At 46.2% G+C, this 141,371-nt stretch overlaps 8 protein-coding genes across 8 annotated transcripts; 1 reads left to right on the plus strand and 7 right to left on the minus strand.

Moving 5' to 3' along the window:
- Positions 1 to 38,587: 38,587 nt before the first annotated feature.
- SDR9C7 (short chain dehydrogenase/reductase family 9C member 7) lies at positions 38,588 to 45,140 on the minus strand. Its single transcript, XM_047067240.1, has 4 exons — positions 44,657 to 45,140; positions 41,170 to 41,428; positions 40,328 to 40,491; positions 38,588 to 38,805 (listed from the first exon to the last, which is right to left on the minus strand). The coding sequence occupies exons 1-4, from the start codon at positions 45,138 to 45,140 to the stop codon at positions 38,588 to 38,590; spliced, it is 1,125 nt and encodes a 374-aa protein (XP_046923196.1).
- Positions 45,141 to 48,329: 3,189 nt separating this feature from the next.
- On the minus strand, positions 48,330 to 52,903 carry RDH16 (retinol dehydrogenase 16). Its single transcript, XM_047066210.1, has 5 exons — positions 52,569 to 52,903; positions 51,147 to 51,405; positions 49,702 to 49,865; positions 48,917 to 49,153; positions 48,330 to 48,542 (listed from the first exon to the last, which is right to left on the minus strand). The coding sequence occupies exons 1-4, from the start codon at positions 52,879 to 52,881 to the stop codon at positions 48,936 to 48,938; spliced, it is 954 nt and encodes a 317-aa protein (XP_046922166.1). The 5' UTR covers positions 52,882 to 52,903; the 3' UTR covers positions 48,330 to 48,542; positions 48,917 to 48,935.
- Positions 52,904 to 55,345: 2,442 nt separating this feature from the next.
- On the minus strand, positions 55,346 to 56,860 carry LOC124501943 (retinol dehydrogenase 16-like). The gene is made up of 2 exons (XM_047066382.1): positions 56,248 to 56,860; positions 55,346 to 55,517 (listed from the first exon to the last, which is right to left on the minus strand). Exons 1-2 carry the CDS (start codon positions 56,604 to 56,606, stop codon positions 55,346 to 55,348), a joined length of 531 nt encoding a protein of 176 aa, XP_046922338.1. The 5' UTR covers positions 56,607 to 56,860.
- Positions 56,861 to 64,660: 7,800 nt separating this feature from the next.
- GPR182 (G protein-coupled receptor 182) lies at positions 64,661 to 65,953 on the plus strand. Its single transcript, XM_047065159.1, has one exon. The coding sequence runs from the start codon at positions 64,778 to 64,780 to the stop codon at positions 65,921 to 65,923; it is 1,146 nt and encodes a 381-aa protein (XP_046921115.1). The 5' UTR covers positions 64,661 to 64,777; the 3' UTR covers positions 65,924 to 65,953.
- Positions 65,954 to 71,586: 5,633 nt separating this feature from the next.
- Positions 71,587 to 76,931, minus strand: ZBTB39 (zinc finger and BTB domain containing 39). The gene is made up of 2 exons (XM_047067073.1): positions 76,852 to 76,931; positions 71,587 to 75,345 (listed from the first exon to the last, which is right to left on the minus strand). The coding sequence occupies exon 2, from the start codon at positions 75,299 to 75,301 to the stop codon at positions 73,166 to 73,168; it is 2,136 nt and encodes a 711-aa protein (XP_046923029.1). The 5' UTR covers positions 75,302 to 75,345; positions 76,852 to 76,931; the 3' UTR covers positions 71,587 to 73,165.
- Positions 76,932 to 83,683: 6,752 nt separating this feature from the next.
- On the minus strand, positions 83,684 to 87,543 carry TAC3 (tachykinin precursor 3). Its single transcript, XM_047065176.1, has 5 exons — positions 87,430 to 87,543; positions 84,922 to 85,030; positions 84,700 to 84,729; positions 84,154 to 84,207; positions 83,684 to 83,757 (listed from the first exon to the last, which is right to left on the minus strand). Exons 1-5 carry the CDS (start codon positions 87,541 to 87,543, stop codon positions 83,684 to 83,686), a joined length of 381 nt encoding a protein of 126 aa, XP_046921132.1.
- Positions 87,544 to 93,518: 5,975 nt separating this feature from the next.
- Positions 93,519 to 112,064, minus strand: MYO1A (myosin IA). Its single transcript, XM_047067252.1, has 27 exons — positions 111,941 to 112,064; positions 111,696 to 111,811; positions 111,339 to 111,433; positions 111,042 to 111,146; positions 110,797 to 110,843; positions 110,598 to 110,661; positions 110,294 to 110,392; positions 107,888 to 107,991; positions 107,626 to 107,773; positions 106,903 to 107,021; positions 106,738 to 106,824; positions 104,892 to 104,957; positions 104,629 to 104,733; positions 102,618 to 102,680; positions 102,221 to 102,421; positions 101,827 to 102,053; positions 101,288 to 101,488; positions 100,934 to 101,027; positions 100,294 to 100,443; positions 99,913 to 99,981; positions 99,432 to 99,506; positions 96,039 to 96,173; positions 95,232 to 95,338; positions 94,727 to 94,859; positions 94,458 to 94,610; positions 94,153 to 94,280; positions 93,519 to 93,857 (listed from the first exon to the last, which is right to left on the minus strand). Exons 1-27 carry the CDS (start codon positions 112,052 to 112,054, stop codon positions 93,734 to 93,736), a joined length of 3,129 nt encoding a protein of 1,042 aa, XP_046923208.1. The 5' UTR covers positions 112,055 to 112,064; the 3' UTR covers positions 93,519 to 93,733.
- A 6,987-nt stretch (positions 112,065 to 119,051) lies between these two features.
- Positions 119,052 to 139,349, minus strand: NEMP1 (nuclear envelope integral membrane protein 1). The gene is made up of 10 exons (XM_047066383.1): positions 139,337 to 139,349; positions 138,949 to 139,128; positions 130,462 to 130,586; positions 128,960 to 129,179; positions 127,147 to 127,219; positions 125,715 to 125,808; positions 125,145 to 125,259; positions 123,983 to 124,208; positions 123,017 to 123,190; positions 119,052 to 122,285 (listed from the first exon to the last, which is right to left on the minus strand). The coding sequence occupies exons 1-10, from the start codon at positions 139,347 to 139,349 to the stop codon at positions 122,105 to 122,107; spliced, it is 1,401 nt and encodes a 466-aa protein (XP_046922339.1). The 3' UTR covers positions 119,052 to 122,104.
- Between the last annotated feature and the right edge of the window lie 2,022 nt (positions 139,350 to 141,371).

The raw sequence follows: 141,371 nt of genomic DNA on the forward strand, positions 1-141,371 counted from the left end.
GTGGAGGACTGTGGCTCATTGCCCTTGACTGGGCATTGAGGTTGAACAAGACAGTTAAGCCATCTTTTCTGGCCTTAAATCCTCAGACATGATTTTCTGACTTTGAAATGTAGATCCTTTGAGGCATGCATTTATTTTTTATTTTTTTTATTTTTTTTTTTTAAATTTTTTTTCAACGTTTATTTATTTTTGGGACAGAGAGAGACAGAGCATGAACGGGGGAGGGGCAGAGAGAGAGGGAGACACAGAATCGGAAACAGGCTCCAGGCTCCGAGCCATCAGCCCAGAGCCCGACGCGGGGCTCGAACTCACGGACCGCGAGATCGTGACCTGGCTGAAGTCGGACGCTTAACTGACTGCGCCACCCAGGTGCCCCTGAGGCATGCATTTATAATAAATAGCTGTTTCACAGAAATTGACCTTTTGATCCAATGTGTAGAATTGCTCCATTAACCTTTGTATCACTGCTGGAAATCCTTTTGTGGCTTTCTCGTCTGCACAGACAGTTGAATGGAAGTCGTAGTGGTGTCTGAACCCACTAAACCAGCCACTCAAAGGAGCCACGTCTGCAGGATTTGGTGATTTTCTCATTAGCGTCTTCATAGTTAGATAGTGCTTTATGTTTGATTATTGGAAAGGTGTTCATGATTGTTGTTTGTGTGCATGTATTCCTACACAGCTGGGTTCAGCTGGATGCAGTTCTCTGTGTCTACCTAGTGTTTCTGGCACAGGACATTGTGCATTAGCAAATGGGAAATTTGGATTTTGTCCTAATTATCCTAGAACATATTCATCTCATTGGAATAAATTCACATTTTCTTTTTTTTTAATTTTTTTTTTCAACGTTTATTTTATTTTTGGGACAGAGAGAGACAGAGCATGAACGGGGGAGGAGCAGAGAGAGAGGGAGACACAGAATCGGAAGCAGGCTCCAGGCTCTGAGCCGTCAGCCCAGAGCCTGACGCGGGGCTCGAACTCACGGACCGCGAGATCGTGACCTGGCTGAAGTCGGGCGCTTAACCGACTGCGCCACCCAGGCGCCCCAAATTCACATTTTCAAAACAAGTGTTACAACAGAACTGACTGTATGTTCTTTTTTTAAAAGTGAAATTGCTTTATTTTATTTTTTAAGTGTTTAGTTATTTGTTTTGAGAGAAAGAGAGAGAGTGAGTGGGGGAAGGGCAGAGACAGAGGAAGGGAGAATCCTGATAAAGCCCCATGCTGTCAGCGCTTAACCAACTGAACCACCCAGGTGCCCCCAAATTGCTTGATTTTAAAATAAAGCATATTTTATATTAATTATAATTTATGTATGACATTTTGTATATGCATTACAAAAAATACAAAATACAAGAGTGCCTGGGTGGTTCAGTGGGTTGAGCATCAGATTCTTGATTTCAGCTCAGGTCATGATCTCACCATTCATGAGATCCAGCCCCATGTAGGGCTCTGTGCTGGCAGCATGGAGCCTGCTTGGGATTCTCTCTCTTCCTCTCTCTTTGCCACTCCCCCACTGGCACATGCTCTCCCTCTCTCAAAATAAATAATAAATAAATTAAAAAGTACAAAATACAGCAAGTACAGAATAATCATGAAGAAAAATAATCTACAATCCTATCGGCAAGAGATAATTATGATTTATTTTTTATTTTATTTTATTTATTTATTTTTAAAGTTTATTTACTTTGAGAGAGTGAGTGGGGAGAGGGGCAGAGAGAGAAGAGAGAGAGAAGCTCAAGCAGGCTACACACTGTCAGCATGAACCCAATCTCACAGACCACGAGATCATGACTTGAGCCAAAATCAAGAGTGGGTCACTTAACTGACTGAGCCACCCAGGTACCCCATTTTTATTTTTTATTTTTATAAATATATATATTTTTAAATTTTGGGTTTGTTTGTTTGTTTTTAAATGTAATCTCTACACCTACCATGGGGCTTGAACTCACAACCCTTATATCAAGAGTTGCATGTTCTCCAGACTGAGCCAGCCAGGCGCCTCTAGATAATTATGATTTAAATTTTGGTATATTCCTTCCAGATTTCTTTATAATGCTTATGTTTATATAGTTGAACTCATACTGTATATATAGTTTTATATCTTGCTGTTTTTCAGTTCACATAAGCAATTTCCCATTTAAATCCCTAGTTTTTCATGTCATGAATTTAATAGCTGTGTAATAATCTATTAATAAGTCAATACACTTTTTAACCTACTGTGGACCATTTAGGTAATTAGCAACATTTCACTATATACATAATGGCTCAATGAAAATTTTTGTGCCATTGTGTATTTTGTAATTTGTATATTTTTAAGGTTTGGATTACAGAAAGTAAAAAGGCTAATGCAAATGGTAAAACATGAAGGATCTTTTTTTTTTTTTTCAATATTTCTTTATTTTTGGGACAGAGAGAGACAGAGCATGAACGGGGGAGGGGCAGAGAGAGAGGGAGACACAGAATCGGAAACAGGCTCCAGGCTCTGAGCCATCAGCCCAGAGCCCGACGCGGGGCTCGAACTCACGGACCGCGAGATCGTGACCTGGCTGAAGTCGGACGCTTAACCGACTGCGCCACCCAGGTGCCCCAAAAACATGAAGGATCTTGATGAGTGTTCTCAAAATATTTTTTTATTTTTTTTTAAATATTTTTTTTCAACGTTTTTATTTATTTTTGGGACAGAGAGAGACAGAGCATGAACGGGGGAGGGGCAGAGACAGAGGGAGACACAGAATCGGAAACAGGCTCCAGGCTCCGAGCCATCCGCCCAGAGCCCGACGCGGGGCTCGAACTCACGGACCGCGAGATCGTGACCTGGCTGAAGTCGGACGCTTAACCGACTGCGCCACCCAGGCGCCCCTCAAAATATTTTTTTAAAGAATTATACTAATATACAATGCCTGTTGTGTTTAGTTACACTAGTTTATCTCTGGTTCATTGGCTTTTAATTAAAATTATTAACCAGAATGTGCCCTTAGTTTTCTTCTAGCTCTTCCCTGACCAGTTGAAGCCCTAACCCAAATCCTCCAGCAAATATTTTTGACATCCTGGAGCCACTTGCCAAGGAAAACCTCATTCTCATTGACCCTCTTCTCTGCTATAGTCTCCACTCCTAAGCTCTGACAGAAGAATATTATATGTGGGGGTCAATATCACTTAAAGTTGACAGTTGGGACCTCAGCTGTCCAATGCTACTCTAGGTCTCTACTCAGGCTCCTGTCATATTCCCAAACACCTGTTTCACATGCTCATTCTTCCCCTTTCTCTCAACTCCCACCACCCATTTTCTTCCCTTTAAGGAGACAATTCTGCCTTCTAATTCACTGAGAAATCAGAGTCATTGGTCTGGATCTCTCAGTTTCCCTCCCCATATCCCACCTACTTGTCAGCAGCTCCTCATGCTTGTTGGCTTCTCCACAGGAGATGGGAATAATGGAATCTCTCTTCTGCCATCCTGGCCATGAAGCCCACCTTTTCAGCTCCTCAGTGACCCTGACTGATCAATTTTCTATTCTCTCATTAATACTTCCTCTAACTTCTGATCCCCTAATTCAAATACCCTCCTCTATTCTCTCTTTCCCCATCCTCACTCTCCACCCCAAGGTCTTTATTATATAGATTGCTATATACTCTTTCCACTAATTTCTTCTCCTCCTCCTACCAGGCAGGTCTATGTCCTTCTTTGCCCAATTTGCAGGAATACATTGTTGGGGTAATAGATTGACTTGATACTTCTGTAAAACAATTTGGCCATAAATAACAAGGCTAAAGCATGGCCCCTTGGCCACCCCTTTGTCAGATAAACACCATTGCTATCAAACTTTTGCTTTTCATTTACATACACTTACAAAGACACATACACTCAGAATATGTACAGTTGATTTTTTTTACATAAAGGGTATCTTTTGGTTCATATTCCACATCATGCCACTTTTATTCAGCAATATAGCTTATCAATCTACCCATATTAACACATGTAGATTCACTCTGTCCTTTTTAACTTCTGCATAGTATTCCATTAAATTGACATGCCATTGGGGGGGGCAATGAAATTTTGTTTCCCATTTTCCATTATTATAAACAATACTACAGTGAGCCTCCTTTTATAAACCTCATTGTATATACGTGCAAATGATTTTCTAGTACATACCTAGAAATGAAAAAAATTAAATTGTATTTTAAAAAGGGGGTGCTTGGCTGGCTCACTTGGTAAAATGTGCAACTCTTGATCTCAGGGTTGTGAGTTCAAGCCCCATTCTGGGTGTAGAGATTTCTTAAAAAAAAAAAAATAGTACATACCTAGAAATGGGATTTCTGGTCACATTTCCCCTCCATGTACTTATTATTTATTTATTTTTAAATTTTAATTTAAAAAACTTAATGGAAAACACATGTGCACAGTGAAAAAAAAAAGAATTCAATAAAGGAGATGTACAATGAAAAGTAAGTTTTTACCTCAGAACTATCTGCTAGTTCTCCAGTTCTCTTCCCTAGAAGCAATCACTATTACTAATTTCTTGGATAACATAAATATTGCTTTATGGCACATTCTGTTGTGTACTTTGTTTTTTTTTTTAATATCTCAAACATACAGAAAAGCTGAAAATACAGTATAAAAAACTGTGTTCTTTCTGAATTATTTGAGAGCAAGTTGCTAACATGATGCCACATCACCCTTGAATACTTTAGTTGTATTTCCTACCAACAAGATCATTCTACATAACCATTCTATATAAGCCGTCAGTATCAGGACATTAACGTCGTTACCTTACTACCATCTAATCTTAGACCCTATTTGACTTTTGCCAATTGTCCCAATTTTGTTCTTTGTAGGCAAAGATCCAGCTCAGAATCACATTTCGTATTTACTTGTCCTGTTTTACTTTCCTTCAGTCTGAAACAGTTTCCCAGTCTTTCCTTGATTTTCATGACCTAAACACTTTTGAAGATTACAGATCAGTTCTGCTGTGCAACGCACTTCAGTTTGGGTATGTTTGCTCTTTCCTCAGGGCTGGATCCACACCAGGCTTCATTGGCAGGAATATCACGCAGGGGAACCTATTTTCCTCTCACTGTATCCACTCAGGCAGTGTATGATTTCAATTTGTCCCATTACTGACAAAGTTCACTTCCATTACTTGATTCAGGTGGTGTCTGAGAAACTTCTCCACTATAAAGGTTACTTTATTTTCCTTGGTAGTTAATAAATATTTTTGTCGGGAGGTAACTGTGGAAATGTGTAAATATTCTATTGCCCATTAACTAGTGAATATCAATATGGACTCATGGTTTCCTATTTTATTCAACTGGTTCTTTTCTCTTAACTTTAGTATTTATTTTGATGTTCAGTTCTTCACCTGTTCAGCCAGTGAGCCCTCACTTCAAACCACCTTCTGTGTCCAGTTGTTGTGTCCTTGTCATTTTTTTGAGCATTGCTTTACTTTCTTGCACAAAAGTATATTCCAGGCTTATCTTGTACTTTGGCTGCCTCAATCCTGAAATCAATATCTCATTTCCTTGTAGTGGAGAATGGTATTTAGAGTCAGGGTCTGGGTGCTATAGGGGTTTTGTGGTTATTGGAATGTTGCTGGTCCCAGGCCCTCTCAGTGAGAGTTAGGGAACATATGCATATATTCACATACACAAACATACTGATTTTATTAAATTTTTTCACTTTTTAATTTATTTTAGAGAGAGAGAGCTAGTGGAAGAGAGGGACAGAGGGAGAGACAGAAACCTAAGCAAGCTCCACGCTGACATGGGCTCAGTCCCACAACCCTGGGATCATCACCTGAGCTGAAATCAAGAGATGGGTGCTCAACTGACTGAGCCACCCAGGCATGCCTCAAACACACTCATTTTAAAACCTCTATAATCGGTGCACCTGGGTGGCTCAGTTGGTTGAGTGCCGACTTCAGCTCAGGTCACGATCTGACTGTGGGTGTGAGACCTGTGTAGGGCTCTGTGCGGACAGTTTGGAGCCTGGAGCCTGCTTCGGATTCTGCGTCTCCCTCTTTCTCTACCCCTCCCCTGCTCGTGCTCTGTCTCTGTCTCTCAAAAGCAAATAAATGTTGATTTTTTAAAAAAAAAATCCCTATTATCTATCTATCTATCTATCTATCTATCTATCTATTATCTATCTATCATCTATCTATCATCTATTGAAAAGCTTGACTTCACTCAGATACTTTCAATTATAGTCAAACATCTCAGAGTTCATTCTAGTTTTCACCTTTTCTGTAATTCTTACTCCCTTCTGGGTGGGAACACTTGTTTTCATCTTCCTTAGTAGATTTACTTATTTGAGCAAAACCCTCGTATATGACAATTCTCCATTGCCCCTTCCTGTGTGCATATTCCCTTCACACCCCTCTTTGGGCTCCAGGACCTCACACCAGGCAGCCTTCCTTTATGGACTCCCTCTTTAACTAGCTCGGATCCTGACGTTTCTTTCTGGCTTCTATGGCTCCTGCTATACACCACTACCTCCACCCAGCATGCATGCCTACCTTGCTTTAGGACTGAATTATTCAGGAGCAGGCTGGTACAGAAGAGGAAAAATGAACCTTGTTTTTAAAAATTGTTATTTTAGGAATGCCCAGGTGGCTCAGTCAGTCAAGCATCTGACTCTTGATTTCAGCTCAAGTTATGATCTCATGGTTTTGTGAGTTCGAGCCCCATATTGGACTCCGCATGGGCAGCACAGTGCCTGCTTGGGATCCTCTCTCTCCCCTCTCCCTCTGCCCCTCCTCTGCTCTCTCTCTCTCTCTCAAAATAAATAAATAAACTCAAAGCAATTGTTATTTTATTACTAACTTAAAATGACAACTGTATATTCTTTTTTTTTAATTTTTAAAAAATGTTTTTATTTATTTTTGAGACAGAGAGAGACAGAGCATGAGCAGGGGAGGGGCAGAGAGTGAGGGAGACACAGAATCTGAAGCAGGCTCCAGGCTCTGAGCTGTCAGCACAGAGCCTGACGTGGGGCTCAAACTCACGGACTGTGCGATCATGACCCGAGCTGAAGTCAGACTCTTAACCGACTGAGCCACCCAGGTGCCCCTCAGCTGTATACATTCTTATCTTTTAAAGTGGAGCAGTACAGATAAAACCAAAGTCTCTCTTGTTCATTGTCCCCAATTTTCTCTGCCCATTCTGTCTCCAGAAGTAGCCTACTATTATTAGTTTGATGTGTTAGCATTCTAAACTTAAAAAAATAATTTTACATTCATGCATATGTTCCCCAAGCAAACAATATATGTTAATCTTTAAAATTTTACTCTCTCCATTTTAAGAAAAGCCACTGAGACCTTGAACAAGGCTTACCAGGAGGATTAGTCAGGCCCCTTTGTTTGCCCGTGACAGAAATCCAACTCAAAGGGGCTTACGTAAAAAGAAAACGTATTGGCTCATATAGTTGGGAAATTATATGACAGTACAAAGACACTGGGAAAACAGCAAGGGCAAAGACCAAGTAATCATGTGCATCTAGGCCAGCAGTCAAAGCATTCCACCCAGAGCAGTGGGAGTGAAACAGCACTGGTAGCAAGACATCCACATACTGACAGCACACAATCACATTGAAGGAGGATGTGATAAACATTTATTAAGAAGAGATTTTGCAAATTCTAGTTAGTATCCCACAGAACAAGTTTTTGGTTAGCTGAGTAAGGCTACCCCATTGTGCAATTCTAGGTAGCACATTGAAGGGTTGGGTTCCCAGCTCTGTCCAGGAACATTCCAGTGTAGATAATGGAGAAACCACCGATGAAACCCTAAAGATGTTGGCACACAGGACCCTGTTCAAAGAGAAAACATTTATGATGGTAATACCTGACTTTCCTGAGTTATAATGACACGCTAGATCTTAGACCTCCTAATTCTTGTTAATGTCTTTCTAAGTTGTGAATTTTGTTGACAGCAAATTACTGGATCTCTTTTTTTTTTTTTTTTCAACGTTTATTTATTTTTGGGACAGAGAGAGACACAGCATGAACGGGGGAGGGGCAGAGAGAGAGGGAGACACAGAATCGGAAACAGGCTCCAGGCTCTGAGCCATCAGCCCAGAGCCTGACGCGGGGCTCGAACTCACGGAGCGCAAGATCGTGACCTGGCTGAAGTCGGACGCTTAACCGACTGCGCCACCCAGGCGCCCCTGGATCTCTTAAAAGTATCCCTGCTTAACTCTTCCTTAAAAACATTATTTTTAACTCTTTCATTTTGTATATGAGAATTAATCCATTTGTATTTAATGCTCTATTTGAGAGACATTTTTACTGCCCTCCATTTTATCATGGTTTGCTCTCTCCATTCATTGTGTAATTTCTGTAGTGGACTTAAAACTCATTTTTCTTTTTTTTTTTTAATTTTTTGTAATGTTTATTTATTTTGGGGACAGAGAGAGACAGAGCATGAATGGGGGAGGGGCAGAGAGAGAGGGAGACACAGAATCGGAAGCAGGCTCCAGGCTCTGAGCCATCAGCCCAGAGCCCGACGCGGGGCTCGAACTCACGGACCGCGAGATCGTGACCTGAGCTGAAGTCGGACGCTTAACCGACTGAGCCACCCAGGCGCCCCATAAAACTCATTTTTCTTTTAACACAATTATTAAATAGGCTTGTCTGAACCATGTATTTTTCCGTGTCAACTTCAAACATTTCAAAATAATTATCATAATATTTTCCTGTAACTGATTGTTACCTTTGAACTTATTTCTGGAGATGATAAAGTACAGAGGTATCTTTGGAAGCCGGTTTCCCAGCCAACCAGAAGTTTCTCTGGTCAATTATAGCCTGGTAGACAGTATGTCTGGACTGCTCACGGACGTTCAGCTCTGGGTGTAACCTCTCTGCCAGGTGCTTTGACAGTGAACCCTCATCCCTCTCCTGCTGGTATTTCACAGTCTTGTTTTTGCTGTTGTTTCTTTTGGTGTCATATCCAAGAAACTGTGGCCAAGACCAATGTCAAGGAGCTTTTCCCCTATATTTTTGTTGAGGAGTTCTAAGGTTTCAGGTCTTACATTTAAGGTATTACATTCAAGTCTTTAATTCATTTCAAGTTAATTTTTGTGAATGGTGTAAGGCAGGAGTCCAATTTCACTCTTTTGCATGTGAATGCCTAGTTTTCCCAGCACCATTTATTAAAGAGACTATCCTTTCCCCATTGAGTATTGGCTCCCTTATCAAATATTTGACCATATATGCATGAATTTATTTCTAGACTCTCAATTCTGTTCCATTGGTCTATGTGTCTGTTTTTATGCCAGTACCATACTGTTTTGATTACTATACCTTTATAGCACTGGCTCTTATTTTCTTGCTCCACAATATACCTGAGAGAAAGCAAACGTTCTCCTGAATAACAGTGGCTCCTACCCTCCAAGGGAACTATGTATTTCATTACACTATTAACAATTATGTCAGGACAACAAGCATAAACAGTATTGCTCCGGACACACTGGTGCATGTGGGCAGCCTAATTACAGCCGTGAGTTCAACTGGGGAAAGGGTTTAACTTCCTAAAAGAATGTGTGACTATGTCAGAAAGCCCAGGGGTGTAAGCATCAGTTAGGACCTGGGTAGAAAAATAGAAACCAGCGCACTTATTTTAAGAGAGAGAATTTAACATAAAGAATTGTTAACCAGTGACCGAAAGATTGAAAAGATGAAAGGGAACACTGACATTTTCTGGAGGTGGAACTTCAGGAAGCTGCTACCTCTCCTGGGGCTGAGAAAGGAAGGATGTTGGGATTTTGTAGAGCTTCACGCTCCAAAGAGAGACTCTCAGGGAGCTGGCTGGGGCCCTGGCTGGGTGGTGCCGGCACAGTGGGAGCTCTGAGGTCTCTGCAGCACAAGGACCCAGATCTGTGGGGAGAAGGTGCCAGCTGGCTGGTAGTAGCATCTCTGAAGGGACATAATGAGGCCCATTTAGGGAGTGGAGTGTAGGAAAGAACTACACCTGCAATCAAGTATTGCTGCTGAAACCAAGTGTTGATGGCACGGTGAAGAATGGTTGCTAGGGTGGCACTGACAGAAGCAGAAAGCAAACAGGAAGGAATAAATCCCTCACCTATCCAGCCTTCTCATCTCCCTATAGAGCCCCTATTAGAAGATCCTAACAGGGGGGCGCCAGGGTGGCTCAGTCGGTTGAGTGTCCAGCTCTTGGTTTCGGCTCAGGTCATGATCTCGCGGTTCATGTGTTCGAGCCCTGTGTCTGGCTCTGTGCTGATAGCTCAGGGCCTGGAGCCTGCTTCGGATTCTGTGTCTCCCTCTCTCTCCGCCCCTCCCCTGCTTGTGCTCTGTCTCTCTCTCTCAAAAATAAATAAAGATTAAAAAAAGAAGATCCTAACAGGGAGAGCTGGCAGAAGAGGAATACGGTTTGTTAGGGCACCCGGGTGGCTCAGTCAGTTGAGCGTCCGACTCTTGGTTTCGGCTCAGGTCATGATCTCATGATTCAGGAGATTGAGCCCCGCATCAGGCTTTGCACTGGCAGTGAGGAGCCTGCTTTGGATTCTGTCTTTCTCTCTCTCTCTCTCTGCCCCTTCCCCACTTGCGCTTTCTCTCTCTCTCAGGATAAATAAATAAACTTTAAAAATTAAAAATAAAAAAAAGAAAGAAACATGGTTTGCAGAATTCCAGGCAGCATAAAACAGGGCACAGAAGGATTGAAGCTTAGAGAAAATAGGTCATAACCAGCACGTTCCATCCCTTTGGCTACTCAGCATCCACTCAATCCTTCTATGTATATTGAACTTCTATAAAAGATCAAAACAACTTTATGCCTTGGGTGGTAAGATGCAACTTTCCTTTGTACAAATGGAGACATTCTCATTCTCTCACCTTTACCGAATTCTGACACCGTATCCATCCCTGGGTGATAAGTACAGTATCCTTCTCTGGAAGAAAGTTCCCCTTCACCCCTATCATATGCCTCATTAGAGTGAGGACTCAACTCATTATCCATTTTCCAAGAGAGAAAGGGATTCTATTTTGAACAGGTTTGTCTCTGAAAAATAGCTTCAGTAAGCATCAGGTGTGAGTTCACAGTGATTATTCCATTCATATAATGCTATGTTGACCAAACTGCTGTTTTCCCAAATAGAGATCACTTATTAAAAAAAAAATTTAATGATTATTTATTTTTGAGGGGGGGAGGGGCAGAGAGAGAGGGAGACACAGAATCTGAAGCAGGCCCCAGGCTCTGAGCTGTCAGCACAGAGCCCAACATGGGGCTTGAACCCATGAACCATGAGATCGTGACCTGAGCTCAAGTTGGATGCTTAATCGGCTGAGCCATCCAGGTGCCCCAACTAGAGATCCTATCCTAAGAAAGCATTCCCTTCTTCTCTGGAACTTTTCCAGTGGAAATCCCCATCTGACCCCCTCTCTTTGAAGTAGCTACTGCAGCCTATACAGGAATCAAATGAAACCATTCCTGGTATTTGTTCTGTGCCACTCTCCTCATCTCCTCACACCTGGTCCAACACCCCTCTGACATTCCTTGAACGCGGGCTTTGGCTACTCTCCTCTGCCTCATCTACTCAGCTGCACCCTGGCATCAGTTTTTTTTGACTTAACATTCCACACAAACCCAGCCTCAGCACTCTTCTGCAAATGACACGGTTCTCTTTCTGTTGATGTGATCTCATCCAGCTGATGTGGCAGGATTGGGCACTGACAATACCCCTATGTGGTTTTACAGTAATACTTCTATTCACACACTCTCCCTGCTTGCATTTTACAGACCAAATCTATGCAAATACTTTACTGTCTACTGCAGCCATGGTTTGCAGTAATTCACCTCAGCCAGTTGACTCTTATGGATTCTGTCCCCATGGCATTAACTTGTCCTGCAAGCCTGACAAACTTCCTTATCCCAGATAATGGGTTAATCTTACTAGCCTTTGGCTCACTGGTGCCAGCCTTGCTCATTGAAGGTCAGTGCACTCAATTTGTAGCTATAATCCCTTATTTCTAAATGGCATAGAGCTCATAGCTGCATGCATCCAGCCTTAGGAGATTTCCTGGAGCAAACTTCCTCACCCTCCTTGCACCGAGTGATCAAATTCCACCCTGTGAGCTTCTCTTCTGAGGCTTACTCTCTTGGGTCTGGAAGGGACCTGGATTTGAGAGAATAGATGGTTTATTTTCAAGGCAGCAGGTGCTTCCCTCTAACTCCTAGAAGTCAAATATCGGCAAAAGCAAGGGTGAATTGACTGTTCTAATCTTTGTCAATATCACTTAGTTACCATCTCTTATAATAAGAACCTATTCTTTCTTTTTAAAATTTGATTCCCAATAAGATGGATAAGACATACATCACTTTATACTTTTTCCACTAAAGTGAACTACATCTGTATTTGGCATTCTTTTGAGTAACCTAGACAGTCTTTCCCCTGCTAATTGGCATAATTATGGTCAGAGCTTGAAGTCCCTAGACCTGTTCTGCACCATCATTCAATTTGTGTGACTAACCATTGCTTCCCTTAAGTCATATCCCTAAGGGTAGTTGTATAAATTTATGTTGAAAGATCCTGGCCAATTGATTTTCAAACTTAATACTGCTGAATGGAATGGTAAGGGCTATTGTTATGGACCAGTGCTTCTCAACTTTTCATTTGGCTATGAATTAACTGGGGATCTTGTTGAAATGTGGATTTTGATTTAGGAAGTCTGATATGGAATCTGGCACTTTGCAGTTTAAAATAAATTCCCAGCTAATGCCAATGGTGCTAGTCTACACAACATATTTTGAATAGCAAGGTTCTGGACTGTGTGATAAGCAGCCTCTCCCTGCTTTTCAGCGTGTTCACGGTAGGTGTCATGAACACCTTCAAAAGCAGTTTCCTGGGGCGCCTGGGTGGCTCAATCGGTTAAGCGTCCGACTTCAGCTCAGGTCACCATCTCGCAGTCCGTGAGTTCGAGCCCCGCGTCGGGCTCTGGGCTGATGGCTCGGAGCCTGGAGCCTGCTTCCCATTCTGTGTCTCCCTCTCTCTCTGCCCCTCCCCCGTTCATGCTCTGTCTCTCTGTCTCAAAAATAAATAAAAAACGTTAAAAAAAAAAAGCAGTTTCCTGGGGCGTCTGGGTGGCTCAGTGGTTGAGCATCCGACTTCTGCTCAGGTCATGATCTCATGGTTCACCAGTTCGAGCCCCGCATCAGGCTCTGTGCTGACAGTTCAGAGCCTGGAGCCTGCTTTGGATTCTGTGTCTCCCTCTCTGTCTGCCCGCCCCACACTCATACTCTGTCTCTCTCTTTCAAAAATAAATAAAACATTAAAATTAAAAAAAAGCAGTTTCCCAGAACTTGTCTACATGTTGTGACTTTTTAAATTGGGTAGTAAGAAAAGCAATAAATAATGGCAGCTTTAGCGCATCAATTAGTATCTATTCTCTACTGAAAGTCCACTAAAATGATAGTAAAATACCTTTTATTTTACTTGTAAAATACCTTTTAAAATGAGATAATAAACTCACAAGGAAGAAGAGAAGACATATAGCAATGACATTTTAGAAGAAAGCAAATGGACAGTTGGTAAATGATTTATCAGAATTGAAAATACTGAATAACAAGCCAGAAGCAGGGAACTTAATAAGCAACTCAATTTAATTGAAGAACTCCCCAAAAGCTCAAGAACTGGGGCCCTAGACATCTCCGGAAGTGGGGGTAAAGGAGGGCCTGAGAAAAGAAGGATTGTTTGAAAACCTATATAAGAAACAGACCATCAGACTCCCTCCCAAATATGTATAGCAACTGTCCCTCTCATACCTGGGAAGAGGGGGTAAAAACAATGATATCTACATGAGAGTGGGGGCTGCATTTTGTAGGGTTAAGGGCATAGATATTGTTCTGGAAATGAGTTGAAGTGAAAATGTACATACTGAGTGCTAAAACCCTGAGCTCAGTCTTCTTTATATATTATTTTTTTTAATGTTTATTTTATTTTTGAGATAGAGAGACAAAGCGTGAGTTGGGGAGGGGCAGAGAGAGAGAGAGAGAGAGAGAGGGAGACACAGAATCCGAAGCAGGCTCTAGGCTCTGAGTTCTCAGAACAGTGCCTGATGTGGGGATCAAACTCATAGACTGCAAGATCATGACTTGAGCCAAAGTTGGATGCTTAACCAACTGAGCCACCCAGGCGCCCCTCCTTTCTATATTTGACAACTTGAATGGTGGCACAAGACATATGCCCCCTGGGTGGGAGACTGAAAAAGCCTCTCTGGGAAATCTCTCAAATCCAGGAGAAACAGAAGTTCTAGGACACTGATATCAGGGATCCACTGAAATAGTCCAGTGACAACAAAACAGTGAAGATCATAAATGATAAGTGCTACCAATTTGCAGTTCTTTACTTCCCTCCTCTTAAATGTGAGCAACTAGCTAAGGATTAACAGACATTAAAAGAAAACATCGAGTATGGAAGATAGAGAACAAAATGAGCCAACGGAATAAAGTCACCTGCAGCAAGCAGAAAATGATGCAAGAGGGACACAAAACACTCTCAATATCTTCAGAGGGATAAGAGAAAATATTGCGTACGTGAAACAAAAAGAGGATGCTATTAAAAAAGAAACACTCGGAGAACCAAAAAAGTGTGACCTCCAAATAATAGAACTATTAAACCCAATTAAGTTAGGAAGCCATAATTTGTCTTATAGCAGTCTGATGAAGGAAAAAATTAAAGAAGGCAAGCAGCTGAGCTGGCACTGCGCTGTTTGTTGGTGTTGGGCTCCAGCCTGTTTAGGCCACTTGCTCTGCAGTCCCGTCTGAAGTGGGGAGATGGGTGGCCTCACACGGCGGTGCAGCACACATCTCTGGAGCCTGACTGCTGCAGCAGAAAGCCTGGCTCTCCTCTCATTAGGTTCCTCATCTGTAGAATGGGCATGTTAATAACAGCTAAGAGTTGTCAAGATTAAATGAGTTAGTATTTGTAACATACCTAGACCAGTGTCCTGTACCTAAGAGGTGCTATGTAAGGATTTACTGATGAATAGAAAAAAAAAAAAAAACCTATCTGAATGGACCAAAAAAAAAGTTGATGCCCTTTACTACTCACAAAAGATTACAGACTTAAGAGTTAGGTAACCATTGGGGCGCCTGGGTGGCTCAGTTGGTTAACGTCCAACTTCAGCCCAGGTCATGATCTCACAGTTTGTGAGTTTGAGCCCCGCGTCAGGCTCTGTGCTGACAGCTTGGAGCCTGGACCCTGCTTTGGATTCTGTGTCTCCCTCTCTCTCTCTCTCTGCCCCTCCCCAGCTCATGCTCACAATCTGTCTCTGTCAAAAATAAATAAACTTAAAAACATTTAAAAAAAAGAGGTAACCATTTATCATTTCTCCCATATTTTATGCCAGCTTCTTAATGAGCTGCTGGTTGGTTGTCTTTCCCATCTAATTCATGAGAAGGAAGCTACTCCACAATTAGCATCAGATAATTATAACGTATCTTAGCAAATGTCAGGCACAGCTTTAAGCCTTGTGTACGTCAAATCATTTAATCTTCTCAGTTAATAAAACCAAAGCACAGAAAAGTTAAGTTCCACATCTAAGCTTACATAGTTGGTACGTGGTGAAGCCAGCATTCAGTTCTGGAAATGCTGGCTCCAGGCTTCCTGTGCTTCGCAATGACAATGGCTGACCTCAGAGAGCATGTTCTTTTAGGAATAGCATGTGATTTTAAGTGCTACTGTTCTTCCTTTTGTCTCTGCTGTTAATAGAAACCAATTACTGCCCAAGCCTCAACAAGACTCACCGGTTCCCAGTGTGATGGTGTTTCTGCTGGCCACACAACCACACAGCTTCCTCCCTATCTGAATTTTTCTTTCCACTTCCACCAAAATTAGTTTTATTCCACAGAAATATCAGAACCTACTAATTCTTTTTTTTTAATGTTTATTTCATTTGAGAGTGTGTGTACGGGCGTAGGGGGAGGGGCAGAGAGAGAGGAAAGAGAGAATCCCAAGCAGGCTTCAACGCGGGGCTCCATCCCATAACCCTAGGATCAGGACCTGACCTGAGATCAAGAGTCAGACACTTAACCGACTGAGCTACCCAGGCACCCCCAGAACCTACTAATTCTGAATTCTATATTCACTGAATTCATAGCCAAAGTATAGCTCAAGACAAGTCAGCAAGGAGGTCAACTGGCCACTTGCCTCAGATGGAACACCATTATAGTAGTCCCCCCACCCTTATCCATGGGTTTTTTTTTCTGTAGTCTCAGTTACCCCTGATCAATCTCTGTCCTCTTTCTGAGTATCACCAGAAGGTCAAGGTAGCCTAGCACTTTGTCACAATGCCTATGTCATTCTCCTCACTTCATCTCATCACATAGGCATTTTATCATCTCACATCATAACAAGAAGGGTGAATACAGCACAATAAGATACTTTGAGAGAGACATTGACATATGTCAAATGACACATTGACATAGCTTTTATTACAGTATATTGGTATAATTGTTCTATTATATTATTAGTTATAATTGTTAATCTCTTACTGTGCCTAATTTATAAGTTGAACTTTATCATAGGTATGTATACATAGGAAAAGACAGTATATAAAGGTTTGTCACTATCCACAATTTCAGGCATCTACGGGGGGTCTTGTAAGGGGAGGACTGTAGTGGGCCCTTATGATAAAGAATCCTTCAGCCAATTCTGTATTTTAGTTTTGCAAGTCCTTACATCTAATTCCAGCCATTATCCAAGACGATCAAACTCTGGGAAGAGGTTAATTTAAAAACCAAGAACCCAATTTACAGGGGAAGCTACTTCTGGGTGTAAAACCTATCTAGGGCATTTTCACAGGACACAAACTTATTCTGGGTGAGATCAAGAACCCCTGGATCTTAGATCAAGATGTTGTTTAGTGAAGACAGATGTAGAGCCAAGGAATGATATGCTTTTTAATTTAATTTAATTTAATTTAATTTAATTTTATTTTATTTTATTTTATTTTAGAGAAAGAGCACACAAGTTGGAGAGAGGGGCAGAGGGGAAAAGAGAGAATCCTAAGCAGTCTCCATGCTGGGATGCCTGTGTGGCTCAGTTAAGTGGCTGACTCCTGATTTTGGCTCAGGTCATGATCTCACAGTTGGTTTGTGAGTTCAAGCCCTGCATCGGGCTCTGCATTCACAGCACAGAGCCTGTTTCAGATCTTCTGTCTCCCTTTTGCAGCCCCTTCACCGCTCATGCCCTCTCTCCCTCAAAAATAAGTAAATGTTAAAAAAATATGTTTAAGCAGTTTCCATGCTCAGCATGGAGTCCGATGTGGGACTTGATCCCACAACCCTGGGATCATGACCTGAGCCAAAATAAAGAGTCGGACACTCACCCAGGTGCACCAGGAATTAGTTGCTTTTAAAGAATATTGCCAACAAGTTAGTACCATGAGTGAACTGCCTTCTCTCCACTCTAGGAATATGGGGTTCTGGGGCTCAGCAGCCCCTCAGGGGCTCTGGACCCCTCAGGTCCAGAACAGCCTGTCTCCGGGACGGGACAGCAGACCATCTGGCATGGCTTTCCTCTTTGGCTATTTTCTCCCATGCTCCATGTAAACCATCACCCCTGTTAGAGCCCTACCATACTCACACCTGTTGCAGTGTCTCAAGTGCATGCATGCAATGTGCACATATCACAGTCCAGGCTTTCTTGGTGACTTGTCTTGCCACACTGAAACTCAGGAAATTGTCATGACAATTTAGAGCGACATTAGCAAACCATCGCTTGGGTAGGGTTACATCTAATATGAAACATCCACATCCAGAGAATGACATTATTTCTAATCTTCTGAGAAATCTGCCCACTTAAAGCTAATAGATTCCTTATGCATCAACAGGGGATTCAACATTTATTTAAAAAAATGTTTTTTTTAACGTTTACTCATTTTTTTGAGACAGAGACAGAACGCAAGCCGGAGTGGGGCAGAGAGAGAGAGAGGATCTGAAGCAGGCTCCTGGCTCTGAGCTGTCAGCACAGAGCCCAACTAGGGCTCGAACTCACAAACCATGAGATCATGACCTGAGCTGAAATCAGACGCTTCACTGACTGAGCCACCCCTGGGCTCCAGAGATTCAACATTTATAAGTGAAGTGATAGGGGCATCTGGCTGGCTCAGTTGGTGAAGCTTCCAACTCTGGATTTCAGCTCAGGTCCCAGGGTTGATCTCAGGGTTTTGGGACAAGCCCCGAGTCGGATCCTGCTTCCGATTCTGTGTCTCCCTCTCCCTCTGTCCCTCCCCTGCTTGCTCTCTCTCTCTCTCTCTCATAAAAAAATAAAATAAAAAATATAAGTGAAGTGATAATATGTGATTATGGTCATTTGCCAAAGAGAGAGGAAAAGAAGAAGGGAGGACTCTGTGGTTGAGATAAACCTGTGTAATTGCCAGCAATTATCTACTAAACTCACTGTAAGCCTTTGTACTTATCTTGTTTTATCTGCCTTACAAAAAAAAAAAAAAGTAATTTGTTGTTCTGTTGTTACAAGAATGACAGATTGTTGCCCTTGAGTAACACAGAGGTGAATTTAACAGAATCCAAACAGATGCATTTGAATATCTAAGATTTGTAGTACTATAGATAGGGAAGATATGAAAAGATTAGAATATAATTGGATTATAATTATAATTAGAATATAATTGGAAATGATCTACTGGATCCAATAAATTGGTGAAACATGGGTGGGGTTAAATAAGATGTGAAAATTGGGGGTCATGCACTCAAATATGGTGTCAGGAGATTGTATGAAATCCCCTTATCTGGCATAAAAATATTGAGAGAGACTTCTAGTAGTACTTGGCCTCCATCATAATGAGAAAACTCATCTTACATATTGAAATGAACTTCTAGGCCCAAGATGGAGCCGCTCCTGCCCAGGGTGCCATGTTAACAAACCCAACTTTCATGTTCTGATAAATGCTCTGCTTTACCAGAAATGCAATGTATCCAGTCAGCCAATCACCAAACGCCAAGCCAACTCTGGACTCTATTATTATTTCCTTGTTCCTTGATCTTTCTAAACCAAGTCAGATATGCAACCTCAACCAACCAATGCCCTCTTTTGGTGTTGGGACTTTTAATGCTCTACAAAACTCACTCTTGCCCAAAATCTCTTGGGAAGAGTGCTTCACTGTTTATGAGGGACTATACTCTCTCAATCCATGGATTGTCTTCCTTTGAATAGAGGACATCAAACTTGTTAGTTTTGTCATTTGATAATGTCTACATCTATGAATACTCTTATCCCAACCAAAGTCTCATATCTAAATGCATTCCCAGCTACCCAAAAAAGCAATTTCAAATTACTTGGGAGGAAATAATTTCCTCCTTCATGGTTTTTAAGAGATTTAGAATTAAGTATAGAGATAGTCAAGTAAACCACACTCTGAATTATTACTATTTTGAACTAAAATACTCTGGTACTACTCTATAGCTATTTAGTATTTTAAATACATAAAACCTGTGAGAAAATTAAGATGATTTGACTTTGCCATATTTATATGTTGCTATTTGATTTATAAGGCTTATTTAAGGTTTATCAGTAACAGTCAATGTACTTTAAAAAAGAAAATTAAATATGTTAAATTTTTGAATGCAGTTTAAATTTCTCAAGGGAGTTTAAATAGCAGAATCAAATATTAATCAAACTCTCCCTTAAAAACTGATGAAACCTCTAAATTATATAGATAAAATGAGGTCTATAAATTGAACAAACTGTTAAAGAAAAATGTTTTTAACTACACTAAATCAGACACTAATTTTAATAACCAAAGAGATGTAGGGAAGATGAAGGGACTCCATTTTATTATTATTATTGTTATTATTATTATTATTATTTTAACATTTATTTATTTTTGAGAAAGAGAGAGAGAGAACACGCACATAAGAGCATAAGCAGGGGAAGGGCAGAGAGAGAATGGAACAGAGGATCCGAAGTAGGATCTGTGCTGACAGCAGAGAACCCTGTGTGGGGCTCGAACCCCTGAACCGTGAGATCATGACCTGAACCAAAGTAGGATGCTTAACTGATTGAGCCACCCAGGAGCCCCAGGACTCCATTTTAGAAAGGCTTTGTCTCCAGGAAAGAGCATCCAATGGAAAAAAGACAGTCTTTTTTAGCAAATGGTGCTGGGAGAACCAGACAGTAACATGCAGAAGAATGAAACTAGACCACTTTCTTACACCATACATAAAAATAAACTCAAAATGGATGAAAGACCTCAATGTGAGACAAGAAACCATCAAAACACTAGAAGAGAAGGCAGGCAACAACTTCTTTGACCTCAGCCACAGCAATTTCTTACTCAACACAGCTCCAAATTAACTCCAAGGGAATTAAAAACAAAAATGAACTATTGGGACCTCATCAAGATAAAAAGCTTCTGCACTGCAAAGGAAACAATCAACAGAACTAAAAGGCAACTGATGGAATGGGAAAAGATATTTGCAAAATGACACAGCGGATAAAGGATTAGTATCCAAAATTTATAAAGAACTTACTAAATTCAACACCCAAAAAAACAAATAATCCAGTGAAGAAATGGGCAGAAGACATGAATAGACAATTTTCCAAGGAAGATATCCAAATGGCCAACAGACACATGAAAAGATGCTCAACGTCACTCATCATCAGGGAAATTACAAATCAAAGCCACACTGAGATATCACCTAACACTGGTCAGGGTGGCTGAGATGAACAAATCGGGAAACTACAGATACTGGCGAGGATGTGGAGAAACGGGAACCCTCTTGCACTGTTGGTGGGAATGCAGACTGGTGCAGCCATTCTGGAAAACAGTGTGGAGGTTCCTCAAAAAATTAAAAATAGAACTACCCTATGACCCAGCAATAGCACTGCTAGGAATTTAGCCAAGGGATACAGGAGTGCTAATGTGTAGGGGCACATGTACCCCAATGTATATAGCAGAACTTTCAACAATAGCCAAATCATGGAGAGAGCCTAAATGTCCATCGACTGATGAATGGATAAAGAAGATATGGTTTACATATACAGTGGAATACTACTTGGCAATGAGAAAGAATGAAGTCATGCCATTTGCAGCAACATGGATGGAACTGGAAGGTATTATGCTGAGTGAAATAAGTCAGTCAGAGAAGGACAGATACCATATGATTTCACTCATATGTGGATCTTGAGAAACTTAACAGAAGACCATGGGGGAAGGGAGTGGAGAAAATAGATACAAACAGGGAGGGAGGGAAACAAACCATAAGAGACTCTTAAATACAGAGAACAAACTGAAGGTGGACGGGGGTGGGGTGGGGGGGAGGGGAAAGTGGGTGATGGGTATTGAGGAGGGCACTTGCTGGGATGAGCACTGGGTGTTGTATGTAAGCCAATCTGACAATGAATTATATTTAAAAAATAAAAAAATAGAAAGGCTTTGTCTCTGCTGTTTTTCTGTTAGGTCCCATTTACTTGTATTCTATACTTCGCTTCTGAAAAAGCCAAAGAAGCTATGTTCCCAACTCAAGAGGGAAGGAAGAATTTTGTCCTAGACCCCAAACACCTGATAACATCCAAGAAGAGCTGGATCCCAAACATGTTCCAGGGCATTAGCTTTGGACAAACCTTGGCTGATGCTGGTAGCAACACCTCCTACCTTCAGTAGTTTATGGGATAACACTGTTCATCTGTCACTCGCCTTTGATTGGACTCCACCCTGGATTCCTAAAGGAACACACATATCCTAGACCCCTTTTCAATATAAACCCTAAACCCCCAACGGAGACAAGACTCATTCTCCTTTCCTTTCTGAGTCTCCTAGATACTTGTCTGCTATTCTCTGTCACTCATGCTATTCAATAAACTCCATTTTCACTTCTCCAGCTCACCATTGGATTTCTAGCCTGGGAGAAGTCAAGGACCCTCTTGGCTGGTCCTGTGGACTCCCTCTGGGTCCTTGGACCCAGGCTGCCTGCATCAAAAGTAGCCCCAGAAAAGTCTTTTGTCCTCATGAAAGCCTTGTTCAAGGACACACATCTCATATGCACACAGGCAAAACCTCATTTAACACTTATCAGTACAAAATGGGCTGAGTCCAAGGGATCTTGGGGACTGATCTAAATCCCATGTGAAACAAGGCATTCAATTTACTCAATAGAAAAACAAGAGATGAGAATACTCACTTTACAAAACAGGAAAGCATCAATAAACATAGGAAAAGAAATTTAACCTCTCTAGTGATTAAAGAAATGCCAAGTAAAACAGGAATGACTTTGCAATGACCAAGTGTCTTGTTTGCTTTGTTTTATTTTTAACGTGAGTGTCCAAGGTTAACAAGAACTCAGGTACCTGGGTACTTAGGCACTGAGGCCTAAGGGGAATTTGGTAGCTCATAAAAAAATTTAAAAACACACACAAATTATGTATGCTCATTGGGCCAGCATTTTTATTCTCAAAAATTTATCTTAAGGTAATAATAAAATAACAACTTATTTAACCACCTTGCAGTGCTATGGGTAATTGCTAAAAATTGGAGAGAATGCAGCCAGCCAAGAATAAATAAAAGGTGGCATATTAACACAATAAAAACTACATGATATAAAAGTGATATAAAACATATTTAGTACTTAAATACATATTAAGAGAAAAAGGTATCATATGAACACTATGACACATTTAAAAAGCATATGCATACATAAAGAAAAGTCTGCATGTGTGGTCAAAAAATATTAATAGTGGTTATTTCTGAGTCATAGAATTATATTTATTATTTCCTCCTTTTTAAAAATATTTTTTGGGGCGCCTGGGTGGCGCAGTCGGTTAAGCGTCCGACTTCAGCCAGGTCACGATCTTGCGGTCTGTGAGTTCGAGCCCCGCGTCGGGCTCTGGGCTGATGGCTCAGAGCCTGGAGCCTGTTTCCGATTCTGTGTCTCCCTCTCTCTCTGCCCCTCGCCCGTTCATGCTCTGTCTCTCTCTGTCCCAAAAATAAATAAACGTTGAAAAAAAAAATTTAATAAAAAAAAAATTAAAAAAAATTTTTTTAATGTTTATTTATTTTTGAGAGAGAAAGAGATACAGTACGAGCAGGGGAGGGGCAGAGACAGAGGGAGACACAGAATCTGAAGCAGGCTCCAGGCTCTTAGCTGTCGGCACAGAGCTCAATGGGGGGCTTGAACCTGTGAACCGCAAGATTATGACCTGAGCCGAAGTCGTATGTTCAACCGGCGGAGCCATGCAGGTGCCCCTCCTCCTTTTTTGTTATTCATGTTTATAATGTCTTACATTGAGCATATATTGCTTATATAATACGGAGAAACAATAAAAGTATATGTGGGTTATGTTACTGTGTGTGTGTTCTGCTTGTTTGTTCATTTGTTTCAAGTTACGAACAAACCTTAAGATAAAAAGGGAAAAACAGATGAGCCCTCAGGATCTATAGCCAGGTAAATGTATAATTGAGCACTCACTTTGAGATCTGCTCAAGAACAACATAAACATTGCTGTAAGGGGAAAGTATACCCGACAAATGTACTCTTCCTTCAGAAAGCAAGTTAAATGTAACATTTATCCCACAAACATAATTGCAAACTTCCTATGAGCAAGGCACAGGTGCTATGGATGGGGTACAGAAATGAAAACAATGTCCCTGACTTCAAGGAGCACGGAGTCGCAGAGGAAGAGCTTCAGTGGGTATCAATAAAGGCTGACAAGCATGCAGGCTGTGGGAGTTGAGAAAACAGTCACTTCACGTGGGAGGGATTTAGGGAAGGCTTTCCGGAGGAGATGATGCTTAAAGGGACCCTCAAATGACTAGTGGGAATTGCTTGGGTGTGGAAGACAATCCAGGACATGCTTTGCCCTTCTAGAAATGTTGCCTAGGAGAGGTTTCAGTCTCCAGAATAGAGACTGAAAGGTGAGGTTGATTCTAACCTGTCCTACAGATCTGTCTTATGGAAATAGAACTCTTAGTCTCCCCAGGTTCCCATCGACAACTTTCTAAAAACAAATGAACAATACAGGGGCAACGAAGATCCTATCATATTTGTGCATTTGCAAACCATTTCAGTTTAATGGGAATGAGAGGAGTGCCGTGGTTAGACAATTGGAGGTATATATATATATATATATATATATATATATATATATATATATTCTTTATGCCTAACATGGAGCTCGAACTCACAACCCTAAGATCAAGAGCCACATGCTCCACTGATTGAGCCAGCCAGGCACCCCTATACAATTAGATTTTTAATTTTTCTTAATGTTTATTTTTGAGACAGAGACAGAGCGTAGTGGGGGAGGAGCAGAGAGCGAGAGGAAGACATAGAATCCGAAGCAGGCTCCAGGCTCTGAGCTGTCAGCACAGAGCCCAATGCAGGGCTCGAACTCACCAACCCCGAGACCATGACCTGAGCTGAAGTCAGACCCCTAACCAACTGATCCACCCAGGCACCCCGACAATTGGATTTTTAAAAGCCTACTCCAAATTATAGGGTCTTAACTTTCATGAAGAATTGATGTACAGAAAAAAAAGCAGAGATAGGAATAAATATAGGTAGTGGAGGCCACAAGGAATCAGTAATAGGTTTGATTGTGTTTAAAATGACCATTTTAGGGGTGCCTAGGTGGCTCAGGACCGACTCTTGGTTTCAGCTCAGGTCATGATTTCATGGTTTGTGGGTTCCAGCCCCACATTGGGCTCTGTGCTGACAGTGGGGAACCTGCTTGGGATTCTCTCTCTCCCTCTCTGCCCCTCCCCTGCTCTCTCTCTCAAAGTATGTAAATAAACCTAAAAAAATTAAAATTAAAACTGCCATTTTGCCCAAGCTTATCATGACGCTCTGCTGTGAGGAAAACTCTTTGCTAACATGATCTCTCTTCATCTTCAAAACGACTCTGAATGGTAAGATATCATTATCCTCATCGTACCCATGGTGACTTGTGGGACATGACAATCTGAGAAGATGAGGTATCATGAGCCCTCATGAAAGGCACAAGTGGCAGCTTGGGCAGTGGGGTGGTCCAGCCCATTCAGGACAGTGACCCCTGTATTTGCTCATGATCAAAGTGCAGAATGCCATCCAGACAAATCTGGCTCAGATCAGGGCTATTGTCTCTGTGACTCTGAACAAGTTATGTAACCCCTCTGAGTCTGTTTCCTCCTCTACAGAACAGGAGAAATAATACTTCGCAAGTCTAAAGGTGATAACGTATGTAAACATATGTATGCAAATGCTTAGCCCAGCAGCTGGCACGTAGGAAGGGCTCAACAAATGTTGCCTGCTAGTATTATTTTATTTTTCTCCTATATTGTTGAAGGCTTTCAAACCTAGGACAATAGGTTTTCAAACCTAGGACAATAGGTCTTACTTTGAAAGAGCTAGTGACTGGACACTAACTTTAAGATATCCTTTTCTACTGGGGAGTCAAAAAGACACCCCCCACAACTGTCAGGCTAGAATGAGTCTGTAGTAAACATTTCCCTTGTGTCTTTATCATTCACATTTAATTTGCCCCAAATGATATGAAAACCAACCCGACATTGTCCTTCTGTTCCTCCCACCCCCAAACACACACTATTGACTCTGGATGTCTCACATCCTCGGGCTACCCCTCCCCTACTCCCTGGGTCGTATCAGACCTCTGAGCTTACACTGAATGAAAAAGTTGTCTACCATTTTCCACTCCCAGCAGGAGTGTTAAAAGGGAAGCCATTTATTCTAAAACTGGAAATTGGAAACTGGAAATGTTGGATTGAGTCTTCAAGCTTACTTAAGACCTTCATATTCAGCCAATTTTCTGAATCATATCTGTTGAGAGATTTGTCAGGACCTGACATTATATTGGAATTAGTGACCACCAATGCATTTAGCTTAAACTTCCATATAGCTTCTGGACCCCTGTGGTGGAACATAGAGTGGGTCTACCTCACTTTACTACATGCTTTTCCTAGTTTCAGTTAGACGTGGGGGTTCTTCCAGGAAAACTAGTTAGAGAGAGTGTTGTAACATAACTTGGTAGAGTAGTAAATGTGGGGATATGAAACAGTCAGTTATGTGCCCCTTGCTGTTTGTCTCTACAGACAGATCGACTTGCTTTAGTGAATAACATTTATAAATAGGTACAATCTTCAGGGATGCAGTGGAAGCCTTCTTCGGCAACATGCAGAAAAGAGACCTCTGAGAAAAGTGTAGGGTAAGCCTGAGAGCTCCTGGGGTAGATTGCAAGCAGTCTAGTTCCATTCCTGAACTCTAAGTCTGGCACCGTAGGTAGACACTTTCTCCTTTTAGTAGGGACTTCAGCTTGCTTTTCATGACACCACCCATTCTAGATCATTTCTATTTAACTTTACAAAATAACTTGATTCACTTCATATTAGAGGTGGAAGGCAACTGGGTACAGACTTACCACTCTTTTTGTACTAATTAAAAAACCCAAGGGAGCCTAGAGATGTCAAGGAACTTGCCCAACATCACCCAGTCAATCAAGGGTAGACCAAAACTAGAATTTCAGGGTGATCTAGTCCAACCCCCATCAAGGGCATGAATCTCTTCTTGAGATGCTCAATCAGCTTTACGTAACATGCTCAGAAGCTGCCAGGAAATTTGGGACTTTTTTTTCTCAATCATCAGGTCAAAGATTGTTTTAATGCTTGCATACTTCTCTTTCTAAATCCATCTGGCTTGAATATTAAAATAAGCTGGCCTTCCTGGAAGATCACAAAACAAATTATATAGGTAGAGTGAGGCAAGGAGGTAAGTAAAGGGTGATCTAGAAGTAAGATGAGTGGGTAGAAGGTTGAGTTAAAACTTGCCTCAGTTGAACATTTGTGAAGAATACAGTGTCAACTAGCTGCCTGCCTAACTCTGACTCATTCTTTAGTCTTGGTTCAGACATCACTGCTTCCAAGGAGCCTTTTCTGATTCCCTAAGTCTAGACTAAGTGTTCCTATCTTATATGAGTTCCCCTTAACAGTCTATACCTCTCCTGACGTTAAACTCATTACATTTTATTATAAGTACTTATTTATTTATGTCTCCTCCTTGGTACTGAGAGTTCCTCCAGGGTGGGAACTGTGTCGTGTTCACCGTGGCCCCGTAGGGCCCCATAGTGACCCAGCTTCTCTCAGCCCCTAGCACAGAACTGGGCTCCAGTAGGTGCTTGAACACAAATCAGTTGAATGAATGGATAAGGTATGGCCCTGGATTTTTGGCACTTGGAATAGAATGTCTTTAGCAGCCTCATCCAGGGCCTGCAGTGGGACACCTCAGATATAGGTTATTGGTCACACTGAAGCCAGAGCTGGACTGCTCTGGAAAGCAAATTGCTAGTATACACCTCTATACGCACACTTAGGTGTGTGGGGGTGGTGGGTGTGGATGTGCACGCACGCGTGCAATACAGTGGGGAATATGGGCGAATGCGGGAAACTAGCATGTTAAGGAGAGCAGCTACCACAGTGTAAGACGTAACACTAGTTCTCTGAGGATTAAACCAGCCAGTTGAGGGACTTGTGCCACAAGGATCAGAGCTCTGGTTGGGGCTCAGAGTCAGTCGTTTTGAACGAAAGATCAAAAATATTTGCTTGACTACTGGGAGGAGAGGGGATACAGTTTTCAAAAAACTTCTACCTTTAATTTTGTCTGCTTTCCAGAGAAACATAGACTCAGATCCCCCGCAAGACTGCTGTTTACCCTTTCGAGGGTGAAAGTGGCTGCCCTAAAGTTGCCATAAAGTTTTATGATGCAAACTCCAAACTCCAAACTCCAAAGTAGTGGGGGGACTACCAGCTACAGAATGAAGAGGTCAGCAAATCCTTTCCTCCAAAAACAAGGTTCAAATTGGACAAAACTGTCAGAAACGATGGCTAAGGTCTCTGGAAATTAACCAAGGGTATACAACAAATTGAGAATCATTTATTCATGAAAAACTATTAGCTCTTCAGGGGAGATCCTCAAGAATCTGTGATCTCCTTGCCTGGGGTCATTTCCCCATCCTCACTGGAGCTCAACAGGCAAGAATGGCAGAGCTGGCTGGAAAATTAGCATCTCTGCTTCCAGAAGGGGCAGGCTTGATTTCAGGCAGAAGACAGAAACACACCACAGCATTATCAGTAAAAGCAGCAGAACTTGATAGGACATAAACAGGGAAGACTCACAGCTCTTCTAACCTTAGGTTATGGCCCCGGTTGGGGCAAGCAGCAGACCAACCAGAAATTTAGCAGGGAGGTCTTGGAAACAAAAGAGCCATTGAAGGGCTGGAATAAGCTCTCCATACATGGGCAGCTGACTGCAGCACTACTCACACACGTGGGGAGAATTGTGGGAGCCAAGTTGAAAGCCAAAGCCCAGGCTAATTTGAGAACTGACTGAACTCTGAATGCACTGCCAGGCTGTGACAACAAAAAATGTCTCCAGACATTTTCAGATATCCTTTAGCAGGAATGGAGGAATATTGCCCACAGTGGAGGACCACTGCTCTTATTCTTTAAAAACAACAACAACAACATTTTTTAAGCCTTTAAAAATTAAGAGTGGAATCAAAATGGCATACTAAAAACTTTTTTTAGCGTAAAAGATGGCTGTAAATGAGGAAGAGGGGAAAAATGACATAAGACCTAAAGAAAATAAATAGCAAAGTGACAGATATAAATCCAATGGCATTAATAATTACATTACTGTAAGTGAATTAAACTTTCCAATCAAAGGTAGGGGCACCTGGGTGGCTCAGTGGGTTAAGCATCTGACTTCGGCTCAGGTCATGATCTCGTGACTCGTGAGTTCAAGCCCCATGACAGGTTCTCTGCTGTCAGCACCAAGCCTGCTTCTGATCTTCGGTCTCCCTCTCTCTCTGCCCCTCCCCCACTTGCACACATATACACACTCTCTCTCTCTCTCTCAAAATAAATAAACATTAAAAAATTAAATAAAAAAACAAATTTCCAACCAAAAGTAGCAATTTTGGAACTGTATACAAAAACAAGATCCAAGTATACACAGTCTATAAGAGACATATTATTTATTTATTTATTTATTTATTATTTTTATTATTTTAAGTAAGCTCTATGCCCAATGTGGGGCTTGAGCTCATGACCCTGAGATCAAGAACTGCATGCTCTACCAACTGAGCTAGCTAGGTGCCCCTATAAGAGATATATTTTAGACCCAAAGACACAAACAGATTTGAAAGTAAAAAGATAAAAAAAGACATACCATACAAATAATAATTCTAAGAGAGCTTGAACAGTAACCAACTTTAAGAATAGAAATATTACTAGAGACAAATAGAGACATTATATAATATCATTATATCCAGAAGGTATAAAATTTATTACATATGTGCACGTAACAACTGAACCCCCCCAAAACAGGAAGCAAAATGAACAGAACTGAAAGGAAAAATAGACAACTCAAGAATTATCATTGGAGATTTAAATGTTCCTCTCTTGAGTATTGGTAAAACAGAGAGAAAATTAGTAAGATAAGGAGACTTGAACATTATCAACCAACTTGACCTGATAACTATAGAACATTCTACTCAACAAACAGAATATACTTTCTTTTCAAGCACACGTGAAACATTTTCTAGAATAAATGTTATGCTAGGCCATGAAACAAATGTCAGTAAAATTTTAAATAATGAAGTCATACAAAGGTTGTTCTATAACCAGAGGAATTAAATTAAATTAAACAACAAGAAAAAATTTGAAAGCCCCCCAAATATTTGGAAATTTAACTAGATACATCTAGAGGTGCCTGAGTGTCTCAGTTGGGTGTCTGACTCTTGATTTTGGGTCAGTTCACGATCTCACAGTTTGTGAAATCGAGCCCTGCATTGAGCTCCACACTGAGTAGGGAACCTGCTTGGGATTCTCCCTCCCTTTCTCTGCCCCTCCCCTGCTCTCTCTTTCTCTCTCTCTCTCTCTCTCAAAATAAATAAATAAACTTAAAAAAAAACAAACTATACACATCTAAATAACGTTTAGGTCAAAGGAACAAATCACATGGGCAATTAGAAAAGATCTTGAGTTGAATGAAAATGAAAACGATATTTATAGCATGCAGCTACAGCCGTGCTCAGAGGGAGTTTTATAGCTTTTCAAGTGCTCAGTATCAGTAATCATCAGGGAAATGCAAATTAAAACCATAAAGGGATACCACTGCATGCATACTGGTATGGCTATAATCCAAAAGACTGACAGTGCTCAGTGTTGGTGAGGGTATGGAGAAAACGTAACTTTCATACATTGCTGGTGGGAATGTACAATGATACAGTCTCTTTGGAAAACAGTTTGGCGGTTTCTTAAAAAGTTAAACACATTATATGATTAACCAGCAGTTCCGCTCCCAGGTATCTACTCCAGAGAAATGAAAAACATGTGTTCACATAAAGGCTATTTGAATTTTACAGTACTAGTATTTATTTATTTATTTTTTTTTAACCTTTATTTTTGAGACAGAGAGACAGAGCATGAATGGGGGAGGGTCAGAGAGAGGGAGACACAGAATCCGAAACAGGCTCCAGGCTCTGAGCTGTCAGCACAGAGCCCGATGCGGGGCTCGAACTCATGGACCGCGAGATCACGACCTGAGCCGAAGTCGGATGCTTAACCGACTGAGCCACCCAGGCGCCCCAGTACTAGTATTTATATTAGTTCCAAACTGGGGGCACTCCAAATGTCCACCACTGGTGAATGGATAAAATGTGGTATATCCATATTATAGAATACAATTCAGCAATAAAAAAGAATGAACTATTGAGATATGCAGCAACATGGATAAGCTCCAAACATTACACTAAAAAAAAAAAAAAAAAAAGCAAGACACAAAAGACTACATTTTGTATGATTCTATTTATATGGAATTTCTAGGAAAAGTAAATCTACAGAGACAGAAAGCATATCAGTGGAAGTGGGAATTGACTTCAAACAGGCACAGAAGAACATTTTGGACCAAGAAAAAATTTTTTATTGAGGGGTTGTGTGATGGTTGCACAAACTGTATAAATTAGTAAAAAAAAATTATTGAACTTTACACTTACATTAAATTCAATTAAGTGAATTCTGTAAATTATACCTCAACAAAACTATTTTTTAAAGTTTATGTATTTATTTTGAGAGAGAGAGAGCACACAAGCAGGGGAGGGGCAGAGAGAGAGGGAGAAGAGAATCCCAAGCAGGCTCCGTGCAGTCAGTGCAGAGCCCAATGCAGGGCTCGAACCCACCAGCCGAATCCACAAACCATGGGATTGTGACCTGAACCGAAATCAAGAGTCAGATGTTTACCCAAATGAGCCACCCAGGTGCCCCTCAGCAAAACAATTTAATTTTTTTTTCTTAATGTTTATTTACTTTTGAAAGAGAGAGAAAGCACAAGCAGGGGAGGGACACAGAGAGAGGGAGAGACACAGAATCCGAAGCAGGCTCCAGGCTCTGAGCTGTCAGTGCAGAACCAGATATGGGGTTTGAATTCACAGACTGTGAGATCATGATCTGAGCTGAAGTCGGACTTAACCGACTGAGCTACCCAAGCACCCCAACAAAACTATTTTAAAGCAAAGGTAAGGATCTCTACCCTCCAAAGGAAGCAACCCTAAAACCAAAGATGATTGATTCTAAGAAATGTCTCCAAACTGTTCTCAGTTCTCTGATGTTAAGAGAGGCCTGGGGTACCTTAAAAAAGGAGAATTCCTAGAGTCTTCCTAGAAAAATCCCAACCAGTTGACCCATAGATTCAGAAGTGTAATTATGAAACCCATCAAATACCGAAGACTATAAGGAAAGAAGTTGTTGCTGAAGATCCCCCAAAAGAATTGACTTATCCTGTGTAGCAGAGACTGCCAGCTGTCCCACAATACACATTTTCCCCTTTGTCCATAATAATTGAATTTTTAGCTGAATGCACAGTTACTCAGAATGAGAACCACAGTTTCAGCCTGCCTTGCAGTGAGGTTTGACAATGTGGCTAAGTTCTGGCCAATGTGCATGAGTACAGCAAGGCGTGCAAAACATCCATGCTATGTCCTTCAAGGATAGAGGCTTGTCCTTCTTTTCCCCATTCCATCTGGCTAGAGCCATCTTGGACTGTAGGATAGCAGAGCAGAAAGACCAAAAACGTCTGAGCCCCTGAGAAGTCAATACAGAGGAGATATCATACCATGCCAGGTTTTTCCATGAGGAAGAAAGAAATATCTGTCATGTGTAATCCACCGTTAATTTTGATGTCTGTGACATGCAGCTGAAACTATATCCTATAAATAAGAATATGATCTGTTGTATACAATCCAGAGGCTATCGAGTGAGGGCAGTTATTTCCAAATGTATATATTAATCATTCAGAAGTAAAGAAGAATGGGAGGGAGGGAGGCAGGAGGGGAGGGAAGGGGAAGAGAGAGAGAAAGAGAGAGAATCACAGAGAGATCTCTATCCAGCCTTGATATCTGGAGCATTTTCCTGCTGAGCAACAAAGAGACCAGTATATACCTAGGAAGGATGGTTGAGACTGGCAAACTTCTCTTTCTTCATGAAAAGGAGAACAGAAGACAATATGAGAAATTCCAGGAACCACTGAAGCCATTCTGCTCTTTCAGTCTCCTGGTTCCAGGTCTGAGCCCAGAGCTCATGAAAACCCCCCATAAAGAAGCACCTTAGGCCCTACTCCTCTGTCTTTTGGAAACTTATCCCCCTCCTTGTTTTCCCAGGTGCTTACTTCTACAGCTACTTGTCAATGGCTTCCTTCTTTTTCTAGTTCTCAGTAAGACTCTGCCAGATAATTCAGGGAGACAGAGGTCCAAAGTCCAAGAAATTAGGTGGATTCAGAAGGGACAAAGGACATTTAGGAAAGATCAGAAAAAGAACCACCTTTCCCCATAAACTGCTATGGCTCCCCATTGCACGGAAGACAGACTGCTAGTTCTCTAGCTTGGCCTGTGACTCCCCGTCTCCATTATCTGACTCCATCTCTCCTTTTCAAAGTTTTTCATATACATTACCTCATGGATGCTTTACCACAGCTCCTTGGAGGAGGCATTATTATTCCTACTTTATTGGGAAAGACATTGAATCACTGAGGAATTAGTTACCTAAGGTCATACAGAGTGGAGCCAGATTTTTTTTTACAGGTATCTGGATTCCAATTCCCACACTCCATTGCACCGGAGTGTGTAGGAGTTATGAGCAAAGACCTTGAATGTGGATGAGCAAGACCCATTCAAAAATGTTCAAGTGATCTGGGGCAAAAGCAAATTCCTCTAAGTCTTTTTTTTTTTTTTCAATGTTTATTTATTTTTGGGACAGAGAGACAGAGCATGAACGGGGGAGGGGCAGAGAGAGAGGGAGACACAGAATCGGAAACAGGCTCCAGGCTCTGAGCCATCAGCCCAGAGCCCGATGCGGGGCTCGAACTCACGGACCGCGAGATCGTGACCTGGCTGAAGTCGGATGCTTAACCGACTGCGCCACCCAGGCGCCCCAGCAAATTCCTTTAAATAGGACATGAGGTATGTAAAAGAATTTTGTAAAATTATGAAGTTCTGTACAAAGGTAACTTATTATTAAATAGTTTGTACTTATACAAAGCATGTTTATAGGCTCATGGTTACATACCATAGAGCGTGACTAAGTAGAATTACCTGCTGTCTTAGATCCAGATCACTGTTCTTTTCTGTCAGAGTAGATAATTAAGAGCAAATTTTATAACTTGTTAGTGTCTCTCTCTTATTTAGTAGGCTGGTGTCATCTTCTCATGGGACTAGTACTTGGAATAAGAGGACATCTAGAGGAAGAGAAATTATATCATTCCTCTGTCCCCACATACTCCTTCACCCACTGGGTGGCTTCAGTGTTGCTCTCTTAGTGACATCTAGGACGACTGCCTCCAGCCTCTCTGACGTCTGGCCTCTCAGCTGCTGGATCCTCTTCTCCTGACACGCAGCCCACACTCTCAAGCCTCGCAGGTCATGCTGTCTGGCCAGCAGGTTCCCAAAGCCCAAGTCACACATCACAATTAAGTCACAGTTGTCTTGGAGGTGGCTAACCCATCGCCTGCCTCTCTTGGTACAGGAGCAGAAGGTGGTGGAGCCAAATGGGGGGAGGGTACTCCTCATTCTTCACGAGGAGAAACTCAGACCTCTCCTTTCCTGGCAAATTTAGAAGAGTTGGCATTCCCCTCCTTATTTCAAAGCCTTCTTGAAATTACACAAGACAGTGGATTACACAAGACTTCTAAGTGGAGTCTCAATTCTGCCCTTGGAATTGTTTACTTGCAGTTTATTTTCATGTCCTAGTTGAAACTTGAAGCCCTGACTATTAAAACACACACATACACAATTTAAAAAATCCTTATACTTCCTGCTCCTCTGCCAGAAATTCCTAAAGCAACATTTTGTTTGTTGTTCCAAGTTTGGCATTACAATTCTCTGTCTCCATTTGTTCTGATCCAGATGCAGTGTTTATACTTTTGTTGTTCAAGAATGTCTCAAATGATCTGGCCAGGCAATAGTTCAGGGACCAGCCAGCCCCATAATATTTTGGATTGTGTTCTCTCCTCCCACCTCCCCTCACTTTTGGGTTGGGGTTCATTGGAGATCAGAGAGCTTGCTGAGCCTCAGGCATGTCCTATAGAAGAGGAGGTCATGGAGGGCAGAGGCTCCTCCACCTTCACAGGGAAAGAGCCAGAAGACAGGCCCAAGCCAGGCTGGTTAGGAGAGGTTTCAGAAGGTTCATGGAAAAAGAAGCAAGCCTCATCAGAGCTGCTGGCTAGAAAACCCTGCTGCAAATTGTGTACAGAGATGTACCCTGAGTTGAAATAAGCAATGACACATTCAAAGAATAGGATTTTAGAACTTGAAGGACTTGCTCTGCCAGTTGCTCATAGAGTATGTGATTATTCTCTTCGGGCCTCTAGTTTCCTCTCATTAAAACTGGAACCCATGAAGGTTCTTGTACAGGTTAAAGTGTTTAGAACAGTGCCTGGCATATAGTAAGCACTGGGTAAGTGTGTGCCATTGCAGTGTGTGGGGAACCACAGGTGCTTGGATCCCAACCACCACTCACTAGCTGTGTAATCGTGTGCAAATCACTAACTTTTATGAAGCTTCCTCCTCTATACAATAGAGGTAACCTCATAGTGCTTGTTATGGAGATTGAATGAAAATTAAAACACTAAGCACTTAAAACACTTAGTGCTTGGGACTGAGTCCTGTCCAAGAAAGGCTAATTATTTCTATTTCTATTATCTTATTGGTACATTTCTCTCATCATCTCTAGTCTTGTTCCTCTTGTATCCCTCCAACCAGGTTCATTCCAACTAATTCCCCAAAGGCAGTAAAAGTGATCTTCTTTAAAAATAAGTAACCTCAAAACAAATCTATAAGGACACAAAGCACACCAGTGGTTGTCTGGAGCCAGGGCAGAAAGGAGGATGGGTTAACCCCAAAGAGGCACCAGGGAGATTTTTCTGGATAAGAGAAACGTCCTATATCTTGACTGGTGGTGGTTGCACAGGTATATTCCTAAGTCAAAACTCATCAAACTTTATAGTTAAAGGGGTGCATTTTGTTTAATATAAATTTTGCTTCAATAACATTGGTTTAAAAAAATGGTAAGCAGCCTCCCTAGTCATCCATTATATTACTACATTTTCTCTTCTTTTTTTTTTAATGTTTATTTATTTTTGAGAGAGAGAGAGAGACAGCACTAACAGGAGAAGGGCAGAGAGAGAGGCAGACAGAAGATCTGAAGTGGGCTCCACACTGACAGCAGAGAGCCCAATACAGGGCTCGAACTCACAAGTCCTGAGATCATCACCTGAGCCGAAGCTGGACTCTCAACAGACTGATTTACCCAGGGGACCCTCTTCTTCTTCTTCTTCTTCTTCTTCTTCTTCTTCTTCTTCTTCTTCTTTTATTTATTTACTTTGAGAAAGAGAATGAGCTGGGGAGGGCGAGAGAGAGAGAGAGAGAGAGAGAGAGAGAGAGAGAATCCCAAGCAGGCTCCACACTGCCAATGTGGAGCCCGATGTGGGACTTGAACTCATGAACCTCGAGATCATGACTTGAGCTGAAATCAAAAGTTGGACACTTAACCGACTGAGTCACCCAGGAGCTCCACTACATTTTCTCTTCTTAATGGCATTTATTACCATATAAAATTCTCATTTTTAAAATTTTTTTTTTTTTTTTGTCTATTGCCCAATTCCTCCACCCCATCAAAATATAAACTGCTTGGAGGAAGGACTTGGTCTTGTCCACCACTCTAACTCCAGCATCTAGAACTATGCCTGGAACACAGTAGGAACACGATAAATTCTTTTTGACAGAATAACTGATTAAAATCCTTCAGTAATTCCGCCTCCAAATTATATACTGATTTTATCCATTCTCATCATCCCCTCTACTACCACTTTAACCTACGGTACCATTATTTCTTGCTTGGATTATGCAATAGTCCCGTTTCTTCCACCACTGCCCCCTCATTTAAGTCTCCACAGAGCCCCCTTCCAAAATTTAAATCAGATCACTTTACTTCCCTACTTAAAATCCAATCAAAACGTGGGGCACCTGGGTGGCTCAGTTGGTTAAGCATCCAATTCTTGATTTTGGCTCAGATCAAGATCTCGAGGTGAGTTTGAGCCCTGCATCAGGCTCTGCACTGACAGCATGAAACCTGCTTGGGATTCTCTGTCTCCCTCTCTCTCTCTGTCCCTCCCCTGCTTGTGCTCTCTCTCAAAAATAAATAAATAAACATAAAAAAAAGAAAAATATCAAAACAAAACAAAAACATGTGAAGATAATTTGATTAAGAGGCTGAATAAGTGAATAAGGAAAGAAAAGCCAATTTAAAACTTCAGGAAGGGGCACCTAGAAAAGGGGTCTTTGCAGAGATAATTAAGTTTTCATTTTGTTATTTTCAAGTTCAGTCAGATGTTGAAGAGGCACAAATTAAAGACATTTTAATTTTAGGGGTGCTGGGTAGCTCAGTCGGTTAAGCATCTGACTGGCTCAGGCCATGATCTCACCGTTTGTGAGTTCGAGCCCCGCATCCGGTTCTGTGCTGACAGCTCAGAGCCTGGAGCCTGCTTCAGAGTCTCTGTCCCTCTTTCTCTGCCCCTCCCCGACTGTGCTCTGTCTCTGTCTCAAAAATAAATAAACATTAAAAAAATAAATAATTAATTAAAAGAGACATTTTAATTTTAAAAATTCACATTTGACCTTTATTACATGACCCTGCCTCAAGATCAAAGAAATCTTTTCAATAGCACTGCACAAATGCTTTGAAGTTCAAGGTGTTTTTTTTTTTTTAATTTAGTTTCATGGCTTATTTGACAATGTAACTAATGTCAAAATGTATTCTTCAAAACTATAACTCTACTTTGGGAATCTGAACACCTGAGTTTTGTCTTGGCCACCATGCTGGGAGGCCTTGGGCAGGTCACTTCTTCTGAGTGTTCAATACTGCTGTGGAGCCGGCTGAGGTTCCCAAGTGCCAAAGACATTGGAATCATTACCTTGTTACAAACACAGATTTCTGGGCCCCATCCCAAGCTACTAAATCAGATTTTCTAACATTGAGGCCAGGAGTCTGTATTTTTAATTAACCAGGTGATTACAATGTACAGTTTGGGAACTACTGAATTAGATGACCTCTCAGGTTCCTCATAGTTCTAAAAATTTGATTTTCTGGGGGCGCCTGGGTGGTGGGTTGAGCATCCAACTCTTGATTTTGGCTCATGTCATGATTCCAGGGTAGTGGGATAGAGCCCTGCACTGGGCTCTGTGCTGAGCATGGAGCTTCTTGTGATTCTCTCTTTCTCTCTCTTTGCCTCTTCCCCATTCGCACTCACATACTCTCTATAAAAAAAATAATAATTTTCTGGTTTCTGTTTCTTCTATCACTGGTTGTCCCATCTCTGCTACTAGATATTGTGCTAAAACACAAAGCCACAAAACAAACAATAAAAAACCAAGACCATGATTTAATCATCTCTACATCCTTCCAGCACCTACATAGTGCCTGGTATCTTATAGGCATACAATAAATATTTGAAAAATTAACCAATGATGATTAAATAAATGAATGTTATTTTATGTGAATCCCAATCACCGATGAACAGATAAATTTATAGAGAGAGAAAATATAAACTTTTACCTGATATAATCTTGCACTCCCTGTCTGCCCTAGTACATACTTCAAATAATGGGTTGTGGGAATGAAGCTAATGCATATTGAGAGATCAATAGGAAAGTGGTTGAGGTGCTTCCATGAGCTTGATTATCCTGCAATATTTCGCAGTGGTGGTGATAACTGAGAGAGTCTCATGATTCCGCAGGAGCTTGTTTTCCTCCCCTTCACATTTCCAGGTCCAGAAAAAGCCATATCCTTAATGGGTGACAGATGTTCTTGGGGCCATGCTTCAGGTCTTTGCACCTGCAGCTTTCTGTGGGGCCCCAGTGAGTGGGAAGAGGCACTTGTCTTCTGCTAGAAGTTATCCAATATTTCCCTGGCAGTGGGTGTCAGCCAAGCAAAGTGAACCCCGATTGCCTAACACCACCTCTTGTGACCCTGCAGTTCCTTCTGCCATACCCCTCCCTCCTCCACACTCCACTAACCACCTGGACTTCCCCAGCTCAGACGCTGTCTGCTGGCCTGGGAAGGTACCGGCTCAGGATGAAATCTGTCACAGGAGTGGGCAATTTAGCCAATGGCACGTAGAGGAGTTTGGCATCCAGGCCAGGGTTGTAGCGGATACGGGGGCTCCGGGAAACAATGGCGTGCTCCATGCTGTCGGTGACTTCTCTGATCCTTGGCTCTGCCAACTGCATCATGTTTTTTAACTTCTCAGTATCTGAGGGTACAAGAGGGGCAGAAATCAAAGGCTCTGTTGCTCTTCACAAAAGATGGTTTCTTCTGAATTCTATCCAAGCTTCCTTTCCATCAGATCCAACATTTCAGGCAGATCTACCACACCCTCCAGGTTGTCCCTTACATGAACACCCTGTAAATAATCCTATTTCTCTTCCTGAATTCAAAAACTGTGTGTTGAATTCCTACTAGCAATCAGAACAACTGTGCCCAGTTCTGCCACTTACTGGTTGTGTGACTTTGAGCTGAAACTTCCATCATCTATAAAATGGGAATAATAATACCTGCTCTAAAGAATAATAAAGATGAATAATAGCAGGGTAGACAGTGAAGCAGGACAGAAAAGAAAGCAAGTGTATATAAGTGCATGAGAAAAATTGGAAGAAAATAAGTAAAATTACTCTCTGGCTTGTGGGATTCTTAGTCACTGGAGGCTTTTTTTATTTTGTTTTGTTTTGTTTTGTTTTTTCTCCTACACAGGTCTCAGAGTTACCAAATTTTCTACAAAGTCATGCAAGAAAGAAAATGTTATTAAAAAATAGTAACGCTGGGATGACTGGCTGGCACAGCTGGTGGAACACACGACTTTTGATCTTGGGGCTGTAAGTTCAAACTCCACATTAGGTGTGGAGAGTACTTAAAAAAAATTGTAACACTGCCCTTGCCTTGGTCATTAGGCCATTATGGGGCTCAAATGATCTAAGGCACAGGTAGATACATTGTAAGTCTCTAACAAATGTGAGGGGCTGTTCTGTTAGCATTGCGTACATGGGTATGAAGATGGGTGTGAGGCATCTGAGTGGTCCAAGTCTGCCAAGGCTCACAACACAAATAGACAAACCTCATGGTACACTTACCGGCCCTGATGTACAACTTTGCCCCAGGACTCTGGGATGGGGGCGGGTCACTGGGACTCATACTTCAACGAGAGCCCCAAGAACTCCAGAAGGAAATGGTGCCTGAGAGTCAGGCATCCCAATAAGGGATTAAAACTTGAAAACAAAAGGAGAAATAGCTGGTCCAAATTCGGGGATGGTCTAGGGAGACAGAGAATTCACCTCTCCATGCAAGAACTTGGTGAGCAGTTGATGAGGGTGGGACAGTGTGGTTTAAGTACCCTCACCTCCAACTCCAATGAACCCCCTTTGTGTTTCCTAGAGAGAAAACTACTATAGTGAAGCAGCTGTGCTCTTAATTTCTCTGTACTCATGTCAGTACATTTTCACCTGTGCACCTGCCTAATATGTCAGGAGGCAGGTGCCAGGAGTGGGGAACGTCCCTGGGCAGCATCTCCCCTACCACCACTCTCCCTGCAAAGGCTATTGTTCTGAGCAGTTGTGCCCTTGGCTTCTATTCTCAAATCCCAGCCTGCCACTAGTTGTGTGACTTTGGGTCCTTAACCCCTCTGAGCCTCCATCCCATTATCTGTGAAATGAAAACGAGTCAGTGATCCCCAAGATCTCGCTGTTCCTCTCAGACACTCGTCTCCCTCCCAGAGAACTCACAGATGTGGAAGTAGTCCTCCCCGTAGCTGTCCCGGGTCTCCTGAGGCAACCGCTCCCACAGCTTTCGCATGCGGGACACCATGCCTTCCTTGCCCAGGATGGATGTTCGATAGTTCCCCGGCTCAATGATGCTGACTTTCACCCCAAAGTAGTGGAGCTCACGCCTGGGAAAGAAGAGTTGGACTCAGTCTGGGGCACTACGATGACAAAGGATCATCAGGCACAGTCACTTCTGATCCCTCTACAGGGGCTTATTTCCCCGGAAACCTGGAGGTGCTTCCCTCCACCCCTGTGCCAGGCCAGGCATTGCCTTCATGCAAATCAGGACCTCAGCACTTGCCCAAGCAGTTTGCATTAGGCAAACCCAGCAGGAAGGAAGTCAACAGAGAAATCTAGACCAAAGCCCTGCCTCCTACCAGGTTCACCCACTCAGCCTCATACTCAACACCCACGTGGCAAAGGAGTGAGGGGGTCTGGGTAAGGCCTGAATCCTCCTTTGAGAGTCTCCCATGAGCATATCTGCCTCCAGGCCTCTCTGTCTGCATCAAATACTCTCCTTTCTAACCCCATAGGCCCAAACATAGTTTTACTTACTTTGAGACAGCTGAAGGGAATACAGGAAGACAGCCTCCTATCACCACCCTACCTCTTCTCCTCATCCCTTCTCCTGGTCCTTGGGGAAGGCTCCCTGAGGACTAGCCCTCTTCCTGCTACTGTGTTAGCTCCCTCCCTCCAGAACTCCCTTGCCCACATGCTGCCCTCCCAGCGCTCTCTTCCTGAGGTGAAATCCCCAGGACTCCGACCCAGAGTGGTTTGGCACCAGGGCACCAGGGCCCAGTCACCTGATGCTGTCAGAGAAGGCCTCGACGCCAAACTTGGAGACGCAGTAGCCACCACCGATGATAGCCACGCGACCACCAGAGCTGGACATGTTGATGACCCTGCCCCGGGCTTTTTTGACCATGGGCAGCATGTGGAGGGTCACTTCGATCAGTCCCACCAGGTTCACATTGATCACCTTCACAAAGTCCTCCTTCGTCAGCCATTCATTGGGCCCACTGGGCAGGCCTACACCTGCATTGTTCACCAGGGCCCAGAGGCCTGGGGGCATGATGGAGGGAGAGAGAACCACACAGAAATCATTAGCATCTCTGGAAAATCATCAGTGTCCACCACCCACCAGCCCAGGGCTTCTGAGGATGGTCGAGCAGGTGCACAAGGCACAACAAGGTAGGCTGGTGGCATGTGATGGGGAGCTATGACAGCCCAAAGGAAGATATGCCTTTTACTAATTAGTTTTCCCCAAAGGGGCACTTTTTATGATTCACACAGACTGTCACTGTGCTAGCTGGGGCCCTGTACCAGCTACAGTCCAGGCTTTAGCTAATAGCACCTAAGCTATTAGCTCTGGGAAGAGAGAGATAATTTTCATACCAATGAATTAATGGTTGAAGTCTTGCCCTTATCATGCTTCCCCCTCTCTATCCATCTAAGTGTAAGAAACCGACTCCATTTCACACATTATTAAAATGAGTTCATCCATTCACACATTCATCCATTTATCTACTCATATATCTATTCTCTGTCAGTTACAGAGGAAGGTGCTGGGGATGTAAAATGAACAAGATAGATCTTGTCCCTCAAGGAGCTCACAAACCAGAGAGGAAATAAATAATATTCATAAATGTGTAACACATTTAAATAAAACAATCATGAAAAAAATGTAATAAGGGCTCTCTTTCAAATATTTAATTTGAGTTGAGTTGGTACAAATGGAGAGAAATAATGCTAAGTATTGTCATTCAACTCTGCAGGAACCCACACCTGAAGATCCTTAAGTTCCAGTTCTATTTCTACCTTCAGCCTTGGACAAGTCACTTCCTCTCTTTGGGCCTCAGGTCCTTTATCAACTGGCCAGGACAGTTGCTTCCAGCCTGGGGTTTGCAATCCTGAGACCCTTCCAGGCTGAACCCCAGAACCGGCTCAGGAGATGCAGGGGAGGCTCAACTTCCATTTGTTTTACATGTCAAGCTTCCAAGTGAAATTCCACTTGGAGGAGGAGGTTTGATTCTAAAAACACATTGGAAAAGTCCTTAAAACAATTCCTAAGGACACCTTCCACCTTGACACCTTTGGTATCAAAGATTCCAAAAACCCCACTGCTCAGGTGCCTTGCCTTCCCTTCCCCTCCCCTTATCCTCCCAGCCCACCTTGACTCCTGCAGCCCCAAGATACTCCTCCCAGCACAACTGCACTCTCTTCCAATAACTTGTCAGGATGTAAACACCACTCTTGGTCCACCCTCCTCCTATGCCTGGGGTCCACACACAAGCCATGTCCCTACTGTATCTTCCTGCCTTCCCTCAATTAACGAGACCCCAGGAGACCAGTTGGCTGGCAGGACTCAAACCTCCCCAGCCAGAGGAGGCTCTCTTGTCTTACAGAGGAGGAAATGAGGCTCCTGAGACCCAAAGACTATAAAACCCAGGTGCTGTCCGTGGAAAAGGGACACACACTCTCCACTACCTGTGATCATCCTGGTAGACAGCTCTGCCTGCTGGCAAACCAGGACAGCCTTCATTTTTTTTTTTCCTGTAAAGAGCAACTAGAGAACCATCAGAGCAATGTGAATAGCTTTAGGGCTGTGCCAGGGACTCTCAGGGGCCACAAGAAAGTATGCCAAAACCCCTGCCCCCCGCCCCGCCGCTTTCCTAGTACTTCTTAGACCAAGAATGTTGCCCAATGGAGTAGGCAGAAAATGGCTCCCCAAATAGTCACCGTACAAATCCCTGGAACCTATTAATATGGGGGATTACACGGGAAGAAGGAATGAAGATAGCAGATGGAATTCAAATTGCTTATCAACTGACCTTAAAACGGGGTGATTATCCTGGATCAGCCTGCTAAACCCAATATAATCACAGGGATTTTTTTAAGTGGAAGAAGGAGACGAAAGACAACCAGAGAGACAGAAGTGTGAAAAGGACTTGGCCCCACGTTGTTGGTCTTGAAGATAGAGGAAGAGGGTCATGAGCTAAGAAATGCAGGCAACCTCTAGAAGCTGGGAGAGGCAATGAAATGAATCCTCTCCTAGAGCCTCCAGAATGAACACTGCTCTGTTGATACCTTGATTTTAGCTCAGTGAGACCCATTTTGGACTTCTGACCTCCAGAACTTTAAGATAATAAATTTGTGTTGTTTTAAGCCACTACATTTTTGTGTTAATTTGTTAGAACAGCAACAGGAAACTAATATACCCAGTGACTCATTAACACAAGTGGCTCACAGCTAAATGTAGGGCAAGGCAGCCTATTGAGAAAAGAGACTGACTTTCGCTGAATTATTCATTAATTAGTTCATTCAACAAAAATTTATTGAGCACCGTACTAGATGCCAGACACTATTCTGTACTAAGGATCTATAAAAGAAAAGAGGTGAAAAGCCCTGCCCCCTGCCCCATCCCAGGAACCTTTATTCTAGCAGGGGAAACAAACAATGAATAAGAAAAATAAGTAAAATATATGGAATATTAGATAGTGGTAAATGCTAAGGAGAAAAATCAAGCAGAGAGTTACTGTTTGGCCCCTCCTGGGCCCCAGGGCTCTCCGGCCCCCAGACCAGTTCCCTTAGGAGCCAGGACTTCCTCCAGGCTGCTGTTCCACAACAGAGCCAGCCTGTTTCTCCTGCTCCTGTGCCCATGCCCTGCATGCAGGAAGCTTCCCGGGCAGGTTTGCATGTAGTCCTGGGCCAGCCCAGCCAGCCCACGGCCTCCTTTCCCAATAGGAGCGGTCACTCTGATGTCATCACTTACCTTGAGGTCAACCCAATACCCACCATGATGTGAAGGAAGAGGACAGATCTCTGTCTCCCCTGCCTTCCAGTTTGACACAATCAAGGAGAGCAAATGTCCCTGCTCAGGGAGTCCAACCTCCTGTCCCCTCTTCCCTCTCCCCAGCTCACTCCCAGTAAGAAAGGTGCTCACATTTCAGTTGGAACTGATGGTTAGGACTACCTAAGTCCCAGAGAGGCAACTCCCATCTTTAGAGGTTTGGACATACAGAACAAGTCTTCCCTCTCCCACATCCTCTGGCAACCTTCCCCCATCCCTCTGAGTCTCTAGCAGAAAAAAACTTCCTTGGGAAATCACCCCTTTTGTGTGAACAGACCAAACTAAGCAACAGTTTCCAAACCCACTGAGCCAAAGCCCCAGCCCCTTTCTCTACATCACCTCTCCTACTACATCTGAACAACACTGTCCCTGATCACTGTCAGATGCCTAGAGGAGAAAGACAGAAGAATAAGAAGTCCAAAGAATGCAATTTGCCCCACCTTGCTCACCCACTTGGTCCCTCACCCACTGGGCCGCTGCCTTTATACTCTCAGTCTTGGTGACATCCAATAGGGTGGTCTGCAGTCGGTAAGAGGTATCCTGCTGAAGCTTCTGGGCCCCTTCCTCAGTGAAGCAAGCAGCCAGCACCCGCATGCCCCGATCAACCAGCTGCCTGGCCAGCAGGTTCCCGAAGCCCGAGTCACAGCCTGTGATGAAGACATACTTGTCTGAGAGGTTGCGGACCAGATTGCAGTTCTTGAACCATCGATACATAAAGGAGAGATCCGTGATAGCTGCCATAGGGCAAGAGGATGCTGGTGGCCAAGAAGTATTGGGCTCAGGAGACAGCTGGAGAGGCTGGTCTTCTGAGCCCCAGCTGGCAGTCTGCTGAAAGCCACTGAGAAGAGCTTTCTTCCACTGGCAACAGACACAGGGCTCCTGGATGAGCCACTTTATAATTTCTATAGGTGGATGCATCACCATACCAATTAGCCTAGATGCAAGAAATTCAAGTCCAACCTGAAGCCTTGTGACCTCAGACAGTACTGGTGGCTGCCTCTCGCTCTCCCCCAGCCCTGATAGGTGAAGCTGCCAAGGATAGGAAAGAGACCCCGTTGGTGATGCTGATGCTGAGAGGTGGCTCACCTGGGCGGTCTGAGCAGGCCAGGTGAGAAAGGAGGACTCAGCCCAGAGAGCATCCCTGGAAATCTCCCACCTCTGGCCCAGGGATCAAAATCATTTGTCATGAGTTCAGACATGTAAATAAACTTAATTTTTATTTTCAGGCAAAAAAATTAAGACAAATTCATTAATGTAAAACAAACAGAATTGGCTTTGTGCCCCCCAAGTCCCAAAAGAAATGAGTTTCAAGTTACTGGCTCTCTGCAATTATCTGTCCTTAGGTGAATCTCCATTATGAGAGATTAAGAAAAACAAAAGGTTTTCCCCAGGGTGGATGTGACTCCACTGAGGCCAGAGGCAGCGGAACCCTTCTGCAGGGAGGCTGCTTTTTTTCTTTTTAATTTCTTTTTTTTTTTTTTAATTCAAGTTAGTTAACAGACAGTGTAGTATTGGTTTCCAGAGTAGAACCCAATGATTCATCATTTACATATAACACCCAGTTCTCATCTCAACAAATGCCCTCCTTAATGCCCATCACCCATCTAGCCCATCCCCCCCCCCCCAGCCCTCCAGCAACCCTCAACTTGTTCTCTTTATTTAAGAGTCTCTTATGGATGGCCAGGGAGGCTGTTTCTGAAAGCAGAAAGATGGAGGGGCTCCGGGCCTGGGTCTTGGGAGGTGATACTCAGGTCACCAATGAGGAGCCCCCACTGCATTCCAGGCAGACCCAGCTCTCACCCTCACTTGGTGACCGGACAAATGGACAAAGTTAATGGCAGAAGACACATCAGCTCCTCCAGGGCTGGGCCCCCTTGGGCATTTCTTTCTACCTCGAGGGCTAAGCACACACTAGGGGATCTAGTAATCTGAGAAGCCCAGAGGGGATAGTGGAAGGAAGGGATTATGAAGTCAACTGACACAGTGGCTAATTGGATGTACAGAGGTAGGGGAGACCAGGAGTCAGGGGGATTTTAATATACTGGGGCTGATAACGGGTAGAACCACAAGTGGCAAGAGAATTCAGAGGCAGGAGACGAGAGAGTTCTGACATGAACATCATTGAGATGAGGTCCAGCCAGATGATAGGGGCAGGTCATGAGTTCCCTGGGCAGCTGCAGGAATGGCCTGGGGCCAACTCCTTGGCTCCAAGAAGAAGACTGGAATAAGAGACTTGGAAAAGTCTCAAGGTCAGGACTTGGAGGGGAGGGAGAAATTCCAGGAAATGGGGCAAAGAACTCACAAAAGTTAGGAGGGAAGCTGGTAAAGAAGAAGAAATAAGGAGATGAGACAGAGGAGCCTAAGATTCAGGGACAGAAGGATGTTGGGGTCTATGGTGGCTCTTGAATAAACCTCTAGAGTCACCATTCCCCAAGATGAGCCTAGTCACCAACTCATCCCGAGGGACTGGCGGCCAGCCACCCACACCTTCCCTGTTCAAAGAGTCTGAAAGAAATGGGGCCACAAATTTCCTAGGGTGAAGAGACAAGGATGCATCTCTATGCTGTGTGCTATCTACCAAGGTTGGTAAGCTCCAGAATCAAATAAAGCAGGTGTCACCTCAAGAAAGACCAGAGAGGTTGGTCATTCTATAACAAGGGTGGTAGGAGTGAGAGGTAAGATCAAGGACACACCCCTGAGGTGCTGATCCAAACCCCGTATGGGACAGAGGTGGGAAGCAGTGGAGGCAAACCCCAACTATGGCATACCAAGCCCAAGGCACAATGCATACACTCAGTCTGGGAGGCACCTCCTAACTCTGCCCTCTGGGTAAATGAACAGGGAAATTTTGGCTAGGGGAAGCCAGACAAGGTCACTCAAGGGCTGAAGAGCCCCAGGGGTATCCCAATCCTTGAGAAGACAGGTGACATCCAGGGATTGTCTATGGATTTAGAAAGGGATGACTTGGAACTGCTCCAACACAGGACCGGGCCTGACCCACCATTGCATGGGCCTCTCTGCTGACTGATGGTCAAGGAAATGCTCTCCTGGGTTCAAACTCCCAACACCCAAAAAAGCAGGTCACGCAGTGGAGGGCTGCAGGACCACACAGAAGGGTTCTTTCCCTAGGGCTAGAAATGCCCCACTCTCAGATGACAGGTCTCCCTGCTGTGTGGGCACCTGAGGCTGACAGGTCAGGCTGGTGGTTGAACTCCACCCACATGTCTGTTCACTAGTATCCTCAGCAGAGAGGGGCCTTCAGCTCCTCCAGGCCATCCCCAGCCCCTACTACAGGGTGAGAATGAATGACACTGCCACATCTGACCTCGCTTTCTGTTTTCACCAAGAACACTGATATTCTACAGTATCAGGTCCCCCTAAGGTCTCCATAGCCTCAGTTTGAAACTGAGGGAAGAAAATTAAGGCACCTGATGAGGCAGCTCCCAGCACCAATTTGTCCTCAGCCCAGGAATCTACATCACTTTGTACAATGCGTTCTCTGTTCAGTTCATACTCAGAACATCATCAGAACAGTGGAGATGTAGAGAGTTGTGGTCTCGGGAAATGCTGGGTAATTAAGGGAACCCCTGCCCGGTATATAGTAGGTGCTCAACAAAGGTTAGCAGAAAACAGACTGGGGTCCAGAAGTGACTCTTACTGTCCTCCACCGTAGGATGTGAGAAAGGGGATCTGGGCTGGGGAACCTGGGGATGGCTGCAAATGGGGGGGCATAACTCTAAAAGAGGGGACAAAGAGGGCTGTGGAGAGGTTACTGTTGAGGGGAGAGGCTGATGTCCCCAGGAAAGGGACTGGAGTCTGCCAGTGCCTCAGCAACTTCTCTTTGTCTATCCATCCTTGGGTCTTCCTGTGACACCGTGTTACTTGAAAAATCCTGGAAAAGAAACATTAGCCTCCCACCCCACTTCTTTGGAAAGAAGAGTGATCCAACTACCCTCTTAAAATCCCACCCCCATGATCTCCATGAAGGCACCTGACTCCTTCTCTTATGGATTCATATCCCACCACTCCCCAAGGCCACAGTTCCAATCACTGGATCTAGGTAAACTTATCAATTTTTATTTTAAGGCAAAAATAATCAATGGACATCAAGGTTTCAAGACAACTCAACAACTGGTTTGTTTCTGTATCCTCTGTCATGATTCCAATTACAGACATGTCCTTTCAGCCAGGGTCTGTGAATTGGCACCTCAGGTTGATGGGTCAGGCTGGTGGTTGCCATCCACGTCTCCATCCCTGTCAGAGGTATCTTCAGCGGAAAGGGGCATTAACTCCCCCAGGCCATGTCCATCCTGTAGGAGGGGGACACTGGACAGAAGCAAGGCACACCTTGAGTACGGGGACAGAAGCAGAGCAGGTGGGGGCTGAGCCCCTCCCTGCTGTTAACACGCTGCCAAGAATGGATTCCTCAAGTGGCAGGAGGGCCAAAAGACTCCAAGCCTTGAGAGGTCATTCAAGGAACAGGGTATGGTTGTGTGCTATTGGGTCCCTGTTCCTCAATCACAAAACTTGTGACTTTCCTCCTAATATTCCTAGAGTGCTAATGTCCAGGGAAGTCTGGGGAGGAGGCGAGGAGGAAGTTGAGATGGGTGCCCCTGGTGACACAAGAACCCCCCCCCTCCACTGTATTTCCCTCCCCCTGAGGGATTCCCACCCTCACACAGTACCCAGCTCCCTCCTACCATGCACCCCAGTCTGGGGTTACAGAGCCTTGATGGGTCTTTGAGACATCCAGTAGATCATGGCATCCACCAGTAAGGTAGGCATGTAACTCATGGGGAGGTAGAGGAGCTTGGCATCCCAGCCAGATGAGTATCGAGTGCGGGGGTGGCAGGCTGTTAGGGCATGTTCCACGCAGTTTGTCACCAAGTACAGATTGTTGCAACATGTTGACTTCAACTTTTTCGCTGATTTCTTGACTGTCCAAAGGGAACAACATATCGTCACGTTTTAATCTTGCTTTGGGATCAACTTGAGAGAAGTTTCTAAAAGCACCCCACCTCTCCCCACTCATCTCTAGGTTGAATCCATGGATTTCATCGGAGTGTGTCCCGACTCCTTCCCACAGGAACACTCTCCACACTACGCCCCCTCTGGCTCTATTCCTGGGAATATGTGCTCCACAGAAACTGAGGTCTCTACAAACACTAGAAATGTAAGCACCTGAAAACCAGCTGGCTAATGCCAGCTTGTCCGGAATCCATACATTCTTCCCTCTCTGGCTTCAGTTTCCTCCCCAAATAATGAGGGCATTAGAGGAAAGCGTGGCCCCTAGGTCTAACAAGCCTGGCTCTTCCTGAGGTCAGCAGGTGGCCACACGGGACCATGGGGATGGAGTTAAATGTCCCCACTGTGTGGGCTGAGTCAGAGCCTGGAGGCCTGACCCAGTCTGTAGAAGGAGCTGGGATGGGCTCAGGCTGCCCCACAAGGGTTTGTCTCCCTTCCCCCCAGTCCACAGCTCACTCACCAGATGCCAGGAACTTCTCCCCATAGATCTCCTTGATCTCTGGGCTGGCCTGATCCCATGCTTCCTGCACGGCCCCAGAAATCTTCTCAGAGTTGGTTACTCCAGTGTTGAAGAAACCGGGCTCAATCACAGCCACCTTCACCCCAAAGTAGGAGAGCTCCCTCCTGCAAGGCAGACAGGCAGAGGGGCAAGGACGTCACAAGGCTCCGGGACAAAACACAACAAACAAACCCGATATACACCTAACCTGGGACTGGGGTGGGATAAACTCAAAAGCTTGGACAGGTTCCAAGAGCAGCATCCAGGGGGAGAAAATAATGATGATGTATAGTCTCTGCATAAAGTGTGCACATGTTTTCCAGTACTGTCCACACACGTGCTGGCTAGCTCACATCCTACCTCTTCTGCTGTGAAGCACCACTTACATGCCATCTCTTCCTATTTCCCTTCACATCCAATCCATCTCCAGACTTTGCCCATTTTACCTCCTGTACCCTGCTCCCTCGTCTGCCTTCTGTCCTCTGAGGAACATCTCTGCCTACATCTCAGATCCCCGACACCCAGAGCCAACCTCTGCCCTGTGGCCAGTGGGTTCTCCAGAGGCTGATTGGACCACGTTGCTCCCCTTCCACGGGGTCCTGCTGCCAACAGCAAGAAGGTGTGCAGCCTGTCCGGGGCCCCCGTGTCTCCTTGAGCCCACCTGCCCAGCATCCCTTCTGCCTGACCAGGCCTTGTCCACTAGCCTAGAGGACCCCACAGCATAGGCAGTCAGCTATTATTCACCCTGGGCTTGGGCTCGAGTAGTTCCCTCATACAGGAGGCCTTCTGACCCTACTTTGCCAGGTTTCCAAGTTCATTTCTTCAATCCTCAGCTCAGGCCATTCTCTAAGACTCTCCCCTTGTTCCACTGGCCACCACCATCACCACAGCTAGCTAAGTTAGTCACAACCATCGTGATAGATGGTCACAGCATTTGTGTCTCTCTTGTCCCTTTCTCAGCTGTCAGACATTTTAGGTCAGGGACCTCGTCTTGTCCTCAGACACATTTGTTGTGCACTCACAGAAATGCCGAGAAGCATCTTGTTGAACTGAGTCAAATGCTGGACCTCCATGTCGAGGGCCCCCTGAAGCTGAATATTATAGGAATTATGGACATGAGCTCTGTAGCCAAATGATCTCAGGTCCAATTCTGCCTCAAGCATTTCCCAACCGTGGGCCCTCCTCCAGGGCAACCATAGGTGAAACCAACTGTATAGGCCTGGGGCCCATCCCAATGCCCAGAACATGGGAAGGTGCTTCCCAATGAATTCCTAGCATGAAGCAAGACAGAGGCATCTGGAAGGAAGAGCCTTTGAGGTTGTGAGTGATTGAACCCCCTGGAAAATCTCCCCCAGAAGCACAGAAGCAGGAAGACTGAAAGGATGGGCTCTGTCCCAGTCCAATACCTGAGGGAGTCGGAGAAGGCTTCGACGCCATACTTGGAGATGCAGTAGCTCCCACCCAGAAGGGACACCCGGCCCATGATGCTGGAGATGTTGACCACGCGGCCCCTCGCCTTCCTCACTAGGGGCAGCAGGCTCAGGGTCACCTCTATCAACCCCAACAAGTTCACGTCGAGTATCTTCATGAAGTCCTGCTTGGTCAGCCACTCATTGGGTGCCGAGGGAATGGAGATGCCAGCATTATTCACCAGGCCCCAGAGTCCTGGTTACAGGGTAGGGAGAGAGCAACACCGTGTGCCTGAGACACGACTGTGGTTCCAAGTCACCTTCCAATCCACTTTTTTTTTTTTTTTTTTTACCACATCAACAACATCTACATGTATAAAGGAAAAGGGTGTGAGAGAGGAAGTGAGAATGAAGTGACTACGGGGCATCAGCGTTTGCACGCACACTGAGCTATTGGACCGCAGGGATGTTCCTTCTCAACTTGCTGCTCCTCAGTGCCTGGCATACCAGGGGCAATAAGCCCAGCTTCGTTAAGAGTGTGCCCAGGTGCACCCGGATGGCTCAGTCAGTTAAGCGTCTGACTCTTGATTTCAGCTGAGGTCATCATCTCACGATTTGTGAGATCGAGCCCCGCATCGGGCTCTGTGCTGACAGTGTGGAGCCTGCTTGGGGTTCTCTCTCTGTCCCTCCCCCACCGGCTCATGTTCTCGTTCTCTTCCTAAAACACACACACACACACACACACACACACACACACACAAACCATTAAAAAGTATTTTTAAAAAAGAAAAAAAAAAGGATTTGACAATGAAAATGCTGATCATAGGATACATAACTATGTAACTGACTCCGGAAACTGACATTTGGAAAATCTCCTTTTATCTTTATCATCTTCTATGTTGTATACAAGGAGCATGTTTTACATTTTTAATCACAAAAAAGACATCAATGATGTCTTCTTTCCCGAAAAGGGCAGGCAGCATAATAGAGGGGGAAGAACAGGACCCCTCACCCACATTTGACCAAAAGTCCCTTCAGCTCCCTCATAAGCCTCAGTGTCCTCATAAGTTAAGTGGGGCTGATCTTAAAGCCCTGCAGAGGGTCCGGTGGGAAGGAACCAACAAGAAAATGTGTATCTGCTGAGATCAGGAGCCTGGGTCTAGCCTGGCTCAGCCCCACGCTGTCCCGTAGCAAGCCTCAGTGTCCCAACACCTCCTCAGACTATTGGCCCTAAACTCAGGCTGAGCTTATTTAACCCTGGGCTCAGACTCAGGCACTCAGGCCTTCTGCTCAGGAAACTCCAAAGCTTGAGGCTTCGAAAATCAAAACATCCTGGGAATCTTCCCAGTTAGCAGAAGAGAGGTCTCCCTGGCACAGAGAGAAGCAACAAAGAGGCACAAACAGGAATCTGGGCAGTACCTCTGTCTCCCACACGCTCCTTCACCCACTCGGTGGCCGCAGAGATGCTCTCTGTCTTGGTGACATCCAGGATCACCGTCTCCAGCCTGTCTGACGTCTGGTCTCTCAGCTGCTCTGCCCCCTTCTCCGTCAGACACGCGGCCAGCACCCTCAAGCCTTGCAGGTCCAGCTGCCTGGCCAGCAGGTTCCCGAAGCCCGAGTCACAGCCCGTGATGAAGACGTACTTGTCTCGGAGGTCGCTCACCACCTGCCTCTCCCGGTACCAGCGCAGGAGGTAGTACAGGCCCACGAGGGCCGCCAGGTACAGCCACATGGCTTTGTGGGGAACACACAGGCTGAAATGAAACAATAGTGTAGCTGGTGTTCAGACAGGATGACTTAGGAACACACAAGGTGTGAGTAGCGGGCCAGCCGCCAGGCTGTCTGACATGGAGTCCTCAAGTTCTTCCTGGTCACTGCCTTTAGTGAGTACTCTTGATTCCGGCCTCAACTGGCATGCTCTTCGGTACACTAATGCTGTTTCTACTAGATGCCATTGGATTTCACAAAGAATCCTTTGACATGAGGATACTTTTCTCAGTCACCTTCTCCTGGTCCTTCCACTCCTCCCATTTTCCTCTGCCCACCTACTCCCTCATACACACACCCCCAACCCCCCCCCCCCACTGGAATCCCCTATGTCCTAAATCTCATGGTTCAGAACTGTCTTCTTTGTTCCTGTTCGAGGCTGTACCTCTGGTCTCCCTGACCTACTGGAGATTCTTACGAAGAAGATATATACATTGCGAATCAAGACGCATGTGGTTTCAACACCCAGGTTTGCTACCAACCAGCTGTGTGACCTTGGCTGCCAGCTTATGCTATGAACCAGGGTTTCCTTATCTGAGCCAGATAAGAATTCAGAATTCATTTCTGAGAAGACTAAGTCATTGTCACTCTCACTGAGATCGGAGAAGGCAAAATGTTTAAGGAATAGATTCCCTCCAGATACAGTATTTCTCTGGGGCAGAAAGGTGTTCAGGAGACTAAAGGGGTGTCTGATATCGGAGGCAAAGATGGGGGAGAAGGGAATGAAGGTGGGCACATGCAGGAGAGAGACTGTTCCCAGTTGCTGGGAACGTTGAAAGGAAGCACTTCAGCAAAGCGGGGCTCACAGCTGCTACCCTTTCAGCAGGCCCCGGGTGCCTGCCTGCATTGCCCTCTGCCCCTCCCACATCCAGAATTTCAGCACAGACTCGGAAGGCAGAAAAGACTGGCTTGCACAGGACCTAAAACCTCACGCAAGCAGGGAGGGCTGTAAGCCCCATAACTGCAGAAGTATCCCCCAGCAGGTGAAAAGGACAGAAAGGGATACAGATTAAGCCTTTAGTTGAAACTGTTATGTGCAGAGAGGTGACTGTAGTCCTGAAAGCATTTATCTCTTAAGGCGGGAAGCGGTGGCAGCCTGGCAAGGCCTGGTCCTGCAGAGCCTCACCTGTTTCTGCTTCCTGGGGGTCACTGCCAGGACCCTCCTAACAAGGGCTTCCTCAAGGGCAGTGGAGAAGAAGGCAAGGAGGAAGGAAGGAGCCCTGGAAACTCTCAGCGACCCAAAGAGACACGTATGTCCAAACCCCATTAAGGGATAAGGCCGTGTTTCTTTACTTGTAAGGAATTGGAGATTTTTTTCTCAGTAACCACAGATTCCTTCAACCATCAACTTTCAAGGGGCCACGTGGCAGAGACACCTCCCAGCCCTCAGCACCTGCTGCTTCACTCTTGTAAAGCCTCAAAACAACGTGAGCGCCTGTCAGCGGTGCCAGGAGCTTCGGAGTTCATTTCTCTGAAATCACAGGAAGTTCAGAGAGGATAGTAAGAGAAAGAGGCTGGGGTGCCACTCACTTACCTGGGAGCTGTGGGGCCCAGAACGAGAAACCCCGCAGGGGCGCCAGGGGAATGGAGACTCGCTGCTGCGGATCTCTGCGCTGAGATCCTGCACAGGACGTCCAGACGCTGAGATCCCCACGCACGCCCTCGAAAAGGGGCAACTCTGCCAGATTCCCCAGACAGCACCTGTAACCGAGCGCGCGCTGGAGCGGAGGCGCGCGCCCCCTGGTGGTGCCCTGCCGAAACTCAGCGAGACTGCCTTCCCGTGGGCGCGTTCCTCCCACCCATTCCCTCTTCTCCACCGGGTGTGGATCTTCTGAAGAGGGGAGCCATAGGTGATGGAAAAGGGAGCTGGAAAGGACAGGGAGTAGGTACCAATTGTGCAACTTGTCTCCAGGCCTACAGGTAGGCAGCTTCCACTATCTGGAGTGGGAACGCAAAAATGCAGAGACACATCCGTGCCTTCACTGTGAGGATCTGACGCAGGGATGTCATCGGAGTGTGTCCCGACTCCTTCCCACAGGAACACTCTCCACACTACGCCCCCTCTGGCTCTATTCCTGGGAATATGTGCTCCGCAGAAACTGAGGTCTCTACAAACACTAGAAATGTAAGCACCTGAAAACCAGCTGGCTAATGCCAGCTTGTCCGGAATCCATACATTCTTCCCTCTCTGGCTTCAGTTTCCTCCCCAAATAATGAGGGCATTAGAGGAAAGCGTGGCCCCTAGGTCTAACAAGCCTGGCTCTTCCTGAGGTCAGCAGGTGGCCACACGGGACCATGGGGATGGAGTTAAATGTCCCCACTGTGTGGGCTGAGTCAGAGCCTGGAGGCCTGACCCAGTCTGTAGGAGGAGCTGGGATGGGCTCAGGCTGCCCCACAAGGGTTTGTCTCCCTTCCCCCCAGTCCACAGCTCACTCACCAGATGCCAGGAACTTCTCCCCATAGATCTCCTTGATCTCTGGGCTGGCCTGATCCCATGCTTCCTGCATGGCCCCAGAAATCTTCTCAGAGTTGGTTACTCCAGTGTTGAAGAAACCGGGCTCAATCACAGCCACCTTCACCCCAAAGTAGGAGAGCTCCTTCCTGCAAGGCAGACAGGCAGAGGGGCAAGGACGTCACAAGGCTCCGGGACAAAACACAACAAAAAAGTTTGCCAAGACATCGTTTATATTGAATATGATGAATAAAATGCAGGAAACAATTTCATAGAATACCATGAGGTGTTGTTAAAGTGCTGAGAACAGGACCTGGCTCCAGCAATGCCCCCAGCCACCAAAGCAAGCATTCAGGCTGGGTCCCCTGTCTCAACTCCTCCTCCAGAAAGTGAGTCTTCCTAGTCACTCAGCATCAAGAAATCCAGAACCGGGGCGCCTGGGTGACTCAGTCGGTTGGGCGTCCAACTTCGGCTCAGGTCATGATCTCACGGTTTGTGAGTCTGAGCCCCGCGTCGGGCTCTATGCTGACAGCTCAGAGCCTGGAGCCTGCTTCAAATTCTGTGTCTCCCTGTCTCTCTGCCCCTCCCCCACTCATGCTCTGTCTCTCAAAGAATGAATAAACATTTAAAAAATTCTTAAAAAAAAAAAAAAGAAATCCAGAACCTCTGCTGAGAGAGGAGGAATTCGGGGAGGGCACATCTTCATCAGGGCACCCTCTCCCCAAAACTCCAGAGCTCCAAGGTCTCAAGGTGGGGGGCAGTGGAGAAGGAAGACCCTCTTCTGATAAGCTGGGTGAGGCAAAGAAAGCTAGTATGACTTCAAGTTCTGGAAAACATCCTGGGAATCTTCCGAGTTAGCAGAAAAAAGGTCTCCCTTGCATAGAGAGAAGCAACAAAGAGGCACAAACAGGAATCTGGGCAGTACCTCCGTCACCCACACGCTCCTTCACCCACTCGGTGGCCGCAGAGATGCTCTCTGTCTTGGTGACATCCAGGATCACCGTCTCCAGCCTGTCTGACGTCTGGTCTCTCAGCTGCTCTGCCCCCTTCTCCGTCAGACACGCGGCCAGCACCCTCAAGCCTCGCAGGTCCAGCTGCCTGGCCAGCAGGTTCCCGAAGCCCGAGTCACAGCCCGTGATGAAGACGTACTTGTCTCGGAGGTCGCTCACCACCTGCCTCTCCCGGTACCAGCACAGGAGGTAGTACAGGCCCACGAGGGCCGCCAGGTACAGCCACATGGCTTTGCAGGGAACAGGCAGACAGGCTATGATCAGAAAAGGGTCTGGCCTCCTCAGTCAGGATGGCTGTATAGGCAGTCTGGCCTCCAGGCTCTCTGGCATGAAGTCTTTAATTTCCCTCCTGATCATTGTCTTTCTGGAACATTTTTTCCTATCCTCAACCTGTCTGCTCTTTGGGCTACTTTTGTAAGTGCTGACATATGCCCTTGAAAATCCCAAATCCTGCCCAGAAAGATAGCTTGGTGTCAGCAGGGCTCCCTCACCCTTTCCCTGCCCTCTGCTCTCTGTGTCCATATGACTACACATGGGGTGACATGGGCCACTCTGCACTGGGTCCCAGGTTTAGAGCTGTTTCATTGTTCTGCCAGCATGCTGGGCCTTGACATTCCCAAGCTCAGGAGGGTTCTTAATGGGAAGCTACACTTTGATTCAAGACACATTTGCATTCAACATGCTCTCTGGGCCTGGGTTTCATCATCTGGCTCAGGACACAGAATTCATTCCTCAGGAATCTAAGTCACTGTCAGCCTCTCGAGGGGTTAGAAGGAGAAGGCAGAGAGTATAAGGTCCCCTCCCTTTAGTAGGGAAGGGGCAGAAAGGTGTTCAGGAGACTAAAGGGGTGTCTGATATCGGAGGCAAAGATGGGGGAGAAGGGAATGAAGGTGGGCACATGCAGGAGAGAGACTGTTCCCAGTTGCTGGGAACGTTGAAAGGAAGCACTTCAGCAAAGCGGGGCTCACAGCTGCTACCCTTTCAGCAGGCCCCGGGTGCCTGCCTGCATTGCCCTCTGCCCCTCCCACATCCAGAATTTCAGCACAGACTCGGAAGGCAGAAAAGACTGGCTTGCACAGGACCTAAAACCTCACGCAAGCAGGGAGGGCTGTAAGCCCCATAACTGCAAAAATATCCATTCAGTTGTATCCCAATGATGGTGGGGAGGAGGGGGGAGCTGCCCCCTCAGCAGACTCAAGATAGGACTGGAGACTGGACGAAATACCTGCCCATGGAGGGGCTTCAGGATGAGGCAGATGACATCACATCATAAAAGAAGAGTGGGCACAGCTGGCGATGGGGCGGCTTTCTCAGGGCACCCCGGTGGCCTCTGACAGGATTGGGCTCTAGTCCCTGCTTACATCCACCGAAATGTACCAAGCTCCTTCCCCAGAAAAGAAGCCTGGGAGGGAGGGGGTCATGCAATAGTTCAAGGGATATTGAGGCCGGCTTACATTGGACCTCTTCGCCCTTGAGGCTCACCTGCCATTGTGGCAGGACCATTGAGTTGTGGCCCTAGGCAGAGCCCTTCAATAAGTTTCTGTGGTTGTGTCCTTCAGGAAGCACTGGCAGAAATCAAAGACCTAACCGGTGCACAGCCCCCTGACACTCTGGAAAGACAATCTGAATGTGGTCCCAAACACCATTCCTCTTGAACATCTCTCCCCAAGAGGCCACAGAATGGCTGGATAAGCATTGTTTGGGGGGGAGGGGTAGAGAAATGGTAGAAATCCAGAAACTCCAGGTAAAGCCTGAAGCAATGATTTCATCTGATTGAAGCAGTATGGGTCGCCCATGTGCTGAACACTAGAGCCTTGAAGGCTGCAGCCCCTCGGGGGCAGGGACTGAGTCTCACCAGTTTTAGTCTTCTAGTACCTGGCAGCACCTGGCGTCCTACAAGATGAACACATGCGAAAGTAGATGACCCTCCAGCATCCCACTTCCCTCTCCATTTTCACCTGCATTTCTCACATTGTCCTGCCGTGAGATTCCCCAAAGCCTCCCTTCCTCCCCTCTTAATGAGGGAGGAGGTTCAGGATGATCTTGTGAGTCCTTTCCATTTCAACTCTCGGGGAGTCTAAGAATCTATGTCGTGGTCAAGAGGGAACCTTAGGAAGTCAAGGCCTCTAGAAGTCAAGGGGCATTGCCGTCCAGCCCAGGTTACGCGCTCAACAAAAGTTAGGAGAAACTGACTAAATCTGGGATCAACAAGGAGTGTCAGCACATCTACGGAGACCCTGGGGGAGGTGCTAGGGATCAGGAAGTGGAGGGGGGAGAGTTCCGAGGGAGGGACAAAAGCCAGGAGATGGATAGGAAATTACAGGGTGGGGAAGAGTGAAGGCATGCTGGGAGGCTGCTGGGTGGTGCCAGTTTCCCTGGGGACCTTCCAGTGTCTGTCGGTCCCTCAGAGCCTCCTCTTCCTGGCACTAACCTTGCACACCTCCACATACATTCTCTTGGGAAATCATAGGGAGGAAACAGTTGTCCTTCATCTGGTGACAGCAAAGACATTTCACCTCCCATTTCTCAACCCCTCCCCAGGTCATCCCATGCTTCTCTCGGCCTCCACAAAGGGGACTTTGCTCTCACTCAAGAAATTTCCCAGAATTCCAAAGGCTGAGTCACCTCCACCCAAGTGTATGCTGTGCTTCTAAAACTTTTTTATCCACAAGAGGCACTTCGAGGGCGGTCAGTTTTAACCTTTTGGACATTGTGGATCCTTTTGAGAATCTAAGGAAGACTCTAAGCCCCATAAAAATGACTTAACACAACATACGGGATTTTGAATATGCTTTTCAGGCAGTTCGCAGACCACCTAAAGCCATTAGGTGCCAGGAATCTAGGTCAAGAATCCCTATAATAAGGATTTACAGTGTGACACAAGCTAGTTGTTTAACCTCTCCGTGCCTCACGACATGATAGAAGCCTTGCGTATGACAGTGTAACAACTTAATGAGGATCAAACAGTACATGTCAATCACAAACGCTAACTTGTCGCTATATCGCTTTTGTGGTAATTCATAGTGGCATTGGGAATATTCTTGACCTTTCACGTGAGAAACAGAACACCAGACAACTAAATGAAAGAGGAAGCTGGTGTTGATCCAACTGAGAAAAAAACGGCTCATAGTGGTGGGACTGGGCAGAGGTATCTCAACGTAATTCCCCAAGAAGGGATCTCTCCTTCCTCATCCCCAAATAGTGGGAAAGGAACATGCTTATGCCAAGCACTTTACGTATCTCGTATGTCCCATACAATAACCCCTGAAGGAAGCATCAGTCACCTCACTTTACATATAAGGAAACTAAGACTCAGAAGGGTAAAGTGACTTGTGCAAAGTCACACAGCTACTAAGTAACAGAACACGGTGTCAAAGTCAGGTCAGGTCCCAGAAGTAGCATTAGCTCCACTGTGCCTCAGCGAAGAGCGAGTAAGCAGGAAAGAGCTGAGCAGAGCCAAGGACAGGGTCGCTGGACCACATCCTTCTTTGGGACGCCCGGGGACCAGGCTGGTGCCGTTGGGCAGATAAGGCTGCCTCCCTGACAGGGGGAAGCTGCGGCAGGAGGGCCAAATGACCTCTGTGGCTGGGCTTGGCTTCTGTACTCAGTGACCTGCTGGCAGCTAGGCTGGGAGCAGAAGTACAGTCGTTGCCAAACTCCTCAGCCTAAACCAGTCCGCAATCCATCCGCCCTCAACACACAAAGTAGGGTCCTCGGCCACACAGGCCAGACGGCCTGCCCGGCCCTCCTTCCAGGGTCCAGGCATAAGCCCTTGGCCCCCACCTGACCCTGGGAAGCTGCCTGCTTTTATCTGTGCCTCCAGTAACTCCTCCCTGGTACCTTCCTTCCTTTCTGATTGTTGATTACAATATCTTGTCTACATTTTTTGGAAAAAAAAGTTGGGGAGGTGGTAGGAAGGAGAAAGAGTAAATTTCCAGGAATTGTTTTGCTGCTGCTGTTCCTGTTACTTGGAGCAAAGCTGTGTGCTGCTCCCCTCCTGCTCAGGTTGGCAAGAAGCCTGGGTCCTGCCCCCTCTGTCTTTCCCTTCCTTCCAATCTCTCTCTCTCCAGCTGCACACCTCCTCCCTCCAAAGAAAAACAGCCACATGAAAACTGCAGAGCTGTCACTTATTTCTTCCTGAGGGAACAGCTTTCCCTCTGTGCCTCTGCCAGAAGGCACCCCATCATTTCCTCCTGCTGCACATTCACATTCAGTGATGTGGGGGAAGGGGGGCCGGGGAGCAGGTGGAGGGTGATGTCTCCATACGGGAGGGAAAAGATCCTGGGGTCAAAGATTCGGAGACCCAGGAGACATGAGCCACTCGAGTGCAGTCTTGAGAGGAATGGAAATGGCCATGAGTCAGAATGTGTAGAGAGAAAGAACAGAGATGAGAACTAGGTCTTCCTGGAGGGTGCTTGATCTAGTAGAGCCTCCACCTGCATGGGTCAAAGGTATGGAGAAGGAAGTGAGAATTTTCAGAAGGCTCTCTATTAAAAAACGATATCCATAGGATAGAAACTGGGATCCAAAAGAGAGAGTAAATAGAACTGTCTGAAAAATCAAAGTAAACCACATTTTACGTTGTCATAGCTCATCATGACGGATTTCTTGGTCTAGGGGAGGTCTGATGTGTAAGTAGAAGTGTGACATGATAAGAAATGTATACTTGGTCTCTGCCCCTAATTCCTGAGCTCTTAAATCCCTTGGAATTTCCCAGATAGTTTCAGGATGGGGACTGACTCCCAGAAAGACCAAGCCTTGCCTAGATGCCTGGAATGCCCAACCTCACCTCCTGTCCTCTGGGAAGAAGTCAGAGACTAGAGTTATAATTTATAATAGATCATGCCTTTATGTTGAAGCAGGCATAAAAATTCCAAAACTGTGAGGTTCAGAGAGCTTCTGGGTCGGTGAACATATCCACATGCCAGGAGGCCCGTGTACCCAACTCCATGGGAACAAAGCTCAGGACCCTTCCCGACCTCACACTATATACTCCTTATCTGGCTGTGCATTTGCATCCTTTATAATAAACCAGTAAACAAAGTAAATGTTTCCCTGAGTTTTGTGAGCCATGCCAGCAAATTATTGACACAGAGGTGGGGGATTATGGGGACTTTGTAACCATGTTGGACAGAGTCATGTTTGTGACTGGCATCGAAAGTGAGAACAATCCTGTGGGACTGAGCCCTTAAACCTGTGGAGTCTGACACCAACTTCAGGTTGGTGCCAGAACTGATAAATTTTAGGACACCCACGGTTATAGGGTGTCCGGGAGTTGGAAAACTAATTGGTATTGGAGAAAAACCCCTACATATTTGGTGTCAGAAGTGTTATGAATAGAGAAACAGTTTTTCTATAGAAGGCTTTAAGAAACTTGCAGAATTAGGGGCGCCTGGGTGGCTCAGTCGGTTGATTGACCGACTTCGGCTCAGGTCATGATCTCACAGTTTGTGAGTTCGAGCCCCGCGTCAGGCTCTGTGCTGACAGCTCGGAGCCTGGAGCCTGCTTCCAATTCTGGGTCTCTCTCTCTCTCTGCCCCTCCCCCTCTCATGCTCTGTCTCTCTCTGTCTCAGAAATAAACATAAAAAAAAATTAAAAAAAAAAAAGAAAATTGCAAAATTAAAAATATCCCCTCTTGTGGAGATAGTTGCATAACAATGGGAATATCCTTAATTAATTAAAGTATTAATTAACCAATGAATGAAAGTATTAATTACTTTAAATAATTAATTAATTACACCCAATGTGGGGCTTAAACTCATGACTCCCAGATCAAGAGTCACATGTTCGGGGCGCCTGGGTGGCGCAGTCGGTTAAGCGTCCGACTTCAGCCAGGTCACGATCTCGCGGTCCATGAGTTCGAGCCCCGCGTCAGGCTCTGGGCTGATGGCTCAGAGCCTGGAGCCTGTTTCCGATTCTGTGTCTCCCTCTCTCTCTGCCCCTCCCCCGTTCATGCTCTGTCTCTCTCTGTCCCAAAAATAAATAAACGTTGAAAAAAAAAATTAAAAAAAAAAAAAGAGTCACATGTTCTACCAACTGAGCCAGCCAGGTACCCCTTACTTAATGCTACTGAACTATATAATTAAAAACAGCTAAAATGGTGGGATGCCTGGGTGGTTCAGTCGGTAAAGCATAGGACTTTGGCTCAGATCATGATTTCACAGTTTGTGGGTTCGAGCCCCGCATCGGGCTCTGTGCTGACAGCTCAGAGCCTGAAGCCCGCTTCGGATTCTGTGTCTCCCTCTCTCTCTGCACCTCCCCCGCTCATGTTCTCTCTCTCTCTGTGTCTCTCCAAAATAAATAAACTTAAAAAAAAATAGCTAAGATGGTAAATTTGACATTATGTTTATTTCACTACAGCAAAAAATTAATTAGCAATCTTAAAAAAAATCACCTCCTTGAATGGATAAACAGAATGGGGCCTATCCATGCAATGGACCATTACTCAGACATAAAAGATCATGAAATGCATATACGTGCTATAATGAGGATGAACCTCAGAAACGTTATGTGAAGTGGAAAAAAAAAGACACAAGGGTCACGCATTGTATGATTCCATTTATGTTAAATATGCATGATAGGTAAATCCACAGAGACAGAAAGCAGAATGGTTATTGCCAGGGGCTGGGAGAAGAGGGAAGTAGGCAGTGCTTACCGGGTATGGGGTTTTCTTGGGGGGTTATGAAAATGTTAGGACCTAGAGAGGGGTGGTGGTTACATAATAACATCAATGTATTAAACTCCACTGACCTGTACACTGTAAGCCGGTTAATATTGTTATGGGAACTTCATCTCGATTAAATATGCGTACGCAATCCCCTCCAGCCAACACACCTTGAGCCGCGCGGCTCATGAGACGGGCTACCTCTCTGGGCTTAACAGAAGATGAGAAAGCCCATCCTTTCTCCCCGCAGGGGATACCACAGGGTATCTCAGGGGTCAAACGATTAACTGAGGTGAAAGTAGGCTGAGAAGCAGGAGGCTCTGCTGACACATCCATGGGCTCTGAGCCTTGCCCTCTAGCTTGGCAAGAGAGAGAAGCTTGGTGTCTGTCTCTCTCTCTCAGCCACCCTTGGCCACACTTCACGAGAAGTATGAGGCGGTGGGGGAAGGATGCTGTTCTCCCCCTCCGGGTCTAGGAGACTCCCTGAAGCTCAGTGCAGCCCCCTTTCCCACCCCACGTTTAATCCTCTCTCTGTGTCCAGCTTCTCACCCCAGAGCCAAGATGCAGGCTGGGGAGAATGGCAAGGGATGGGTGCGAGCCAGCGGCAAAGGGCAGAGTGACTAAAAGCCTGGCTGATTTTCAGATTTCTTTTAGCCCGCCCACCCACATCCAGTTCTGCTTTTGTAGGAATCAACAGACAGGGGAGAGTGGGATTCCAAGCCAATTTAGAGTGGAAAGCACATATGTGTGTAAAGCATTGACCACAGGCCCAGCCCTGTGCTGAGCACTTTACCTTGTTGGCTCACTTAATTCTCACAACACCCCTGTTAGTAGATATTATCGTCCCATTTTGCAGAGGAGAGGACTGAGGCTTAAGGAGGCAAATTCCCATAGCTAGTGAGTCAAGAGTCTGGATTTTAATACTTGCAGCCTGACTCCTCCCCGCCCCTGGCACACTGGGTCTTCTGCTGTGACTTCCCCTCTATCTGGATTGGGGGAAGGCAGGAAAAACACTGACCCTCTCCCACAGAGCCTCAGCCAGTGACACTGCTTCCTGGATGAGAAGGACGGCCCTGAAGCCCACAGCAAAGCCAGCCCCACAGCCACAGTCCCTCCAGTCTCCTTGCAGCTCCCCAGCAGCCCAGACCCACCACCGGCCCTCCAGGACCAGAGGCGCTCCAGACAGAAACTCAGGTGGGTGTCACCCTCTCTCAGGGAAGAAGGGAATCAGGGCTTGAAGATAATTGGCTTTTCTGCACAATCCACAAATGTTCCTAGGGATAAATCAGAGGGGTGTGTGTGTGTGTGTGTGTGTCCACATCCATAGCCCAGATGGCGGGACAGAGTTAAGACTTCCTAAGGAAGGCCCACACGAAAGGGCCAAGGGGAGAAGTGCCAGGAGAGAAGTGGAGGTCAGAGATGGCCTGGGGCTGGAGATAGGGTGGCACCAGCCAGGCTGGGGAGGAACCTGGTCAGGCGCCAACAGTTCTGGTCTCTCCCACCACTGAGCCCTAAGAAAATGTCTCTGCTCGCAGGTCAAAGCTGGCAAGGGAGCTGTGTACTGTTTATACACAGTTTGAATATTTAAACTGCCTTTCTTGCCTCTTCAGACCCAGAATCTTCCCCCAAAGCCTCCTGGTCCCGGTAGCCCACTAACTTGAGGCTTAAGGCTGCTTTTGAGGTCTCCGTTCTCTTCCAACCCACTCTTCTCCCCACCAGGCATTTGCTGGTCCTGATGTCAGTCAGGGACAACATGGGGCCTACCCCCTCGGAAGGGTTCACCACAGCACCTGCCAGTGACTTTGGGGAGATCCACAACTGGAATGAACTGCTCTACTTCTTCAACCACACTTTGCCCGAGTGCCACATGGAGCTCAGGGAGGACACCAAGCAAGTGACCCTCTTTGTCCTCTACCTGGCCATCTTCGTGGTGGGGCTGGTGGAGAACCTCCTGGTGATCTGCGTCAACTGGCGCTGCCTGGGCCGGGCGGGGCTGCTCAACCTCTACGTTCTCAACATGGCCATAGCGGACCTGGGCATCGTCCTATCTCTGCCCGTGTGGATGCTGGAGGTCATGCTGGACTACACCTGGCTCTGGGGCAGCTTCTCCTGCCGCTTCACTCACTACTTCTACTTTGCCAACATGTACAGCAGCATCTTCTTCCTGGTGTGCCTCAGTATCGACCGCTACGTCACCCTCACCAACACCTCTCCCTCCTGGCAGCGCCACCAGCACCGGATGCGGCGGGCCGTGTGCGCGGGTGTCTGGGTCCTCTCTGCCGTCATCCCACTGCCCGAGGTGGTGCACATCCAGCTGGTGGAGAGCTCGGAGCCCATGTGCCTCTTCATGGCGCCCTTTGAAACGTACAACACGTGGGCCCTGGTGGTGGCCCTGTCCACCACCGTCCTGGGCTTCGTGCTGCCCTTCCCTCTCATGGTGATCTTCAACGTGCTGACGGCCTGCCGGCTTCGGCAGGCGGGATGGCCAGAGGGCCGGCGCCACTGCCTGCTGGTGTGTGCCTATGTGGCCGTCTTTGCCGTCTGCTGGCTGCCCTACCACGTGACCCTGCTGCTGCTCACGCTGCACGGCACCCACGTCTCCCTCCACTGCTACCTGGTCCACCTGCTGTACTTCTTCTACGACATCATTGACTGCTTCTCCATGCTCCACTGCGTCGTCAACCCTATCCTCTACAACTTTCTCAGCCCGAGATTCCGGGACCAGCTGCTGAGTGCTGTGGTCCACTACCTTCCCAAGGTCCGGGCCAGGGGGGACAGACGTGCTTCCTCCCTCTCCTCCTCCTCCACTCAGCACTCCATCGTCATCATCAAGGAGGGCGCCCAGCCCGCCGCAGCAGGCCCCAGCACCACCCAGGCCTGAACTTCTAAGCGCCAACTACCTCGCCCATCCCTGCCCCTCAGCCTCTCCTAGGCAGCTGAGGTAGATCCCACTCTTCTCCATCAGCAAACTAGGAGGCTAGACGTGTAGGTGAGAGATTTTTTTTTTGGGGGGGGGGGGGTGTCGGGGAAAGGGTCAGAACACTCATGGTTAATTTTGAGTATGTCCTGTAATATTGAGGTGAGAGGAGGAGAGGGGGCCAGGGAGGGGTCGAGAACAAGTCAGTGTTGTACTATTTGTCTCAGTCCTCAGGATTAAAGAAGACACTCAGGAAAAAAAAAAAAAAAGTGAAATAAATAACAGAGACAGCCATGACTCTGGCTCTTTCAAAACTCTGTACTTCCAGCTGGGATAGGCTAAAGAGATGCTCAACAGAGACGCACTCATTTCAGCAATCACCCTGGCCGGAAGGAGTGTGCTCCGCAGGGAGCTCACACAACTTTCCTTTTGTGTTTGTGTGTTGCTGTTCTCCCGGAGAACTATGCAGGCTGTGAGGACAAGAGGTCAGAGGCCAAGGAACCAGGAGGCCTCGGCAGGACGTTTCCTAGCATCCTCAGTGAGATGACAAATGGAGGGGGGTGAAGCAGAGGTCTGGCTCCCCACCCTTCCCACCATCCAGGAAGTGGCTCCATTTCCTTGCTGATACTCTCCCCTTCATCCATCCTGCTTCCCTCCCCCCGAAGCAGAGGAGCCATCCCAGAGTCAGTGCTCCTCACAGCCCACCTGCTCCTGGCTTCAGATCTAGGACATCTCCAGACTTCTAGAAAGAGAGGCTATCAGAAATCTATCCCCATCCCACGCTTTCTCTCCAGATCATAGGAAAATATCAAAGGATGTCCATTCTGGGAGCAGACCTTGGGACAGCCAGCAGCAGGCACTGACAGATGCTCTGTCCCTCAGCCCTTGTCCCCTGCATGGGATGGGGAGGCAGAAATTTTCTGATTCTGTCACAGGGCAGAGTTCTGGTATTCTTACTTTTTGAAAAATGTTTATTTATTCATCTTTGAGACCAAAAGAGTACAAGTAGGGGAGGGGCCGAGAGAGGGGGAGACACAGAAGCCAAAGCAGGCTCTAGGCTCTGCGTTGTCAGCACAGAGCCCGAGGTGGGGCTTGAACTCACAAACTGCGAGATCATGACCTGAGCTGAAGTTGGACACTTAACCGACTGAGCCACCCAGGGGCCCCGCTCTGGTATTCTTCTAAGTCTGTTCTCACCGCTAAACTTCATTCTCCTTGGCCAGGTCTTTTCATAATTTTCCTGTCCTGCAACTTACTTCTATTCATGCTTATCCCATAGATAGGAAATGAAGTCTTCTTATTAATAAGTAGGTCTTCTGGGGGTACCTGGTGACTCAGTTGGTTAAGCATCCAACTCTTGATCTTGGCTCAGGTCATGATCTCAAGGTTTGTGAGAGTGCAGAGCCTGCTTGGGGTTCTCACTGCTCCCCCCCTACTCATACTCTCTGTCTCTCAAAATAAAAGACAATTTTAAAAATCCTAAAAAAAAAAAAAATTAGGTCTTCTGTAAACAACTCATTTATCAGGGTCCCTGGGTGGCTCAGTCAGTTGAGCGTCCAACCTCAGCTCAGGTCATGATCTCACAGTTCGTGGGTTCGAGCCCCGCATTGGGCTCTATGCTGACAGCTTGGAGCCTGGAGGCTGCTTAGGATTCTACGTCTGCTTCTCTCTCTGCCCCTCCCCCACTCACGCATTGTCTCTCTCTCTCTCTCTCTCTCTCTCAAATAAAACATTAAAAAAAAATCTTTTTTTAAAGACTCATTTATCAGTTAGGGTCTAGGCCCGTGTCCACAAAGGCAAGGCCTAAGAACATGATCCACTGGTTCCAAGTCTCTGGCCTCCTAGTCCTGGCTGTGGAGAATGAAGGGCTTGTGGGCATAATCACTGAGAGCCTCTGTTCTGCTCAAGGGCTCAGTATTTCTGGAATGTTTAACTTGGAACAACCATTCACTGACCCAGAGTGCTCTCTCCTCTGTTCTTAGAAATCTGAAACCATATTCACCAGATGCATGAAACACGTGCTCCAATAGTGTACATACCCGTGCGTCAGGAGCACAGAGGGAAATCCCCCTATGATCCTCCTGCTCGTTGGGCCCAAATCTCAAAGGGTCTTAAGTGACAAACAGCTGCTCAGTGGCACAGAGCTGAGGGCTTTTTCAACCGGGAGAGTCCAGGTTGTGACATGGGGTTGCAGTAAGGGTTTAACCCAGTAATACAGAAAATGCACTAAAGACCCTCGTCCCTTGCGCTCATATAAAAACCAAGCCAAGATCTGATGCCTACATCACTGCCTCCTCGGACTTGGGCTCCAGAAGCTTCCTAAAGGGAACCTAATTTTATACCAGTCCTATCCCAAGTGACCTCAGAGGCCATCCCCCCACGGTCTCACTCTTCTCACAGATTTCTCTGGCAACCGCTGTCACCCAGGGCAGTATGAATACCTCCTCAGGGCCTCGGGAGGACAGAGAACCAGTGATACTGACCACAGCAAGGCTGCTCGGCTCAGCACTGACTGAGCACCGCTGGGGGTCACGCCTGGCCACTGTGCTGAGACCAAATGGGCCACATCACGCCCCAGCCTCTGAGGTCTATCTCCTTCTCTGTGGAGGTACATTTGTTATCGACCTCGTGAGATTGTGCCAAACCTCCACCTCCTCCCTGATTCTGCCTCTCTCCGTTCCAACATACCACGTCAGTGAATCCGATGGCACTGGCAGGACACTTTGAGGCCAAATCGCTTGTCCAACTAGACATGAGCAAGAGTCCCACTACTCTCTGAGCCAACGGAAGATCCCCTCAGGGAGGCTTCCCCTGGAAAGGTTGGGTTATTGACTTAATTTCCCACTAAAAACAGGTCAACAAGTCAGCCCTGGGGGATTCCAGCTACAGGAAAGGAAGCTGCCACCTGGAAGAATCCTGGCAGCTGCTGAGAAAGCTGCCGCTAACGGGTGCTGGGCTCTGATCTCAACAAGGGACAGTAACCCCAGTCAGTAGGAAAAGAATTCTCGTTTCAAATTTCCTTTTTTTTTTATTCTAAATAAAAACCACACTTTGTGCCGAACAATGGAATATAAAAGAATCAGATGTACAACGATTTTAGACATCTACTATTTGGGAAAAGAAGTTTACAAAATATACAAAACTTTACAGCAATAGATAGTAAACACTTAAATATTAGGAGGTCAGTACTTATTAATTTAATGGAAGGAAGTTAGACGTCGACAACTCTTCTTGGTTTCGTAAGAGACTTTCGCTAGCAGAGGTGGGAGGGGAGGGCAGACTGGACAGGCGGAGGGGTGTTAAAGAAACATCGAAATCAAAACAGTTTCATTTCCATTCGGGTGTTCAGCTTACGATGCGTGATCACAATGAAATCAATGCTGTGTGCCTGTGCTTCCTGACTCACTCAGTGCAGGACTGAGGCAAAAGGATGTGTGGGGACCTCCAGATGGGCAGACTTCTCCACACAGCCCACTCCCGTGCCAACAAAATCAGTGTCCATCTATAAAAGGATTTGATTTGCTTCCAAAGATGAGTAGTCTCAAGAATAGGGCACAGCAAGAGGCCAGAAAACAAAGAGTATTCATCAGTAGCAAAACCTGACTGGGGAGAAGGTATTTAAGCCCAAAGGTCTGTCCTGGAGACCAAGGGATGCTGAACAGAAAGGAAGAAAGTCAAAAAGAACTTTTACCCATTTCCTGGTTCTTAGAGGTCACGTGGGCCCAACTCCCACCTCTTTTTTTTCCAGCTAGCCATGAACTATAGAGACTCCCTGGGGCCTTAAAATTTAGGACCAAATACTAAAATACAGCAGCGCTTCCCAGCAGGTGCTGTGGCCATCAGTGAGCCATCACTGAGTCACAGGAGAAGCAGGATACAGATCCCCTCCTCTGGCCACAAGCAGCCTCTGCTGTTTCTTCCAATGTGCCATACAAGTATTACCTTTTTCCCTTAAGAAACAGGTTGGGAATAGCCTCATGCCTGGTTTAATGCTCTACAGTCGCCATCTCGAAATTCTTCATTTTTAAACAAAGGGCTCTGCAAATTACGTAGCTCGTCCTGAGTCAGAACAAGAAAAAGGAAAAAGGGAGAGAAAAAAAAGACATTCAGGGGTCAAAGAGAACCTCAGAACAATACAGCAGACTGCTAAACTGGGCTCCAAGGTGGGGAAGGGGGGGCGGTGGGGAAGGGGGGGCATGGGGGCAACAAAATCAAATGAACAGAAGGTTGAAAAAAAATTAAAAAACTCAAAAGAAAATGAATACCTTCAACCAGGTATCCCAGATGCCCTCTGCCACAATAGAGAGTTTCAAGTAGAACAGTTCAGAAAAGAGTGAGCTGGAGGCAGCAAACATGACTCCAAACAGAGGGAGGGGTCAGGTGTGAATATGGGGACAAGCAGAGGAACAGGGTTTGGTCAGTGAGCCTCATGAGCTACTGACCCTGCTACATGTCTAACTGCAACCAACCGGGCCACCCTGATCAACCACTTGACCTCAGGAGGATCAGGGAACGCAGTTTTTTGTTTAGTGTTTCAGGGGCAAAGTTTCAAGGATTTGCTTTTTGGTTTACTGGCAAAAAGGGAAAACTTCACAGTTTCAGGTTAAGTATACAGACTACCCAGCATCCACGATGCCCTCCGTTAAGGAAAAGGGTTTCTCCAGCACACTGATCCATTCTCAGCTACCTGGCTGGGTTCCAGTAAGTACCACCTCTCTCAAATCTGACCATTCAAAAATCAGTCCTCATCAACAGTCTGGGAATTACCCAGCCTTGAAAAGCTTAGCAGACACTAGACGGTAGCCTTTTGCACGTTCTCCTTAAATTTCTAATGGTCAGCATGGGGAAGAAAGGGAGAAGCCAACCAGGGGTGAAAAATCTCAGCACTGGGGCACCTGGGTGGCTCAGTCAGTTGAGCGTCCAGCTCTTGATCTCAGCTCCGGTCACGGTCTCCCGGTTCGTGGGTTTGAGCCCCGCCTTGGGCTCTGTGCCAACAGCATGGAGACTGCTTGGGATTCTGTCTCTCCCTCTCGCTGCCCCTCCCCTGCTTGTACTGTACTCTCTCAAAATAAATAAACTTAAAAAAAAAAAAAAAGTCTCAGCACTGCTCTCCTGACAAGAATGACCTGAGGCAACAGGTAACAAGTTGGGTTTAGATGGTGAAAAGTGGCCACTGTACAAATCTCTTCGTGTAACAGTCACCCCACCAGAGAGTCATGCACCCTAACTGGGAGGCTTTATCAACTTAGGGCTAGGGAGAGAGACAGCAAGTCCAACAAGGACGGAGCTTTGGCTTGCCTGTATATCTTAACATAGCTTCCCAAGTTTAGGAAGGATGAGAAAATGTGCAAAAAGGTCCTTCATATAACTTGTTACCCTCAACACAATCCCCAATCTACTCAATCACAGGAAGGAAGAGGGATAAAAGGCCTAGGAATTTAATAGGCCCCAAATTTCTAGAACTTACATCCATTATCTAAAGGGTAATGCAAGAGACCATGTGGAGAGAAAGAAAAGAATTTGCTTGTTTAAAGGCTTGACACCTTCTCCCCTATTCTAGCCCCTGTTTCCCAAATCTCTGGCCAGGATTGTCCCCTGGAATATGGCTACTTGCTGGAGAGAAACTCATTTTCCTGAAGTCACTAATCCAAAGGAGATGCTGGATAATATGTATATAAAAGCAAAAATAAATAAATATTATTGTCCAAAAAGGCTCTGTGAGTGAATTAAAACCACTTGCTTGTGAAACAGCCCGGGGTGCGGCTGAGTCCCACCAAGGGCAGTGTCAGGGCCTCGGCCAGGGACTCCCAGAGCTCGCCTGAGCAGGGTGAGGTAGTATGAGTTACTGAGGTGCTACCTTGTGAATATGCGAGATCCGAGGGCCCTCTCCCTCAAGCCTTCTTTGGGCAGAAACCCCTCAAAAGCCACAGAACGGAGCCAACCAGCCCCAAGGACTGGGCAGACTCCATCACAGCCACCCAGGGAGGGCCTAAACCAGCTGCCCTCCAATAGCGCCCCCTGGTGGCAATGCAATGACAGATCAGGATAAATTCCAGCAGGTCAAAGGTGAGCTGCCAAGGCTCCCGGCCAGTTAGTGTACAAAGTAAACAACGGGTTACCCGACTGGGACAGACAGAGCGCGCATCCCGCTACACACCACGTTACCCAGGTCCCTTCAATCCTGAAGGGCTCACAGTCCATCACTCTGCCACCTCATGGGGTCTTCTCATCTACACCACAGGTCAAACACACTTCTAGGTGGGAGACTGGATGTAAATTAAGGCAAGGCTGCTGCTGTCAGAGACATCCCCACCTCTCCACCAGGAAACTCAAGCTCGACGGAGGCCGCCAGATGACAGGTGACTGTATCAAAGTGGCTCCTTGTCCTCTTTACCCCACAGGGAAGGCCTAGCAACCTGGGCTATAACTCCATAAAACCGTATTTCTTTGGAATTGAGGAGAAAGGAGAAACCTCCCTTCCTGTCCATCCCGGCTGCCACTTCTGGCGGCACCGCAGGCCACCTCTTCTGACTGGCAAGGATTCATCCCAAAGCGTTCTGACCTAAATAGAAAGCTTTGTCCCCAGTTTGGATCTAGCTGCCAAAAGATTTTACTGTCCCATCAGCAGATTAGAGTGTCGCAACAGGCAGGCACCTCCATCCCATCTGCCTTTTCCCTGCTGAGGGCTGGGCCGGGAACCTGAGGTGAGCTGCCCTGCTGACTAGTCTTTTCCGAACGACCACATTTCCAAAATCTCTCTCACAGCTGGGCGTCCCAGTTGGAAATCTGGTATTAACACCCACAGTGAAAAGCCCTCTCTCCACCTCCTCTGTTCAGTGAGGCCGTTGGTTGGATTGTTAGCAGCATAAAACCTATCAGTAAACTAAAACTTGAGAGGCTCGGAGAGGGGATCTAGTTGACGCCAACTGCCTGACCAGATCCCCAAACCGGCCTCAAAAGAATCAAAAAACACAGCCCTTCCTGGGCAAGAACAGGTAAGGAGGTAAACATGATAGGGCCGTTGCTTCTCAAATACAGTAACAGCTCGTGTGCTCTTTCTTCTTCTTTTCTTCTTTAAACACAGGACAGAACAGAATTCCGAGCAAGGCCAAACTGAAACTCCGGCTGGAGAGGGACCAACAGCCACTAGAAAATCAACGTCCTGGCTGCCGCCTGGGAGCTCCCCCTAGCTCCGCTGGGACCCAGTCAGCTGTCCGGGTTCTTTTCTGCCTCTTTGGAATGGATAATGTACATGAAGGTCTGTTCGATGGTGAAGTCGGGCGGGAGGCTGCCTTTGTGCACGCCGACGTGCTTGCTCATGAGGTTAAGGGTGGAGCTGTAGTGGCCACAGACCGTGCAGCGGTACATGAGGGCCCCCGAGTGCGTCTTCAGGTGGCACTTGATGGTCGAGCGGCCTCGGAAGAACTTGTGGCACACCTTACACTGGTACGGCTTCTCGCCCGTGTGGATCCGTCGGTGGTAGTTGAACTCGCTTGTGTGGGCGAACCTTTTGCCACAGACCTTGCAGCTATACTTGCTGTTCCCAGCTTGACCCTGCAGAGCCAGCTCCTCACTCAGGAACTCCTCCGCGGGCAGCTTCCGCTTCTGGAGAGCTGGGTGCTGCAGCCCAAAGCCAGGCCGGGCGTCAAGGCCACTGTTGCACTTGTGCTGGCTGACGTGGTAGCGATAGGCGGCCTCCGACTTAAAGCTCTGGCTGCACAAGTGGCAGCGGAAGAGGGCGTCTTCCAGGCTTTGGTGCACGGCCATGTGCTTCTCTAGGAGATGCCAGTCCACAAAGCTGTTTGCACAGACAGAGCAGGAGAAGACTGAAACGCCGAGATGGGACAGCGTGTGCCACATGAGGCTGCAGAGGTTGAGGTGGCGCTGGTCACAGACGCTACAGGCCTGGCCCTTCAGGTTTAGATGGTCCAGGATGTGCCCCCGGACCACGTGGAAATCTTTGGCCAGTGCCTTCCCACAGGCAGCGCATTTCAACTCCGCGGAGGCTGTCCCTGAAAACAAACCCAACTTCCCAGACAGGGGATCGTTGGGGTGGACAATAATGTTGTTCTCAAATATCCCATCCCGTCGGTGGAGGGTCAGCTGCCACTGCGTAAAGAATTTAGTTTCACACATGTCACAGGAGAAGAGGAAAATACCAATGTGGGACAGGACGTGGGTCACCCGGGAGTTTCGGTCCTGGAAGTGGGTCTCACAGACCTTGCAGTTGCCTGTCAGCAGGTCCACGTGGTCCCGAGCATGCTGTCGGATCAGCTGAATGTTGGGCTCTAGAACTTTCTTGCACACCTGGCAGGGCATGGCCTTATTCTCTCGGCTGTCACTCTCTCCAAAAGTCAGCTCATCCTCACTGTCGTCACTCAACTCGATCACCTCCTCGGCCGTGCCTGTCTCCTCAGTGGGGTCTTCAAACGGCAAGTCACCATCCCCCAGGTCCTCCAGCTGGAGCTCATCCATCTGCCCAAAGCCTGGATCTTTGGAGTGGTCGCTATTGCTCAGACAGGAGTTGGTCCCAGTGGTCATGTCAATTGCATTGTCAGTGGTGAAGAAACTGTTTTTACTGAAGTCTCCATTGCTCTGAACTTTGTATGGCTGGCAGCAGCTGGTGCTGGTTTGGATGCCCATGCTGACAGTGCCTAGGCCTGGCGGAGTCGCCATCCTGGGGACGGAAGTGAAAGGAGCAGGAGCATCATGGTCTTCTGTCTTTGGCGGCAGTGGCTGCTGTGGCAGAGGCAGGCTATGGTTAGTGTCACCGGTAACATTTCTCTCTTCGTCTTTACAGCTTCCTCCAGCATCACTAGGTAACACGTAGTTCCTATCAGGACCGAAGTGCTCCCCACCAGCCCGGAGTTCTCCAAGGGGATAGGTAGGTTCTGCCGAGCTACAACTCTGGGCGCCAGAGTGGCTCTCACTGGCGCTGGTCAGGGGCTTGGCCACGGCCGTGCTCTCCAGGTCAGGAAAGGTGGAGTGGCAGGCCCGAAGGAGATCCTCCATACCCAGGCGCTCGGCCACCTCGTAGATGACCCCAACATTGATCAGGTCTGTGAAGAGCTCTGATGTATAGACAAAGCTCAGAATCTTCTCAAAGTTGGCAGGGGTGATGAAGTCCACCACGTAGGTCCTGGCGGCATCGAGCCCAGTGTTCAGGAAGAGGTTCTGGAAGTAGCCAGCTGCACAGGCCAGCACGGCTTTGTGGGCCGGGAAGGAGCGGCTCCCCACCACAATGGTGACATCGCACATGGTCTCCGAGAGCCGGCACTTGTTGAGTTCCTTCAGCAGGTTGTTGGGGTGGTTGGTGCTTTGCAGTTTGATCCTCATGCCCATCTTAGCAGCTCCTGTGAAGTTGCCTCTGTATCAGCACGGTTCACCTACGGACAGCAAAAGGAAGAGATGGATGGCCACACACATCCCTGCAGGCGAGGAGCTCTGCGGAAGAAAATACCGCCCGTCTGAGTGTTTCCAAGCCCTGGGTGGAGAAGAGCAGGAGAAAATGGACGTGGAGAGCTGGTCTATGCTGCTGGGCGCAATGACGGGACAATGACCCCTCTCCCTGCATAGTCACAGAGTCGTCCTAACAAAATCCAAAAGTATTGAAAAAAATCTGACAGCTTGGTCTTTAAGAGTCAGTAAGAGAGGTTGTAGGCCTGGTTGGACAGGAGCTAGTGCCTCAGAGCCAAGCCAGAGGCACCCTCTCAGACACCGTTTTTATTTCATTACCAGAGCCACGGCTCAGATTTTACTCATATTAATTTTCTAATTTCTTCCTGAATACAAGCTTTCCTATCTCATTGAGTACATTCACTTCTCTTACAATTGCCAAATGCCATATACATCTTGGGACACAATTACCAAAGCTCCATTAGCCACTGAGGGCAAGATAAGGTTGCTCTTTTAGTTTCCTATCAATGCTGTGTCTTTTCAGTCCAATAAACCTCTTGCTCATTCACGAGTTCCCATCTCTCCCTGCTACCTGCCTACTCTCTTGTCTCGCCATAGCCCAGAGCCATCCAGATAGTGTTCTGTCACCTTCTCTGTATGCTGTGGATGAAGCTAAAGCACTCAGGACCCAAAGAAATAAAGCAAAGTAGAATACACTGTGGTATTTACTCTTACTTAAATATGTTTTTTTTTTTTCCTTTTACCACCCTCTTTGGGACTTATGCATACGCTGACCAGAACTACCAGATTTTTACTTGATGCTCTAAGAAGGCATCTAATTATATAGGTAAGACTCCTAAAGGCTTCCCAGATCCCACTTTTCCCCCCTTTCGAGTACTGCATGCCTAAGGAAGACAAGCTAGCTACATTCTCCTTCAGTCTCACCACTCGCCCCGCGCGACACAGCCCCTTTCTCCACCTCACCACCTCCTACTAACTCCCAACTTTTGCTGGGGTCCAAGAAGCTTCTGCGCATTGCTGGGATACCAGTCAAGCATCTCCCGGGCCCTGGTGGCCACACACCAGGTCGGGGCACCGGAAAGCCTGAGTCGGGGGGTGGGAGGGAGGCAGACTGGGAACTTCCGAGAAGGCACCCCAACAATCTCGTGGCGCCGCAGTCTCCCCTCTGGAGGGTCGAATCCAGGAAGAAGGGCGTTGGATCGGGCGAGGGTGCTCCAATCTGGGGGCCACCGAGCACCTCGGTCCCTCCTCAAACGGCGGGGGATCCCCCGGAGCGCCTCCGGACGGGGGCCGGGGCGCCGGGCCGGACGGGATAGAAGGGATGGGCGGCGGGACCGGCCGGGGTCGGCGCGCGGCCGGGAATGATGGGTCCGGCCCAGGGGAGCCGGCAGGAGGGAGCCCAGCAAGAGCGAGAGAAGGGCCGGGAGGGGGGTCGGGCCTCGGCCAGGGGCAGCCCTCGGCCCGGCCGCGCTTACCCGGCTCCGCGGGGCCCGAGCACCATCGCCACCGCCGCCTCACACAAAGGCCCCGGCCCGCCGTGCCCGGCCCGACGAGGAGGCGGCGCCGCCGGCCGCGGCCAGACTCTCCATCCGCCGCGCCGCTCGCCGCGCCGGCCCGGGCCGCCCCCGCCGCCCGGCCCGCAGCGCCCCCCGCCGTCCCGGAGGAGGCAGCGCCCCCCGCCGCTTGGTCGCAGCGCCCCCAGCCGCCCGGGAGGAGGCAGCGCCCCCCCACGGCGGGGCCGGGCGCCAGGTGGACGGGGCCGGAGCCGCCAAGACTCCGCCCGCCCCCAGCAGCCGGCCGGCCGGCAGGGCCCCCGCGCGCCGCGGGACCCCTGCCCAGGCCTCACCTCCCGCCCCCGCGCGGCCCTGGGACCGCGGGCCCGGCCGCCGCGCGAGCAGCTGCGGGGAAGTTTCCAACTCCCTTGATCCTGGTTTTTCTGAAATGTTCTGATCTACCAGGTGGAGGACCATTCCCTCCTCGCCCTGGGACCCGGATAAGTGAAAAACCCTATCCCGACTCTACACTCATCCTCTACCCTGACCTAGGTCTCCTAGTCCCAGAAGCTTCTCAAAACTTCCACTATTGTGGTTTTGCAAAAAAGAGGGGGGAAAGTAAGATTATTTGATTACTTTATAGTCTCCATTAGGCTGTGAGCTAACTAGGCTGAGAGCTTCCTGAAGTCAGGGATCTTTCTTTCTCCAGAACTACTCAATGCAGTGCTTACCACATACTTCCTGGTCCTTATGATTGGTGCTTAATAAAGCCTGCTTGACTGAATGAACTTGAGGGCTGGGCCCCTGGTACACGCTCTTCTGAAAATTCGAGGATGCCCCTCCTCCCGCCTAGGGGCCAAAGGACGGAATTTACAGGATCCCACTCCACCTTGGGAGCCCAAGCCTGTTTCCTGCAGTCTGTCCTCCCTGAAGGCGAGCAGAATTTGCCACCCCAAATATGCCTTTTTGGCATAAGGATTATTTTAGATCGCTTATTTTTAAGAAACGGCAGGCACAGGAGAAGCTCTGAAAGCAGAATAGAAATTACATTTATAAGGGAAATCTCCGTTTGTAAGGGTGTCTCCCTCTCTGTACGAGGAAGAGAAAATGACTAAATCTCCAGAAACTCTTATCAATGGAGAAGGCAAGACTTAAATCTGCCTAACAACCATACCCTTATTTACCATGCTTGACCTGAAAACCCTCCATAACTGGCTCTCTACCCCCAGTATATTCTTTTGTCTTTAGCTAGAGATGGTATTTAAGGTGACGGCTTAGGCCATTTTAGGGAGTGACTCTGTTTTCCTGGACATCTCCCATGTATACAGGAGGTATACTGTTGAGGCTACTCAACTTCTGTTTGTTTTTCTCCTGTTAATCAGTCTTTTATTATAGGGTGGTCTCAGCCAAGAACTTGGAAGGGTTGAGGGAAAATTATTTTTCTTCCATTATATCTTCAACTGTTTCTAGAGTTCAGTTGTGCTGCTTCTATCCACTCGTTTCCCTTAGCACTGCATCTACCCTCCAAATCCTCTCCTCAGATGCCCCTGCCCAAAAATTGTCATCAAACCAAAACTCCCTGCCCTACCTGCCACCGCCCCTCCACCACCATTACCACCGAAGACATTAGCGGTCATGGGCATCCCATCCTCTCCCCTCAATACATAGGAACCCCTCAGGCTCTGGGACCCTTCTCTTTCAGCCTCTCTCCCAGCACATTCTGTCCACTGCCAGATGATAGAAAGCGGCCAGGCACAACCCCCCCAGAGCAGGCTCATGGTAGAGTTCAGTAATTCCTCCATGGGTGAATGGGAAGAGGAGGATGCGCTGGAAGTTGCCAAGTGATCTAAGACAGTTTGGCTATTCAGTAACCATCAGTTATCTTGACGCATGTGGGAGATTGGGTGTCCCCCGTTTCCACAACCTCACTAACTGGTGTTAGATTATACCAAAAGCAAGTGTTCTACCAAATGACGCCAATCATGTAATATTTATTAGCAAGGAGATACAAAAATGGTCATAGGACCCTCTTGTAGTTTGGGGGGCAGACAATCCCACTTAGCTCTCTCACGAAAGGGTCACTTGGAAGCTGATACATGTTCCAGTGGCAGGCCAACCCCCACAGTTGGACAAGGTGACCGAGTGTGCCCCTAAAGTGGACCCTCACACAACTGATAGACTCCTCCAGCATGACTCTGAGACGTTAGGCTGCAAAAGTCTGGGGGCTCTTCAAGCTTCCTAACCAAATGCCTTAACTATCTCTGGGGGAGTGTTGACCCTGGTAAATGTACTTCACGAGCTAAGAAACCACTCTAAAGGTGTAGATTAAAGTTTATACTGTTTATAGTTGTGATATTGTAATTTATAATAAGAAATATATGTATTTTTTATTTCATTACCAGAGCCTGTAGGTCAGAACACAGGTAACAACCTGGACATGAGAGGGCATCCCAAGCAAGGGGCAGTCTCAGTGGACTGAGCTCTTAACCTGTGGAATCTGATATTATCTTTGGGTAGACAGTGTCAGAGCACTGCTTGTTAGTGTGGCGAAACCACACCTCCACACACGTAGGAATTAGTCCAGAAACTTTAAGACTGAAATCTTTTTAAAGTAAAAATCACCATGCAATCCCAGTCACACACACACACACACACACACACACACACACACACACACCCCTAAGTGGAGAAGCCACAAATCCGGTCAAGGTCTTATTGGCCAGTTCTCCTTAGGCACCAACCTCTTTACAACAGGAAGAGGAGGGCCAGTATTCCTTCACACGTTCTCCAAGTACAAAAACAGGAATCTGACTTAAAATTTGGCTTCCTTTTTCCTGGAATCCCAAGGACTGCAATTTTTGTCAGCCCCACCAGAGAGCAACCTTTCTGCATTTATGCTCCTACTTGGCAATGCACTGTGTCATCTCAGCACACACGCCCATCTCCCAAGTCTGAGCAGAAACAACTCTTGAAGCTTTCATGACCTAAATAAATTCCCCAGACTCTGCAAAAGTTACCCCACTTTAAAACCTTCTAGATAGATCATTTTGAAAAGCCAACATGATGAGTCATTGAAGAAAGGCTTGAGGCTCTTGGGTAAGAACACTCTTTGACCTGTAGCAATAAACCTGACCTAAGGGATGCTGAGTTGAGCTTTCTCTCCTCCCCCATCCCCGCCGTTCAGCTGTGGGTCCAAAGTTGCCCCATTAAGGTTCTGGGAAGAGAGAACTTTCACTGGGGTGAAGGAACTGTAGGAAGCGACCTCTGGCTCCATGGCCCTGTCTCTACACTGCCTTGGGAGAATGGAGCGTTGATGTTGTAGCAGGGCAGTTCAGGGGGTACTGCCAGGCCCTGCACTGGGCTAAAATACGGAGCCTGAGGATCTCTCAGACTGTTCCCTTAGGGTACAGAACACCTCCTTGGGATCCTTGGGCTTACATATTCTGTGGACTGCTAGACCAGTGCTACAGGGGCTGGTGTCAGTTGCATTGTAGAGGAGTCTGAGACAAATGTTTTCCCTTTATAATAACTGAAATGGCCAGCTGACACTGAAGATACCTGCTCCCTTCTTTCTTGGCCTCCGTAGTAACTTCCCCATCCACACCCCATCCTGGCAAGACCAAGCGTTGTTTGCTTGTCCACCGCTGGCTCCACTGTAAACGATGTGTATAGGTCACCGTTACAGGATCCATGCTCGACATTTGGAGACAGAAAAATGGTACAATTCAATAGATGCATCTTCCTCTGTGGCTGGGTCCTTGCACAGCCTTGACCTCCCTCTCCTTCTCTAAGTAGAGTCAGATGCAGGGACTGATGTCTCCTAGGCTCATCCTAGAAATACAGACAAGCCATTGAGAATATATTTTTCCTTTATCTGAAGCTGGTCTGTGAAAGTCTTTGACCACTAGAAACCATCTTCCAAATTCATTCATTTATTATTTCTTAAATGTTTATTTATTTTTGAGAGAGAGAGAGAACATGAGCAGGGGAGAGGCAGAGAGAGAAAGGGAGCAGAGGATCCAAAGCAGGCTCTGTGCTGACAGCAGTGAGCCGGATGCAGGGCTGGAATTCATGAACCGCGAGATCATGACCTGAGCCGAAGTCAGACGCTCAACCAACTGAGCCACCCAGGCGCCCTTCATTTATTTTTTAATTACTAAATAAATCTTCCATACTAATTGTATGAAGCACTGCTGAAGGCACTGTTGGGAAAATTGATATGTGTGCCAAATAAAGATGTTTCCATTTATATATGATATATGTATGTGTGCATACATGTGTGTGTATATTATGTAGCTCGAAGAGTCAAGGAAGAGAAAAACTCACCCACCAGCCAAATAAATACATCACTCTAGGTCATATGTGAAAATCTTTTATTGTTGAGGAATGGAAAGAGATGTCATAGTTTTAAATGTAGGACACTTACATTATCCAAGGGGATCTAGGGTCAATGCCCACTAGGATTGAGGGTGCTCACTCTGCAGTTTCTCCATCACGGTGAGGTAGAGGGATGGGGAAGGAGTCAAAGCACAGGAGTGTTACAAGGTGGGGGGGGGCGAAGAAAGGGAAATAGAGCACGTGCAGCTGGGGGTTGGGAAGTGGGGGGCAGGTGTCTTCATGATGCAGCCCACGAGTCCAGAAGTGGAGTGCTGAGGAGCAAAAATGAAATCACATCTTCTATCCTGTAAAACTCCCACCGACCACTCGTCGGGGAAGCAGTGGGGTATGTAAGGGAGGAAAAGAGAACAGAAGTCTCAGCCCTCAGCTCTCCCTGTAGCCTTTGAACTGGAGGACTGAACTCTTCTAGCCGCAGGAGCTTGTTCCTTCCCAGCTGCAAGTTTACCATGCTACTTATTATTTTTTTTTTTTAAGAGAGGGAGAGGAGCAAAGGGAGAGAGAGAGAATCTTAAGCAGGCTCCCGTGCTCAGCATCCCATGAGTCAGGCAAACTATAGCCCCATTCAACGTGCCTGGGTGCTGATGCTTCTCCAGGGTCCCCCAGTCCCTTCTCCTCTTTCCAGAAACCTCCCAGAGGAAGAAGAGGCCCAGGGATCACTTCCTTTGTTAGCAGTTTCACATGAATGAAATCAGATGACACAATGATCTGTGTTGATCCATCTCATCTAATCTCCTTTAAATGCCAGCCTCCGGGGACTTTATGTGCTATTCTTCCTGGCACCTAACAGGTTGAGAATGCTCCATCAGTGGTGACATTATGAAGGCTGTAATTATGAGACTGGCCCCTCTGAAAGAGCCTAGATTCACCAGCGAGCATTAAAAGTAGATTTCCACAATGCACTTGTTTCCACCATTTGTATAAAATACTATGGCAAAATTGCACTGTAATTATCTTTATGGCCGATGCATAACGCTGGGGGAGACTATGTCATCCAGATATAGCTGCCCGTATAATTATCTGGCGGTCGGCAGGACTGAAATAACCGTCTAATGAGAGCAAAATGATACGGTAAGTACCATGTAATCAGCGAGTTACGGTTATTACGGCTCTTTGTGCCCTCTCACCCAACACTGAATGGGGGGCTAGACCTAGTCTCCGGGCCCAGGGAGCCATGCACAGGCAGTTTCATCGAGAGCCATCGAGAGCTCTTGCTCCTCTGCTCTCCCCTGAGACCGGTGACTGCGGGTAACAGGGATACAGGGACAGGGACAGGAGTCTCTCTGTGCTCACAGAGGCTTCCCGATGCCTCTCTTTTTCTCCCCCCACACCGTCTTTCTTCAGAATGCAAAGAAATCCATCAGTTGGGCCGCTATTGCCGTGTGGGGGAAGATGGGGTTGACACGGTAGTTTCTGTGTTTTGACTAGACGCTTCCCTGGGAGACTCTCATACTCGAACACTAAGGGAGAGATCTGTCAGCCCACTCAAGCCCAGGGTCCAGCCGAGCCAGCTCTAGGCAGACAGACCAGAGCCAGGCAGGGGGGACACTGGGACATTACCCATGCCTCCCAGACGGCAGTAATCCTAACACAGCCAACACACAGCACTATGCACTGTGTGCCAGGTACTGTTCTGAAGACTTTACCTACGCTCAATCCTCAAAAGCACAACCCTGCAAAATAATATCCCTCCCACTTTTCAGATGAGGAAACTGAGGCACAGAAGGGTTATATAAGTTGGCCAAGGGGACACAGCCAGTGAGCTGCAGATCTAGGATTCAAACTCAGGCTATGCTCTTACCCATTTTGCTACACAAAGCAACCAAGCTAGTTACACCCTGTTAAATTTCAGAGTTCCTTGCATTTCTTCCTAAAGCACTCTTGTGAAGAACTACACGCCGGACCCAGTCACTGGAGATTCTGAATGATCTGAAAGGTTTTAGCCCACCTAAGAGGCAGAACACTTTACATACGAATTGTAATAATTGTAATTATTGTGCCTGTAATTTTCAGATGATGATCTCTTCATCTTATACATAGATAATAAGAGAATGGAGTCCAAACAACAGAAGTTGCCCATCAGAGAAGCCACAGGAGAAGCCCCTCTCTCCCCATTCCCCACCACTAATGCGTGCTCATGAGTCAGCCAGGGTCCATGATACAGGGGAAGAAGAAAGAAAGAAGGATGTGTGTGTGTGAGCACGTGTGTGCATGTGAGTGTGCATGTTCTTGCAGACCAGTATGCACCTCTAAGTGATGGTGTGTTTGGCCAACAGTGTGCTGGGCACTGGCAGTATATTTTAAGGCAGATTTATGAGTATTAATGCCTGTAGCATCAGAGGAAATGCCTTTGTGGTAACCCCATTCCCCCCTCCCCGCTCCCACAGTCCCTTTCCTCTCCTAACCAACAATTCTTACCTCACTCCACACTGGGGGGATACTTGAGGGTGCCAAAGCTGGGGACATTCTCTTGGTTTACATCAATAGAAGTGTCTGGGGTAAAGTAAACAGTGTTGTTAGGAGAGATGTTTTTGAATGTGACCTTCACCCTGACCCAACAGCGAAGGTCTAGCTAGCCATGAAAGACAGCGTTGGAAGACAGAGTCGGGAACAAGAAGCACATTGTGTTTGGGAGATAGGGAGGAAACAGATTCCCCCAACTCCTTCCCAACTGCAGCAGAACTATCTTATAAAGGTCTCCCCATTGTGCTCCTAGGGAGAGCTGGACCATGGATCCAACCCGATTGGGTAGAAGGGCCAAGGAACCCTCACTGTAGCTAAGAAAAGTCCTGTCTTTCCCTCTGGTGACGAATATGAGGCACTTGACTTCTGCCATATCTTTGCCAGTAGTACCCTAAACCCTCCCACTGTACCTCCACACACTCCTACCTGGCTGGCTGTTCCTCTTGCCCATAAGTCCCACGAAGAAGTCGTGCATGTCACCTGTAGAAAAAGGACCAACATTGCCAACCGTGATAATGGGCAGTGGGAGTGGGGTGAGGGGGGAGAGATGTGTCAAGACTTCTGAAATTGGGTTTCTGATCTTTGGTTCTTTATCATGCCACAGCTTGTCCCCCGAGTTAGGGGAACAGGCTATCCCCTAAGCTCACCCTCTCTGCCCACCTCTCCCTCCTCCACACTTCAAGAATTCTCTGCCCCCACAGGTGCTTGGCTTAGAATCTTCACAACCACCAAGAGATCCTCTTGGTTCCCAATGACCAGCTGATGAAGGGAAAGTCCACCACACTCCTCACACCTGCTTCCTCCTGGTTCCCAGTGACCTCTCACATCCAGGAAAGACTGGCTGAACAGTTGCAGCTGGCTTATTGTCTGTGCCAGCTGAGACGGGGCCAGCCAGAATGGTCACTGGGCCCCACGCCCATGGAACGCTAGCAAGCAGTCAGCAGAGACAGGGAGGGACAAGAGGCTACTCACGTTTCTGGGGAAGTGGCAATTCCTTAGGATCTGTGAAAGCAAGAACAATGTGTAACTGGGGAATAGAATCTGGAAAGTGACAGTTAGAGGGGATTCAGGTCACAACCCTCAATTATTCACCAAGCCATCTCCAGTCTCCATCCCACCTGAAGGCTCCTCCCAAGCCTATTTAATGGTCAGAATCTTGCCCCCCACCACACTTCCCCCAAGGCTGCTTCCTACCCACGCTAGCCTTGCTCAGCATTTTGAGCAATCCATCCAGAGAGACTGAGCGGCTGTCATAGAGTTTCCGGAGCAAAGATGGAGGCAGCTGGTAGAGGTCCAAGTCCTTCTAAGGGACAGAAACAAAGAGGGATGAGGCTCACACCTAATCCTCTTACCCCTCCCCACAAAGAACAACCTCTTCTTGAACCCATCACAGCTAAACCTGACATTTTGTTTCCTTCAGGATTTCCTCTGGTTTACACCAGAAGAGAAGTGGGCTCTCAAACTGTGGTCCACGGAACAGCAGCACCACTGCTGTGGGCTTGTTAGAAATACTTAATCTCAATCTCAGTCCTACCCCGACCTATTAAGACAATCTGCGTTTTAACCACGCTCCCAGGCAACGCATATACACAGCAAGATTTGAGAAGCGCTGGTAAAGAGAACACAGTGGGCATCCCTGTAGGCAGACCAAGTGTCCTGGTTTGTCCAGGACTAAGAGCTTCCCTGGGATGTGGGGCTTTTGGGGCTTACGCTTGTCCTGGGAAAACTGGGACAGTTGGTCACTGTCTCCCAAGCTCAAAGGAGACTGTCCCTTAGGGCTCTCTCCCATCTCCTGCCGCCTCTCAGTGAGAAGGGCCATTGGTTCTGTTCTCCTTGGCACATCAGGAACCAGTTTGCCCAACTGATGTGGTTGCCCCACTACGGGAGTGAGCCATGATTTCCACCACTCCCAAGAAAGGCCCATCGGACAGAGCAAGCATCCTCTGTATTCCATGATTGAGTCACAGACAGGACTCAGTCCTTGGGATGGGTGTCCGTAGGCAGCAGGGGCGCATCTGCAATCCTGAAATTCCCCTACTCTGCAGTACGTTCGTGGATGTTTCTCTGCCTGTGGTTCCCACCACCTCTCATTCTCTTTTCTTCTCCATAGATTTCTGCCTCTGGTTGTCGCTCCCTCTCTCCTTTCTACACTGAATTTAGATTGCCTGGAAAACAGTGTGTTCAGAATAACACCTCCTATTCTCTACAACTGAACCCCATTCTGGACCAGGGGCTCTTCGTTGTCTTGCTGATTTTTTTTTTTTTAAGCAGCCTGGGCACAGCAGGATGGTTGGTGGGCACACACCACACAGCCAGTTAGTTGCAGCTGCAGAGAAACAATGACAATGATCATGTTTGGAGATTCTCACCTTGAATCTCAGCGGTGCCTCTCTCTCCAGAGCCCAGGTGTCCTTAGGCTCCCAGGCACACACACAGCACATTTACACAGATGCACCCTGCATATACCAACCAGTTACCCGGGCACACATATACCCTACCCTCATCTCACCCCAATTTCCCTCATCCTCACAGACCTTCAGGGAAAAGGGGTGAGATGGCAACCTCTCTCTTTCATTGACCACCTGGCCCAAGGTCTTGAAGCAAGCTCGCTTTAAAGAAATACAGCCAGATACTCTGACCATCTCCAGCTGGAACTGTGGGCTCTGAGCACAGTGTCCAGCCCATTTTTGGCACTCCTTGTGTATTTTTTATATCTTTGAACTGCTTCTGGTCTTTTGGATCTGGTGCAATGGCCGCCACCCGCAAGGCTGCCAGCCTGGCGTGCCCCGCGACACATATGGATGAAGACTGATTTCTCTCTTTGCCCTGCGCACGACATCCTAGGCAGCCACTTTTCCCAAACTGTTCAAATATTCTGCCCACCTCCTGTAATGAGATGCTAAACAGATCTGAGCTGGAGAGGCAGTTAGACTTCACACACTGAATTTGTAATGAGTTCCACCTATAATCATCTTAAAAGCATGTGTACCAATGTAATTGCTGCCATTTCAAAACCTTGAAAAGACTCCCTCCCTGCTCTCCCCCTGTACCCCTTCCCTGACAACTCCTGTTCTTTTTCTTAGAGAAACTTTGGAAATTGGGGCCTGGTCTGTTTCGTGGAGATTTTACCCCCTATCCTGACTAAGCAGAGGCTAGAGCAGGGCGAGGAAAAGGAAAGAAGAGGTTAGGGCTTAGGAACACCTGAGGTTACTGGGGGTGGATGAGCAGAGCATATAGGAATTTATTTGAATTTTGAAAATAAAATAATACACGTAACTGATAGGTAAAATAGCATATAAATGACCATTTGGGAGAGAAATTCTGAGTATATTTCATACCATCCAGGGAGTGGAAAGGATCTGCCCCCTGTAGAAGGATAGCAACTGAGCTGGACCACCCTAGCTTACCCTTCACAGTATCCCTAAGTCACCGATCAACCAACCAAACAACGTATTGGTAGGGCACTTTTTAGGTACAGGGCTATCAAAGACACGCAGAGGGAGAGAGACACTTAGAGGAATCCCTAGAGACACTGAGAACGGGAGACCGCCAGAGAGTCAGAAAAACCCACCCTCTGATGGATAACCCGGGTAACTTCCACCCCACCTTCCTCTCAACAGCTGTGGAACAGGCAGGGCACCGGCTCTCATGACGCTGCCCAGGACTCTGCCAGAGTGGGCACAACCAGAGGGGGCGCCTTACCTTGTTGTGGCCCCCACCGGGCACCACCTGCTCCCGTGAGTCCTCACAGACAGCCCCCAAACCGTGAACCAGGCTAATGGCCAGAATGGCTGCGAACAGCAGGGCACTCCTCATGGTGCCTAGGAGGGCAGAGGGACAGGACAGGGGTGCAGGGAGGATGCGGCATGGGTGCAAATGCAGGAGACATTATGCAACTGGCAGCCTGGCTTGATCCTGCTTCCCCAGCCCCCAAATCCACCCCCCAAGCCCTGTTCTGGGGAGAGTATCTCTGAGCAGGAGGGCCATCCTTTGGGTTCAATTTCCCCACTCCCCCACCACACATCTCCCCAGGCTGAGCACCTGGCAATGAGCAATGTTGCAAAAGTGCCAGATGCTAGTCTTCCAGGGAAGATGATAGATCCGTGGGACACGCACCAGTCTGTCTCCATAGCTTGAGGAGGGATCCTGGATTCTATTTTCCAGCACTGGGTAACCCAGACTTAGGCAAAAACTTTCTAGTATTGGAAGGATCAGTCTGAACCCGCAGGCTCCAAACATTACTGGTTTTTAAACCCTATCGGTGCTTTCCGCTCACCTTCCCACTACCCTGCTCCCAGATCAAAAGCTGCCACCTTTATTCCCTCCGCTCCTTTATTCTCTCCTAACTCTGGCCTCTGTCCTTTGGTGCCAACTCCAGTCCATCCGACATTCTCCCACTCGTGCCTACCTGTGGAGTAGCTTTGAGCCCAGGGCAGATGGTCTAGCAGGATCAGGGAGCTGGTCGGCAGCAGTGCCCACTCCCCACACGCTGGTAGTGCCGCTGCCTCCCTCCGTGCAGAGAAACAGGGAGTGGAGGGGATCTGAGGATGTGGCAGGAACACCGGCCCAGCTCCCTGATAAAGGCTCTGGGAGGGTCTGGGGGAGCTGGAGGAGGGGCTGTGAATCACCAATCCCAGGGTGGCTGGAGGGGAGGGGGGAGGCTGGTGGAGAAAAAGGAGGATATAGGCTGCAGACACACACACACACACACACACACACACACACACACACACACACAACCACACAAACCCTGCAGTCAGCTGGAGTTATCCAGCAGCCCACTTTCCAACAGCCCCTGAGCTGGGCACACTAAGGAATGATGTTGTATACGCTTTGTCCCAAAATTCCCATGCGGGATCTAGCTCAATAGGTGTGGTCCTTGAGTCTCTTTCTACTCATTGTTCACCCACCAGCTCCTCACCCTTTAAACCTTCAGACTCAACTGCCAGGCCAGAAAAAAATCGGGCAGGTGCTTCTCTGGCCCTTCCACACCACCGGGACAACTAGGTTCAGGCCCCTGAGCATTGGGAGGTGAGTCTGGCATCCAGTCCCATTCTCGTTTCTCCCTCTGTCCTCCTCCCAGCTGCAGCTGACCCATCACCTTGGTCCTCAGGCCAAGTGAGGGTCAGTACTTCTCCCCTGCTACTGAATGCAGAAACTTCCCGGGTCTGCCTCCCCCCAGCACTCCAGTGCGAATGCGTCTCCCCACACCACTCCCTCTCAACCCTTGAATCAGCCTGATTTAGTTGCATTCTTTCAGAGTTCTAACTTCTATCCCTTCTGCTATAATCTTGGAAAGGAGGAAGAGAACACTGTGGCCGAACTGCCCCCAAATCCTTGCCTGGTCTGGCCAGGCCCAGCCCAGCCTAGCCCAGCCCAGCCCAGCCCATCATTGATCTCTTAATTGCTTCTTTTTTTCTCACAATTACATGTTTTCCCAACTCTAGTCTGTCTCCCTGTGGCCCAGGCTTCTTCTCCCCAGACATTTCAAGCCTCTCCTTCAATGGCCCACTCTGTTGAGGGTGCTTGTACTGCTCACTTCATTCCTAAGGTAGAACCCCAGGGGAGAGTCAGATTCAGAGTGGGGATGGAAGGAGAAGATGCTGCTGAAGGGAAAGGGGTGGGGCGTAGGGGGAAGTGAAAGCAGCTTCAGAGCCATGTGTCACTCTTAGCATTTCCTATTTTTCTGGTGAGGAAATTGAGGCTCAAAACGTTCAGTCTTGGGGCACCTGGCTGGCTCGTTCGGTAGAGCATGCAACTCTTGATCTTGGGGTTGTAATTTCAAGTCCCACACTAGGTGTAGAGATTACTTAAAATTTTTTAAAAATCTTGGGGTACCTGGGTGTCTCAGTCAGTTGAGCATCCGACTTGGCTCAGGTCATTATCTCACGGTTTGTGGGTTTGAGCCCCACATAGGGCTCTGTGCTGATGGCTCGGAGCCTGGAACCTGCTTCGGATTCTGTGTCTCCTTTCCTCTCTGCTCCTCCCCCACTCACACTCTGTCTCTCTGTGTCTCTCAGAAACAAATAAACATTAAAAAAAATTTTTTTTAAATCTTACAAAAAAATTCAGTCTTGTGCTCCATGACACATAGCTTCTGGAGAAGAGCCACAAATTCAGTTTTGGGCTTTTTTCACTCCAAACTTCCCTTTCATTTTACTGCAATGCTATGAATTTTGACCAGTAAGGAAGCAGTTAACTCTCCCAGAGGAAGAGTTAGTCCCCTCTCTAAGAGACCTGGAGATTTGGGGACTTACACTCTACTACATCATGGGTTGAGAAGAGAACCGCAGCAATTGGGTACTTACTAAAAAGACTCCCCATTCACCAGTGCCTTCCCCAATCACCCTACTTAAAATGACCACCCTTCTATAGCCCATATCCCCCTTCTGTTTCTTCTCTTCATCACTTATTACATCCAACATGCTAAATGCTTTACTTATAGTCTGTCTACCCCCACGCTCCACCAGAAAGTCAGCATCACATGGGCAAGGACTTTTGTCTGTTTTGTTTACCATGAATCCCTAGCTGTATAATGTTTGGCATATAATAGGTGATCAATAAAAATGCATTTATAAGACAAAAAAGGAACCCTGAGTCTTCCTTTTTGTATTGCAGCCCACAGTGTGGATCCTCCATAGAGCTTTTCAAGTGCTGCTAGGGTCCTGAAATGCTTGTCTCTCCCCTCCACACTCTCAACACCCCACCCACTCTAGGACTTGGTCCATACTGAGAGAAGTCTGCCTGCACATGGCCCCCCATTCACCCCTGAGGGAGGGCAGCAGCTGGGTCTCAAGGCTCCTTTATTATGTGAGAGGCTGGTGGGGCTTCATCTAAAGCTTCCCATTACCCAGCTAATTACAGGGCTGTCTGGGCCAATCATGGGCCAGGACCCAGTGTTGGGACCCTTTGGTGGGAAGAGGGTAAGAAGCTGGAGCTTGTCTACATGGAAATGACATGGCAGGTTCATGCCTTTGAGAAGATCAAGTGCTGATCCCAACTGGATGTAGCCATCTTCTACCTCCTCTCCTCCCCCTACCAATCTGGAGAAGGAAGTCCAAGCTAGGCAGGCTGGAGGGAACTGGGGGTGCAAGAGGAGTAGTGTTAGACTGAGGGCTAAGGACTAAAGCCTCCTGGGTCCCATTTGAGGCAGACTCTCTCTTCCTCCCCAACCCACCCATCCCTGCCCCCAAGCTCTGGCATCAGGGAAACAGGGCTTCAGCAAAGGTTCACCATGAATAATGTCCTTTGATGATGCAGCATCTCACAGAGGATGGCGGGAGCCAAGCATGGGAGGAGCAAGGGAATGGCAGGGAGAACTGATCACCCCTTGATCTCTGGGAGTAGCAAAGACTTGAAAGAGCTAATGCTAAACTAAGCCAGAGAGGTGATGAAGGAGGGAGGCTTTGAAGGGCTCTGGCAGGCAGGGCTTCATCTTGCCCACAGACCATATGCAAATGGCATGTAAAGTGGGTGTTGCAGCTACAGGGCACGTAGGGGTTTTTTCCTTTGACACTTTTGATTTGACCTACATCTCCAAGGACTATCACTGGCCTAGAGGAAGAGGGTCCCTAGCAGACCCTTACTCTGGAGCTCCTCCCCTTTGTTGCCGGGGTGGGTGGGGGGGGCGAGGAAAATGTGTGTTGCATTGAGCTGAGCTGAGATTGGATTTGTGGACTGTTCTTGGGGGTAGAAGTGGATGCTGTGTATGCAAGATGACCCGCATATGCCCACCATATACACAACTGGGGTGCAGCATGGGGGCTCCTTCAACATCCTGGGAGGGGTGCTGCGGGGTGGGGAGGGAAGGGCCAGGGCTGGAGGTGACACTGGGTGGAGATACTAGAAAAGAATGGAAGGATGGCAACCCGTGCATCCTGCAGAGTCCTGCAGGCAGGAGCCAGCTGGGAGCCAGCCCTCAGAGCGAGGACTGGAAGAGCCCCTCATAGCCTACAGAGGAAATGAGCTGAGCCAGGAGGACCTAGCTCGAGCTGGTATGAGCTGACGTGCTAAAATGGCTCCTCATGGGGGTTAGGGGGCTCCAGGGTGGCTTGTGCCCCTCAGAAAAACAACCCAGACTTTGAGAATGCTGGGCTGGCTGAGCAGGGAGGCAGCAGAACCTCAGCCTCTCCCGTCAGGATGGAGCCCTGTAAAGCACCATGGCACAGGTGGGGCAACCAAGCCCCGTCCTCAAACTAGCACATGACTGATGGAGGGGGGACAGGAGGGAGACCAGGACTCGAGCCCTCCCCACCCATCCCATCCCCTCCCCAGTCCAGAGAGCTGACAGTGCCTTCAGCCCTGGGGAAGGAAAAGCAGGATGGGGAGCAGCAGCTGCATATTCTCCTGAAATTGCTTCTGAAAATGACCAGACACTTCACTGGGAAAGTGACGACAATTTGGGCCCTGGGAGCAGGAGATGAGGCAGAGAGCGGGGGCGGTCAGGCTCTGATAACCAGCCCCCTCTTGCCAGACAGGATCTCCTCCGCCGGTTCTGAGAAGTCAAGGATGGGGGGAGCTGTGGGGGGTGACGGAAGGCTGACGGGAGCCTGAGCTACCCTCACTCAGGGCACAGCCCCCCATCCGTCAGGGAAGAACTGACTCCCTGGGCCCTCTCCCAGCCCAGAGCAGGGTGTGCCAGAACGCGGGCTTGTGCTCAGAGAGCAAGACTGATCTGCAGGCAAGAGGAGAAGTTAATCAGGTCTCCCGCCGGCATGATTACCTGGGGCCGTGAGCTGCCTGCCGATGGAAAGCCAGTGGAAGCACCGAGGTGGAGGGAAACCCCAGCCTCGAGGCACAGTGAGCTCAGTGGTGGAGACAGGGAAGAGGCAAGGAAGGTAGGGATCGTGAAAGGAGGGAGAGACATCCAGAGACAGGAACAAAGGCAGCCATTTGTAAGCTCTCACAGAGCACATATCTACGTTTTACTGCAAACATAGGAGCTCCTTGTTCCCTTAAGGTAGAGACCGGGACTGGTGAGGCTGAGACAACACAGTCTATGAGGAAACAGATATAAAGGGAGAGGGGAGATATTTAAAGCATTATACAAAATATTATGTATTAATATTAGAGTCCACAGAAATGGGGACAACGAGATGGTGTGAGACAGTTGAAAATCGAAAAAGAAAATAATGGTGATGACACAGGGAAAATAAATGAAGACAAGGGGAGAGGGTCAGTCATAGGGGTGGGGGAGTCTGGGTCAGGGAGCCTCCCCCTGTCAAATGCCACCAGCTGCAGGCCCCAGCTGTGGGACAGTGATTAGCAAGATAACTGTTGGCAGGAGCAGCCTGGCATCTCTGGTGTATGGAAAGGAAGGGGTGTTGGGGGGCCAGATGTGACAAAGCCCAGCAATGAGCTTGGGGATGGAGGGGGCAATGGAGCTCCTGGGTGCAGGGGATGCTGCATTCCCCAGCTTCTTCAGCTCACGTGAGCCCTCCAGCCCGGGGCCTCTTTTTAGGCTAAATCTCCAAAGGATCCTAGTTTCCGCCAAGACAGGGATCCTCACTTCTTCCCTCCAGGGACACACTTAATGAATCAGCCCACTGGCCACCTGCGACCTGAGCCCCATCGCTGGCTGCCCCACCCCCACCCCAGTGTCTCCAAACTCCGCCAGAGCTCAGCCGGTCAAGGAGCCCGGAGACAATTTCCCTTCTTTTCCATTCTTATTATCTGCATTTGCTGGCTCCAAGGAACCTGAGGAGGAGAAAGGGGGTGGGGTAGCCGAAGTACAAGCACTGTGAAGGTGGGTGATCAGGGACTCACCCACACTGAGCAAATATTTGGGAAGTCACTTGTTTTATTAGTGGGCAAAGCAGCTGAGGGTGGGAGGATAAGTTCTAAGGGAGAGGGGCCCAGAAGAGTTTGGGAGAAGAAAGGTCCTCTTCAAGGGTTCCTCAATCTCTGAGCCCCACACCACGATCAGATCCTCCTGCAAACATGGGTGGGTGGGGTTGGCACAGGTCCAGAGAAGCTGCTGTCTCTGAATCAGGCCCCCACCTCTTCACTATACAGTCACTTCCAGGCAACGGCTCCCTTTCTTCTTGCATTTTAGCTTGCCGTTCCTATCACCCTCAGGGCCCTGGATGACCTTGACAGCCACACTACTCTCCTTGAACCTCACTGAGAACCTGGAGGGGAAACAGACAGAGGGGTAAAGCTGGTACCCTCATCCTCTCATCTCTACTCCCATATTTTCATGATGGTTTCCATTCTCCTTCTTAAAGGAAGTACATCTCTCCTCCCCTCGTGTCAGAAGATTCAGGGCCCAAGAGAACCTGAGTGGAGAGACTAAGAAACACCTCCAAACCTTGCCTTGACAGAATATGCTTCACTTTCTGACTACATGAATTTTCCCGGTCACAATGACCAACAGCTTGGTCATCTGCCCCCAGGCTGGCCCTCACCCCCAGCTCATGGCCTTACTTCTCAGTCACGGAGATTAGAAGCTGCCTCTGTGTGGCATCCAGCACAGCCTGGTACATTTTGGTTAGCAGTTCAATCACATGTTCGCTGACCAGCAGGAAGTCCCCCCTGGAGCCCACTGATGATATCTTAGGAAGGGGGAAAAAGTGGGGAAGGGATTCATTCTTCCCTCTGCAGGAGCAGCCTGAGAGGCACTGAAGGCCCAGAGTGAGAGGTCTGGTCCTCATCACCCCAAGCCCACCCCAGCCCCGTGATGCCCACCACCTTCTCCAGCGTGAGGTACTGCACCCACAGAGCTCTGATACCTCATTCAGATGCAAGCTGAAAAGCCCATCCTTGAAGCTGGTGACTGACACCTCGGCCACACTATCTAGTCCAATGACGGTTTTGGCCTGGGACTTCTTGGTGTCTATGAGAATCACATGCCCCTTGGTCAAGAGAAGAATTCGAGAGGAAGTCTAAGGACAGAAATGGAAAATGTGAGGAAAGGTGAAGATTAACCCCACCCTTCCAGCTACCAGTCCCAAGGCTCTGGATCAGGCCGTGGGCAGAAGTCCAGGGTGCAGGCATTCACCTTGCCATTGCCACGATTGACCTTCTTCACAGTGTCTGCCATCAGAACAGGCCCTTCCTCCCCGCCCTTCAGCTTCTGCAGCTTGGGGTTCCCTTGCAGCCCAAGGTAGTCACCGCAGAATGGAATGGGGACACTGAGGACACACAGGAGGTATGTGGTGGAGACAAGTTCCTCACCACTGACCCCCAAGGCCCTGAGCCTCCCCACAGTGAGTTCCCATGTCCCTTCCCCCATGCTCCACCATATCCTCTATCTCAGCATGGTCCAGGACCAACATCAGCATCCCCTGAGAACTTGTTAGAAAGGCAAATTATTGGGCCCCAGCCCCAGATCTGCTGAATCAGAAACTCTGGGCGGGGGGTGGTGCAGCAATCTGGGTGTTATCAAGCCTGCCAAGTGGTGCTGATGCACACTAGTTTGGGGACCACTGCCCTATCCCACCTGGGGGATCCTCCTGTCTTTGCTCTGGATGAAACTGACTGTGCAGGGTCTGCAGGGCCCTCACCTCTGGGGGTAGGAAGCCTTCTTGCCCTTGAACAGTTCGCTGGCACAGAGCTTCTCCTTCAGGATCTCTACCTGCTTTGGGGACAGTCGATCCCGGAATCTCTTGCACTGTGAGAGGGAGGGGCAGGGGCTAAGCTCGTGGAGGCAGAGGGCAGGCCTGGGGTGGGGGTTTGGGAGAACACTGAGAGGTGCAAGGAGGGCAGGGGCTGGAGAAGAGGAGAGACAGGGAATAGAATAGGCTCTAGGCACTTCAGAGAGGGCAGCTGCTGGAGGAGCACTGTCCCCCCTCAAAGGGACTCTGGGAGAGGGGGATGGAAACAATCAAATGTGTCAGCCCCAGGAGGAGGGCTATATGCCAGCACACAGCGCAAGGCCTACTCTAGACAGGTGCTCAGTACATATTTCCTGAATGGAAGCACACTGTGCTGAGTGAAATAAGCCAGATAGAAAAGGACAAATGTATGATTCTACTTCCATGAGGTACCGAGAACAGTCAAATTCACAGAGAAAGTCGATTATAAGTCCCAGGGGCTACAGGAGTGGGGAATGGGGAGTTACTGCTTAATGTGTACAGGATTGCAGTTTGGGCTGATAAAAAAGAAATACAGAGACAGATGGTGGTGACGGCTGCGCAATAGTGTGAACGTGCTTTATGACACTGGACTTACAAATGGTTAAGATGGCCAATTTTGTGATGTATGTTGTTTTCACCATGAAGAAAAAAAGTGGAAGAAGGAGGCAGAAGATGAAAATCAGAGGGAGGAGGAAAAAAAGACAAATGAGAGGAGTCGTGCTGGGCCCCACTCACCTTCCAGCGGTAGAAGAGCTGCTGTAGCTCCTGGTTCGCTGTGTTGAAGCATCTGTAAGGGGCCGCTGGCCACGTTCTGTCCAGGATGTTGGTAGACGGCAAATTGTTCCTCAGCCCCAGCAGGAACTTCTGCGTCTAGATTGGAAGCAGGGGGATTGGGAGTGGACGGATGAGAAGACAGACCTCCCAACAGGCAAACTCTCATCCAGGACCTGCCACCTGAAAGGAGGGAGGCCACCCAGAGTAAGAAGCAACAAGTAGAGCGAGGAGTCAGAAGGGAGTCACCTCCTGGATCTCTTGTGGGTCCAGTGTTCACTGGAAGCTGGGCAGTGAGAGCGTGAACAGGAGACTGGGAGGGAGGGAGGGAAGGGTTAGTTCCAAGCAGAGACCTGCTGCCCAGGGTAGTGAGGTGAGAGCAACCGAGATGAAAACTGGCCTCAGTATTTTGCTCCTGTGACTTCCTATTGTCTCAGTTCATAGCTGCCTACAGCTGGCTGCCACTGTCTGCATTGGCTATAGGACAGGTACCAAACCTCCCCCCTTCCCTGATCAGTCAAGCCCAATGCCTCAACCTGGCATTCAAAGTCTTCTATTTAGGGCCCAATCTCATGCCCCAGGATCCCCTGCATGATCCCAGCACACCTCTCAGGTAGTGTTCCTCATCAAGCCCTCTGCCTAGCCCAGGCGTGATCACTCCGTGCCTCAGCCCATCCTGCTCTCAACTCAGCTGTGCCCATCTAGATTCTACCTATCCTTTCAGACACAGCTCGAAGCCCTCCCTGATTCCCTGGGCCAGGGCTGCCTCTCCTTTCTTTGAAGCCCCACAGCACTTTGTCTATACTTCTGTGTTTGTACTACTATTATCTGTGTGGAAATCTTTTCCCTCTTCTAGACAATGAGTCCTTGGGAGTCTGGATCCCAAGCTGAGTTCTTGTTGTTGTTGTTTTTTTTCCCCCTGCCATTCAACAACATTTATTGAGTGTCTGCTCTGTGCCTGGCACTGTTCTAGGTATGGATACACAGCAGTGAACAGAACAAACAAAATCTCTATTCTCACTGAGCTTATATTCTACCGGGGGTAGGGAAGAACCCCACAGCAAACAAACATATATGTAAGGTCAGATAATTATATATGCTATGGTGCAAAAAAGCTGGCCCTGAGACCAGAAATGAGCAGTAGCATATCCCAGAAACGAAAAGAAACTGAGACTGGATTAAATCGAGCAAGAAGAAAGAAGATCAGAGGATTGGTTGGTCAAGTACATTCATGAAGGGCCTTGTAGGCTGAGGTAAGAACACTGGCTTTTATTGGGAGTCAAATGGAATGCCATTAGAGGATTTTAAGGGGAAGAGTGACATAATCTGCCTTACGTTCTTTTTTATTTCATATAACTTACTGTCTTATTTTGAAAGTTTTTAAACTTACATAAAAGTTGAAGAAACATTACAGTGAATATCTGCATGCCACATATTCCTTACCTAAATCCACCAACTGATAATGTTAACAATTGGCCATATTTGCAGGCTTTCTAACACATGCACACATGTATACAAATGGGCATAAATAAATACATACACACACTCACACATATATAAATCTTTGCTACCATATCATCCTAAAGTAGGTTAGAGAAATCATGGCATTTTCCCTAAAACTTAAGCACGCATCTCCCAAGAACCAGGACATTCTCCTACACAAATCATAATTCCACCTCCATACCTAAGAAGACAAACATTAATTGGATACACTCATCCAACAGCAATGCATGCTCAAATTTCTCCTAATGTCCTTTATAAACTTCTAAAAATGCCCTTTGTAGCTTTGTTCTTATTCTTCCTGTTCCAGGATCGGATCAAGTATCACCCATGGCATCTGTTTAGTCTCCCCCAATCTAGAATAAGGACTCTCCAGTCTTTATATCCCAGGGAACACCCAGCACCCTGTTTGTTTGTGGGGTAGAATTATTGAAGGTATAGAAAATAGCTTGATCTTGAGTACTTCCAAGTTTTGGATTTTTTTTTTTAAGTTTATTTATTTTTGAGAGAGAGAGAGAGAGAGAGCAAGTGGGGGAGGAGCAGAAAGAGAGGGAGAGAGAGAGAATTCCAAGCAGGCTTAGCACTGTCAGCATGGAGCCTGATGTGGGGCTCGAACTCACAAACTGTGAGATCGTGACCTAAGCCAAAATCAAGAGTCAGACACTTAACTGACTGAGCCACCCATGCGCCCCCAAGTTTTTGGAATTTCTATGAAAACTTCTTACTAACACATTAGGTTAAAAAAATTAAAATGGGAAAAGGGAGGGTATGCAGTATATTGCTATAATTCTCCAGGAACTATCCAAGCTCTTTGATTCCTCTGCTACAAAGATCTTGCAGGCTTGGTCTAATCACCTCACACCTTGGTTTAAGTCCCCAAGGGGACTTGGTCAGGTCTAGTTTGATTTAATTCAATAAACATTCCTAAGCATTTCCTCCAATCCCTCATGTGCTAACTGATGTCGAAACTCTGAAGGTTTTCTTTTCTTAATTGTTTGTTTTTTCTAGATCTAGAAAGTCTTTCCTTTCCCTATATAGCCCTCCTGCGCCAGTAGGTCTCTAGGGGGAGTGGGGGGACAGTGTGGGGAAGCAGTCTTCGGCAGGCATTAAAACTCTGGGGTCAGATCACCTGGGTGGCTCAGTCAGTTAAGTGTCCGACTTCACCTCAGGTCATGGTCTCACATTCCATGGGTTTGAGCTCTGTGTTGGGCTCTGTGCTGATAGAGCCTGGAGCCTGCTTCCAATTCTGTGTCTCCCTCTCTCTCTGCCCCTTCCCTGCTTGTGCTCTGTCTCTTTCTGTCTCTCGAAAATGATAAATAAAAGTTCAAAAAAAAAAAAAGTCCCAAGTCCCCCAGAATTAAGATCTTTCCTGAGATTTCATTGTGGACGTGCTTGCTATAGCTTCAGAAGAGCCGGAAGAAAGATACAATCCCTCCACTTTCACCCCTACCATAAAATGGATCTCGGAAGGTTGAGTTAGGTAACCCTATGTCCTCACTCTGCTCTTCCATGAGGCTCAGTCTCTTCAAACTGTTGTTAGCCATCCAGCCCGTCTCTTCTCGGGCCTATTCATCATGGACCAGTCAGTGGGTGTGCTGGGACCCCTTCCTGCCCCAAGGTTGCCCACAGTGTCCACTCCTTCCGGAGTGCACTCTGATTCTGCCCCTGGGCCCTGAGGCACCAAAGCCCCATTCCTTCTTACCCTAGGACTTAATAATTAAGTACATGCAGATCAAAGAAACCCTTCCAGGGAAAGCTTTGATCACCTCTTCTCAAACCCCTCATCTTCCTTTTCCAAACCTGACCCTCCCTCCACAACCTCCCCTCCACCTTCCACCTTCAACCCCCACCACTTACTATGCTCTTATAGATGAAATCTGCCAAGGTGAGGGCAGCCCCCGACCGGAAGTATTTTCGATAATCCTTGCGGGCCTAGAAGGGATACATGAGAAAGGAGCCAAAGTAAAGATAGACAGACCTAGAAGATAAGGAGACAGAGGTTCTACTGTTTTCCAACCATACAAAGAGCACAGTTAGATAAAGTGCCGAGACTCTACTGGAGGGAGAAAGTAAAGGCAGACAAGCTGGCAATGAGGAAGGCACTCAAAGCCAAGTCAGGGACACACCCAGGTGTATACACACATCTCCCCAGTACGCACCCACACTCCCAGACACACACCCAGATGCAGGCATGCCATCACACAGAGGTATGCCCTGGGTGTGGGCAGGACTTGCTTTCTGCTACTCTTTCCTCCCAGCAGCTGGCACAATCCAGGAGAAACCATGTGGGGGAAGAACCCATGTGTGCGGAGGAAACCCCTCTCCCCTTCCGCATTACCTTCCACCCTCTCACAAAAGCCTGGATCAGCACCACTGATGCCTTTATCTTCGCATAGCGCTTCCTTTGCTGCAGAAAAACAATAGGCCTGTTAGAAAAAACTCCATCCCCTGAACCACCTCTCCTACTTCCCACTCTCTCCCTCTCTCTTTTTTAAATGTTTATTTATTTTGAGAGACAGAGACGGAGACAGAGAGAGAGAATCCCAAGCAGACTCCACACTGTTAGCACAGAGCCCAACGTAGGGCTTGATCTCACAAACCAGGAGATCATGACTTGAGCTGAAATCAAGAGTTGGATGCTTAACCGACTGTGCCACCCAGGCGCCCCTGACTCTTTTATTGGAGTGAAAGGGATGGGACTTTAGGGGGCAACTGATACCATGTTGCCTCGAAACCAGGAGGAAATGAGGATCTGACTCTTGCGCATCAGCTGGTAGTGGGTGCGGCAGCGCCAGCCCCGGTAGATCTTCTGAATGAGCGTGGCCAGCTGCTGCAGTCTCAGGCGCCGCTTCTCTTCCAGGTAGAACAGCTGTGGAGAGGTGGAAGGTGGGGCGGAAAGGCTGGCCTAGGGGAATAGCACTCTCTCCTCCTGGAGCCCAGGTGCCAGGGGCTTCCCAGCCAGTGTTTTATTCATTCCATTGACTTCTTAGTGAATTCGTTTATTCACTCACTCATTATTATTCTGTTAAGTGTTATTCACCTTAACAGAAACCTACTGAATTCTAACTCTGTCAGAGGCATGTGCGAGGTCTGGAAATTTAGACATGAGTGGCACATCACCTTGATCTTCAGGAGTTCTGCTACAGGTAGAGGCACTCAGAGTGGGCCATGCAAGCAGGGTGGGGTAGGAGCCCAAGGATTCAGTTTCCAGGGACAAAGTCCCTGCAGAAAGCAGACTTCCTCACCCACCATCCATCCCAAGTTATAGATGCTCCCCTCCGCCCCAGCCTCTCACTCATGGACCCTCCAACTCTTCTGCCTCCTACCCCAACCAAACACAAGTGCACCCTCCAACTCACAGTCTTAGGGCTTCTGATGAAGATCTTCGTCTTCCCAAAGGCCAGCTCCTCTGAGGACAAGCTCAGCTCCCCCAGGACCTTCTCAACTCCCTCCCTATAGGAGCAGATGGGGAAAGCTACCAAGGGGCATCCCAGAGAAGGATCCTCTTTCACCTTTCCCCAACCTCTTATACCCAGGGAGAGGAGTTCAGGGCTTGAACAGACTTCAGAGCCTCTGCAAAGTGATCAGTTCATTTCCCCAAGTATCCATTCATGGAGTTTTGGCAATTTACATGGCACTGTCTGTTCTCCCCACCACCCAGATGTTCCCTGCACTGCCCTTCCCTGCTCCCCCATCTCCCCCAGGAGTCTTACCTGTCTCCCCCATTCCAGCGAGGCCACGTGCTCCGCCCCAACAATCGGTACCTTTCCAGGAAGGGCCCATACCTCTGGCGGTAGGCATAGCCCGCCCGACGCACCCGCACGTTCTCTAGCAGTCCCAGGTACCGAGTCTGGACGGCCACCAGCTCTGATGAGAACTGACCTCGCTGCTGATGCTCATTGGGCTTTATACACCTTGGGGTGGGGGGAGAGGTGCAAGGCACAGGCATGAGGAGCTTCACCTTTGCAAGTGTGACCCATCCTGGTCTCTATAACCCTATTCTGGAGGGTTATTTTCAGAGGAAGTGAACACACTGGCCTTCCCAGCTTCACTCACTATAGCGTGATTCCTACTAAAGTCTGATGCTCTCCCTGCCACAGGATTCTCAGTTCCTCATTTTTTATGAGGGAAGGGCCTTCTGATACTCTTATTCCAGAGACACCCTCCCCCCAACAATGGACAGGTTCTATAGTGCTGGACCCTGCATCTGCCATCACATACGCTGCATTTCCCCATGTACCCAGCATGTCACCTGATGTAGTTGGGGTTTTTGGAATATAAGTTCTTCATGAGTATGGCCACAGAACTCTTGAATTGGGCTCCAGCAGTTGGGGGGCGCTTGAGAGATGTCTGTGTGGGAACTCCTTCAGGGAACAAGGACTGAAGGAGGGGGTGCTGGGCCTTCCACATGGCCTGGGACAAGTCCCGGAAGAGTAGGTCATTGTTCTTATCAATGAAGCCATTCACGTTGTAAGTCACCTGTAGAGGAATAGCTATGGGTCTGGAGGGTCCATGACCTTGTCCCAGCACTTGGCACTCCCAATCTCATTGTGAAGTATTCCCAGATCTCATCTCCCCGCAGGTCCTCCCCCATTGCCTTCCACCCATGCCCAGGCCCATTTCTGCCCTCCAGCCCTGCATGTCACCTTGCCCGCATAGTGGCAGATGCGAAAGCAGCTGAGGCCCATGGTGTGGTCATACTGGCGCTGGGCATTCTGGGTGACTTTGCTCTCATAGTAACCATGCTTGGAGAAGACCTGGTTCAGCTTCGCTAGGAAGGTGGAGTCACTGACCACCCCAGGCCGTAGGCACTCCTCATCCAGCATGGCCAGGATGCCTTGCTGATTCTGGTCAGGGGAACAAGATCAGCCCAACTTAGACCTGATCCTCCAAGATGTCCACATCCTCACTGCTGTCCCTCTGCCCCTTCATCCTTTGCCCACTTCACCATCCTTACCAAGTGGGGCAAGGGGAGGGGGAAGGACAAGGATATTCAGGCAGTCTGGAAGAGGAGGTCTCAGAGATAACATAAAGATAACTCACGTGCTCAATGAGGTTACAGATAATGCCATTATCAAAGTAGTCCACCTTTGTCCACGGTATGCCCTGGCAAGAAGAGGCATGACAGGTTACAAGAGCAGGTCCAAGACAAGTCTCCAAAGACCTCACCAGACTCAGGCTCACTCTCACCCAACCCACGAAGAACTCAGAAAGCCCTATAATTAAGAGGGGTCCTTGGTGTGGCTTCTGTTTAGGTTCCCATCCCTCCAGGGTGATGGAGAATTTGTGGGGTGGGAGACACGTGAAAGGACCCAGAGCAGCTGTGAGAGAGGGGGAGATGCTGAAGAGAGCCCTGTAGGTGGTGTGGGGTGAAGATCGGGGTAGGGATTGCCCCACTGTGGAGTGAGGAAGGATCCTTGAGCGTGTGCAAGAGCAAAGGCCACACTGTTCTGGCAACAACCAATAAAACCAAAGCACATGAGTGAATTTCATCAAGCAACAAACCTAACTTGATACATCTTCAAAGACCTACATCAGTGCTCTTCAAACTTGCATGGCAGTCAGCTAGAGGTCTTGTAAAAACAGACTGCTAGGCCCCATCCCCAGGGTTTCTGATTCAGCATGTCTGGGATAGAGCCTAGGAATCTGCCTTTCTAACACCTTTCCAGGGATGCTGCTGGTCCAGGACCACACTTTAAGAACTACTAATCTACCCGATACTTTGGGACTGTATAGTTTTTGTTTTTGTTTTTGTTTTAAGCAAGAATGGTACAGAAGGAGACCCAAAGACAATCGTTCCCCACTTAGGGGTAGCCGCAGACAGGATAGCTTCTGATCCCACCCAAGGGCCAGCCCTCCCAGACTCAGACCATTCCCAGGTGTGGGGGTGTGGCTGGGGAACACTCTCCCACCCCCTCACAGATCTTCAGGGAATGTAGAGTGGAATTAAGTAGTTGCCTTCCCATTTCATCCCCAAAATACTTTCCCCAACTAGTTAAATGAAGTATGATATCCTTACAACCCTGTGTAGCTGTAAAGATGCATCTTTATATACGATATGGAAAGATCTCATTAATTGATGAAAGCAAGGGGTAGAGCAGAGCATATTCACTGCCATTTGAAAAAAATTCTGTGGGAAAATAAACTTCTACATTTGCCTGATTACACATAAAAGACCTCTGAAAAGAGGGCCACTTTAGTTGCCTCTAGATGGTTGGAGAACTAAGAGGCTGGGGATGGGCTGGGAGAGAGCCCTTTCTTTATATGCCTTTTTAAGCTTTTTGAATTTTGAGGCATGGGAATGTATTCTCTAGTTGATCATTTAAATTTTTAAGATAAAAACATGAAAAACAACTTTAAAAAAACCTTTCCCACACATTGTGACCACATTGTCTGAAATTCTGCTGCAGCAGATTCCCAAGGGCTCACAGGCAGCATCCCTGGCAGCGTTTTGATGAGTGAGACTCTCAGCCATTCACACTTTGGGGGGAATTAGCTCAATCAGATAGCTTTTCTAACACCTAGCCATAGAAAGCAAGCCTTCTTGCTGAACAGGGGAAGGAGTGTGGAAATGTTGAGCCATGGGGAACTTCTGGGGAGAAAGTCTGGGATCAGGGTGCTACATGAGGAGATGGTGACATCAGCCAGGGCCCGAGGAGACAAAGAATTGTGAGGTGTCAGAGAAGAGCACCAAAATGGATGTGGTGGGGTGACAAGCCTGGGAGAAATGTCCCTTCTAAATCAGGCTCACAGTGTGCTGCAGGCCACGCACAGCTGTCACTTCACCCTTGTGAGGACTCCCCCCACACAGCCTTCCATCAGTCTGCCCCTTGCTGGCACGGCCTGGGGTGGGAGCAGGGGACTGGGGCGTGGAGAGCAAAAACTAGGGCTTCTTGGTAATGCTGCACTGTTGAGCAGTGAAAGGGGAACTTTTTGTCCTTTATGTTCCCATCTGGGCACGAGTGAGAGGAAACCGGGATTGAGGAGAAAGACAGACGTGGCGCGCACACCAGCGTCACTTTGGAGAGGGGCTGTGGGGGAAGGCTCCGCGCACCTCTCTCTTATATTCCTCCTGCTCCTCTTTCAGCGTCATCTCGATGAACACCTGCTGCAGCTTCTCATTGCAGTAGTTGATCACAAACTGCTCAAAGCTATTGTCCTGAAGGAGGGGACCCAGGTTAGAGAGAGAGCAGCTCAGTCCAAGACCCTTCCTCCCTCTCAGCCCCACACCTCCCCTCTCGCAAGCCCCTCCCTTTGAGCCTCCGCACCCCAACCCTAGGGATGCAGGGTGGCTGCAGTTGGGGGAAGCTCTCTCACCTCTAAAATTTCAAAGCCGTAGATATCCAGGACCCCCATTACCTTCTTTTTCTCCCCGTTGCCCACCTGAAGAGGAGGGAAAGATAAATCTGAGGACGGGCCCCCTCTGCACACCAGGCCAGGCCCTTCTGGGGCAGATGTGATTGGAGCAGAGGGCAAACAGAACTCGGGTGAGCTTGACCAGTTGTGATTTTATTCTCCTTCCTCCTCTACACACTAGGGGCCAAGCAGAGGGAGGAGAGGAGGAGGGAGATGTAAGCAGATTCCAGGATGGTGCTCCCAGGGGACGAGGTAGAAAGACTTTAAAATCTTCTGAGGAAAATAACCATCTCGTACATTTGTAGAGCAATTTAGAAAAAATTCTATGTTCTTACTTCATTAAACCTCATGATAACCCTATATGGTGTGATAATTCTCATTTTACAGATGGACAGATCAAATTTCAAAGGGGCTAAGCGTTTTTAAATCCCATTTTCCCCTGTTGCCTTTCCATAATAGCTTCTGAATTGAAGGCATTTTCATGTACAAAATTAAAAAAAATTTTTTTAATGTTTATTTTTTGAGAGAGAGAGGCAGACTGCAAGTGGGGGAGGGGCAGAGAAAGAGGGAGTGACAGAATCGGAAGCAGGTTCCAGGCTCTGAGCTGACAGCGCAGAGCCTGACGTGGGACTCGAACCCACAAACCGTGAGATCATGAGCTGAGCCTAAGTCGGATGCTTAACCGACTGAGCCACCCAGGCACCCCTCATGCACAAAATTTTTTAAATAATAGCTCTATTTTTATCTAATTCACATTCTATAAAATTTACCCTTTAAAGGTATACAATTCAGTGATTTTTCAGTATATTCAAAATGCATATGGGGGTGCCTAGGTGGCTCAATCGGGTAAGTGTCCAACTCTTGGTTTTAGCTCAGGTCATGATCTCACAGTTCATGAGTTCAAGCCCTGCATTAGGCTCTACGCCGACAGCACAGGCCCTGCTTAAGATTCTCTCTCTCTCTTCCTCTTTCTCTCTGCTCCTCCCCCACTCTCTCAAAATAAACTTAAAAAAAAAAAAAAGTGTATGACCATCACCACTACCTAATTCCAGAGCATTTTCATGATCTCCCAAAGAAATCTTGTACTCATACCCATTAGCTGTCATTCCACCTTCCCCTCTCCCTCCACTCCAAGCCCCTGCTAACCATTAATCTACCACCCTCTCCATAGATTTGCCTATTACATTTCATATAAATGGAATCACCTTTTGTGTCTGGCTGCTTCCACTTGAATGTTTTCACGATTTGTCTGTGTTGAGCATGTTATCAGTACTTCATTCCTTTTTATGGCCTATTTATTTATTTATATCCCATTGTATGGATATACCACTTTTATTTACCCATTCATCAACTGATGGACATTTGAGTTGTTTCCACTTTTTGGCTATTATGGGTAATGCCTCTATGAACATTTGGGTACAGGTTTTTACATGAACATCTGTTTTCAATTCTCTTGGATCTATATCTGGAGTGGAATTTCTGGGTTATATGGTAACCATGTCCATAATTTTATCTGATCCTCACTATGAAGGAGGTAGGCATTAGCATCCAATTTTCCAAATCAGGAAACTGAGGCTCAGAATCTCTGTGAAACTAAAAGGCCACACAGCTGGTAAGCAGGGGATCCAGACAGTCAAACTCAAAAACCAGAGATGCTTCCACAACAACACACTATTGGAAGGAACTGTACCTTACCCTTCATCCTTCTTACTCTCTTCATCTCAGAACCCGAAGTATAGGGATGGTGACCGGGACAAGAAAAGTGAGGCAGACAGGAGAGTGTTGAGGGAGGAGAGCAATCTCTCACCTTGATACTCTCATTGATTCGATTCACTATCCAGTTGAAAAGGCGGCTGTAGATGTTCTTAGCCAGAGCATCCCGAGCATACTGAGCCTGTCGGGCAGAGCCAGCTGGTTAGGATGGCAGCCACAGAATAGTCTCAAAATCAGCCCCCTCCCATAGGGCCCTTACCTGGGTGAAGTTCAGTGTAGTGACCACCTCCTCTTTGGCTGTTTTCATGGTCCTTGAGCACAAAGCTTTCTCTAGTTCCTCTGAATTCAAACCTATCATTTCCCCAATCTCCTGGACTCCTGGAGTGATGAGGAAATACAACATGGCCTGAAAGAGAGCTATCTCCTAGGGAGGGAGGGCTGAGAAGCGACACTGCTAGGAGACTGGTCTCCCAAGGTCTTGGGGATATCCTTGCAGCCCATCCATAACATGGCCCAAGAGGAAACTCTGGGGAGAGGAGAGGGAGCTGCGGACACTTTAAATGCATTATCTACTTTATTTTATTTTTGAGTAGGCTTCACACCCAAAGTGGAGCCCAACGTGGGGCTTGAACTCACAACCCTGACATCAAGACCTGAGCTGAAATCAAGAGTCAGACACTTAACTGACTGACCCACCCAAGTGCCCCTGCATTATCTACTTCAATAGGAGAATCTCCTGAAATTCTTTGCAAAGACTCCACTTAGACTCAGAGATGTGTCAGAACCAAGGTCTAACTTCATAACCTCACTCCAAAATGCCTCACTAGGAATTCTCAATGAGTGTGTTTGGGGTAGAACTCAGGAATGGCTGAGTGGGACTGAATCGGAATGAAGTCAGTTACTCAGCAGATGGTGGACGAACAGAAATTGTAGTAGGAGATTCAGGGAGCGGCTTAGAGGGTACCAGCAGGGCGGTACAGACCTCTCCCATCACGGATGCCACTTGCTGATGTCCCATTGGCCTGGGACTCATCTGCTAGCTCCACGTTCCCCAGCTTCAGCACCAGGGCCGTCACCTCTAGCACCTGTTGAATCTCTACCTCCGAGAACCCAATCACAGTCATTGCATTCTGGAGGAGATAGCAGAAATGAGAAGTTGAATTGTGGTGCCAGCTCAATGCCTCCCTTCTCAAAGCCAAAGCCTGGGCTCAGGGGATAGCCTAAGGCCCTCCCTGGGCACCCACCTGTACAGACTTGAAGTTGGAGGCATCGTCCATGCCATCAACTCTAGACACTTTCTGGTTCAGATAGGCATAATGACTTGTGTCCCGCTTGAGCTTCAGGGCCTCTGCAAGGGTCAGTATGAGAATCTGATTCAACATTCAATCTTTTTAAAGTCACCAACTCTAACTATGTGCTTTCATTTTATATTCACAAACTAGTTATAATGAATTTTGATAGGTTTTTTGTCTATATGCATCATAGGGTATAAACCTCCCTCTAATTCTTATAGGCAACAGAAATTCTACTTTTAAATGACCAGTAGATTGTAGTGGCCTTTCCCATCAAACAAAGCAGGCTTGGATCCCTGTGCTGAATGTGGAAGGCAATGATTTCATGGGGAGTTAGCATTTAATCACGTACTTTATATCCTTTGGCAACTAGAAAACGTTAAAGTGCTTGGGAGGAGGGTTAGTACCCAGGCTCTCAGGAGTCCTCCGGCCTTGACTCTCACAGCCCTTGCCCTAGCTTGGTTTACTCATTTATTCGAAGGAGCCATTTTTGTTTTCGGTTCGTCCCCTGCCTCCTTTGTTTTGGGATCATTAATTCCCATTATAATAGACTAAATTTTCAAGCAGTATTTAGAGTTTGGGTATTCTTAATTGTGGGGGTTTTCCTAACTTTGATGAAAGAAAAGACTCATTCTGCTCTTCTTCCCATCCTCAGGGTTCTCAACAATAAAAACAAACAAGCCAACCCTCCATCCTACTCAGTTCTCAGTGGCTCAGAGAGGAAAGACGGGTGAGCACATATCTCCCACCCACCCAGAGCCTCAACACCTCACCCTAGGCCTGGGTTGGCTCATTCATTATTTGTTCAGTAAGCACCAACAAAGTTGCAGGTACTATGTTCCCTAATCCTGACCCCTCTCCTGGAAACTTTCCTTGGACATTGTGGGGCTGAGCCAAAAGGCTCTCTTGTGTTCCCCCATGGTGGATCTCTATCCCAGTCCATAACACACGGGCTAGGTTTTGTTTTTTCTGTCTCTCCCACAAATGAACAACACATTGGGACTGTGTTTTTCATCTTTGTTTTCTGTGTGCCTGCTTGGCATACATAAACTTTTTTCTTTTTAATAAATGAGTCAAGGTTATGATCCAAGCTGTTCACCTGAGATGGGAAGAAGTAGGTTAAGCATGGAGCTTGAGGGATATCAATGATCAGTTATTCAAATGATCTGAGAATCAGGGAAAGTCCCTCAAACTAGAGTTTAATGACAGCTTCCCCTGAGACACAGATTTTGAAAGAGGAACCTGCTAAAGAAAGGTGGACAAAGAATGAGTCAGAAAGGCCCTGGGATGATGACACCAGGGAGGCCCTGTCCAGACTTAGCTTAAGCCAATGGGTAACAGTCAGACAGAATAAGATACTGGTGCCTATGATTCGAACAAATTGAGCACAACCAAGACTACTGAGCTAGGAAGGAATAATGAGACCTGTGGGGGCTCTTGAACCATGGAGATCCCTAGGAGGGGAAAAGAGATAGGCACAAGTCCAGCAGAGAATAACCAGGAACCAAAAGGACAGGTCCTTGGGGGCCATACACCCACACTGCTCACAGCTAGAGGGGGCATTGGGAGGCAAACTCTGGCAGGGCCCGAAGTCCCACCAGACTCTGCAGTGATGCCCACCCAGAACCACCTCAGGCCCATCCAGCACCCAGGGCTCCCCAGGACAAGGCAGAGGTCTCCATGCCTTCTGCTCCTACAGCCATCCACACAGGCCTATTGAACATATCTGTCATCCCTAGAAGACCTTAAGTTCTTCGAGGACAAGAGCCATGTTATCTTATTCAACTCTGCATTGCTAGAGGCTAGCACAATGTTCGATAATAGTAGGTGTTCAAGAGATATTTGATGAATGAATACATGAAACCTCCATCAAGCCATCTAAGAAGAAGAAATCAAGGACAGGGGCTGGGTGAGGCAGATGTAGACCCAGAACAACTTCAACTACTGCTCATCAAAATTTCTTTAACACTTAAATATCCTGTCTGATTTTCTGCTGAGCTAGCGATTAAGTCCCTTAAATTGAAGATAGGAAAGAGTGGAAGTGGTAGGTGGAAATAAGTGTCCCATTTCTGAAGCCAGCCTGGGAAAAGAGGAACCCAAGCAGGACAGAGGAATAAGAGCAGGTCAAGAGACAAGAAGGTTTATTCCTAGCAATACAATCCCAGAAAAAAGAGGAGAACACAGAGGTCAGGGGATTGTTTCCAACAATGAGTGGATGAAATTCAGTGTGAGGAGTGCAGGAAGAAGGAGCCTGAGGGCTCAGGGAAAGAGGGCTGCAGGGGTGCAGAGGGGCCCAAAGGTTCTAGGGATTAAATGGAGGTTGGGGACCTTCTTCCATGTGTCTGGGCAGGCACGTACCCAGCAGGTGTGCATCTGCTCCGGCCAGTAGCTGATAGAAGATGTGGAAGTTCCTTTCTCCTTCGAGCTGCTTCACCACTCGGGATTTCTCAAGCAGGTCTGGCAGGGAATTAGAAAATAATGTCCTAGAGCTCAGGGAGATTCCACAGCTTCCCTCTAAGCCTGCCCTCTTCGCTGGTGTTCCTACTAGTAGGGAAGCCTCCTGGTAGCCTACTATTCCTTCCTACGGTTTCAAATCACCAGAAAGGGACACTGTGGGATGGGGAGAAGAGAGAGGTGGTAAGCAGAATGGGGAGACACGTACAGTTTGTGATGACTCCACCAAGGGGCGATCCTTTGAAGTCAAACTCAATATCCATGTATTTTCCCTACAGAGACCAGAGAGAGAAAGAGATTTTGCTTCCTCTTCTTCTCACCACCCCACCCAGGAGGGGTCTGTGCTGCATTCCTCCTTCTAAAGCCCCCACACCCTCTCCTCCCAGGCCAGGGAGATGGTCACTCACAAATCGAGAGGAGTTGTTGTTGCGAATGGTCTTGGCATTGCCAAAAGCTGCAGAGATGAGAGAGAAGGTGAGGTAACTGAGGGAAGAAGAGGGGCTCGAGAGAAGGGGAAGGAAGGACGTCTTCTAGTCATCAGGCCAATCTCAGAGTTTTCAAGCTGAACAAGAACAGGGTAAGAGGGTGTAGGGCTGAGTGTCTCTGGGCCAGCAGGGTGGAGGGTGGAGAGGGCAGAGACTGGGATACTCACCCTCCAGCACCGGGTTTGACTGAAGCAGTTGCTCCTTCACAGAGTTCACCTGCTCCCCTTTCCCACAGACAGCCGCCACATAAGACATCACCAGCTTACTGGCCTCTGTGCAAGAGAAACCTTCACATGGATCCCCACCACTCTCCTTAACTCCTGTCATTCCAGCACCATACCCCTCAGAATCAGAAAAAGTGGGAAGGAATTTCTGGGGTGGGGCAAGACCAGGTCTGGCTCGGAAAGAGATGAGGGGGTGGTTCCAGCAGTGACTGCACAGCCTCCCCAAGCCAGGCACCTCACCAGTCTTGCCGGCTCCGCTCTCGCCCGTTATGAGGATACACTGGTCTCGGTCCCGGTCCCTCAGTGACTGGTATGCCACATTTGCCAAAGCATAGCTTGGGAGGAGGAAGCAGGTGAAGACTGATGTGGGGCTAATCCAAGACACTACCTTCCACTCAATCTCCAGCCTCCAGAGTCATCCACCCTCCTCACTTGGACTAGACTGAGGTAAGTGATAGGCCTAGGAAGGGTCTTCCTGGGGCCAGTGGGGAAGGGGAAGCCGGAGAACTTCCTTCAGGAGAAAGGATCGAGGAAATTAGGGTGTCTCACTGTCAGAAGTTAGGGCCCTATCAGCCTTCCCTCAGTTCCTTTACTTACATATGGGGCTTCAGCTCATAGAAGGTATAGTCCCGGTATTTGGCAATGAACTCTGGACCATAGATGGGCAGCTGCTGGTAGGGATTCATGGAGATCAACACATTCCCAATGTAGGTCTGGAGCCAAAAAAGGTAAAGAGAATGAGCAGCGGTGGGGTTAGGGGAGGCTGAGAGGGGAGAAGGGAGTGGGAGCACATGAACTCTCTGACCACATACCCAGAGCCGGGGGCACGCATATGCACTCACATAAATCTCCTTGTTTTCATAGCGCAGCTGGAGGTTCTTGAGCAGAGGCTCCTCCTCCAGGGGTTCCAGGAGCACAAGGTCCCCCACCCCCACAGAGTCTTCCATGAGAGTCATGTCCAGAGGTTCTGCTGATCCTGGGAGTAAGGAGGTCAGTTTGCTGAAGTCTGCTCTGCTTTAGGGGCCAGTAACTGTGTGTGGCGGGGGGGGGGGGGGGGGGGGGGCAGGGGTGTGTGAGGAGGGCAGAAGGACTTAAAGAGCCTTCTCCAACTCTGGGCCCTAGAGACAATCCTCAACCTAGGGGTCCTCTGGACTAGTCAAAGCTAACTGTGGGAGGCTGCAGAAACTCTCCCCAGCGGGGAGAATCCTCTGCTCCCTGGGTTAGGGCTGGTGGGGGTGGGGCAGGGGTGGGACAGGACCACCTGCCTTTGACCAGGGTAAGGAAGGCACCCAGCAGGTAGCACCTGGGGAAGCACAGTTGTTCTTGCAGGAGAGCGGGCTGGGGAGGAAAGGTTAACTCTGAAAACTTGCTCTGTCCTGCGCTGAGGCCCTGGCCAGGGTCCAGACTCCCTGACCCTCTGCCCCCAGTTCTCCTTCTCAACTCTCTATCTCTCACAGCTTCTATTTCAGTCACCCAGTCCACCCAGAACCATTGCAAAAGTTCTTCCAAAGATCCCTCTCATTGCCACATCAAGATTCATCTTTTAAATGGGATAAGTTGATGAGTTAGAGGAACAGAGGCAGAAGTTCCTCCATAAAAGATTAGAATACCCTGAAGAGAATAAAAGTTTGGTTTCTCCAACATCAAGTAGCTGTCAGGATCTCTGGATGTATCTATTTTTCTATCTCCAGTTTTTATACCCATTGCTGTAACCTTCCGGCATGGACTTTGCCCCATAGGGACACACCCAGCTTTTTAGCAGCTGGTGGGAGTGGGCAAGGAGGAACAGAGTTATTGTGGGGCTCATCCCCTGCACAGTGAGCACATGGCAGGTGTAACCGAAGGAGGAAGCCCAGCCCTCCTCAGTCTTGCCTGTGGGACTGAGTAGGTGGGGTGGCCTGGAGCAGGACAGAATTATTAGTACAATGGTCAGGGCTACTCCCTAACAGGAATAAAAGAGCCACATCCTCCTAGTCTCCAGCAATGCTGAACCTGGGCGGGGGAGGGGAGGGAAGCAGGAACTGAAGGTGGGGCAAGAGGGGAACACAGGCTGCCTTCAGCCTTCACTATGCCTCCCCAAGTTCCAGAAAATGAGAGCACTTGTCACTTCCTGGAAGGACACAACTGAGAAAGCAATAAGAATACTGACAGTAGCAATCGCAAACAATCAGGTGCCATGGGCCAGGCAGAGCTCTAAACACTACATATACTAATTCATTTGATGCTTACAAACAGTATCCTCACAAAGTAGAAACTATTACTATTCCACATGCTCCAGATTAAAAAACAGAAGTTAAACTTTTAAGTAACTTGGCAGGCAAGGGTGAGAAACAGAAACAGGGCTGGAAGAAGCCATCTTCTTTGGATTTGGATTTGAGGGGAGTGGGAATGTGATTGGTTGGAGGTGAGAAAGGGAAAAACAAAGCAGCTCCCAGATAGGGCACCCCAAAAGATGCGGAGCAGTGACAGGTCAAGGCAAGACTCACCCAACACTGGAACAAACTAGGGTGTAACTTCAGTGTCCCTTGTAAAATGGTGGATGAAATCCCAATTTGACAGGAAGGGGGCATAGGAGTTCCAAGGCACCAAGGGTGGAGAGATGCCTTCGTTATTGGGAGCTGTCCATGGTGTCGGGCAGGCCAGGAAAGAGGTTGCCCTCCTCTTGCCAGTGTCCACTCTTCTGACCTTCCACTGTGCTGCCTCCTCCAGCTCAGGCTCCCTGTGCCAGTCAAGCCAAGAGAGGCCAGAGACGGCTGCTCAGCACAAAGTCCGAGGCTGTTCCTGTTAAGGGTGTGGCTCACTTAACCCTTCACAGGCCTGAAGGCCCAGAGGGAGATGCTCGGTTACATGAGAAAGTCCACTCTAGGTAGGAAAGGGTATCTGGCTGGGCTTAGCTGAGAGGCTCAGGTAGAGTTCTTGCTCCACTGCCCCCAAAATTTGGAAGTAAGACCAGGAGTGGAATTTATAGCTAAGGAAAAGCTTTCCAAAAAGTCAGGAATTTTGTCAAAAAGGAAGGTAGGCTGGAGTGTCTTCCTAGGAAAGAAACAGTACTTCCCTCAAACCTTCCTATCTCATTGAGAGTCAGAGGGTATTAATGACATTATTTGGAGAACTAAGCAGACAAAATCCCCAAATTCCCTCCCCCCATAAGTCAGCCCCCACAAACAGACCCAAAGACTAAAGTTAGTAATACCACCTGGCATCTGTATAGATGTCAGTTTCATTGACTCCCACCTGTATCATCTCACTGAATCACAACACCCTGTGAGCTAGGCAGTGCAGCTACTCACTCCATTGAAAAGGAAAATTAGAGGCAAATACTGAGGCTCAGAGAGGTTGCACAGACGGTATATGGCAGAACCAGAAACAGAATGCAGCTTCCTGACTCTAAGTCAGCCATAGGTTTCAGCCCAAGTCTTGGTATTTCTGATTTTAATCCTTCTGTGCGAGAAACCTGAATGAGACCCCGAGACGCTGCTTCCTGGGCACAGCTAGAAATAGATGCCTCCAATAGATAAGAAACTTACGCTATCCTATTTTCCAGGGCATCCCCTCACCCACCCAGGAAAATTCCTAAACAACAGGCTCCCTCTGCCCACCATCCTCTCTCCCAGGCATGCACAAAGAGCGAATCGGGTCATTACACACACTTAGCTGAAGATAGACTCGATCCTCCAACTACCGGCCACAGCTGCTTAGTTCAAGGTCCAAACTCTACTGCTCTCGCAGAAGCACTCTGCATACGCCTGCATACGCCTGGCCCATCAGCAGCTCCATTATCAACCTGCCCTTACATGATTTATTGATCTACTATATATATCTGAAGGGAGAAAAAAGGCAAGGAAAGGAGAGAGCGAGCAAGCTGAGTGGAAGTGCCATTGGCACACAACCCCATGTACAAATGGAAGCAGTATCTGTGTCAGAGGCAGAAAGGGCTACAGATCCCCTATTTTACATGGAGAAAACAGACCTGGGGTGAGAAGCCACTTTCCCAGGATCACATGACTGCAAACTCGGCAAAGCTGGAACCAGAACCCAGGTCTCCTGTTCTCCAGGCCAGGAATCCGCAGCTGCCTACAGCTTGGGGTTTATCTGTGTGTCCACCCACACACTCATTTACTGAGTGCCTTCTATGTGCTCACACAAGAAAAATGATTCTAAAAAATGAGATGGCAACCTCAGACTGAGAAACAGTGGCATAAACATCACAGCTAGGGCAACGTACCATCCTGGTTTGTCTGGGACCTGGGGTGAGATGTCTGAACACGGGAACTTGGGATACTAAAACTGGGAAGATTCTGGGCAAACTGGGATGAATGAGCTACAAGTACACATCCAAGTCAGTGGGGATTTTAAGGTCTGGCAAAGCATTCCTGGGTGGGGAGGGAGGAGGCAGGGAGGATGCAAGACTGTGATCTTCTGATCCCCAGGCAAAACTGAAGTAACTTGAGCTTATTGGTCTTCCTCCACTGTGATTCTGAAACTCCCTTCCTCTTCTCCCCACTAACATTTCTAGTCTGCATAAGGGGCATGAGGGAACTTTGGGCGTGATGGAAATGCTCTTTATCAGACTGTGGTAGTGGTTACACAAGTGTCAATCAACTCCATTTGTCAAAACTGGGCAAAACTTAAAATAAATTTTATTGTATATAAATTATACTTTGAAACAGCTGGCCAAAAAAAAGTAGAAGGAGGAGGAGGAGGAGGAGGAGGAGGAGGAGGAGGAGGAGGAGGAGAAGAAGAAGAGGAGAAGAAGAAACAATTCTAGGGGGGCCTGGGTGGCTCAGTTGGTTAAACATGTGTCTGACTCTTGATCTCACCTTAAGTCATTATCTCATGGTTCATGAGTACAAGTCCTACATTGGGCTTCTTGCTGGCAGTGTGAAGCCTGCTTGGGATTCTCATTCTCTCTTGCTCTCTCAAAATAAACAAACAAACAAACAAACAATTCTAGATCCTTTAGTGTTGATTTTTAACATAGTTGGGAAGGCAGTAATCTGATTAAACTAATTCACATGCAGAAGTCCTCCCAAGGATATTCCTTTTTTAAAAATGCCACACAATAAAAATGAAGAAGTTTTCAGATTTGGTGAAGATGCTTGGTGGTAGAGGGTCTTCTTGACTCTCATAAATTATTTGCTGTTAATTAGTAACAATATTGATCAAGTACTCACTGTGTACCAGGCAAGCAAGCTAAGTGTTTCACATCTTTGCTATTCAAAGTGAGGTCCACACCCCACATCGGAATCATGTGGGAGTTTATCAGAAATGCAGAATCTTGGGCCTCAACCCAGACTTACTGAATCAGAAGTCTACATTTTAACAAGCTTCCTAGGTGATTCCTAAGCATGTTCAAGTTTGAGAAGAACGCCTTTACACACTTTACCTTTTTTAAGTTTTATTTAAGTAATCTCCACACCCAATGTGGGGTTCAAACTCATGACCCCGAGATCAAGAGCTACATGTTCTTCTGAGCCAGCCTGGCGCCCCACACTTTATCTCTTTTTGTCCTCATTAAAACCCTACAATGTTGCACATCTAGCACTTATGCCTTAAGTTTTTATTAATTCAGTGTCTCTTATTTACCTAGTATAGTTATAGAAGGGACAGGAGAGGGGCACCTGGGTCGTTCAGTCCATTAAGCCTCCGACTATTGACCTTGGCTCTGGTCATGATCTCATGGTTCGTGAGATGGAGCCCTGCGTCAGGCTCTATGCTAACAGTGTGGAGCCTGCTTGGGATTCTCTCTTCCTCTCTCTCTGCCGCTTCCCACTCGTGTGTGTTCTCTCAAAATAAATAAATAAATTTAAAAAAAGATGGGGGAGAGGAGAAAAGACGCCATTAGTGTGCATTAATCTACATAAATTTACATATGGTCTACATCCCGATTCTTCCTCTCTCAATGACTGGTCTGAAAAATGGACAGTAGATTTCCATGTAGTCTAAATAACTGAGAAGAGAGGACACAGGCACAGAATTAATGCAAATGCTATAACGGATCCACAGAGCAAAGAAAGTAGCTAAAACATAAAAGAAGGTGGAAGGTACCAGCCTTCTGCTACTGAAGCTGGGCCTAGACATAACTGAAGTTTTTATTCCATGGCCCCTGATACGCACTACAGCCCTGCTCCCTCTCTCGCCCTACACAAAGCTCTTGGCAGATACCCACAGCTGGATGCACAGGTCTTCCCCTCACCTCAGTGGAGAAACAAGAGATATTTTATGCCATTAAAAATAAAGAACTAAAGTACAAGGACTAGGAATAACCTATACTTTTTTTTTTTTTTTTTTCTGTGAGACAGCATGGTAGTACAACCTGTGCCTCCTGCAAGAATACCCCTTAGAGATCTGGCATTCTGGCAAATCACCCAGTCCCAGGATGGAAATAGACCAAGACAGACCCAGGTTGGGCAGTGGTGGTGAAGAAAGAAAGGAAATAGATGGCATCACCACCACTTCATCAGAAAGATGGAACTTAGAAGCTAATTGTTTCAAAAGATCCAAATAAGAAAAGTACATGTTCATTAAGAGAAACCACTATAGTCTATAAAACTTTATTAAAATTTGGATTACTTACAAACTTGTACAATAAAAATGAAAAAATATATAATAAGACACTGTTATTTTTTCTTACAGAAAAGAGGGAAAATGAGACCCATGGCAAAGAGCCATCCCTGATCGTTTTGTTCCTTTCAAACATTCATGAACATTTATTTTAAATATAAATGACAAATCTTTTAAATAACACTAAGGCATTACCCACAGGCTAAAACTTACCGAGTAATTCCTTACCCCTGCTATTTCACCATCAATTCTAGAAACATGGGAAACTGAGGCAACTGCAGGCTATAACAGTTCTAACACTCACATTATGAGCTATCTATTATGTTAACATGATAAGAATGTCGCCCATACTATAGGAAAGTTCAGAGAAGATGATTTCACCATTTTCAAGTTACTGTCAAGAGTGTAAAGAGGAAGATGACACACATGGGCAGGGATGTGGGAGCCCAAGTCCCCAATTTGGGGGAGGCTGTGTGCCATTCCCACCCCCACTAAAGGTGTGTGTTGATGTTGACATGAATCTACTTTTATTTCCGGCAGGCTCTGGCTCCCAACACATAAGGCACCAAACACCCTTTTCAAGGTAGTGACCATCTAGAATCCAACTCCACAGCAACTGAAACCATAAGCTAAGTTACCAAGAGACACCACTGGATCACCATAATTGCATAGGTTTCTCTAAAAATTATAATCAATTTCTGCTACATCAAAACATAAAAGGTTTTAGGTGCCTTTGTCTTGTGCAAATGGCTATTTTATGTGTTTATTACTTAGTTTCAGTGCCTATGTAACATGAAGGCATAATAAATCTGTCAAACTGCCCTCTCCTTGGTTAAGATAAAGTTCTTGGCATTTCAATATAAGTTATTATCTCATATGTCAGACCTGAGTCCAAAGGAATACTAGAAGGACATTTAATTTCCTTTCCTCCTACTTCAACTTTCACTACTCAATTCAGAGAAAAGTTATGAGTACACAGCTAAGAACCATTTTTACGCAGGCATCCATCTGAGCCCGTCTTTTTTTCTGGAACAAAAAGATTGAGGGCAATTGCATAATCCATTCCCAAGCTTTTTATGGATGTCAGAGCCAGGGAGGACTATCTGGCCTATTTGGGCCCTTTCATTCATCAACTCTCTAACATAAGTGCCAGGTGGGAATTGGATTGAAGGGAACACCATCAGTAAGGAGAGGGCTAGGTTTTGAATGGGATGTAACAGCACAAAAGAGAACACTGGGGCCCGAACACTATGATCAGCAAAATCCCCTTTGTAACAGACAAAAAGTCATGAATTTGGGGGGAGAAATAAACTAGCTTTGGGGCACCTGGGTGGCTCAGTCGGTTAAGCGTCTGACTCTTGGTTTTGGCTCAGGTCATGATCTCGTGGTTCGTGAGTTCGAGCCCCACAACAGGCTCTGCGCTGACAGAAATATTTTTTTTAATTAAAAAAAAAGGAAATAAACTAGTTTTGGTGGGATGAAGTGGCTGATAGGACTTTCTTATTAGAAGACATCCAAGTCTTCTTATAAGTTTAGCAAACTGTCCTCATTTTTGGTGACTGGTTCCATTGGTCTCGAGAAAGCAATCTGAGAGGGAAAGTGAAGGGGAAATGTTTTAGGCCAGCTGGCTTTCATATTCCCATTAATGGCAGTCATGCTCTACATAACTTGGTCAGACCAATTAGAGGCGATAGATTTCCGATGCTAAAGAGACCCTGGCCCTAAAGAGGGCCAATTTACAGCTTGATATTTGCAAGCAAAACGCTGACGCGGCAGCAGACGTGGCTCCAATGTCCAGCTCACTCCATGGTTATCCCTTCAATCCTTCTTGATGAGATCAGTCTGAGAGATGAGACTATGCTGAATTGCAAGAGCTGTAACTGCCAGAGAAAATTAAATGGGGGCTTCAAGTAGTGACTGAGCCAGCAGACTAAGTGGCCAAGAGAGAGACAACAGAAGTTCCTGGAGAAGGTTTATGGAGTCAAACAATCTGCAGGCACACAGAGGCTCTGAAGCATCTGGGGCAGAGCCATATAGGCAGGCAGGGCAAGGACACACAGCACGCCAAAGGCACCGGGCACCGTCCTTCACTGTCTGAGAGCAGCTCTCATGCTGTGGGATCTGCTGTCACCTCCACTGCCTACAGCTCAGTTCTCCGACGACCAGACATGGAGTAATAAACTGAGTTTGAGCTTACCCCAAATTCAAACACGGTGAAAAAACTGGTCTGGAGATGGAAACTATATTTCACAGGAGTTTAACTAAACAGAAAAAGAGGAGACTCTTTCCCTGCTTCACAGTGCTTTCTCACTGAAATAAAGAGTCAGGAAAAGTTACCCTGGAGGCAAGCTACCACCTCCTTAAGGAGCTATTTGAGGGAAGGCACCAAAGTCTCCAGGTAATCCTGAGACCACTTGTACTGATGAACTATTTTTTTCAAATTAACTTATGCTCAAATATGCTAGATCTTGATCTCTATAAATAGAGCAAAAAAGAATATATCCCAGAGGTCTTAACAGTTCTTCACACAGAAATAAAATTTTACCATGTACTTAATTTACAAAGGCATAAAGGTTTCCTGATATAAAATTCCTTTGCCCTGCAACTTTAACCCACAGCAGCTGCCCAAATACTGCTTTTTCACTTTCTACTCTATGTACATTTGCTGCCAATTGAGGTAGTTGTCACTCTAGGACAGTGTAAAGCTGTGGGAAACACTGGTGGTAATAGTCAACTGGCCACCTGGGGGGGAGTCTCAGCGCTGACATTTTGGAAGTCAGTAATGAGCCCAGGGTCTTTCAAGATTATCTGCTGAGTGGCTGGTCTGAAGGAGTCATTGCAGCTTTTTAAAAATTCATCTGCCTTCTCCATGATCATGATAAACAGTGAGTCTGATGCTATGCTCCTGACTTCAGTGCCTAGCTTCCTGGCTAGAGTAATTATAGCTTCTTACAAGGTACGAGGGTGAAGATCATAAAGACAGAACCAAGCAAATGACAGAGACTTGGGAATTTGTTCCCTCATAAATGACATTGCTGGTTTATAAGGGTACTTTCCAATGGCAAAAGAAGGTGAAACTAATGCCAATGTAATAAAAGGCAGCATGAATCTCTAGCCAGAAATGGAACTGCAAATAAGTATACTAAGTTCATGGAAAAATGTGTCTGATCCTGATGGGTGAATGAACATCCAGAGGCATGAAGGTTACCTGGAGGTCTGTTTCCTGGCAATGCAAATTGTGGCAGCTACATAGATGCAATTTATATGTTGTATCAAGGAAACTTCACAGACAAGTTTCAGAGCTTACAAATTAGCCAAATTGGGAGATGGGGGGTGTACAGGGGCTAAGGAAAGGCTGAAAGGAATAGGCAGAATGGGCAAAGGAAGAGAAAGGAAAAGGAAAGTTTCTTGGTTCCACAGCAACTCAAAGATATGTGTCCCACTGACAGGAAAAATGAAGAACCTATAAAAAGCATTTAAATTCTCTAAAAATGATCACTTCTCCCAACTAGCAGAAATAATGCTACAAACCAAGAGGGAGAGAATATAAGAAATGAAACAAACTCTAAATTGTACATACTTCACAGTTGAGGAAATAGACACTTCCTGAAAGGGCAAAGGGGGCAAGGAGGAATGGGAAGAAAAGAATGCAAAGGTCTTTTTAAGATACGATTAAAAGTTGGGATATAATAAAAAGCCTGCAGACCTCCCCTACAGAAGAGTTTACAGGCATGTTCCCAAGAGCAAGCATGACTTAGAATATCGTATTGTGAGAACTAATTCAAAGTTCAACACAACAATTCTGGGGCTTTAACGGATAATCCATATTAATAAACATAGGGGCCTATGGGCTTGTCAATCTGGAGCACTTGCTGGTTCTGGAACATGAATCTGTTACATTTAAATATATATATTCATTTAAAAAATGAGACAAATAAAAACAGAAGTGAAGGAGGCTCAGATGCGTGGAGTTCTCTCTGGAAGATGCAGCCTGTGATCTGAAAGCATTACTGCACACATATAATAGTTCTCACTTTTGAGTGCCAGCTATGGTGGCAGAAATGCCACCACCAGATGAACTTTTAAGAAGAGCTAGAATGCTGTGCTAGCTGTGGCCATCCAGTTTTTTTTTGTTTGGTTGGTTGTTTTTGGGGTTTTGTTTTGTTTTGGTTTGGTTTTTGAAACATAAAGGTGGGCCCACAACCAATGGGAAGCTTTGGGAAGCGTTCAATATTTTATCCACTCTCCTTCCTCAGGGATCCCACAGAGACCACCAGGACCATTGCCGGAGGGAGGCCTGCTCAGGCCTCTAATTTCAGTGGGAGAATTTCTGTACTATCTCACCCCGTTTCAAAGAGCTGAGAAGCAGCTGCACACACATACAACATGGACCATCGAGGTCCCAAGCCAGTCCACATAAAAATAACCGACCACCACCTAAGTCAGGAGTTGATCTGCTGTGTGACAGTGGGGTACCGAGAATCTGAGTCCTCCTCCTCCTCAGTGGATGTTTCTTCATAGAGTTCATCCTGGGCAATAATGCTCCCTAATCCATATTCCTGCTCATGGACAGAAACTTCATTTGGTGTGAGGTGAGAAGAACCTTCCACAAAGTCAGCAAATCTGGAAAAAAGAAGATAATACTCTTTAAGAACCTGCCTTCTGCCCTTTCTGGTTTCCTTTCAAAATAAGAGCTGAAACATCTGATACACTTACAACTCAAATTATAATAAGTCTAACCTTATTCTGGCAGGCAAGTAGACTAAAGCAAGAAATAAAGAGAAAGGGAAAGCAGGGATCATAAGCCAACATCTCCTGAAATGCCAGGCATCCTGCTTAATAAGCACTAGCCTATCCCTTTTTTTTTTTTTTTTTTTTTTTTAGTTAGGAAAGTGCCAAGGTTCTTTTAGTCATCTGTAATCCTGATAAGAGAAGATTAAGGGGGCATTACACATTTATTCATGTTTATGGCTTTATGAACTGTATGCCATCAAGATTCCAAATTGAAGCTTCATATACTTATTGGTACAATTGCTCCCAAATAAAAAGGACCCCTCCCCCCCAAAAAATAATCAGACTCGGAGAGCAATGCAAAACTATCACAGGGGAAACTTAATATGGTCTTCTCATCTCAGTGCTACAATCAAATCTAGAGTAGACAGTTCCTTGAGGAAGCAGAAAACAGGCTACTGCTTAACATATGATGATACATGTATCTTTCTGTCAACTACTCCTAGGTGAACAGGAAAACATAGCCACCAATACAAAATGATTATCTAGAAGTATGATCTCTGTTAAAACTCAAGGTCACAATTACCCTGATAGCTGCTTAGCACAGCTGGCCAAGGGTTTACCTCTTTGGAGACTGGATTCGAGAGACAGTCTTCCAAGCAGAGCAGTCTGGACTGTTACAATATTCTCGAAGCTCCTCTAAAGCCTTTCGGGTCTCCACCTCTCCTTGTATCCGATATTCTTCTTCTGTCAGGAGACGAGGGGGGACAGTCTTTTCTGTTGCTTTACACATCTTTCTGTGCTCACCAAAATAACATCATGAATCATTAATCAGTAATTTTTATCCAGCCTGCCCTCTAGCTTGCTTCAGTGAGCCAAGTATACAGCAGAGAGCCTGGACATTATGAGTCATCATTCCCACCTTTCTTCTATAGACACCTTGACTTGTAATATACTCCTGACATGTTAGACTAGGAATGAGAAGTCAGAGTAATCAATATTATTCACTAATGTGGATAAATTCACTTATTTCCCAATAAATGATAGACAAAATATTTATTTTCCAATAAGTGGAAAAACGACAAGAAAATGATGATACAACATTGTGGTCCATTAACTTGGATTCCCCAAACTGAAGGCATCACCTTGACTATCTAATAAAACAGCCATTGATAACCTCAGAACCTATGACCATTCCATGTTCACTATGCAAGATGATAACATGCTTTCAAATACATCTGAACACTAGAACTCCCAAAGCGATCTGAGAGCCAATGTGAAATAATCTGAAACCTGGTGACCTGAGGCATGTGGTATAAAAGTGATATACTCTGCACCACCTAGTGGTCACAGGAACACATGACACTTTACTGGATACTTTTATTTTATATAAAATGGCTAGAATAAAATTATAAAAAATGCCTATAGACAGTCTAAAAAGAAAGACTTGGAAGGAACAAAAGCAGAAGCATAATACAATAAATCTCCATTAACAAAGAGGTTCCCAGGTCAACACCTCTGTACCCTTTTGCCACAACTACATCCCACATTGCATGTTTCATTACAAAGTTATATTGCCTTTCAGTCACCTGTAGGTGATGTACAGCCACTGAATAGGGTACTCCAGGTTCTTAGTACACAGTGCAATGACGATAATGGCAAGGGCAATATGTGGTATCTGGATACCGGAATACATGAAAAATAGGCCCATCAACTGCAAGGTCCAGGTCAGCAGGTTGATACTTCGTTCATTCTCCAAGGGCCCATACTTGTAACAGACTGCAAAACTCATGAATCCAACTGTGAGGACATAGCCTATGAGAAGAGTTATCAGAAAACGTTCTTTTTCATCTATAACTGGTAAAAATAATTTGTGCAGGGAGCAGCAATACATTCACTATATAGCACCTATTGAATTAGGAAAATGGACAAGATCTTTCCTCAATTATTCACACTTTTTTCATTACTCAAATATATTTATCTCTTTAAGTTTCTACCCTTTCTGTTGCTCCCAAGTTTATTTGGTTCAAATGGAAGATTAAAGCTACATGTTGAACAACACTAGAACTGTCTGTTTAAAAAAGCCTAGGGGCGCCTGGTGGCTCAGTCAGTTAAGCGTCCGACTTTGGTTCAGGTCATGATCTCACAGGCCATGAGTTTGAGCCCCGCATCAGGCTCGGTGCGGACAGCTCAGAGCCTGGAGCCTGCCTCAGATTCTGTGTCCCCTCTCACTGCCCCTTCCTCGCTCATGCTCTCTCTCTCAAAAATAAACATTAAAAACATTTTTTTAAATTAAAAAAGCCTAACATATGATAATCCAGATTAATTACCTCTCAAAAGATAGATTAAGGGTTACCATCTGTAAAACCAAAGGATCTTCACCTTACAGAAAGATTCTTACTTAAGGTCTTCAAGTGTATTTAAAATACAATTATATTACTTAAGGTCTTCAAGTGTATTTAAAATACAATTATATTAATATAGTCAATGTATAGTTTTTCAGGAAAATGCCTATTGTGTAAAGAGAGGTGTACTTATAAACACCAACCAATTAAAGTTTTCTCCCTGGCAGCACCATTTTCATTTAAAGTGACAACTGTACAGCGTTAGAAATAAAGAACTACAATTCTTAAAAATTAATAAAATGGCATGAACTATTAGCTCCTGTAAGCAGCCAACACCTTTTCATGATCAAATGAACTAAAACAACCCACAAACATGTAAAAAGGAAAGCAAAACAACAACACTTACTTAAAAGATACTGCCAGTAACACCTCCAGATCTCTTGTAAATTTTTTAAAACTAGCTGAATGAGGTACAGAGAAAAGGACCAGCCTCCCACCAGTATGACGTAAATGGGACTTTTCTAAAACAGAGTAGAAGTGAAAACAAAGTTACAACAGGCTTTCCATACATAAAAGAAGCAAAATGGAACTATGATTTAAAAAAACTCAACCTACTAAAATACACAAAAACCACATCTCTTAAGAAGACATCCTTTATATTTAAAATGGTATAGTCTGCAAAGAACACTAGGAAAATGAGGTGCTGAGTAACTTAAAAGCCTGGCTATGTGATTAGCAAACAGGAAGGAGACTTTAACTCCCCACTGTGCACAGGATTTTAAATAAAAGGGGGAGTTTGTACGTAATCAGACTCCAAGTTCCATCATGGAAAGTACCCTCCTGAATCAAGGAAAAAGTAGGACATTGACTTATCAACCACCAATGCAAATTTTCAGTGCTGTATTATTCAACAAAATAGTCCCTCAACTAACTATCCAAGCTTGTCCTGACTGCATTTGAAGATTCCACTACTTACCTTGGGCATAAACTTGGACAGTATGAAAATGATGATTAGCAGAGAGGCCGCAATTCCCACACTCATCCCAGTGGAATAGTAGAAGATTTGGCTTCTGCAGAGAGAAACATTACTTCATGACTATGTGTGTATTCTTCCTATATGGCACCATTAGAACTAGAACAACTATCCCAGCCAAAAAAACAGAAAAAACAATCTCAGACTAAAGCAGGTATTTGTTTAAAACTTGCCAACACTGGGATGGGACTGGTACAATGTAACTGCTGCCAGATTATGAGGACTGGTATCAGTGAGGGCCCTCAAATACGTCCCAACAATAAACCTCTGCTTAGTCACACACTCCCATTGCAGCATCTCCCCTAATCCAATTTTTATTTTATTTTTTTTTATTTTTTTAATTTTTTTAACGTTTATTTATTTTTGAGACAGAGAGAGACAGAGCATGAACGGGGGAGGGTCAGAGAGAGGGAGACACAGAATCTGAAACAGGCTCCAGGCTCTGAGCTGTCAGCACAGAGCCCGACGCGGGGCTCGAACTCACAGACCGCGAGATCATGACCTGAGCCGAAGTCGGCCGCTTAACCGACTGAGCCACCCAGGCGCCCCCCCAATCCAATTTTTAATGAGAGTCTTTCTTCAGAAGAACTGCACAGCTTCACTGGGGAAAAGGAAGGTGCAAGGATACTGTCCTAGAGGAGACAGAAAACCGGAACTGAACTGATTACCCAGAAAGATAACCAGACACAGGGCCTGGAAAAGAGAGAGCTCCTGCTCCTATTCCAGGCTTTTTGTACCAGACTTTCCTCCCCCACCGTGAGTTTCTCTCAGGACCCCCCAAATTAGGAACAAGTTCTATCAATCTCACTCCAGCCTAACTTCAAACTCCAATTGTTAAGCTTTCATTCATTATTCCAGAAATATTCTTTTCACTTGTGTGCAAAGTTAATGTTGATTCTACCTTTGTTCAATGTTTGTTTAGTTATCTGTATGTTTTCTTTATAGCTGTACATGTCAGTTACACTTAGCTTAGCTAGTAGGTTCCTAAAGGCAGGAAATGAATAAGTGGTTGGCATTTGTGGGGTTTTTTTTACCCGATTGGTATAAAACTCACCAACAAACTCATGGCCCTGTAAAAATGAGGACTTAACACATTATTTCCAATGGTGGAAAGGGTGGTGATATATTGACTAAATGCCATCCCATGATGGCGCAACCTCATGGGAGAATTTCATTCTTGCCAATCTTATTCAATGTAAGAAAATAGCAAAAATCCTAACACCTACTAAAGTATTTAAAAATATTTTCCAAGCAGGCAATGGCCTGGCCATAAAGCTCATGGAAGAGGAAAGAGCAGTACTTAAAGTCTTCATGATAAAAGCCAAGCAGAGTGGGTCTAAGCCTCATCATTCTGCACTCTAGCCTGGGAACCTACCTGCTCAACAAATCTCCACAAAAAAATAGCACAAGTCCAAGCAGGAAAATGAAGAAGAGTTTGGGGTCAAATCCTGAAATAAATAAAGACTTCTGTTTAATAGGAAAACAAACAGTTTAATGCTTTATAGAATAAAAGACAATGTTGGCATTATTGGCCAGCTAATAAAATATAGTTGACCCTTGAACAACATGGGTTTGAATTGCCCCGTTCCACTTATATGCAGACTTTTTCTGACAATACATCACAGTACTATAAATGTATTTTCTCCTCCCATGATTTTCTTAATAACATTTTCTTTTCTCTAGCTTACTGTATAGTGAGAACACAGCATATAATACATATAACATACAAAATATGTGTTAATCAACTGTTTAAGTTATCAGTAAGTCTTTCAGTCAACAGTAGGCCATTAGAAATTAAGTTTTGGGGAGTCAAAAGTTATGTGCAGATTTTCAACTGGGGAGGGAAGGGGTAAATCAGCCAGCACCCCAACCCCTGTAAATGCAAACAACCCACCTAAACAGCATTGTAAATTCCACACAAAGCCTGGGAACCCTTCCAAATAGAAAATATAATTAGGTCTCTCTAACCTGTACTTTTCTGGAGATCTTATTTTTATTTTGGTTACCTATGCTAAAGCTAAAAGAAACTAAGCTTTGCTTTGGAGGGAGCCAGGCATAACACCATCAGTGCTTCATGTAATTGCCCACAAGGGGTCTCTACCATTCTGGTTTTCATGCCTTAAATCACGCATGGGTTCAGATTCAGCAGATTTGCCTAGAACTTTGGGTCCAGGCCCTCTGTTGTTCTCTAACTGGCTGCTTTTCTTGCCCAACACCACCTACTTCCCTCTGCTACACAAGCACTGTGTTGGAAAAGCCTACACTCAAACACATCTCACCCAGGACCAGGGGGCCCAAGTGGAGGCCCCTCAGTGGCATACCAGATACTCCCACAGCATTCACATTCAAGAGCTCTAAGTCTAGGGGAGGTCCACAAACAGAATAGGAGCAAGAGGAATCAGTACATGTAAAAGGAATACCCCCATTCCCCCCAAAAAAGGCAAATCCTATACAACCAAAAAAAAACAAAACAAAAAAACAAAACAAAAAACCACCTATGGAACGCTAGGGCTTTGCTTTGTAGCAAAACCCAGGAATGTTTCTGCTATTCACAACATACAAAAATCATGGGTAGTACCCAAGGAGAGACCAAAAGTAAGAAAATAAAACAGGATGACGATTCCAGTTCTCTGTGAAACGTTCTTAGACACATTCAGAAAAGGGAAAACTTTTCCAGTTCCACTGAATAAGCCTTAAATAAACTGAGTGATCTTCATAGTGACTTATGATTCCACAAATCTTTTTACTTCTGAAGCATTAATACTCAGTTCTACCTTTCTTCAGTTTTTATTATTTATACCATTCATGTCTTCAAATGTAGGCTTATACATTTCAGGACATCTAACTTTGTCTAGAAGTGCCCAGAGGGCAGGAATAAACCTATCTTACTCTGAAGAACACTAAGCGGATCAGTTCAGGGCCACTGGGAGTATTAGGAACACAAGTCTTCGCAAATGTCCGTAAGGAAATATTCAGAATGACCCACGGTGAAATCTCTATCCTAGGCCTAAAGGCTTTTATGTGGGAGAGGGTCTCTCAACTGTCTGGAGCAGTGGTATACTCAGGTTATAATCAGAACCAAAAGGGAGTTAGTTGTCTTGGGCTGACTTCCCTGTCTCACTAGTTACACTCTCCAAAGCTCAGTCCCGTTTCACTATAAAATCCACAGAAAAACAGGTAAGACTTACTCCGGGTCACAATGACACTGTACTTGGTGTCTTCCTCTATAATCTCAACTTTGAGGCAGGTTTTTGTGCTGTATAGACCCACGTTAACATAGGTATCGTTCAATTTCTCTTTTAAAAAGGAGGAAAAAAAGTTCCAGATACTAAACTGCTCTAACTCCTTCAGTTTCTCTTCATTCTCCACCTGGGTGACACGTACCAGCTTGGAACTATTTACCCGGATCTGTAACACAAGTGAAATCAGGATCAGAAAGAAGTAGAAATTTTAAATTTTCATAAATACAATTTAAAAAAACTTTAAATAACTCTAGAGTAGATATCAGTAATAGTGCCAGTTTTCCACAAGGTTTATAAGAAATATAGAGATGCAGGAGCTAAAACATAATTGAGCAAATAATATTGTACATGGTACAGACAGGCAGCTGTTAGAATGTCTTGTTAACATGAGCTGAATCTACTATTAAGGCAGAACAACACAGGGGGGGAAAAAGACTTCCAAGCTGAAAGGGTTAGCACTAGAGCTATTTATGAGAAAGCATACAAAACAAGGATCCAGAATATTAAGAAAATTGCCAAGCCAGAAAGAAAGAAAGAAAGAGAGAGAGAGAGAGAGAGAGAGAGAGAGAGAGAGAGAATTGTCAGGCAGAAGCCACGCCAGAAAACTGAAAATGTTTCCCATAATGACAGGCTGAGAAGGTCAACCCTCTGTCACAAATCACTGATTATGGGTAAATGTTGGTTATAATGTGTCTCAGATGGAATATGATCTTTATATCAGACAATAAAAAAAAGAAAACTTAAAAACCCCACAAGCCCACCCTTATATTTATGATGTGGACAACAATGCTCTTATCAGTAACTATGCTTATAGCAGGAGCAGCTTTTCCAAAAGGACTCATTTTGTTCAATCATTATTACGGCCAGACATTCTTGCTTGCCAGGTGGCTTAATAGTGTTATGAAATAAATGAAATGAAAGTCATCCTATCAAAGGGAAACTTCAGGCAGGGGGCTTATGAAATATTTCGTGTAGAATCAAAATAGAATAGGAACAGCAAGGCAAAAGAATTTACATCCTGACAGGCACGCAACAGTTTCCTGGCTGAAGAAGGCATAAGGCCTTTAAAAGAAAGGGGGGGGGAGGGTCGTGCGTGCGTGCGTGTGTGTGTGTGTGTGTGTGTGTGTGTGTGTGTGAGTGCATATGTGTATGTATACGAAAAGGAGAGGAAGGAAGAGAAGGAAGCTTCTTTGGGAAAAAGAGGAAGGAAGGTTACCTCAGGGTCAAGTATTATAAGTTACTTAAGGGAACAGAGAGAAGAATGCAAAGTAAGCATAAATGCATACTGAGGAAAACACAATTCAGGATAATCTGAGCCCTAACAAGGTTGTTGACAATACTTTTTTTTTTCCAATTGTGTGTGAAGGGGGAAAATGTGTCAAAGTATTCACTGATCACAGACAGATATTCACAGAAGCTGCCCCAGCCAGGGGCCTCCAAATTATTACCTGTATCCGTGTCCACACATCATGCCACTTTGGGATAAGCACATTTTTATAACAGAACTGTTGCCTGTCACTCATATTATAAACTCGGGATTCCTGAAGCATGACCACGTTTATGTCAATTCCAGCTTTATGCAAAGAAAGGAAATAAGGATTAAGACAACAGGACAAGCTAATAACTACAACCTATTACATAAAAAGAATTAAACCAACCACTTTTTTTTAATTGAAGTATAGTTGACATACAATGTTACATTAGCATCAGGTGTACAATACAGTGATTCCAGGAGCCTATCCCTTACCTATGCTCACCACAAGTGTAGCTACCACCTGTTACCCTATGATGCTATTACAATACCATCGAAACGGACTTTTTTAAAGCTAGGGTTAAAATGTCAGTGACTGAGAAACAAGAAAAACTGAAAGAGGGGTGCCTGGGTGACTCAATTGGTTGGGTGGCTGACTTCGGCTCAGGTCATGATCTCAAAGTTCATGGGTTGGAGTCCCATGTCAGGTTCTGTGCTGACAGCTCGAAGCCTGGAGCCTGCTTTGGATTCTGTGTCTCCCTCTCTCTCTCTCTCTCTCTCTCTCTGCCCCTCCCCGACTTGTGCGCACGCGCGCGTGCTCTCTCTCTCTCTCTCAAAAATAAACATTAAAAAAATTAATAAAAAAAAAAGAAAACTGAAACAAGAGGAGAAACAAGGCAGTCTTATTTCCATTAAATTTAATCATTTAAATGTTATAAATAGCAACTAACCCAGAAAAAGCAGTAATAGAAACTACTATTAAGTGTTTATTAAGATAGTATGCTGTCTATCGTTTAACTCTCCAACGATGCTATGAGTCAAGCACTCTCATAATCGCTATTTCACAAACAGAAAACTGATGCTTAGAAGGATTAAGTAATTTGCCCAGAGTCATACAACCAGTGAATAGTTTAACTGACATTCACACCCAGGTCCTGCTTCCCTTATAAAGGCAGAGCTAAAGTAACCCCATCTACTTATTTTCTCTTTCTCCTGAATAGGATAAACAGACTTGACAATGTTTTTGTATATATAGTACTTTAAGAAGATGCTAAAAGATCACAAAATCGTTTTTTCCAACTGTTTTGTTTCAAGTTTTAAGAGCAGTTAATTAACATACGCAATCCCTTTCATTCAGCCAAGACAGAAAATTCTCCATTCAGAAGTTTGTATTCAATCTCAGCCAATTCAAGGCTTAAAAGCGACCACTTTCTCATATCTTCCCACCCAAGTTTGTACCAGCTACCTTCTTTACCACAAAACAGTTAAATAACTTTTTCCTTGGGTTCTATATTGTACTTACCAACTTATCAAGTGCTACTCTAAGTGGAAATGCAGTTATCACTCTGGTCTAGGTACAAAGATGGATAGATTTAAATAAATTAAAAAACAAAACAAAACTTTAAGAAAGCAAAGTTACACACACAAAAAAAGGCAATGATGCCTGCCAGTCCAAAATGGTTTTACGGTGAAGCTAAGACCAATTTTGAAGTTAAATTTCTTCTTAAACCTAAACATAAGAACAAAAACTATAAAACACTTAGAAGAAAACTCAGGGGTGGATCTTCATGACCATGCCAGGCAATGGTTTCTTAGATACGACATGAAAGCATAAGCAACCAAAGAAAAAACAGATGAATCAGAGTGCATAAAAATTTAAAACTTTTGTATTTCAAAGCACCTTATCAAGAAAGTAAACACATTAACGCACAAAATGGGAGAAAATATTTGCAAATCACATATCTGACAAAGGTCTACTACCCATAATACATAAAGAACTACAACTCAACAAAAAGAGAAATAACCCAATTGTAAAAATGGGCAAAGGATCTGAATAGACATTTCTCCAAAGATATAAAAATGGCCAATAAGCATATGAAAAGACACTCAACACCATTAGCCATCAGGGAAATACAAATCAAAACCACAATGAAATATCACTTTATACTCATTAGGAAGGCTAAAATCAAAAAGAAGACAGTAAGGAGGGTTGGCCAGGATGTGAGAAACAAGAACACTCAAACATTGTTGCTGGGAATGTAAAATGGTGCATCCTCTTTGGAAAAGTTTGGCAGTTTCTCAAGAAGTTAAACATAGAGTTACTCTATGATCCAGTAATTCCACTCCTATGTATATACCCAAGAAAACTGAAAACATATGTTCACTTAAAAACTCATACATGAATGTTCACAGCAGCAATATCCATAATAACTAAAAAGTGAAAACAAACAAATGTCCATCAACTTATGAACTGATGGATAAAACAAAATGTGATAGATCCACCTATAAGTGTAATATTATTCAACCATAAAAGGGAGTACTGATACATACTACAAGATGGATGAACCCTGAAAACATTATTCTGAAGGAAAGAAGCCAGACCAAAAAGAGCATATATCAAATGATTCCACTTGTATGAAATGTCCAGAACAGGCAAATCCACAGAGACAGAAAGTAGATGTTAGTGGTTGCCAGGATCTGGGAAAAGTGAATGGGGAGTGACTGCTAAGATGTATGGGGTTCCATTTTGGAGTGATGAAAATATTCTGGTAATTCAAGAATTCAGTGATGATGGATGCACGACCTTGTGAGTATACTAAAAACCACTGAAAGGGTGAATTTTATTATACATGAATTACATCTCAATTTTTTAAAAAATTCACTCTTAATATTGTAAGGGAGGAAAAATTTTTCCTTGATCCTCTTAGGGTCCCTGGCTGAGTCTGAAATTTTAAACTGACAAAGATAGACTAACAACAGAAAAGCATACACATTTAATAAATTTTTACGTGACACGAAAGCCTTCATAAGGAAATGAAGACCCAAAGAAACAGTTAGAGCTATGTACTTTTATGCTATGTTTGAGGAAGAGTGGACAGCTGTGAAGGAATATGATACGGTAAAGAGTATGTGGCAATTGTAGTAAACTAGGGGGAAACAGAGCAAGCAAGGCCTGTTTGCTTAGATTCCTCTCAATATCCCTTTGTCTTAAATTCCTCAAGGTATAGGGAGGGAGGGAGGGAAGGCAACTCTCACAAGATTTTATGGTCTGTTTCAGAGAAGGGTAAGATGGGGAGGTCAAAGAGACCTTCCTGCTCCTGTTGTTTTCTTAAACTCCCTCAGCTTAAAATATATAATATGCCAAGATGCTACATCTTGGGGTAGCATGCCCTGAACCCCCATCTATCAGCTTCTCACTACGGTTTAATCCAGTAGTAATTGGGATTTCCTCCTAGCCTATCTTTCATAAAGTGAAACCTTTTCAAAATCCTGTTGACATCTGTCTCACTAGCAAGCACACAAATGTACTGAAAGAATATCCACTCACAAATATGGTTTATTTTCTTGCAGAGTCTAGCTGGCTCAGTCGGAAGGGCATGCACTCCTGATCTTGGGGTTGTGAGTTTGAGCCCCATGTTGGGTGTAGAGATTATATAAATACATTAAACTTAAAAAAAAAAAAGTTTACTCTCTTCTGGAGAGTATAAGTGAGTAAGGTTATGTGAATGCTAAAACTACTGTATTGAGAAATTCATTGAGGTATGCAAAAACATTGGGCATTAAAAAAAAAAGTTGTTGAACAAGAACCTATCACTTCCTTAAAAGAATATCCAGTCTATGTAAAAAGCCTGAAGTAGAAACATGCACCTGTCCAATAAAAAACAAAAACAAGAGTCACACTTGTTAACCCCTTCTCTCCCACAGCACCAAGTAATAGAACACTACACCTTTTTATTTTTTTAACAACAAAAAAAATTTTTTTAATGTGTATTCATTTTTTGAGAGACAGAGCATGAGTGGGGGAGGGGCAGAGACAGAGGGAGACACAGAATTCAAAGCAGGCTCTATGCTCTGAGCTGTCAGCACAGAGCCCGACAAGGGGCTAGAACCCACGGACCATGAGATCATGACCTGAGCCAAAGTCGGACCCTTAACCAACTGAGCCACCCAGGTGCCCCACCACTATACCTTTTTAAGCCCACTATTATTTTCAAGAAGATAGTAAGATACAAATAATGTCAATAGCAGAGGGCATTTGAAAAACTTAATGCCAAGAAAAGGCATTATTGTTTTGAAACTAATTTTAAAATTCTCTGATGCCATTTTCCTAAAGAAATAAAATGGTTTTATAACAAACAACATCTTTTAAAATCTAGTTCTTCCTTTTCCCAAGTTACATAACACTCAAGGGAAAGGATTTTAAATAAATAAATAAATAAATAAATAAATAAATAAATAAATAAATAAATGTCTTTAATAGCAACCTCCTATGGAAATCAGCACCTTGGCCAGCCACATCTCTGTAAACTCATTGAGAGGTGAACTACACCAATTCAGCCAAAAGGGATAATTTGTGGAACAACCACTACTCCAACTGTAGCTTAAACTGTTAGCAACACAAAACTAAACCAAACGACCTTAAACATATGTAAGTTGTCAGAATGCGCATTTAAAATTTTGTGCTTCCTGTAGCAAAAGGATATACACCACCTTTCTCCCTCCCCCCTAAAGTGAGTTAGCTAGAATGTTAAAAACTAGAATGAACTAAACATTCAGGAAAATGCCTTTGAGCCCAAAGATTTTGGAAAATGCCTTCATGGAAAGTAGTGAATCATTAGTTGCTTATTGCATTTATCCATAAAGCAGGTATTCAAAGGTTAATAACTTCATACTTGCTTACAATCATTACAAACTTTAATCAACAGCACTGATCACTTAACATCCACAGGCAGAATCAGTGAAAATGATTCATAATATGTGAGGACTGGAATAGACCCGAAAAAGTCATGAAAAACAATTTCTTAAATAGCCTCTGTTCATTTCTTTCAAGAGATAACTTAGTTTGTACTTAAAGCCTTACTGAAAACAAGCATCTTAAACAGTGCACTTAGGGAAGAATCATTCAATGGGATGTTGGGACAACTGGTTATTTGGAAAATAAAATCTATCTAGATTCTCACCTCACCTTATACCAAATGCTGACATTAATTATAGATTAAAAAGTAAAATAAAAAAATTTAAAATATACCATAAAAATGATATAAGTTCAGTTTTGGAGGACTCTTTAAGCATAAATGCAATGGAAATAAGTCTGAGGAATAAAATCAAGTGACTACATAAAAATACAAATCTATTTAAAAAGGTAAAAGGGATCTACATTTATTGTGGTGAACATTGTGTAATGTACAGATTTGCCAAATCACTATGTTGTATTTTTCTAATGTTTATTCATGTATTTTTTTTGAGAGAGAGCAAGCTGTGAAGGGGCAGAGAGAGGGAGAGGGAAATCCCAAGCAGACTCCACTCTGTAGCACAGAGCCTGATGCACAGCTTGAACTCACGAACCCTGAGATCATGACCTAAGCCAAAATCAAGAATCAGATGTTTAACCAACTGAGGCACCCAGGTGCCCTTCTATGTTGTATTCTTGAAACTAATATAACATTGTATGACAACTATACTTCAATAAAAAAAAGTAAAAGCAAGCAAATTAAAGAAAAATTTTCAACAAGTAAATAGATTATAAAAATATATATATTCTTGGGGCACCTGGGTGGCTCAGTCAGTAAAGTGTCTTATTCTTGATTTCAGCTCAGGTCATGATCTCAGGGTTCCTGGGTTCAAGTACTGCGGGGGGCTCCCCACTGATGGTACAGAGCCTGCTTGGGATTCCCTCTCTCCCTCTCCCTCTCCTGCCCCTCCCATGCATCCTCTCTCTCTCAAAATAAATAAATAAACTTAAAAAAAATGCAAACTAAATTAAGACACTACTTTCTTTTATTAATATTTGGTCTTTTTCTGGGGCATGACTACTTTTTTATTTTAATGTTTATTTACTTATTTTGAAGGGAGGAGGGACAGAGAGAAAGGGAAAGAGAATCTCAAGCAGGCTCCATGCCCCAGCACAGAGCCTGATGCAGGGCTTGATCTCAGGAATCATGAGATCAAGACTTCAGCACTAAATCAGATGCTCAACCGACTGAGCCGACACCTGGGCACCTCTCTCTCTTTCTGTCAAAAATAAATAAACATTAAAAATTTTTTTTAAAAACCAAAAACCATCTCTAGTAGTAACTAGTTGGATCCAGGAAAAAGAACTGGATTGTTGACAGGTGTATGAATATATTATCAATTCAAAAAAACTTTTAAAAAGATTTTAAGTAATCTCTACACCCAACGTGGGGCTCAAACTCACAACCCTGAGATCAAGAGTCACATGCTCTACGGACTGAGCCAGCCAGGCGCCTCCAAAGTTTTATTAAAAAAAAAAAAAAATGTGGAAAAAGACCAGGAGAAAGTCTGCTAAAATGGATTGCCTCTGAATGGAATAAACAGTGAAGATTTTTTTCTACTTCTTTATACTTTAATTGCTCTTGCCAAATAGTCTAAAATCAACTGACATTATTTTTTTAATCAAACACTTCCAATGAGAAAAAACTTCCTACCTTTTGAAGTACTGTATTTTATCTTTAGGTGTCTCTGGCTTTTATTTATTTATTTTTTTTTTCAACGTTTATTTATTTTTGGGACAGAGAGAGACAGAGCATGAACGGGGGAGGGGCAGAGAGAGAGGGAGACACAGAATCGGAAACAGGCTCCAGGCTCCGAGCCATCAGCCCAGAGCCTGACGCGGGGCTCGAACCCACGGACCGCGAGATCGTGACCTGGCTGAAGTCGGACGCTTAACCGACTGCGCCACCCAGGCGCCCCTATTTATTTATTTTTTTTAACGTTTATTTATTTTTGAGACAGAGAGAGACAGAGCATGAACGAGGGAGGGTCAGAGAAGGAGACACAGAATCCGAAACAGGCTCCAGGCTCTGAGCTGTCAGCCCAGAGCCGGACGTGGGGCTCGAACTCACGGACCGCGAGATCATGACCTGAGCCGAAGTCGGCCGCTTAACCGACTGAGCCACCCAGGCGCCCCGCCTCTGGCTTTTAGAAAGTTCTTCTCTATAACATGATTGTCTCTTTGTAGCTGCCACACACATGATCTACCAGGCCACACAGAATATCATCCCAAGTTCACCCTTCTCGAAGCTAAGAAGCCCCTGTTCCTCTCATTAAGGAAAAAGTGTCTGCTGTTTGAGTGCTGACTAGGTAGGAACATTTTTTTCATATATTTTCTCTTTCATAGCCACAGTCCACAACCCCATTTTAGAGGTTAACCATCTGACCCAAGTTCATTCAGATCATAGGTAGCTTCAGGGCACCTGGGTGGCTCAGTCCGTTGAGCGTCAGACTTGGGCTCAGGTCACGATCTCACAGCTCATGAGCTGTCAGAGCAGAGCCCTGTCAAATCTTCCATCCCCCTCTCCTGCTCACTCTCTCTCTCTCACAAGTAGTAAACATTTTAAAAAACCCACTACACTCTTAAAACTTAAAATAATAATAATAATAATAAGTAGTAGTAGTAGTAGTAGTAGTAGTAGTAGTAGTAATGTTACTCTGGGCCCCTGCCCCGGAAAAGTACCTTCCTGGATACCTACCGTCTCCCCCCAAAAAAATATTTCAGGAGGACGTTACAATTTGGCACTACGTCAACGGATCCTGAGACAATCTTAAAGCTGCAGCTAAGGATAATTGTAAGTGACAGCATGAGATAGGCAGCAAAGGAAGGGAGAGGTGAGAGCATAATGTGTTTACAAGATATGATTATCCTTAACCCTGTGAGTTTCAACGGTCTCCAGTGGAACTTGGAAACCTCATTTATTTTTCTGTTATGCATTTGATAAGGGTAGAAGGAGGTTTTTTTAGAAACAGTCTAGGTTTTATGAGTTACAGCGGGAAAAGGGAAACAGTTTCATTTGAGTCCAAAGCCAATTATCCAGCAATAGGTAGATATCAATGTTTGCTTCAAAAGTGAACAAGTCTCCAAAAGAAACATATCTGATGGTGAATGGTATTTGTATCTTTTTACTTTTTGGAAACGCGAGTTTAACGGCGCCAGGTCCTTGCTATAAGGCCGGTAGGGGCCAGATCTTACAAGGACAGAAGACATTACACAGAAATCACTCCATTTCACTGAATGAAAATGATCCATTCAGCAACCCGTGCCCTGACAGAGCACACGCTCAGAAGGTGTTGCTAATTTGCTGAATGAATGGAATGCCCCCTTTCCAGTGGCAGCTCAGCCTACCAGGAATGGTACTCGGGGCCCCTGACTTTTCATCAGGAAAATCGAGGCCTGTTCAGCGCGACGCAGCCCCCAGGACCGCTTCTCACCCAGCCCAGGCCTCCCTTCCTGTCTCTGCCAAAAGACTCCAGACTCCTCCCCACTCTGGGTAGCTCCCCCAGGCCTCCCCAGGGCCCTAACCCCTCACTGCAGACGAAGCTGCTTCCCCGGCACCACGCCCGCGCCCCACTGCAGAATAACGGTCCGCACCCTGGGGACACTCCCCACTTTTCTAAATATAATCCCCTCAGCACCCGCCCCCACGACAGCTGCTGCCCCCGGCGGTACCTGAGCCGCAGGCCAAGCAGCCGGAGAGGACCAGGAGCAGCCGCACTGCCCCACCGCCCCCATTGCCCCCAGCCTTCCAGCCCCCCGGCCCGGCACCAACTGCCAGTGAGACCGCCACTTTCATTCCTCCCGCCGTGGTCGCCTCACGCCGCCTCCTCTTCACGTGCCTCTCCCCAGCAACTAGCCGGAACAGGCAGGGCCAGCAGCCTATCCACTTCAAGACCTGCCCCCTACCATCCAATAGGATGGGCGGAGCCTCGAGCACTCAGTCCTTTACGGACTCCATAATCCCGCCTCTTAGCAACTGCTGCGAGAGGGCGGGAAAAGCAGCTTTCAGCCTATTAGAAAACGGACCCTCACCTTAGCAATGGCGACAGGAAGATCCCACCCCTTAACAACATGCTTCCGTCTCCACTTTATTTACAACTGGTGCAATTGATGGTAAGTTTAACCAATAGAAAATCAGAATGGGCGAGGCCTCTACCAAATTTGATATTAACCTCGAAACTGTCAGAATTGTCTGTCCTCTTTCTTTACTTAAAAAAAATTTTTTTTCATGTTTATTTACTTTTGGGAGAGAGAGACAGAGCACAATGGGGGAGGGGCAGAGAGGGAGGGAGACACAGAATTTGAAGCAGGCTCCAGGGTCCGTGCAGTCCGCGCAAAGCCTGAGCGGGGCCGGAACCCACGAACGTGGGAGATCATGACCAGAGCCGAAGTCGGAAGCTTAACTGACTAGGGCCACCTAGATACCCCATCTTTCTTTCCTTTTTACATGATCTTTTTGTTATGGGTAACTTACTCTTGAGACGCTTTATAAGTAGGGTTCTGACGGACGATTTTTTTTTTTAAGTAAGACAATGTGTCTTCCAAAGTCCTAGGTGATTTAAAACAAGTCACCAAAAAAAAAAAAAAAAGTATGTCAGTATTTTATGGGAATAAACACCAGCGCTTAAAAATGTAGGCATTTTTGTAGCACTTAAAAATCGGAGGGGGGCGGGGGGAAGTGCCTGGCTGGCTCAGTCCAAACAGCGAAGAGCAAGAGACTCGATCTCTGGGTGGTGAGTTTCAGCCCCACGTTGGGTGTAGAGATTACGAAAATAAACTTTTTATTTAAAATTTTTTTAATGTTTATTTTTATTTTATTTCTGAGAGAGAGACAGAGAGAGAGAGACAGAGAGAGAGAGAGAGAGAGAGAGAACACAAGCAGGGGTGGGGCAGAGAGAGAGAGAAAAGGAAACAGAATCTGAAGCAGGCTCCACGCTCTGAGCTGTCAGCGCAAAGCCTGATGCAGGGCTCGAACGCATGAACCAGGAGATCAAGACCTGAATCAAAGTCAGTCACCCAACTGACTGAGCCACCCAGACACCCCCAAAAATAAATAAACCTTAAAAAATTTTTATTTTTAACATTAAATAAAAATGTTTATTTATTTTTGAGAGAGAGAGTGCGCAAGTGGGGTAGAGACAGGGAGAGAGGGAGACAGAGAATCCAAAGCAGGCTCCATACTGCCCGCGCAAAGCCTGATGTCGGGCTCAAACCCACCAACTCTGAGATCGCGACTTGAGCCAAAGTCAGACGCTCAACCGACTGAGCCACCCAGGCGCCCCAATAAATAAATAAACTTTAAAAAATAAAATAAGATAAAATAAAATGTAGGCAGAGGCTTTTGAGGTTTTTTAAAAAGTTGTTTGTTTGTTTAATAATCTCTACCTTCAACGTAGGGCTCGAACTGGACCCTGAGGTCTAGAGTCACCTGCTCTTTAGACTAAGCCAGCTAGGCACCCATGGCAGTTGGAAGTCAAATGAATGTGAGGATTAAGGGAAAGTTTTTTATTCCTTACAGTGTCTTGTGAGACAAATATCTCCATTGAAGAAGCCAAGGCTAATACAAAGAACCTGCCCAAGATTGCATAGTTATTTGGGCTGGGCTGCGGTTTCAACCCAAGTCTTACCCAAAGACTGAGTTCTTTCTATGCATCAAGCTGCTTCCCATTACGTGATTTAACACAGTGTAAGGACCTAGAAGAGTGCCTGGCACATAAACAGGTATTCAGTTAATGTTACTAGAAATTGAAGCAATTAATTTTTTTAGAGGATCTGATAGTGGTGGGTAGGAACACTAGAGATGATGGAGTCTAGTGAGTGGAGAGGAAATTCAGGAAAGGAGGCTACTTCAGGGGAAGTTTCAAGCTTTCAAACCAAGATATAGATACCTATCTATAGATATAGATATAGATACAGATATAGATATAGATGTGTCCCCAAACAAGGTATTTTTAAAAAGTCAAAATGGGTCGGGATGCCTGGGTGGCTCAGTTGGTTGAGTGTCCAACTCTTGATTTTGGCTCGGGTCATGATCTCACAATTCATGAGTTCGAGCCCTGCATTGGGTTCTGTGCTGACAGTGCAGAGCCTGCTTG

Source organism: Lynx rufus, unplaced genomic scaffold (genome assembly GCF_022079265.1).
Source record: "Lynx rufus isolate CCGP_SWC_20201006 ecotype Redwood Valley unplaced genomic scaffold, mLynRuf1.p SCAF_7, whole genome shotgun sequence".
NCBI classification, from domain to species: domain Eukaryota; kingdom Metazoa; phylum Chordata; class Mammalia; order Carnivora; family Felidae; genus Lynx; species Lynx rufus.

Excerpts from the sequence above, each read along its gene's own strand:
- SDR9C7 (XM_047067240.1), bottom strand. The coding sequence starts at position 45,140 with ATGGTGATGCATCCACCTATAGAAATTATAAAGTGGCTCATCCAGGAG. Across the intron at positions 41,429-44,656 it reads GGACCAAGTGGGTGAGCAAG|GCCTCTGGGCCCTGGTGAAC; the intron begins GTGGGGCAAATT and ends TCATGCCCCCAG. Across the intron at positions 38,806-40,327 it reads GGAGGACTACTTCCACATCT|ATACTGAGAAGTTAAAAAAC; the intron begins GTGAGTTCTCTG and ends TTGTACCCTCAG.
- RDH16 (XM_047066210.1), bottom strand. The coding sequence starts at position 52,881 with ATGTGGCTGTACCTGGCGGCCCTCGTGGGCCTGTACTACCTCCTGCGC. Across the intron at positions 51,406-52,568 it reads GGAGCGTGTGGGAGACAGAG|GACTCTGGGGCCTGGTGAAT; the intron begins GTACTGCCCAGA and ends CCCTGTAACCAG. Across the intron at positions 49,866-51,146 it reads GCCTTCTCCGACTCCCTCAG|GAGGGAGCTCTCCTACTTTG; the intron begins GTATTGGACTGG and ends TCTGCCTTGCAG.
- LOC124501943 (XM_047066382.1), bottom strand. The coding sequence starts at position 56,606 with ATGTGGCTGTACCTGGCGGCCCTCGTGGGCCTGTACTACCTCCTGTGC. Across the intron at positions 55,518-56,247 it reads TCTTTGTTGCTTCTCTCTAT|GAAGGAGCTCTCCTACTTTG; the intron begins GCAAGGGAGACC and ends TCTGCCTTGCAG.
- GPR182 (XM_047065159.1), top strand. The coding sequence starts at position 64,778 with ATGTCAGTCAGGGACAACATGGGGCCTACCCCCTCGGAAGGGTTCACC.
- ZBTB39 (XM_047067073.1), bottom strand. The coding sequence starts at position 75,301 with ATGGGCATGAGGATCAAACTGCAAAGCACCAACCACCCCAACAACCTG.
- TAC3 (XM_047065176.1), bottom strand. The coding sequence starts at position 87,543 with ATGAGGAGTGCCCTGCTGTTCGCAGCCATTCTGGCCATTAGCCTGGTT. Across the intron at positions 85,031-87,429 it reads CCGGTGGGGGCCACAACAAG|AAGGACTTGGACCTCTACCA; the intron begins GTAAGGCGCCCC and ends TCTGTCCCTTAG. Across the intron at positions 84,208-84,699 it reads ATTGCCACTTCCCCAGAAAC|GTGACATGCACGACTTCTTC; the intron begins GTGAGTAGCCTC and ends CTTTTTCTACAG.
- MYO1A (XM_047067252.1), bottom strand. The coding sequence starts at position 112,054 with ATGACTCTCATGGAAGACTCTGTGGGGGTGGGGGACCTTGTGCTCCTG. Across the intron at positions 110,393-110,597 it reads TGGTGGAGTCATCACAAACT|ACCTGCTTGAGAAATCCCGA; the intron begins GTACGTGTCTCC and ends ATTCCCTGCCAG. Across the intron at positions 94,860-95,231 it reads AAGGCTTCCTACCCCCAGAG|TGTCCCCATTCCATTCTGCG; the intron begins GTGAGGGCCCTG and ends GTGTGTCCTCAG.
- NEMP1 (XM_047066383.1), bottom strand. Across the intron at positions 130,587-138,948 it reads CTGCTTGGCCTGCGGCTCAG|CTGGAATTGACATAAACGTG; the intron begins GTACCGCCGGGG and ends CTTTGCATAAAG. Across the intron at positions 124,209-125,144 it reads TTACTGGCAGTATCTTTTAA|GCTATGTCCTCACAGTTGGA; the intron begins GTAAGTGTTGTT and ends CTCTTCTCATAG.